A 144,179-nucleotide genomic window follows, 5' to 3' on the forward strand; every position below is an offset into this window, starting at 1 on the left:
GCTGCCTGTTGGGTTGCCATACCGTATATGGATTGCTCCCATGCGGTATTGCCAGGTGGCTGACGGCCACCACGTCGGCGGGCACCACACCTGCCTGGGGCAAGGTGAACTGCGCCTTGCTGTGCCGGCACTGCCTGAGGCTGCAGGACTGCATTCCCCCTCTGATCTGCTGGCCCAGGAACAGGATCAGATGTCGCGGAGTGTGACCCTGCATCCGTAACCACCAAAGGCATACCTGCCAACACTGACATCCCCATTGAGGGTTCTAACCCTGGTGCAGGTGGGTCGGACAAAACAGAATCCCTCCCAGGAACACGCACCTGCGACGGCACATAGGTCTCATCATCCGAATCGACACCTGAATACAGCTTGGGGGAGGTGCAGCCAAAGACACCCCTTGAGAGCATGACCTGCAGCAGTTGTGGGTTCTCACCCACCACCACACCACATCCCTCACTGGTGGTCGGTCGGCCCTCAGACCCCTCCTGGGTCTGCACCATCTCCACAACCCCAGCAGTATCAAGTGCGTCATCCCCTGCAAAGACATAAAAGAAAACAAATGGAAACAGGCATTAGCACTATGGCACACAATTAGGGCTGAGAGGCTACAGAAACAGTACTTGATTGACACATGTCCCACATGACTAAAACCCTCCCATCCATGCACCGTCACTGCGTGTGATGGGGAGGCAGATGGCACACATTGATGACACCAAGATGGAAGATGAACACATTTGCTGCATGCTGCCTAGCAGTGGCATCACACATTGGCCAGTGATTGGCAGGTCAAATACACATGCCATCACACAGATGGCATGTACCCTAGCCATGAAGTGAAGAGGGAGAGGAGGTCACCAATTGTTCATTCAGTCCAGTTTGCTCATATAACTGATTTTTTCATTGAAATGGTTCAAATGTTTAACCTGCAGCTGCCAGTCCAAAATGGTCCTATAGCACAGGGACATGTCTAAACTAATCATGTCCAGGAAACTAAGCCAGTCCACTGTACCATAGCCATGTCAGACATGTGACAATAGGACTGAGAAATCCAGAGTAAAAGTGGTGGTATGCAAACAATCTGCCTGAATAAACAGAGGTAAATAAGCAACAATGTTGTGGCAAGATGACACTCCAAGGGCAACTGGCGTGGTGTTGGGCTGGATGTCTAATGTTGGCAGAAGGGATGCTGCTATACCCAAATGCTGGTGCCAAGAATGTATAGGAAGAGGCACATGGGTGACCCAAACCACTCAGGCACACACACCCTCACCTGGCACCCAAACAGAAGCCCTCCCACACACACCATGCACATGGATGACACACACATGCATGTGCACTCACCGGACAATGCCTCGTAATCTGCCAGTTCTCCCACGCCTTGGATCTGTTCCTCCGTGACGTAGGTCCCAGCAACCTGCTCATGTGGAGTGAGTTCTATGTCGTCTGCTGGAGACCCACCTCCAGTCACTAGAGTTGCGGCATGACTTGAGGCCAGCTTATTCTTTGCCCTGCGCTTCAGGTCATTCCAGCGCTTGTAGCATTCATTAGCTGTGCGCCTCACGATTCCAAGGGCACTTATGATGTCCGCAATGGTCTGCCAGTGTGCCTGACGTTGTGCAGGTGTGGTCTTGGATCCTGCAACAATCACCATTTCGCGGTCATGTGCGGACACATACTCTACAAGTGCATTCAGTTGGGCCTCATTGAAGCTGGGCTTCCTTGACGGGCCGGACTGTGTAGCCGTGTCTGGGGCATCAGCCTCTACTGGACGAGCACTCTTCCTCTTCCGCTTGGAAGGTGGTGGGGATCCTGAGTGTCCTACGCCGCTCTGGACACTAGGGGCAGGAGCGTGGGATTGCACACTCAGCATGGGAGTTGGTGCAGGCATTAGCTCAAGTGTGATGGTGTCAGGGGGAATGTCAGCATGATGGACTTGGACCGACACTGTCCTGGGTGGGTGTGTGAGAGGTGGGGTGGATGGAGCCACAGCTGCCCCTGCAGCCTCCCCAGCCTGCCTACGCGGGGCAGCAGATGACCTAGCTGCCCCTGATCCACATGGCCTGATGACACCAACGTTCACCGGCGCACGTGGCCTAGACCTGCTGACCTGGAAGGCAGCCATGGAGTCACCCTGTGCCAGGTCTGGTTCCACAGTGGCCTGGTCCAACAAGGGCTGAGCATGGATGGTGTCAGCCACGTTAACCTCAACCAGGGGGGGGGGCATGGGTGTCCCTGACTGCTCCTCAACACATGGGGGGCTAGGGGCACCCTGCAAGTCACGGCCACGTCCCCTACTGGATCCACCACGGCCACCACTTGGGGCTCGGCCACCTTTGCCACCCTTACGGCTTGGTCGCCTCCCAGCCATGGCACTGATGTTATTGTGCATATGGGAGTCGATGTGAACTATTGTCCTGGGCAATTGGGGGTCAAAGGGGTTGGGTACCAGATGGTAATCGTACCCTAGTGCTCTAGCAAGGCTGTATGTCACCCCTGGGGAAAGATGACGGGTCACGCAACGCACAGGCACCCCAAAAAAGGGAAGTAAGGTGCACGCAACCCCTCCTAGACCGCGTGCGTGGAAAAATAAACCTGCACTACGCTGTGGCACCCAGAAACACAAGAATGAACGTATGCGTGTCACACGCAGCCTAGAATGACCTCTGAAGGGGTATGCGACACACGGGGCAAGCACAGATGTTAAATACGTGCGCGACTCACCGTCTGCCAGGAACAAAAGCGTGAAAAATATGCGCGTGTGCGTGTTGGCAACACCCCCGCCAAAAGAAGATCTGTACGCTGTCTGAGGAGACAGGACAACAGTAGAAGGGAACGCTGTTTGAGGAAACAGGCCCAGGAAAAAGAGGAAAAGAGAAAAAGCTGTCAGAGGTAACAGGGAGTACGAACTGGAAACGCCGTGAAGTAAATCGCGTGTGAACCGACAAGAAGTACAGATTTCACCCACTCGCTCTCCACGAAAAGCACGTACAAGGAAATGGCGTTCTACACGTACCTTTTATACACACGTCACAGACGCGCATATGCGATGAGGCCATTTCCCCCAATTACGCGCTTTGACACTCGGACGTGTAGCTCTTTTTTTTTACACGCCCCATTCTCTACGGCCATGCGCGTGACGTCACAGCTGCGCATGGTGGCCTTTGGGCCAATGAAATCGCATATGCGAGCACACGTGGTAAAACTGCACGTCTGAGTGTCATCGCGTGTAATCGGAGGGAAGTGAGCGTACACGCAATTGGCCTGGGTACGTGTATTTCTGGGGTGCGCAGGAAGTTTCACACGATATTGGTGGAAATCCACGTGTGCTCAGTCATCACGTGTAATGATGGAAACACCCGCGCGCGTCACATCACAGACGCGCTTACGCGCTAAGGGCCTTTGGTCCAATGAAATCGCATATGCGTGCTGACGTGCATACGCGCTAAGGGCCTTTCCTCAATTTACACGCAGACGTGCAGGATTTTCACGTGCCAAATCACTCCGTATCAAGCTGGCCACGCGTAAGCACACGGAAGACCACGCTCCTGCCCACAAGGCCGAATTACTGCCCTCCAGAGCCCCGAGAACGCTCCCACCTGCCATCTGCTGCTGCCTGACTGCCTGCTGCCCACGTGCCCTGCCATTTGCTGCCTGCACATCAGCCAGGGGTGCTGTTGCTGTGACCACCCCTGCTGGAACCGAAGACTCCCGACTGGGATTCCATCGCTCCACAGCCCAGCCCCAGGACCCAGTTGCCCACCCACTCCTGCCTCTGGGGTTGTCATGTCGGGCACTGCAACATCTGGCACCACTGACAACCCCCGGCCAGAGAGGCAGAGGGGCACCAGCTTCAGTGCCAGGGAAGTTGGTGTCCTGGTGGAGCAAGTCCTGGGGCAGTATGATGCCCTCTACGGAAGTGTGCGCGCCGACAAGGAAGGACGGACTCGGATCTGGACGGACATCATGACTGCCATCAACGCGGAGGGGGTGGCAGTCCGCGACTTCCAACATGTCAAGAAGCGCTGGGAGGACTTCAGGTCCAGGACCCTGAACAAGGCCCGGTGCCTCTTGAAGGCAGCGGATGCTAAGGGGCGCCGGGGCCACTTGTCGGAAGATCAGATGAGGGTCCTGGAATGCATATCCCCAGTGCTCCACGTCCAGGTCCTTGAGAGGCAGACCCGTCTGGAGTCGAGCGATAAGTGTACATGCATCATGATTGTAAGCTGTGCGTGTGGTGATGTGCCAGTAGTGTGCCGGTTGCACATCTGTTTGTATGGGGCCGAGTATGGGTGGGGGTGTACAGGACTGTGAGGCTAACACATGCAAGGGCTGTCATGTGTGAGACATGGATGGTGCTTGTGTGTGTAGGCTTGCATGCCAAATGCAGTTGTGTGGGCACACATGTTTGGATGAATGTGTATGTAAGTGGGCATGTTCGTGATGTCACGCATGTATGTTGTTTTCTGCTGCATGTATCAGCACTGTGTACATGTGCATGTGTGTGTATTTGACAAGGGTGCAACAGTGAGGCAACATGGATGCATGTGACAGCGGGATGTGGAAGCCTGATTGGCAGATGTGACATGGATGCCCATCGGAACACTGCGACAGTTGGCTGAGGTGTACACATGCATGCAAGTGTGGTGGTGTGCGTGCATGTGTAGTGCACTCCCTGTGTTGCATGTGATGTCTGGCTCACCTTTGCCTGCTCATGCTGTTGTATGTGTATGGATGGTGCTGCCAGTTGCGATGTGGCTGTGGTATGGCTCATGTGTGCAAGTTGAAATGACATGTGTGTTGCCGATTGTGATGCCATGTCTGAGGTTTGCCAATGCCACTCATGTGCAACTGTCATGTGTGTATGTGTCCATTGTACAGTGCCCTGATGCCTGTGTTTTATTTTTCCCTGTCTGCAGCGTCAACTGATGAAGAGGGCGGAGAAGGTGCTGTGGAGCACAGCGGCGGGGATCGCATCGCCAGCCGGAGACACAAGGCCCGGCTCCCCTCCCAGGTTGTGATCTCGTTGGGGAGTGAGGAGTCCGGTGCCGCGTCCCAGGCCGCAGCTGCCGGGGGGAGGTCCAAGAGGCAGAGGTCGGATTTGGACTCCTCGGCAGCAGAAGGGGCAGCTGGGACCCCACAGGGCCCAACGGGGAAAGATGGCATGGAGTCATCCAGGTTGGTGCGGGGTTTGGTGGAGGAGGAGGCCGTGCAAACAAAAGAGACGGGGTCTGGAGGTGGGGATTCCACTGGTGCTAGTGGTGCAGTGCAGGACCAGGGACAGGAGGCAGCACAGGTCGCCGCGGAGGTGCCTGTGTGCAATCCTGTCCCTGATCCTGTCCCTGCATCATCTTGCACCAGCAGGGATGCCTACGTCCAGACCCGTTTTCAGGCAGCGGATGAGCTCACGACAACTGGCCTTCCTCTGCCTGCGGACTTGGCTATCCGGGTCCGGGTTGAGCCTGTCCTGACTGGTGTGGCGTTGCGGCAACGGGCCATGCGAGGTGACCTGCAGTCTTTTCATGAGGAGACTGCACGTCATCTCGAATGGCTCGTTGACCGCGTCGGCCTACTGGGACAGGTCACCCAGGCCAGATTCCTCCGTTTGATGGGGCTTGCTACGACCCCCTCCTCAACTGAACCCCCTATGCGCCAGTCGTCCTCCGTGCCATCTTCTGACGGTGCGGCCAGGCTGGTGGAGGAGGCATCCCTGCCACAGTCGGGAGTCGGACGTCCAGCAGGGGTGGCCACATCAACGACTGCACCCCAGCCAGCGGAGGATGTGCAGGCAGCAGGAGGCAGTGCACGGGCAGAGGCGCAGCAGCAGCAGCAGCAACGTGGTGGGAGCCATGATGGCTCGGGGCCTTCCACATCGGAGGGGCAGGCATCGGCCGGAGGGCAGGAGGACCCAGGACGGGAAGTGTCTTCCGTGTGACAGCGGTTGGGCCACGCCATAGATGCGGAGCAGCAGCGGGCGGAAGAGGCACGGCTCACGATGGTCAGGGCGGAGAACTCCATGCGGAGGGTCCTGAGGCGTGCCGAGTACCTCGAGGCAATCCGCAGGGAGTTTGGGGGGAACATGTGGACAGCCCTGCGGACCCTCGGGGCCATGGAGGAGGAGCGCCTCCGGGACATTGAGCAGGAGTTCGATGATGCCCTGGCCTGGAACATCCCGAAGTGAGCCGTCGGACTAGCCCGCTGCCCTTGTAAATAGTTATATAGTTAGTGTTGGGTTTCCTTTGGTTTAGCATTTTTTTTGGACCTTTTGGACAATGGGCCACATTTTTGCATATAGTTATTTTTTTTAGGTAGGTTATTAGATAGGTTTCATTTCTTCGGTTGGGATCATGGACCCTGGATTGTTTATCTGTACATAGTTGACTTTTGGATTTTCAATTTTTATTATGATTTCGCCATGGAGCAATGGTTTTCGATTTTAATTTTCCATTGGATTTACTTTTGTGGACTGTGACTTTGGACACCTTTCCTTTGCATTATGATTCGTGGTTTTGCATTATTTCACGGACCTGCTGTTTTTTTTTTTTAATTTCTATTATTGTTTGTTCATGTTTGATTCAATTTATGTTGCTTTTAATACATATTTTTTATTCAAAGTTCAATGTGTAGTATCATCTCATTGGTTTCATGCATATCATGATATGGGTTTTGACATCCACTGACACCCATTGGGTGTATGTGAGGGACATGTGTTCATTTCCAAACTTGCAATTGGGCTTCTATCATGTTTTTGCCATTTCTAAGTGGGTGGATGCAATAATCTGGTGGGTGTTTGGCATTTGGAGGCTGACCATAAGGGCCAGGGATCTACATTGTGGTGACATGTTGGCTGGGGGACATGAGTGGGGGCCTGGTGGAGGCTGCCCCTGCACTGCTGGGGGGTGGGGGTGATGGGAGACAGGAGTGGGGGCCTGGTGGAGGCTGCCCCTGGTGGCTGGGGGGTCGGGGTGATAGGGGACATGAGTGGGGGCCTGGTGGAGGCTGCCCCTGGTGGCTGGGGCGTGGGGGTGATGGGGACATGAGTGGGGGCCTGGTGGAGGCTGCCCCTGGTGGGTGGGGGGTAGGGGTGATAGGGGACATGAGTGGGGGCCTGGTGGTGGCTGCCCCTGGTGGCTGGGGGGTGGGGGTGATAGGGGACATGAGTGGGGGCCTGGTGGAGGCTGCCCCTGCACTGCTGGGGGGTGGGGTTGGTGGTAGACATGAGTGGGGGCCTGGTGGAAGCTGCCCCTGGTGGCTGGGGGGTGGGGGTGCAGGGAGACATGAGTGGGGGCCTGGTGGAGGCTGCCCCTGGTGGGTGGGGGGTGGGGGTGATAGGGGACATGAGTGGGGGCCTGGTGGAGGCTGCCCCTGGTGGGTGGGGGTGATAGGGGACATGAGTGGGGGCCTGGTGGAGGCTGCCCCTGCACTGCTGGGGGGTGGGGGTGATGGGAGACATGAGTGGGGGCCTGGTGGAGGCTGCCCCTGCACTGCTGGGGGGTGGGGGTGGTGGTAGACATGAGTGGGGGCCTGGTGGAGGCTGCCCCTGGTGGCTGGGGGTGGGGGTGGTGGTAGACATGAGTGGGAGCCTGGTGGAGGCTGCCCCTGGTGGCTGGGGGGTAGAGGTGCAGGGAGACATGAGTGGGGGCCTGGTGGAGGCTGCCCCTGCACTGCTGGGGGGTGGGGGTGCAGGGAGACATGAGTGGGGGCCTGGTGGAGGCTGCCCCTGGTGGGTGGGGTGTGGGTGTGATAGGGGACATGAGTGGGGGCCTGGTGGAGGCTGTCCCTGCACTGCTGGGGGGTGGGGGTGATAGGGGACATGAGTGGGGGCCTGGTGGAGGCTGCCCCTGCACTGCCGGGGAGTGGGGGTGATGGGAGACATGAGTGGGGGCCTGGTGGAGGCTGCCCCTGCACTGCTGGGGGGTGGGGGTGGTGGTAGACATGAGTGGGGGCCTGGTGGAGGCTGCCCCTGGTGGCTGGGGGGTGGGGGTGCAGGGAGACATGAGTGGGGGCCTGGTGGAGGCTGCCCCTGGTGGCTGGGGGGTGGGGGTGGTGGGAGACATGAGTGGGGGCCTGGTGGAGGCTGCCCCTGCACTGCTGGGGGGTGGGGTGGTGGGAGACATGAGTGGGGGCCTGGTGGAGGCTGCCCCTGGTGGCTGGGGGGTGGGGGTGATAGGGGACATGAGTGGGGGCCTGGTGGAGGCTGCCCCTGGTGGCTGGAGGGTGGGGGTGCAGGGAGACATGAGTGGGGGACTGGTGGAGGCTGCCCCTGCACTGCTGGGGGGTGGGGGTGATGGGAGACATGGGTGGGGGCCTGGTGGAGGCTGCCCCTGGTGGCTGGGGGTGCAGGGGGACATGCGTTGGTGGGCAGTAGTGCAAGGTGACATGTGGGTTGGCTGGAGGGCATGGCCATGGTGGATGGGGTGCCTGCACGACATGTGCAGGGTAGGCCCCTGTGGTGTGGGCCACCTGCAGGGGCCGTGGAGGGTGTAGAGGGAACACCTGGGAGGACCCACACGTGCAATTCACGTGTGGTGCTCCCCGCACACCCCTGTAATACACGTACCCTGATGGAATCGCGTGTGATACTTCCCGCGCACCCCTGAATTACACATACCCTGCTGATTTTGCGTGTGATACTTCCCGCGCACCCCTGAAATACACGTACCCTGCTGCTTTTGCGTGTGATACTTCCCGTGCACCCCTGGAATACACGTACCCTGCTGTTTTTGCGTGTGATACTTCCCGCGCACCCCTGGAATACACATACCATGATGGAATCGCGTGTGATACTTCCCGCGCACCCCTGAGATACACGTACCCTGCTGCTTTTGCGTCTGATACTTCCCGCGCACCCCTGAAATACACGTACCCTGCTGTTTTTGCGTGTGATACTTCCCGCGCACCCCTGGAATACATGTACCCTGATGGAATCGCGTGTGATACTTCCCGCGCACCCCTGAGATACACGTACCCTGCTGCTTTTGCGTCTGATACTTCCCGCGCACCCCTGAAATACACGTACCCTGCTGTATTTGCGTGTGATACTTCCCGTGCACCCCTGGAATACACGTACCCTGATGGAATCGCGTGTGATACTTCCCGCGCACCCCTGAGATACACGTACCCTGCTGCTTTTGCATGTAATACGTCCCGCGAACCCCTGAAATACAAGTACCCTGCTGCTTTTGCGTGTGATACTTCCCGCGCACCCCTGAAATACACGAACCCTGCTGTTTTTGCGTGTGATACCGCCCGCGCACCCCTGGAATACACGTACCCTGATGGAATCGCGTGTGATACTTCCCGCGCACCCCTGAGATACACGTACCCTGCTGCTTTTGCGTGTGATACTTCCCGCGCACCCCTGAAATACACGTACCCTGCTGTTTTTGCGTGTGATACTTCCCGCGCACCCCTGGAATACACGTACCCTGATGGAATCGCGTGTGATACTTCCCGCGCACCCCTGAGATACACGTACCCTGCTGCTTTTGCGTGTATTACTTCCTACGCACCCCTGATGCACACATACACAGAACAATCGCGTGTGGAACTTCCCGCGAACCACTGAAATACACGTTCCCCGCTTGGCATTTGCTGTTTGCCAGCCCTGTGAACTGGTCCAGGGTTAGCGCAGCCCTTTGCGATTATTTGGGGATTTTGAAGGCTTTTCCTTGCGCGAGGGCGTTCTTGGGGGCGTAGCTGGCGCTGCTGCAGGGTCGCTGCGCCACGCTGCGCCACGGCTGGTTTTGGATGCGAAAATCCATGAATACGCTGTGCGCGGAAATCGATTTTAGCGCACACGGCTGGCGCAGACATTCGCACGGGCACGCTGTGCGCCAGCCGCGTGCGCCACTTTTGTGCGAATTTCTATGAATTACCCTGAGAGTGTCAAATTGTGAAGGCAGCTTAGTAAAACTCACCTAAGCAAATTTAATTAATTATATCAAATTGTCATTAAAGTCTCCTCAACATAAAGAACTATATTACATGTCCCTGCTACAACTCTTTAAACCATGGAGAAAAGAAGAAGAAATACTAGATAACTATGACTCCTACGAAGACGCTTTCAAATCAAATGAAAGCACTATAACCAATGTAAACTTTACACACTACAAAACAATGTTGCACAATGAACAGCAACACGAAGAAGAACTCCAGGCCCAACTAGATAAGGACACTCCTGACAGTAGTCAACCTTCTGTAACAGGAAGCCAAGAACCACTGGGACAGCCACTAATAACAAATGAGGCAGAATTATCTATGACGGAAGTAGAAAACACCATGTGTCAGTATGAAGATAAAGAAGACTCAACTATACTACAATCAAAACTAAACAATGAGCAGCGTAGCATTTTTCAAGAAGTAGCAAAAGAAATTGCACATGGTGTACAACATGAAAACAAAGAATGCACCTGCCAAAATTACAAACCTATACTACTGTACGTCAGTGGTGAAGCTGGATCTGGCAAAATATTCTTAATCAAAATCATCAGCAAATTCCTTTAACAATTGACAAACAACAAACTGTCAGCTGTTGTCATTGCCCCCACAGGGTAGCTGCCTACAACATAGGCAGTGTCACTTTACACCGATTACTACTCCTGCCAGTAGAACACCAAAACAAATTAGACTATTACAAACTTCCTACAGAAGCTGCAATGGAACTACTCAGAGTATTAAAACAAATGAAAATGCTACTAATAGATGAAGTGAGCATGGTCTCCAAACTAATGTTGGCTTTGATTCACCTCAGATTACAAGAAGTACTGAAAACAAACTACGAAGAGCTCTTTGGAGGAAAACACATTATTGTTTTCGGAGATCTTCTTCAATGGATACCAGTGAAAGGTGAGCGTATTTTTAAAACCTTAGGACACAAACTCTGCCATAAAACTGTTGGCAGCATAGGAAATTTCAACCTTTGGCAACATTTCCAATACAGAGAATTAACAAAAAACATGCAGCAATCTGCAGATCTCACTTATGCCAACATCTTAAAAAGTATTAGAGTTGGTATACTATCTCAAGAAACACAAGCTATATTGAAAACCCGGCACATTCATGCACTTTATGGCGATAATATATGTGCTACGGATGTTATGGAACAATTAGCCCACAAAAATATCAATTGTATCGCCTTAATGCCAACTCTTGCAAGCTGTTTCAAATTCAATGAAACAATGTTAAAAAAAGAAATGCAACCAATAATTGAAATTAGCGCCACAGACAAACTAGACATACATGTTATGACACTACCCATGTGTGAACAAGCCACAACAAGACTAAATAGTTTAGAAAATTCAATCTCCAACACAGCTGGATTGGAAAAAATATTAAAATTATCCTTAAATTGCAGAGTAATGCTTAAATGTAATCTTGACGTGGATCAAGGACTAGTTAATGGAGCACTGGGTACAGTTGTTGGCTTTCAAACATACCCATGTGACAACAACATTCAGTTTGTCAATATTCTCTTTGACAAACTTTCAGAAGTGAAAAGGATAGGACGCTCAACAGCTCGATTCCTTCTCTTCAAAGACATGTATGTACGCAGAGAACAATTTTCTCTAACTCTTGCATACACAGTCACCATTCATAAATTACAAGGTCTTACCCTAGACAAAGCATTGATAGACATTGGTAACATAGTCTTTAAAGAAGGCATGAGCTACGTAGCACTATCACGCTTATGTACACTTAACGGTCTATTTCTAATCAACTTTGATGCAAGTTAAGTAATCGCTGATATTCCTTGCATTTTAGAATACAATAGACTTCGTTCACTATACACCCCATCTAAAAACATATCCTGTTCCACAAAAAGTAAAATTTGTAAAAGAAAACTAAATCAAACAGAAATGCAACAGGATGTCACTGCAAATCCTCCAAAGAGAGTAAAAAAAACGAATACTTCATCAAGTACCACAAACAAAAAAGAAACTATTAGGGAAAGTAAACCAGGTACTTCTTCAAAGAAGGGAGACAAACTAAAAAAAAAGTACCCAGATACAGAACTACCTGGTCCATTTAAAATTTAAAATATAATTGGTGCAGGTTGCTATGCAAATGTAGCAATGAATATTCTATTTCAATTACCACCAATTGTTGACAACATTTACTTACACAGTACAGACCAATTGTGTTTGCAAATGTCAGTACTTCATAGAAATGCAACAAATAATCCTGACAACACGTATAGTGTTTATGGAATAAGACAAAAATGGGACTACTGTGCTGCAATGGTGAAATTCACTATAAACTCACAGGAAGATCCACAAGAATTTCTAGTGTACTTATTACAAGTACTGGAAAACAAAAACATACCTATAAATCAAATCTTCCAGATTTCATAAATGTGGAAACATACATGCACTCTCTGCAACAATGTGACAGAAGAACAAATCCCCAATGAGCGCTTCGTGTATGTATCAATACCTAATTGTGAATCCGTTCCATTTCAGTAATTTGTACAAGATGCAAACCATGGTAGATTATGTACTACCTGCAATTCGGATAATCGCTCCACCTTACTAATACAAACACATAGTAAATACATAACACGAATGCTTCTACGCTACAATGCAGATGGTACCAAAAACAACTGAAAACTGACTGGATTCACACATGGTCAAGTATCACTTGGTAAGAAAACCTTCACAACAATAGGTATAATCTACCACACAGGAGCCACAACCAATGCAGGTCACTATACTGCATATATAAAAAAGAAATGTGGATGGTTCGAATGTAATGATAGTACCATTACTCTAAAGCAGAGATTACCAGCAAATCTTACAAACGCTTATTTAGTCTTCTTAAAACCAACATTTATTAACTAAACTGTACTTACACATTAACAAAACTTCTATTAAAAAACTATAAACTGTTAGAATATGCCAACAGCTATCTAACTGCCCCAAGATTTTACAATATCCAAACAGATAAATCAATACCACTTCATTATAACAAAAAATAGACAGTTACAAAATGTCAACAGGTATCTAACTGCTCCAAAAATCTGCAACAAGCCAACATATAGAACATTAGCCAGAAACAACAAGTAAACACTGAAAACAAACAAACAAATAGACTGCAGCATAACAAAAAAAGTTTTTTTTTATCCAACATGGATTTTTTTCCACAAACCCAATGATTTTAGCAACAAACACAGAAACTGAGCAAATTGCACAGTACACTGGTTTGTAATCTACTAAATATGAGGGTAAAAAAAATGTTGATTATTCAATGTTATAAGTCGTTACAAAATACCAATACTAACATGATCTTTTCTTTTATCACAGAAATGAACAAGGAATACATGTACTCCAGTTACTAAAGCAAACAGTAAGTATATTATTATAAGTATAACCATCACAGCAAATCACACCCATAGTGACTTATAACGTCAGTGTTTATAAATTTGGTCTTGACCATGCATCCAAGACTCTAGGCCCTGGCCACAACCACCGCAGCATACCACACCCATAAAAGCTTATAACTTCAGTGCTTAGAAATTTGGTCTTGTCCATGCACCCAAGACTGGATAAGCCACTATGGGTGTGATATGCTGCGGTGGTTGTGGCCAGGGCATAGAGCCTTGGGTGCATGGCCATACGGCCATGCTCCCAAGACTCTATGCCCTGGCCACAACCACCGCAGCATATCACACCCATAGAGTCAAACATTTTAACTATGCCATATGGCCACTTTTAATGTCTGCGAACATGACGAGTGTTCTTAGAACAGTTTCAACTTGCCTGCAAACAGAACGGACAGGCATAGCGTCCTCAGGACACACCTATTTCGTTTATCTATGAACATCCCAGGACACTTGATGTGTTCTTAGAACAGTTTCAACTTGCCTACCAACAGTAGGGACAGGTATAGTGTCCTCAGGACAACCCCATTTTGTTTATTTACGAACATCCCAGGACACATAATGTGTTCTTAGAACAATTTCAACTTGCCTACGGACAATACGGACAGCGTCCTCAGGACAACCCAATTTCGTTTATTTACGAACATTTCAGGACACCATGTGTGTTCTTAGAACAGTTTCAACTTGCCTGCAAACAAAACGGACAGGCATACCATCCTCAGGACACACCCATTTCATTTATTTACGAACATTTCAGGACACCGCGTGTGTTCTTAGGACAGTTTCAGCTTGCTTGCGAACAATTCGGACAGGTCTAGCGTCCTCAGAACACCCCCATTTTGTTTATTTACAAACATCCCAGGACACTTGTTGTGTTCTTAGAAAAATTTCAACTTGACTACGAACAGTACGGACAGGTATAGCGTACTCAGGACACCCCCATTTTGTTTATTTACGAACATCCCAGGACACATGTTCTTAGAACAATTTCAACTTGCCTATGAAAAATACGGACAGCATCCTCAGGACACCCCCATTTCGTTTATTTACGAACATTTCAGGACATCGTCTGTATTCTTAGATTAGTTTCAACTTGCCTGCGAACAATACGGACAGTCATAGCATCCTCAGGACACACCCATTTCGTTTATTTACGAACATTTCAGGACACCGCGTGTGTTCTTAGGACAGTTTCAGCTAGCTTGTGAACAATTCGGACAGTTCTAACATCCTCAGAACACCCCCATTTTGTTTATTTACAAACATCCCAGGACACTTGATGTGTTCTTAGAACAATTTCAACTTGCCTGCGAACAGTACGGACAGGCATAGCGTCCTCAGGACACCCCCATTTCGTTTATTCACGAACATTTCAGGACACCCGTATTGTCCGCAGTCAGAATGAACACAACAGGGGTGCCTGCCACCTAAATAAATACAACATTTAACCCATCTCATACTCCCCCACCCTCCTCAGTCTTAAACACCAAAACACTTTACTAAATAGTATTTTTCCACCAATTTTCACTGCGCTGCGTAGTTTTTTTTAAAATGACCAAAAAGTAGGTCAAAAAATTTGTGATATCTGTGTTCGGTCCGCGGACACACTTCCCTGTTCACTCCGACGACAGTGTCCTGAGTGGCCAATCGGCTTGCGTGATGTCCGCGGACATGCAACGTGTTTGTTGATTGGACAGTGTTAAGCGTGAAGCGCGTCAGATTTTCAGTAGTGCCCGCCATCTTGGATTCGCGGATGTCCGCGGACAGCGCGGTGAAAGTTTGTTCAAAATGTGTATTTAGTAGAGTGTGTTGGTGTGTAGAAGTGTTTGGGGAGGATGGGAGGGTATGAGATAGGTTAAATGTTGTGTTTTTTATGTGGTAGACGTTCTTTTTGTGTTCGATTTGTCTGCGGACATCACGGGTGTTCTGAAATGTTCTAAATAAACTCAATGGGGGGTGTTCTGAGGACTCAATATGTGTCAGTTTTGTTCGCAAGCAAGCTGAAACTGTTCTAAGAACACTCGCGGTGTCCTGAAATGTTCGCAAATAAACAAAATGGGGGTGTTCTGGGGACGCTGTCCGTATTGTTCATTGTCAAGTTGAACGTGTTCTAAGAACTCTCGCGTTGTCCTGAAATGTTCGTAGGGGGTGTCCTGAAGACGCTGTCCGTATTGTTTGATGGCAAGTTGAAAGTGTTCTAAGAACTGTTTCGGTGTCCTGAAATGTTCGCAGGGGGTGTCTTGAAAACGCTGTCCGTATTGTTCGATGGCAAGTTGAAAGTGTTCTAAGAACACTCGGGGTGTCCTGAAATGTTCGCAAATAAACAAAATGGGGGTGTTCTGAGGACGCTGTCCGTATTGTTCGTTGTCAAATTGAAAGTGTTCTATGAACTCTCGCGTTGTCCTGAAATGTTCGCACATAAACAAAATGGGGGTGTGTTCTAAGAAAACACGCGTTGCCCTGAAGTGTTCTAAGAACTCTTGCGGTGTCCTGAAATGTTCGTAGGGGTGTCCTGAAGACGCTGTCCGTATTGTTCGATGGCAAGTTGAAAGTGTTCTAAGAACTGTCTCGGTGTCCTGAAATGTTTGTAAATAAACTAAATGGGGGTGTGTTCTAAGAACTCACGCGTTGTCCTGAAATGTTCGTAGGGGATGTCCTGAAGACGCGATCCGTATTGTTCGATGGCAAGTTGAAAGTGTTCTAAGAACTGTCTCAGTGTCCTGAAATATTCGCAAATAAACAAAATGGGGGTGTATTCTAAGAACACACGCGTTGGCCTGAAATGTTCGTAGGGGGTGTCCTGAGGACGCTGTCCGTATTGTTCGTTGTCGAGTTGAAAGTGTTCTAAGAACTCTCGTGGTGTCCTGAAATGTTCGCAGGGGGTGTCCTAAAGAGGCTGTCCGTATTGTTCGATGGCAAGTTGAAAGTGTTCTAAGAACACTTGGGGTGTCCCGAAATGTTCGCAAATAAACAAAATGGGGGTGTTCTAAGGACGCTCTCCGTATTGTTCATTGTCAAGTTGAAAGTGTTTTAAGAACTCTCGCGTTGTTCTGAAATGTTCACACATAAACAAAATGGGGGTGTGTTCTAAGAACACACGCGTTGTCCTGAAATGTTCGTAGGGGGTGTCCTGAAGACGCTGTCCGTATTGTTCGATGGCAAGTTGAAAGTGTTCTAAGAACTCTCGCGTTGTCCTGAAATGTTCGTAGGGGGTGTTCTGAAGACGCTTTCCGTATTCTTTGTTGTCAAGTTGAAAGTGTTCTAAGAACTCTTGCGTTGTCCTGAAATGTTCGCACATAAACAAAATGGGCGTGTGTTCTAAGAACACACACGTTGTCCTGAAGTGTTCTAAGAACTCTCGCGTGTCCTGAACTCTCGCAGTGTCCTGAGATGTTCGTAGGGGGTGTCCTGAAGACGCTGTCCGTATTGTTCGATGGCAAGTTGAAAGTGTTCTAAGAACTGTCTCGGTGTCCTGAAATGTTCGTAAATTAACAAAATGGGGGTGTGTTCTAAGAAATCTTGCGTTGTCCTGAAATGTTCGTAGGGGGTGTTCTGAAGACGCTGTCTGTATTCTTTGTTGTCAAGTTGAAAGTGTTCTAAGAACTCTTGAGTTGTCCTGAAATGTTTGCACATAAAAAAAATGGGCGTGTGTTCTAAGAACACACGCGTTGTCCTGAAGTGTTCTAAGAACTGTCGCGGTGTCCTGAGATGTTCGTAGGGGGTGTCCTGAAGACGCTGTCCGTATTGTTCGATGGCAAGTTGAAAGTGTTCTAAGAACTGTCTCGGTGTCCTGAAATGTTCGTAAATTAACAAAATGGGGGTGTGTTCTAAGAACTCACGCGTTGTCCTGAAATGTTCGTAGGCGGTGTCCTGAAGACGCTGTCCGTATTGTTCGATGGCAAGTTGAAAGTGTTCTAAGAACTGTCTCGGTGTCCTGAAATGTTCGCAAATAAACAAAATGGGGGTGTGTTCTAAGAACACACGCGTTGTCCTGAAATGTTCGTAGGGGGTGTCCTGAGGACGCTGTCCGTATTGTTCATTGTCGAGTTGAAAGTGTTCTAAGAACGCTTGTGGTGTCCTGAAATGTTCGCAGGGGGTGTCCTGAAGACGCTGTCCATATTGTTCGATGGCAAGTTGAAAGTGTTCTAAGAACACTCGGGGTGTCCTGAAATGTTTGCAAATAAACAAAATGGGGGTGTTTTGAGGACGCTGTCCGTATTGTTCGGTGTCAAGTTGAAAGTGTTCTAAGAACTCTCGCGTTGTCCTGAAATGTTCGCACATAAACAAAATGGGGGTGTGTTCTAAGAACACACGCGTTGTCCTGAAATGTTCGTAGGGGGTGTCCTGAGGACGCTGTCCGTATTGTTCGCTGTCGAGTTGAAAGTGTTCTAAGAACTCTCACGGTGTTCTGAAATGTTCGTAGGGGCTGTCCTGAAGACGCTGTCCGCATTGTTTGATGGCAAGTTGAATGTGTTCTAACAACTCTTGCGTTGTCCTGAAATGTTCGTAGGGGGTGTTCTGAAGACGCTGTCCGTATTGTTTGCTGGCAAATTGAAAGTGTTCTAAGAACATTGGTAATGTCTGCAGACATAAAAAGTTTCCATAGGCCATAGTTGAAATGTTTTACTCTATGGGTGTGATATGCTGCGGTGGTTGTGGCCAGGGCATAGAGTGTTGGGTGCATGGCCATTTGTTAAACTGTTTGGTTTAGTAACTGGAGTACATGTATTTCTTGTTAATTTCTGTGATAAAAGAAAATAGCATGTTAGTATTAGTATTTTGTAATGACTTTTTACATTTTATAAGCAACATTTTTTTTTTTGGACACTCATATTTAGTGGATTACAAACCAGAGTACTGTGCAATTTCCTCAGTTTCTGTGTTCGTTGCTAAAATCATTGGGTCTGTGGGAAAAAAAAAATCCACGTTGGATTAAAAAAAAAACTTTTTCTGTTATGCTACAGTTTGTTTGTTTTCAGTGTTCATTTGTTGTTTCTGGCTAATGCTTTATACATTGGGTTGTTGCATTTTTTTTGGAGCAGTAACATATTTATTTGTTTGGATATTATGAAATTTTAGAGCAGTTAGATACCAGTAGGTGTATTCTAACTGTCTATTTTATGATATATTTTAGTGGTATTGATTTATCTGTTTGGATATTGTTAAATTTTAGGACAGTTAGATACCAATTGGCGTATTGTAACTGTCTATTTGTTTTATATATTTTAGTGATATTGATTTATCTGTTTGGATATTGTTAAATTTTGGGACAGTTAGATACCAATTGGCGTATTCTAATTGTCTATTTTTTGCTCTAATTTAGTGGTATTCATTTATGTGATTAATTGTTGTAGAATCTTTGGGCAGTTAGATAGCTTTTGGAATATTCTAACAGTTTATATTTTTTACTACAAGTTTACTTGAGGTTTAAGTACAGTTTAGTTATCACATTTTGGTTTTAAGAACATTAAATAAGCGTTTGTAAGATTTGCTGGTAATCTCTGCTTTAGAGTAATGGTACTATCATTACATTCAAACCATCCACATTTCTTTTTTATATATGCAGTGTAGTGCCTTGAATTGGTTGTGGCTCCTGCGTGGTAGATTATACCTATTGTTGTGAAGGTTTTCTTACCAAGTGATATTTGACCATGTGTGAATCCAGTCAGCTTGCAGTTGTTTTTGGTACCATCCGCATTGTAACGTAGAAGCATTAGTATTACGTATTTACTATGTGTTTGTATTACTAACGTGGAGCGATTATCTGAATTGCAGGTAGAACATAATCTACCATGGTTTGCATTTTGTACAAGTTGCTGAAATGGAATGGAGTCACAATTAGGTATTGATATATATACGAAGCGTTCATTGGGGATTTCTTCTTTTGTCACATTGTTGCAGAGAGTGCATGTATGTTTCCACATTTATGAAATCTGGAAGATTTCATTTATAGGTATGTTTTTGTTTTCCAGTACTTGTAGTAAGTACATTAGAAATTCTTGTGGATTTTCCTGTGAGTTTATAGTGAATTTCACCATTCCAGCACAGTAGTCCAATTGTTGTCTTATTCCATAAACACCATAAACGTGTTGTCAGGATTATTTGCTGCATTTCTGTGAAGTACTAACATTTGCATACACAATGGGTCTGTACTGTCTAAGTAAATGTTGTCAACAATTGGTGGTAATTGAAATAGAATATTCATTGCTACATTTGCATAGTAACTTACACCAACTATATTTGAGAGTTTAAATGGACCAGGTAGTTCTGTATCTGACTGCTTTTTTTTAGTTTGTCTTCCTTCTTTGAAGAAGTACCTGGTTTACTTTCCCTAATTGATTCTTTTTTGCTTGTGGTACTTGATGAAGTATTACTTTCTTTAACTCTCTTTGGAGGATTTGCAGTGACATCCTGTTGCTTTTCTGTTTGATTTATTTTTCTTTTATAACGTTTTACTTTTTGTGGAACAGAATATGTGTTTAGATGGGGAGTGTATAGTGAGCGAAGTCTATTGTATTCTAAAATGCAAGGAATATCAGCGTTTATTTTACTTGCATCAAAGTTGATTAGAAATAGACCGTCAAGTGTACGTAAGCGTGATAGTGCTACGTAGCTCATGCCTTCTTTAAAGACTGTGTTACCAATATCAATCATTGCTTTGTCTAGGGTAAGATTTTGTGATTTATGAATCGTGACTGCGTATGCAAGAGTTAGAGAAAATTGTTCTCTGCGTACATACATGTCTTTGAAGAGAAGGAATCGAGCTGTTGAGCGTCCTATCCTTTTAACTTCTAAAAGTTTGTCAAAGAGTATATTGACAAACTGAATTTTGTTGTCACGTGGGTATTTTTGAAAGCCAACAACTGTACCCAGTGCTCCATTAACTAGTCTTTGGTCCACATCAAGGTTACGTTTAAGCATTACTCTGCAATTTAAGGATAATTTTAATATCTTTTCTAAGCCTGCTGTGTTTGAGATTGATTTTTCTAAACCAGTTAGTCTTGTTGTGGCTTGGTCACACATAGGTAGTGTCATACCATGTACATCTAGTTTGTCTGTGGCGCTAATTTCCATTATTGGTTGCATTTCTTTACTTAACAATATTTCATTGAATTTGAAGAGTTGGCATTAAGGCCATACAATTGACATTTTTGTGGGCTAATTGTTCCATAACATCTGTAGCACATGCATTATCGCCATAAAGTGCATTAATTTGTCAGGTTGTCAGGTTTTCAATATTGTTTCTACTTCTTCAGAGAGTATACCAACCCTGATACTTTTTAAGATGTTGGCATAAGTGAGATCTGCAGATTTCTGCATGTTTTCTGTTAATTCTCTGTATTGGAAATGTTGCCAAAGGTTGACATTTGCAATGCTGCCAACAGTTTTACGGCAGAGTTTGTGTCCTAATGTTTTAAAAATAGGCTCACCTTTTACTGGTGTCAATTGAAGAAGATCTCCGAAAACAATAATGTGTTTTCCTGCAAAGAGCTCTTCATAGTTTGTTTTCAGTACTTCTTGTAATCTGAAGTGAATCAAAGCCAACATTAGGTTGGAGACCATGCTCACTTCATCTATTAGTAGAATTTTCATTTGTTTCAATACTCTGCGTAGTTCCATTGCAGCTTCTGCAGAAAGTTTGTAATAGTCTAATTTGTTCTGGTGTTCTACTGGCAATAGTAGTAATCGGTGTAACGTGACACCACCTATGTTGTAGGCAGCTACACCTGTGGGGGCAGTGACAACAGCTGACAGTTTGTTGTTTGTCAATTGTTGAAGGAACTTACTGATGATTTTGATTAGGAATGTTTTGCCAGAACCAGCTTCACCACTGACGTACAGTAGTATAGGTTTATAATTATGGCAGGAACATTCTTTATTTTCGTGTTGTACACCATGTGCAATTTGTTTTGTTACTTCTTGAAAAATGCTACGTTGCTCATTGTTTAGTTTTGATTGTAGTATAGTTAAGTCTTCTTTATCTTCATACTGACACATGGTGTTTTCTACTTCTATCATTGCTAATTCTGCCTCATTTGCTATTAGTGGCTCGCCCAGTGGTTCTTCACTTCTTGTTACAGAAGGTTGACTACTGTCAGGAGTGTCCTTATCTAGTTGGGCCTAGAGTTCTTCTTCGTGTTGCTGTTCATTGGGCAACATTGTTTTGTACTGTGTAAAGTTTACATCAGTTATAGTGCTTTCATTTGCTTTGAAAGCATCTTCATATGAGTCATAGTTATCTAGTATTTCTTCTTCTTTTCTCCATGGTTTAAAGAGTTGTAGCAGGGACATGTAATATACTTCTTTATGTTGAGGAGTCTTTAATGACAATTTGATATGATTAATTAAATTTGGTTTAGTGAGTTTAACTAAGCTGCCTTCACAGTTTGTCACTCTGTATTTACCTTTTTTTTCATCAGGTTTTATATTATTTTTGTATGTGTAGTTTTGGGCTATGTGGTATAGACACATGGTTTCCAAAGTATTACTGCTGTTTGGGTATTATGTGTCTAATAAATTGTTTTTTAAAATGTCTTGGCTGTTGGGATCACGTTTGGCTATTGTTTCTATGTCTTCGTAGGATTTTAGAACTCTTTTTCTAGATTTAGCTGGACCAAGACTTAGCCATACTATATTTTCAGATTTACTGTACAATGCAGTACCAGTTAAATGATCAGCTGCTTCATATGATCCACATTCTCTATGGGAGAGCATTTTTATGCTCAAGCTGTATAATTTCTGAGACACTGTTTTATCTGATGACAGGTCATTCCAGAGGTCTTGGAGCTCTGTCTTTTCTGCTTTGGTTAAGTATGCTGTGACATATCGTGCAACTGCAGTAGAATTGTCTGCAATGTACTGCACATCTATGTTTGCATTCCATAAATGGGCAATGATTGCATTGTAATCATTGATATATTTGTCTTCTTCTTTTCTTTTTATGTAATATGTATTTTTACGTGACCTACCTTTAACACTATGTCTAACTGAAGACATGAGGTTGTTCACTTGACCTGTATTTGTAACTGGTCTAGAGAAACCAAATCGGCATTTGGTGTAGTATTTTCCTTTGTTTTTGTATTTGCGACAACAATATTTTCCACATTTGTGTCTTTGAAATTGTAAAATTTGTGCATGAAGATCACTATTTGTGGATTCTGATGGAATTTCACAAGTGACATATTTTTCAATAAACTGTAAAACAGTGGCATCACTGTTTTGACAAAATTTAGGAGCATCTTTAATCCATAAAAGAATGTGGATATGTGGTGGTCCTCTGGCTTGGTATTCTTTTCTCCAAAAGAAGTGTTGCACTTCTCCAAGGGGAGGAACAGTTTTATTACAAATAAAATGTAGCATAGCAATGAAGCGATAGTGAAAATATCTTGAAACATTAACAGGATCCAAAGAACAAAGTTCTCCAGGTGTTAGTATATCTATGTTTGTTTTATTTTTGTTTGATATGCGTAGGAAATCATGTAAATCTTCCTATGCATATTCTGCACAACTTAATGTAACAAACCAAGTGGGTGGCCCAAGGTTTCTGATCATACAACGTACATCTCCATGACGTCGATACCAGTACTCTTTAGTACCACGCATATTTGCTAATAGATTTGTAATATATTTTTGTAAAACCTCATCCTTTTGTTGCACTTTTTGTAATAATTGTGTATCTGTCATATTTTGAAAGTGTGATCCTAATTTTAATATGTGTGCAACTCCGTAACATAAAGTTGCTAGTTCACTTTCAAAGAGTAGGTGGAATATGCATTCCACATTTTGTCTAAATCTGGGATCTTCAGAATGCATCCGTAATGAGCGGTATTCTGAAGCTGATATTTGAATAGGTCTATCTTCGTACCTTCCTCCTTTGCCAGTAGGAAAGAGTAGAGGAAAAGCACATGCTTCTATACTTTTTTCCCATATGATGATTGGTGATCCTTTTGTTTGACACATTCGGTACGTTTCCAGTGCATCTTCTATGGTGTCTTTAGAGTGAAAAGGATGAATTGTATAATGGTCTAAAGTATTTGATATTGTAGCAGGATCTAGGAGCTCAAATTGACCAGCTTCTTGTGTTTCTTGAATTATTTCAGTTGTATCCTTCAAGTTTTCTTCAATATTAATTTCTTTGTAATATTCATTATTCTCTTTAAGATATTGCAAGGCATGTCTAACTTTATGTAAATCTACCAGCTGTTGCCATATTTTTTTGTCTTTTGTAGGTACTCATTTACTAAGATAATTAAAGATTGCTGCATTGGACATTGCACTCCTAGAGTATTCACATTTTCTTTTAAATCTAATGGTAAATAAACTACTTTTCCATGAATGCCTGTTTTTGGTTGAAGGCGTATTATTGCTTGAAATGGGTGCACTGTTTGAATTATGATGCTCTCATATAAATTAAGTTGTTGTAGGGGTTTTGGTAGTGGGTATAATTCCAAATTATTTGTGATAGCACGTGAAGGAGTTTGGTTGTTGTCAAGTTTTGTAGTGCAGTAACTGCAAAGTATTAAGGGGTCAGTTATTTCGTATTTGTTTTCTGCTACAAGGTAGAGAGCTAATTCAAACCATTTAGAATCTTCATTGTCTTCTATTTTGTATGATAGGTCTACAGTTTTTGTGTTACGTTTATAAAAAGTTCTGCGGCAACATACACACACACATGGTTTGGTACTTCAGCTGATGTACTTTTAAATTTTAGTATTTCTTTTTTGTATGTGTTTAGTGAAAGTTTGCCATGTGTAGAATTGTTGCTAATTTGGTTTACAGCTATTTCATTCTGTAAGTGGCTTTCACTTCCAAAATATTTTTTCTGGATATAGTCAATTTCTTCAAGTAGGTCTTTTGCTGTACAATGTAGAAGAATGTTATTTAAATGTGCTAGTGCTTAAGCAGGACTTTTAGCATAGTACAGTTTATAAACTAGATTTCTTATAGTTGAATGATGTGTTGATATCCTTTTGATATCATGGAAGGTGGTTTTACAAGTAGGTCCTGTAATGCAGGCCAATGAATGTCCTTGTAGTCCTGTGTACTTGCGCACTGGCCAGGTATGCATATTTTGCAGTAGTTTAATTTTGATTTTGTCTTTGCTTTTTACATATTGATTGGGGAATTGGCGTAAAGACTTGAAAAATCGTTTGGGAATGTTACACATTGACGTGCATGGCCATTTGTACACTAGATGTTCTGATTCAGTTGAATGGACGGGTAATTCTACGTTGTCAGGGCATATTTTTGTAAGGAGTACTTCTTGTTCATAACCTCAACCACTGCTATGTATGGCCATTGTATTTGTTTGCTTTTATTTGTACGCTTCTTCATTAAAGTATGGTTCTGTGCTCGTAGTGTGATTCTAATCATGTCCGCAGATACTTAAGAAGTTCTTTCTGTTGACATTTTGTTTATTGAGAAGTCTTTTTTGTAATTTAGTTATTAGTTTTGTTAGTGGTTTCATTTTGTTTAACACTTAAATAAAGAACTTTCTTTTGAGAAGAATTGCACTATCTATCAACGCTTCTAAGATTAATTTCCTATGATAGGTTTTAAGGATTGAACCTGGTTTCTCTCCTGTTTTTATAAGATTTTGAAGCACTCTGTGATGGAACATTTTGGCTAAAATACTTTTCTGGGTATACTTACTTTGAACTTTATCAAGATTTATAGAAGCAGTTTTATATGTAGTAATAGCTGATTTTTTGTTAATTGTTTTCTGGTTTGTTTTACATTTTGATAGAGGAGGCAAAGTTTTTGCACTTGAAACTTCTTTTGTTTCACTAAATGACTGTATTAGCTGTTTTGTTTCAATTTTTTTTTACAAATTCTGTTAGAGATGGATACTTATGTTGGACACTTTTATTTTCATTTGCTCTACTTCTGCGTTGATTTCTACGGACTTGACTTTTGGTAGGCATTTTTTAGGGTCGGTTGAAAAAAATAAAGAAGGTATGGGTTGGGGTGTTCTGCAATGTGTGCTGTGTGCATGAGTGTTTGAGTAAGATGATAAAGATGTATGTAATGGTGTGTGATTGTGCATTGGGAACTACAACTAGTAGGGTTGGGTATTCTTGAATTTATGTGCTACTAAACTGGGGTTCAGATGACAGAAAAAAGTAAGCTAGTGGTGTGGAGAAGTACAAATAGTAAATCTAATGTATACAATTAAAACAGTTGTTTGTTATAGAATATCAAAATTGTAGCAGTTGAGTTGGGTAATTTGTGTGTCCAAAAATAGGAATTTGTGGGCCATTCTAGCTGTAAATCGCTGTTTAAGACATGGGGATTTTTGGACAGAATGGTGCACAATCTCTATTTTTAGGCACAGAAATAGCATGAATTAACTTTACAGTGTTTTTCAGTAATAATACAAATATTATGGTGATATTCTACTTACTTTTTTTCTGAATGAACAGGTTACTTCTTAGTTATTCTTTTTCTTCAAATTCGGTTGCTTCTTTTCAGGAGAATGGTCTTCACTGCAATTGTAAAAGAAACAGATTAGTAATTTTATTTGTATATAGCACTGTTTTTAATTTAGACATTGATTTTTTTAATTGAAATCCTCAGTGTATTCCTCAAAACCATTAAAACTATCTTATTTACATAGGATACATCGCACAAGTTCAATACATATGATATGTTCTTAATGAACAAATTGTATTGTAATGACTAACTGTAGCAAACAAAATATCTTTACTATGTTTGTGAAATTCATAATGTACCACTGAATACCACTATTTCTGTAACTAAGCTCTTCCAGGTAATAGTGCCTCAATGTCATGCTTAAATTAAAGTAATTGAATAAATAAAGAAATAAAACAAAAATATTAAGTCAGTTTGAAAATGTGTTCATGTACTGTACAGAAAATATGCATACTTGTAGTTTGTGTTCATGCATATGGATATGCATGGAGCTGCAAGTAGAAATCTTGGAGACTTGTACAGTATTTCTTGTAGATGGTACTTGCCAATGATATGACACTTGTACTCAGAGAGATTCACAGTACATTTGCAGTGCTGATCTATGATGATGCAGTTAGATGTAGAATGTGATTGGTGGATGGTCATGTGACTTCTTAGCTACATCCAATGAGGGAATGGCACAGAAAGTGAAGTGGAAATGGTAGACGGGCTGTTCATGTTACGATATGTCTGTGGACATGGCAGTAGTTCGCGGACATCGGGTGTTACATCCGGGGATTTTTGGGTTCAGAAGTCATGCAAATGAGAATGAGGGATTGGTCAGGAAAGATTAGTGGGTGTGTTGTGCCAGGAGACAGTTTCTCAGATACTCTTTTTGCTGAGAGAACAACAGATAGCTATGGCTGTGTGTTTCAGAAAACAGATTGTTTGGATTTTGGGAGATTCATGGATACATTGGTTGAAGGTGCATGCAGAAAGCTGTGGAGTAGCTGTAGATCTTGGATTTGCACATGTGGAAGTACACTGGCATGGAGTACATGGAATGAAGTGGTTGGACTTGCTACCTCTTTGTGCTAGATTGGAGACAGAGAAACATCCAGATATAATTGTAATTCATTGTGGAGGGAACAGTTTAGGACATGTGCCTGGAATTTCTTTGCAATTTTCTATGAAAGAAGGACTTGGGAAGGTCATGGGCATGTTCCCTAATTCTCAAGTAATATTTTCACGGATTGCACAGAGACAAATGTGGCTTTGTTCTTCTTCATTTGGTCCACAAATGGAAAAAGCAAGGCGCAATGTTAATAAGGCTGTTTGTGCCTTTCTAAGAGATTTTGGCATGTCCTCTTTTCACAATGAAAATATTATGTTTCGAAGTACATACATTTTTCGCAGAGATGGAGTCCATCTTACTTATGCTGGCAATCAGATTTTTTGGAGAAATATACAAAAAGCATTACGACCTTTTTTAGAATTACAGCATCCATTTTGAAGTAGGTGTTAAGTATTTATAATTTTTGACATACAAACACCTCCCAAAGGCTCTTTTCAGAGCCACCACTTCCTACCAGAGAAAATTGCAATGGTTATGATAGGGTAGCAACCCAGCTTTTTAGATGTCCGCTGACTGTCCACAGACTTCTAAAAAATACAAAGGGCCCTGCTTCATTTATTTTCGCTTCTATTTTTTAACTGTGAAAGGTGGCTCTGAAAAGAGCCTTATTTTTTTTGATTTTTGTAATTTTGTATTTTTTTTGTTTTTTTATACACAACACACTAGGAGAGGATGGGAAAGGAGGGTAAAGGGGGGACACCAACCACAGGGATAAGAAAGGGCGAGCTGAGAGAGGAAGATGTAGAGTGGGTTTTTTTTGGGTAGTGAGCAGGTCTCCTCATGCTCTGAGACGATAGTCTCAAAAGCACTGCAAAGTCGCCCCCCCCTGCAGAGTACTGTGTCACAGTACATACATACAACTGTGACCCTCGAAAGGTAAGGGTCATCAGAATTCTGTATGGCCTGTGAGGCAGCTTGAGGAAGACACTGTCCCACAGAGGTGGTCCTTGTGGTGACAGGATCAGAAACGGAGGATGAAGTAGAGGAAATCAACCTACTACGTTCTTCGTAAGGTACAACCTTGCGAATAGCCCCAGAGTGAAATGACCTCAGGTGTCGCTTCATGGTAGTGGTCCCAAAGCTGTACGAACCGTGCCTCCCACGACTGAGTATCATTTTGCACTCATTGCAGGTGACACGGTTCGCACAAGCCTTAGGACCATTCCCATGAATGGTAAACAACCGCCACACCCAAGACTCACGCCTAGTGCGGGTAGTAGGGATTTCCTCTACCTCATTCTCATCATCATCTTCTTCCTCCTCTGCATCCTCACTCCTGTTCCCCTCTTCAGGCCCTTGGGAAGGCGGTGGTGGTGGAGGGGTTGGGGGTGGTGCTGAGGCAGACACAGCACCAGGTGGAGCAGTGGAGCCACAGAAGCCATCAGGTTGAAGATGGAAATCTGCAGGTTGCAGCAAAAATCTCTGTGCTCTGTAGAATAGCCAGAAACACAATGAGAATAAGTTCTAGGGCGTGGTCTTTTATAGGGGTGCTTGTGCGCGGTCCGCGGACATGCGCGCTGTCCGCAGACAGATCGAACACAAAAAAGGTTCAAAAGGTTTCAAAAAGTATGTAAAAACTTATAATTAGTATGTGGGACTTGTGCTATGGTGAGTTTTTATTGAAAAATATTGTGGACTACTTGAAAATGTACTTTTAAATTGTTCGGGGACACGAAAAGTGTCCGCATTCAGAACACGCGATCAGCGTGGGCGCGGTCACATGGTCGCTTCGCGAACATGTTCGTGAAGGAAGCGGCTGTCCGCAGGACACCAAATGCACGGGCATTGGTTTGCGCATGCGCGTTGATGTTCTACGGACACTGTTCGGGTCCTGAAGTAATTAAAAGTGCATCAGACGTCAAACGAACAGTTACGGACAGGCGTTTGTTCTTAGAACAGTGTCAACTTGCTTGCGAACAATACGGACAGACATAGCGTCCTCAGAACACCTCCATTTTCGTTTCCTTATGAACATTTCAGGACACCGCTTGTGTTCTTAGAACAGTTTCAACTTGCTAACGAACAGTACGGACAGGTATAGTGTTCTTCAGGACACCTCCATTTTCGTGTATTTACGAACATTTCAGAACACCAATTGTGTTCTTAGAACAGTTTCAACTTGCTAACGAACAGTACGGACAGGTATAGTGTTCTTCAGGACTCCTCCATTTTCGTTTATTTACGAACATTTCAGGACACTGCGTGCGTTCTTAGAACAGTTTCAACTTGTTAGCGAACAGTACGGACAGGTATAGTATTCTTCAGGACAGCTCCATTTTCGTTTATTTACAAACATTTCAGGACACCAATTGTGTTTTTAGAACAGTTTCAACTTGCTAGCGAACACTACGGACAGGTATAGTGTTCTTCAGGACACCTCCATTTTCGTTTAATTACGAAAATTTCAGGACACCAATTGTGTTCTCAGAACAGTTTCAACTTGCTAGCGAATAGTATGGGCAGGTATAGTGTTCTTCAGGACAGCTCCATTTTCGTTTATTTACGAACATTTCAGAACACCCGCGCTGTCCGCGGACACCTACATTGTTTTTTTTTTTTTAAACAGAAACTAATTAAAACACAATATAAAAATATAACTTTATTTAACATATATTAATAATTTATGACAAAGAAGGTGAGGCAGAAACGGAAACAAAAACAGGAGAATTAGGGGTTTCAACATGATTGCTATCCGGTGAAGAAGGGATGGAAGTCTTATCAAAACGTTTTGGGTTATGGAGAGGATTTGGGGATATTTGACTGGGATATGGTGAGGGGGACAAGTACATGTGGGACAATGGTATGAGGTTTTTGTTTTAAAATGATTTTCAACAAAAGTTTTCAAATTATTAAAATTGGTCAACAATAAATCCATTTTCTCTTTTATGCTGTCAAGCTTGTTATCCATAACAGTTTCTTCAGAGGTATTTTCTATTGTGGTATGCTCTGTACAATAAAATATATATATGTTAAATCTATATAAAATAATAATAATTAAATGGTTTATATTGTAAAGTTTTTACCATTAGTTTCACTATCTTGTGACATTTCCTCACGTGGGAAATGCTCCTCTAGCCATTCCAGAACTCTAGACATTTCTGTAAGAAAAGATAATATATTTTTTTTTATCTAATACAGAAAGTTTATAAATATATGAGTTAAATGAAGTACACTTACTATTTCAGGTAAGATATGTTCTAAGTACTGTGTAAGTCTGGTCTTGTTCTTAGTTATGTAGTGTCTGTGAGGTAATTATGTTGGAAGCCAATTGATCTTCTTTTGGTATATTCCATTTTATAACATATTGTATTTAAATGAATGGTTAGTGTGTTAAATATATGGGTTACATTTCTTATGTATCACTACGTATAATGTGTATGTGTGCTGCTTTTTTAATTTGTTAAATGTTCCTATGACATGATATAACAATCAAACATACCCCCCCATAGTTTTTAGGTAGTGCTACTGTTCTCCGAACATGTCCACGGACATTAAAAGAGTTTGCGGACATCAAGTTCAGGAGAAGAGGTTCAGTATGTTCCATATTACATGTACATCAAGTCAAAGTTATAATTGTTAATTTGCGCTACTAAAACCTATGAAATTCAGTGAAAAAACTTTGTTAAAGGGACGTTATGGTTAAGTTGCGCTACTAAAACCTTATGGTTCCAAGTAAAACCGAAAAACCCTTGAAATTCGCCAGTTATGGTAAGCTTAGCAACCATAACTCGCTCCACCACCGTGCACTGCTAAGACTAACACCCACGACATCAAAGATGACATCACAAATGTCATTGATGTTGTCACCCAACTGGAATATAACACAGAACACACCTGATAAGTGGGTGCAGGACAAGGACATGGAGACCCTGTCCCCTAAATGCATTTCCAGCATCACATTCGCCCTCCCACCCCCAGACTGAGGTTAGGGTGGTTTAATCTCCCACAAGATTGACACACTCATCCAGACAGTCAACATACCTTCTGGAAAGGCCATCTGCATTACCAGGACTCTTCCCTGGTCTATGCTCAATAGTGAAGTTTAGCACTTGCAGGTTAATGGATCACCTGAGCAGTTTAGGGTTTTCACCCTTCATCTGCATAAGCCACTTCAAGGGCTTATGGTCAGTTTGGACCTTAAAGGTAGACCCGTATGGTAAAGCCAAAAACTAAGGCCCCACCCTATACTGAAACATTCCTTTTCTACAGTAGCCCACATAAGTTCTCTACACTTGAGTTGTCTACTGATAAAAATGATGTGATGTTCTCTCCCTTTGTCATCTAACTGGGACAAGACAGCTCCATTTCCGGTGTCACAGGCATCAGTCTGAACGATTAAGGGTTTGCTGCAATCAGGCGCGCACAACACAGGTGCCCAACACAGACTTTCCTTCAAGGCAACAAAGGCCCTCTGACAGTCTTCAGTCCAATTAACCTTCCTCGGTTGTTTGGGTGATGTCAGAGCTGTCAGAGGGGCAGCTACGGTGCCATAGTCCACCTTGAAGTTCCGGTAATACCTAGTGAGGCCTAATAAATCTCTCACTTGGGTTTGAGTAGTGGGTGTATCCCAGTCATGTACATCATATACCTTACTGGGGAGAGGTTGATTTTACCCGCTCCTAGATAATGACCAAGGTGGTGTCCAGTCAATTGGTCGAAAAAAAACTGGTCGACTGCAATTTGGTCGACGCAATTTGGTCGAAAACCAAATGGTCGATTTTTTTTTTTTAATTTATATATTTATTTTTCGGGTTTTCGTTTTGTAAAAAAAGGGGTTTTTAGAGAAAAAAAGGGGGTTGGGGGGGGGACCCCCACAAAAAAATTTAAAAAAAAGGGTTAAAATAAAAAAATAAAAAATTCGACCATTTGGTTTTCGACCAAATTGGTTCGACCATTTGTCTGGTCGACCAATTTTTTGCGACCAAATGTCTGGTAACCGACCAAGGTCAGTGACTTTCTCCTGAGCTATCTGGCACTTGGTGGCCTTGATATTGAGGTTAGCCGTTTTGAAGGCCTGCAACACCTGATCCAAATGAGTCAAATGCTCTTCCCAGGTGGAACTGTAGAAAGCAATGTTGTCTACATAGGCCACACAAAAGGTCTCCAGCCCACTGAGCGCATGATTGACCAACCTTTGAAAGGTGGCAGGTGCATTCTTCAACCCAAAAGGCATGACTCTAAACTGGTAGAGCCCCTCGGGTGTTGAGAACGCAAATTATTCCTTGGCGTGGTCCATCAGAACTATTTGCCAATAGCCTCAGGTAAGGTCAAAGGTGCTTACAAATTTGTCAGCACTTATGGTGTCCACGAGCTCATCAGCCCTGGGCAATGGGTGCGCATCAGTCTTGGTGACGGCATTGACTCCTCTGTAGTCCACACAGAACCTCCAATCCTTGGTACCTGCCTGGGAACTTGCCTTGGGGACAAGGACCATGGGAATGGACCAGGGACTGGTTAAGGGTTCAATTACACCCAGATCCAACATCTTGCCGACCTCAACCTGTATGTGGTTCTTTACAGTATCTGACATCCAATAACATCTGCTTTTGACAGGTACACTGTCACCATTGTCAATTTTGTGCCTGCACTGCGGGGTGAGGTCTGGTGTCAAGGAGAACAGAAGGGCGTACTGCTGGATCAAAGCCCTGCAGGCCCTCTGTTGCTGTGGTGTCAGATCTGGAGAAAGATGTGCTCCCTCCCCTGAGACATCCTGGGGTTGCTATGCAGCAAATCAGGAAAGGGCTCACTCTCATCATCCTATTGCTCTGAAGCTAGCAGAAGACATGAGACTATCTCTCTTCGGTAGAAAGGCTTGAGCTTGTTAACATGGAATACCTGAGAGGCTAGACCAGGGACTCCCATGTCAACCAGATAGTTGACCTCACCCATCTTGGAATTTATCCTGAAGGGTCCAGTCCACTTATTTTCCAGTGCTGCCCTTAGCTTGGTAGGCTCCATCACAAGTATCTCCTGTCCTGGAGTCTAATCCACTTGTTAGGCCTTAAGGTCATGCCTGTACTTGTTTAATTTGTGGTTCACCTCAAGATTCACTCATTCCTGGCCCATCATCTGTGCCATCCTCCTTCTGAGGCCTAACACATAGTCCCCCACTCATATGATGTCCAAAGAGAAGCTCAAAGGGGCTGAAACCAACACCATCTTCATACATGCCAAAATTCTGTGACCAAAAATCTGTAGGAATCTTAAAGTTTCAAAAATAGTCAGGCGAGGAGGTAATGATAGGAATTGGGCACGTCAGCAGCCCATTGTCATTGAATGAGCCCGCCGCCGCGGGTGCATTCAATGACAATGAGGCGCCTGCCACGCCTTCTGCCATCACGCCAGCTCGGCGGAGCCCTTGAAAGACTCGCCAGAGTTGACGCAGTGGGGGGCTAATGGCACCTTTTGTGAAAGGCACTCGCGGCGGAGGGGCGCCCTTAGCCCACCTCCGTGGGCGCCTTTTACATTACATCAAAGGCCTGCATGCTGCGCCTTCTCCCACTACGCCAGCTCGGGGAAGTCCTTGAAAGACTCCCCCGAGCTGGCGTGGTGGGGGGCTAATGGCGCCTTTGGCCAAAGGCACCCGCGGTGGAGGGATGCTTTTAGCCCACCGCCGTGGGTGCCTTTGACATTAAAAGCCTGCATGCTGCGCCTTCTCCCGCTACGCCAGCTCGGGGAAGTCCTTGAAAGACTCCCCCGAGTTGGCGTGGTGGGGGGCTAATGGCGCCTTTTGCCAAAGGCACCCGCGGCGGAGGGGCGCTTTTAGCCCACCGCCGTGGGTGCCTTTGACATTAACAGCCTGCATGCCGCGCCTTCTCCCGCTACGCCAGCTCGGGGAAGTCCTTGAAAGACTCCCCCGAGTTGGCGTGGTGGGGGGCTAATGGTGCCTTTGACCAAAGGCCCCCGCGGTGGAGGGGCACTTTTAGCCCACCGCCGTGGGTGCCTTTGACATTAAAAGCCTGCATGCTGCACCTTCTCCCGCTACGCCAGCTCGGGGAAGTCCTTGAAAGACTCCCCCGAGTTGGCGTGGTGGGGGGCTAATGGCACCTTTTGCCAAAGGCCCCCACGGCGGAGGGGCGCCTTTAGCCCACCGCCGTGGGTGCCTTTGACATTAAAAGCCTGCATACCGCGCATTCTCCCGGTACACCAGCTCGGGGAAGTCCTTGAAAGACTCCCCCGAGCTGGTGTGGTGGGGGGCTAATGGCACCTTTTGCCAAAGGCACCCGCGGCAGAGGGGCGCTTTAGCCCACCGCTGTGGGTGCCTTTGACATTAAAAGCCTGCATGCTGTGTATTCTCCCGGTATGCCAGCTCGGGGGAGCCCTTGAAAGACTCCCCCGAGCTGGCATGGGCAAAAAATTTTTTTTAATTTTTTTACAAAAATACATTTTTTTTTTTTACCCAAAAAAATCGGTATTTGGTGTTAAAAAATCGGTAGGCGGTAGGACTGCTTCAAAAGCGGTATCCTGTTTTTAAGTCTCCGGCGCCCAGCTACCCCAGGGTTCGGTGCGCGGTACAAATAAATAAACTAAACTAAACTAAACTAAACCTTTTGCCAAAGGCACCCGCGGCAGAGGGGCGCTTTAGCCCACCGCTGTGGGTGCCTTTGACATTAAAAGCCTGCATGCTGTGTATTCTCCCGGTATGCCAGCAAGCAAACTCCACTCAAACTTTGAACATCACCCAATCAGCCCCCTTGAGTACATCTGAACAACCACTAATCAAGGGCGCCCTTGTCAATGCCCGCTCCCTGGTCGCCCATGCGCTAGATATCGCAGACTTCATCTCTGTCAACAATCTACACTTCCTGGCTATCACGGAAACTTGGCTGCACCAAGCAGCAGGCCCAGCCTTATCCCTCGCCATCCCAGAAGGTTATTCAATACTAAGGAAAGACCGGGACACAGGCAAAGGAGGAGGAGTAGCCCTCATCGCTAAAACATCCCTTGGACTTAGATTAATCCCGCCGCCTAGCTTCCGTTCGGCAGAACTTCTGTCAGCTAAGCTCCAACTCTCTGCCACACAAACCATACTATTACACCTCCTTTACAGACCTCCAGGCCCCATCACCACATTTGAGGAAGAGATATCTGACCTCTTGACCACCAACACCAAAACAGGATCTCAAACTATCCTTCTTGGTGACCTCAACCTCGGTCTCGGCGACCCAAACGATACCAATGCGCTCTCCCTGGAAAGCACCATCTCCCAACTAGGGTTCAAGCTCAGAATCACAGACCCTACCCACAACAAAGGCAGGACCCTGGACTGGCTAGCGGATCTCAACTGCTCTACGACCATTACAAAAAACGAGCAAACTGCTTGGTCTGACCACCACGCCATCTCCTTCTCCATACAAGGGAAATCACAACCAAACTTTCCAACCCCTACCATCCCCCAAACCCTCACCAGAAACAACCGCAACATTACTTTACAAAACCTCTGCCCACTTATAGACAACATCTGTACCCCTACAAACTACGCCAACCTAGATGCAGAGAAACTCGCTGACCTCTACAACAAAACGTTAGAATCAGCAATAGACACCATCGCCCCACTCAAACTCACCAAAGCCAAACCGGCAGCCCATATGAACAAATGGTTCACACCAGAGCTAAAAATCCTCCGAAACTCCAAACGAGCCGCAGAAGCCACCTGGAGAAAAACGCCCAACCTTTCCAACAAAACTCAACTCTCGATAGCAGCCACCACCTACAAAACTGCTATCCTTAAGGCCAAAAAAGAGACATACGATAACAGAATTGAGAACGCCAAATCTAAAACAAAAGAGCTCTTCAATATCCTTAGGGAACTCGAATCCCCCCCCACTCTGGCTGAAACCTGCGTGAAAGATGCAGACTGGTGTGAGAGGATTCAAAAAGCCCTTGCAGACAAAATCACCATGTTACAATCCAAAATCGAACAGAAAAAGCTCAGCCTATCCAAAAAAACAAACCGCCCTCCGCCCACCACCCCCAAAACACCTACCTGCCCCCCCTTCTCCTTCTCACCAGTTTCCACTAAAGAAGTAGAAAGCATCATTAAGGGCCTCAAGCCCTCTAGATGCCAAGGGGACTCATGCCCAGCCCCCATCATCCAAGAAGGCGCCAACACTCTGGCCCCCTTCATAACAGCCCTCATCAATGCATCCTTCAAATCAAGCTCAGTGCCCAGTAGCCTCAAGGAGGCCTGGGTCATGCCACTTCTAAAAAAACCTAATCTAGACCCCAATAACCCAACTAATTACAGGCCAATCACCACCGTTCCCTACATCCTGAAGATCCTAGACAGAGTGGCCTACCTGCAAATACAGAAGCACCTGGAAGACAACAATCTCCTGGGTCTCAGACAATCCGGCTTCAGGCCAAGGCATGGAACAGAGTCAGCCCTACTGGACCTAAAAATCCAGATGGACGAGGCAAAGGACAAGGGTAATCTAGCCATTCTCCTACTGCTAGATCTATCAGCTGCCTTCGACCTCGTCGACCATCAGATCCTCACAGAACATCTGAGGACCTCAGCGGCCTTCTCTAACCAGGCGACTGCCTGGATCCAGTCCTTCCTAACCAACCGAACCACCCGGGTCTTCTCCCCAGGGGCATCAGCACTCCCTGTCCCCATCACCTGCGGCGTTCCTCAAGGCTCGTGCGTCTCGCCGACTCTATACAATATCTTCACAAAGCTATTGTTTGACCGCCTAGATAATCTAGGTGTCACTTACACAAACTATGCTGACGATACCCAGGTTCTCATCACCCTATCAGGGTGCTACGACGAGGACTCCACCAAAATCAACAACCTTTATTTAGAGATCCAAGCCTGGATGGCAGAGCACGGCCTATGCCTCAACGATGAGAAAACTGAGCTCCTCATTGTCGGCTCCCAACCGCGGCTAAACAAACTAGACCCCCGTTACGCGTCCATCAACATTGACGGTAACCTAATCACAGTAGCCAAAGAAATTAAAACCCTTGGGGTTTATCTAGACTCCACTCTCTCACTCAAAAGACAGGTGAACGCAACTGCCTCTTCAACAGCTTACACCAATAAGCTCATCAACGCCTGCAAACCTTTCCTATCACCCTCTAGCTGCATTACACTAGCCAGAGCGTTAGTGCTCTCAAAAATTGACTACTGCAACACCCTCTTTCTTGGCTCATCAGAACACAACCTGAACAAACTACAGGTCCTGCAAAATAATGCCATCAGAGCAGCCCGCAGTATCCCACGAAACGCCCACATCTCCAGCTTCAGACAAGATGCTCACTGGCTCCCAGTACGAGACAGAATCTCCCTCAGATCCCTCGTCATCGTCCATAAATGCCGCTCTAACGACGCACCCAAATACCTGGCAGACAAGTTCCACAATCACACCTCAACTAGACCAACTAGAACACCATACGCACACTGCCTCTCCGTTCCCAAATTCTCTCTAAAAAAAGCAGGCGGCGCCAGCTTCCCGGTCCTAGCTGCCAAACTATGGAACGCTTTGCCACCACACCTTAGAGCAGAACCCTCATTTTGGACTTTTAGAGCCAAAACAAAAACATGGCTTTCCAACAAAAACGCCGCTTAATGCACTTCCTCTCTGCTTGCCTCTGTTGACCACCTGTAACCCGGTCTACTACACCGTTGTTGTTTTATCACAATCTGTACTGTATATTTTTGCCATGCTGTAACTGTTTTTAAGTCTCCGGCGCCCAGCTACCCCAGGGTTCGGTGCGCGGTACAAATAAATAAACTAAACTAAACTAAACTAAACCTTTTGCCAAAGGCACCCGCGGCAGAGGGGCGCTTTAGCCCACCGCTGTGGGTGCCTTTGACATTAAAAGCCTGCATGCTGTGTATTCTCCCGGTATGCCAGCTCGGGGGAGCCCTTGAAAGACTCCCCCGAGCTGGCATGGGCAAAAAAATTTTTTTAATTTTTTTACAAAAATACATTTTTTTTTTTACCCAAAAAAATCGGTATTTGGTGTTAAAAAATCGGTAGGCGGTAGGACTGCTTCAAAAGCGGTATCCTACCGCCTAAATCGGTAGGGTTGGCAAGTATGCATCTTGAAGTACTTCTCTATAGGCAAACAGCAGGCATGGCAGGAGGCAATCCGGTTGCCTCCTTAGGGGCTCTTCTAAAGCACCAAAGCGTGCCCTTGATAGTCTAATAAACCTCTCAACCAGACCATTGGTCTGGGATGGTAGGATGTGGAGAATGTATAGGTTACCCCACATTCCTTCTACATCACTTGCATGTAACTAGACATGAAGTTAAATCCTCTGTCAGAGACCACCTGTTTTGGGAAACCAACTCTGGTAAAAATGCCCAGGGGAGCCCTGGCAACCACCTTGGCAGTAATGGTCCAAAGGGGTATAGCCATAGGGTACCTGGTGGCATGATCAACCAGTACTAGGATGAACCAGTATCCACTTGATGTGGGAGGGTCCAAGGGACTGACAATGTTGATGCCTTCTGTCACTTGAGTCAGATCTCATCTGTGGTTCGGTGTGGTACTCACTGGTCGATGGCTTCCGACGCTGAGAGTTCTATGGTGGATTCCTCGAAGGCTGCCTTCTTTTTTTGAAGAGGTAGGGTCTATTCCGAGGTTTCGCCACTGTCGTTGGATTATTGCACAACCACAACAAGAATGGTGTCACCCCAGTGCAGCCCTGGTATGGGGAAAAATCCAATGGCAGAACAAAACCTGAAGCGGAAGACACAGAGTCTGCTGTGCTGCAGGGATCAATCCAAGTAGCTGGAGAAGGATACAGGTTGTTCCAAAAGGATTCCAAAATTAAGAGTACACTGGATCACTATTGCTGCACTATTGCTGCATGAGGAGGATCCACAGAGGATTCAAAATAAGAAAAATGCACTGAGGTGAAATGAACACACCAGTGTATAGATAGAGCCAAAACAGAGCCAAAACAGAAATTAAGTCAGAAGAGGAAAAGTGAGCCTTTGCTAACATCTGGAAGTTGGAGCGAGATGTCAGAATACTTACAGGTTGAGGAGGCTCACAGGAACCAAAGATGAAACAAAAAGAAAAATGCGGAGCCAAGGATACGAACAACAGAGTGCAGAGCACGCAGGGATGGAATGTGGCAAGGAGCCAGCGACAGGAAGGCTCGTGAAAACAAAAGATAAAGACAGAAACAAAAGGTAAGAAAGGGTGACAATACGGCTGTGCAGGAACAGGGGAAGGACTGCTGAGCCGAGGCGCCTCGCAAAAGAGGAATAGAAGAGGGCTGGAATAAAAGAGGAGAAAAGTGCAAGAAGTCAGCGGTGAGTTCCGAAAAGGAATGTTTAAAGGCGAAATTAGCAAGAAAGGGAAAAACCACCGGCAAGGGCCGTTGAAGTAAGATAAAGGCAAAGTAAGGTGCAAGGAAACAGTAGCGGGTAGACAGATGCTAGGAGAGCGGACGAACGGGAGTGTTATGCAAAAGACTAAAGTTGCAATGCGCAAGGGGGTGGGCCAGAGGGAACATAAAGGAAAGGAAACCTGAAGACTAGACTGCGCTCAGAGAAGCGTGGTGGGGCATTAATGGTGGCTCTTCCACCGGCTCCATAGTTTCCAAACCCGGCCACTTATGACAGTATGCCCCCTTCCAGGTATGAAAATCCCAGGCTTCCTTGGATGGAGGTGGTGAAAAATCCATAGACATCTTGGAGCGTGGATGTTCCCAAGAACTTTCCGACCAGAGAATACCCCTTCCATCTGACCAGGTATTGTAGTTTCCCCTTATGATAGCGTGAGCCAATAATCTTCTGGACTTCATACACTTCTGGTGATGTATCCTTGATGGAAATCATGTAAGTATTCTTTCTCTGAAATCTGTGTGGGATGTAAGTCTTCAATAAGGAGGCGTGGAAAACTGAATGAATGCAGCTTAACTGTTTGGGTAGCTTGAGTTTGAAAGCCTCTCAGTTGATACGGTTCAAAATGGGAAATGGTCTCAGATACCTCGGTGCCAGCTTAGAAGTATGAGTCCATCTCGGCAGGTATTTAGTGGAAAGCCAGACCAAATCTCCTTCTTTCCACTCTGGAATAGGACGGCAATGTGCATCTGCCTGGTCCTTGTGCCTTCTGGAGCTTTCTTCCAAGTTGAGTAATGCAGTCCTTTGTGCGATGGAGATGGAATCCATCAATGTTTCCACAGTAGGTAACTTAGTGGGAGGGAAAGAAGTGGCAGGAAATGCTTGTGGGTGTCTTCCATAAAGACAGATCAAAGGAGACATCTTACTGGTGGAGTGAGTGGTTTTGTTATATGAGAACTCTGCTGTGGATAAAAGAGAAGCCCATTTACCTTGTTTGGTGTTGGCAAAGCACCTGAGATACTGCTCCATAGTGCCATTGAGGCGTTCTGTCTGTCCATTCAATTATGGGTGGTATCCTGAGGTGAGGGCTCGCTCAATGCCCAGAAGATCGCACAGTGTCTTCCAAAAGAGGGAAGTATATTGAGTCCCTCTGTCTGATATAATGGTCTCAGGTAACCCGTATAGCGGACCCATGTCCTTTAGAAAGACTTGACCCATCTCTGGTGCTGAAGGAACACCTCTTAATGGGGATAAATAGGCCCTCATGCTATAGCTGTCAACCGTAACCATTATGGTAGTGTATCCATGAGACAGAGGAAGATCTACAACAAAATCCATAGAGGTAAGAAACCATGGTTCTGTAGGTAGTTTGGGTTGTTCCAACAACCCCACTGGCCAGGAGATATAACTCTTGCTTCGGGGACAAAGGTTACACGACTGAACATACTGTTTGATATCGGTTTGATTGTTGGGCCACCAAAACATTTGAGTGACAATGTCTGTGGTAGCTGCCACTCCTTTGTGACTGCCAATCTTCGAGTCATGGCCCCAGGAAAGGATGAGTTGTTGCAGATCAGTAGCTGGTACGAATAACCGGCCTTTAAGGAACAGGAAACCGTCCTTGGAAGACATCTGCATCTTTAATTCCGGAGATAAAGGTTCAAAGGCATTGGTGGATATGGACTTGACCTCTTGCATAAACTGAGAAACCATTCCAATGAAAGAAACATCTCAGAGAAGAGGCTCTCCTTTAAAGGGAGAGTTGTGGCACGGCAATGGGCATCTGGAAAGGCTGTCATCTACAGTGTTTTTACTTCCCAGAATGTAGGTGATGTAGAAATCATACTGTGCGAAAAAATAGGCCCATCTGGCCTGCCAGGCATTCCTGCATTCCATTTGTTGCAGCACCTTCTAGTTGCTGTGATCGGTGAGGATTTTAAAGGTTTGAGTGGAACCCTGCAGAAGATGACGCCACTCGGTACACGCTTTCTTCACGGCCAGCAACTCCTTCTCAATGACGGAGTAATGGGTCTCACTTGGGGTAAATGTTTGAGAATAATAGGCGACCGGGTGTTCCTGTCCCTCATGTTCTTGCTTGAGAACTGCCCCTATATCACCTGCAAAAGTGTCAGTTTCTATCAGAAATTGTAACAGTTGATCTGGTTGTTTTAGTATGGGTCTGTGAAGGTTTTTGCTGGCAAAAGTGAACGGAGTTCTTCGGGATTGTTGGAATGGGATACAAAAAATGATGCTTTAGAAACACTGAGCACATTAAACCATTACCAAATGAAGAATCCAAGTGGTCCATACCCATATACCCTGAAGCTCTGCTTTTCGACTGCTCAGCATGCATCCTAACTGTGTTTGAACACCACCCCATCCGTGCCCCCCTTGTGACTGTCTTTTTTTAATATAATGGTTTTGTAGCTGTATGTATGTATGTTTTAGTATGGGTGCAGAACAGAATGCTGATTTCAACTTTTGGAAGGCCTCGTCTGCGTGAGAATCCCATAAAAAGGAAACGTTCTTTTTTAGCAATGCTGTAATCAGGAGAACTTGGTCAGAGAAGTTGTTGATGAATCTTTGGTAAAAGTTTGCTAAGCCAAGGAACAGTTGAATTTCTTTTACTGAGGATGGTACAGGCCGGTCGAGGATCGAAGTCACCTTTTTTGGATCCATCTCTACTCCCTTGGCCGATAATATGAATCCCAGGTAAGGGACTGAAGGAACAGCAATGATACATTTCTTTGGTTTGGCTAGTAGTTGGTGTTGTCTCAACCTGTCCAAAACTTCCGTAAGGTGACCTTGATGTAGTCTGATGCTGTTGGAGACCATCAGGATATCGTCCAGATAGACAATGACCGATAAATACAGCAAGTCAGCAAAAAAGGTGGTCCATGAACCGTGGAAAAACGGCTGGTCCATTACCTAGGCCGAAGGGCATAACACATTATTTAAATGGACCGAAGGGAGTCCTGACCACCGTTTTCCATTAATCTCCCTTCTTTATCCTTAGTAAATGGTATGCACCTCTTAAATCAAGCTTGCTAAAGATGACAGCCCCCTGGACTGCTTCTAGAATATCCTTAATGAGCGGCATGGGGTACCTGTCCCTTATGGTAAATTTTTTCAAACCATGAAAATCAATGCAGGGCCAGAGTTCCCGGCAGTCCTTCTTAGAGATAAAGAACAGAGAGGCTCCAGCAGGTGATTTAGATGGACGGATGAGTCCATTTTGAAGATTGTGATCAAGGTAATCAGTAGGGCCTTTCTTTCTGCAATGCTCAGAGAGTACATGCGCCCGAAGGGAACAATGGCATTGCGTAAGATGTCAATGGCGCAATCCTCAGGACAGTGGGGAGGTAAATCCTTGGGGATTCTGTCCTCCAACACATCAGAGTCATATTGAAAAACTGATGAAAGGCAATTGACTCCAGTAGAAAGAGAAGAATATGAGACTGCCGCACACTCCGAGAAGGATAATGCACATTTTCTCATACAGTATTCTGAACGAAACTGTAGGGTGTTGAGAGACCAATCGATATAGGGGTTGTGTTTGCGTAGCCAAGGGATGCCAAGAATGACAGGGAAATGAGCTGCTCTTATCACATCAAAGGCCATGGTCTCATGATAATTGTTGATGGAAACCTGAATCAGATCAGTGGTTTGACTGATGGGTCCTGAGCATACACGGCGACTGTCCACTCCTTCAACCATCTGTTCCTCTACTTTGGTAATTAGATTTGGCCCTTTCTTGTTTAGCCCAATTGATGTCGAGAAATGTTCCAGCTGCACCGCTGCAACCAAGTTCAATACTACTCTACCAGGTTGGCCATTCCATTGTAGTGCTGCGTGCACCACCATCAAGCGTGAATCTTCATTGATGGCATTGTTGAAACCTTCTGAAGAACCCCGGTTAATGGTTCCTCCTATGACTGGGGTCTGTTGTTTCCCTGTCTCCGAGGGGGTACGTCCAGGCAGTCTCGAAGGAGATGGCTGTCTGAGGTGCAGTACAAGCATAGGCATTTATCTCTGTGTCTCTGCCTTCCGGTAGGGGTCAAGGGGCTTATAGCGGTTCCCACTTGCATGGGTTCTTCAGGAGATTGACCTTGAGTGACGGGAGATGGCATCGGGTGTCCAGGTGCCGGGAGAGAGGGACTACGGCCTTTCCTTCTTTCAGATCTACTTTCGGTTAGCCTATAGTCGATTTGCAGCACTAAGGAAAACAGATCTTCTAGAGATGATGGGCGAGCATCCTTCAGTTCTTCATGTAATCCCCACCTGAAAACAGTGAACTGGACAGACTCGGCCAACCTACTTATTTGGCCAAGCGTTTGAAGGAAGATATATACATCAGTAGGTCGATGGAGCCCTGCTTGAAGTCCAAAAGTGATTCTCCAGCCGAGAATCCAATTTCTTATCTTTCAAATGTTTAACAAATAAGAGCCACAAAGGCAGTGTAATCTTGGAGGACTGGATTAGCGGAAGTAACTAGGGGAGTAGCCCAAGCTAGGGCATTCCCCACCATGTAGTCAGGGGCATAAGTAGTAGGTCGAAACGTAAAGTCGACCAAGCAGGCATCAACAAATTCTTTCCCCCATTGAACTTTCCAGCTGCCAATGCTAACGGCGGAAGGTCTGTTTGATGTGCATCTCTGGTGGCTGCTAACTGATGCAAAACTGAGTTCTCGGCCTTCAGCCTCTGAACTTCTAGCGATAAGCCTTGGACTACAGATAAAAGTTCTTGTACTTGTTCTGCTTTGGCCATTTCCGGGCATTGCAATCTGTCACTTGAGTCAGATCTCAACTGTGGTTCGGTGTCAGACTCACTGGTCGAGGCTTCTGATGCTGAGGGTTCTATGGTGGATTCCTCGAAGGTTCCCTTCTTCTTTTTGAAGAGGAAGAGTTTATTCCGAGGATTCGTCACTGTCGTTGGATTATTGCACAACCACAACAAGAATGGCATCTCCCCAGTGCAGCCCTGGATTGGGGGAAATGGCAGAAAAAAAACCTGAAGCAGAAGGCACAGAAGGCTCATTACAACCCAGGCGTTAAAGGTTTAACAGAGTTTACACCATGGTGGTAAAGTAGGGAACTTACCGCCTGGGTTGAAATGAGGCCCAGAGTCTGGTGTGCTGTGGAGTTCAATCCAAGTAGCTGGAGAAGGATGCGGGTTGTTCCAAAAGGATTCCAAAATTAAGAGTACACTGGTTCACTATGGCTTAGTGAGGAGGAGGATCCACACAGGATTCAAAATAGGAAAAATGTGCTGTGAGGTAGGAGGTGAAGGCACCTTCAAGAGAAATGAATGTACCATTGTATAGATAGAGCCAAAACCGAAAGGAAGTCAGAAGAGAATAAGTGAGCCTTTGGTAACAGCTGGAGTTGGAGCGAGCTGTCAGAATACTTCCAGGTCGAGGAGGCTCGCAGGAATCAAAGATGAAACAAAAGCAAAATGTGGAGACAAGGATACTAACAACTGAGTGCAGAGCCTCCTGAGCACGCATTGATGGAACGCGGCACGGAGCCATCGGACAGGAAGGCTTGCGAAAAGAAAAGATAAAGCCAGAAACAAGAGGTAAGAAAGGGCAAAAGTATGGCCGTGCAGGAACGGGGGGGAAGAACTGCTGAGCCGAGGTGCCTCGCAAAAGAGGAATAGAAGAGAGCTGCCAGAACAGAGAAGAAAAGTGCAAGAAATCAGCAGCGAGTGCCAAAAAGGAAAGTTTAAAGGCAAAAGTAGCGAGAAAGGGAAAAACCACCGGCAAGGGCCGTGGAAGGAAGATAAAGGCAAAGGAAGGTCCAAGGAAACAGTAGCGGGTAGACAGATGCTAGGAGAGCGAACGACCAGGAGCGTTATGCAAACAACTAAAGTTGCAAGGCACAGGGGGGTGGTGCCAGAGGGAATATAAGGGAAAGGAAGCCTGAAGACTAGACCGCGTTCAGGGCAGCGTGGTGGGGCATTAATGGTGGCTCTTCCACCGGCTCCATAGTTTCCAAAACCGGCCACTCATGACAACTACTCACTCAAATGGTGTGCCAACCACTGGCAAAGGCTGTAGTGGGGCAATGACACTGCCTCCAGTCTTGCCAGACAACTGACAAGTGGGACAGGTCCGGCAGTGGGACTCCACTTCTACTCCCATCCGGGGCCAGTAAAAATGTTCAGAGAGCCTTTGCTTAGTCTTCTTAGTACCAAGATGACCAGCTAAGGGCACCTCATGTGCCAACAGCAATAGGAAGGGCCTTTAAACCTTGAGTACCACCAATCTCTTGAGGGTACCAGGTTCAGGCTTAGTTGGCTCACTAGGAGCTCACCCTCCCAATAAATCTTTTATAACCTAGGCACTCCACCTTGTGCCTGTGCCTGTTTTCTTAGACGCTCGAGAGAGAGTGACAGGCATTGAAGGTCAGGGTGATCCTCTGGGTTGAGCACCTCTCCCATTGGAGGGTGTTCTGGCTCTTCTCCCTCAGGAGTTAAGTCTCAGGTTGCCACTGGAACCAGCCCGTCCGGAGCCTGGATCCAAGTCGGTGCTGCTGAAATAGCAAGAAGAGAAGGTGCCCCCTTCACAGAGGTAGTCCTGTTGCTCTTCTGTTTGGCCTTGGGTTTCCCCCTTGGTGTGGGTAACAGACTATCAGTCAGACCCAGTTTGGCCTGAGACCTAGTGACTGCAGCAGCAGTCATGGGTAGTCCATCAGAGATCAACCCCAACTGTAATAGATAATTTCCCAACAAAATGTGGGCAAGCACGTTGTCCCGAACCAAGACAGGAAGCTTTGCGGTCTTGTCTGCAATCGTGATGGTGCCTAGGGCTACAGGCGATAATTTGGGAGGCCCACCAGCTAACCTGGTAATTCTCAGAGGAGCACCTACATAGTCCTCTTGTATGAGCAGCACTGTTATACTTGCCCCAGTGTCTCTCAAACCAGTGGAAGGCTGGCCATTCAAGAGGACAAAATCTGTGGGTATTTTGTGGATTAGTAGCCAGTACTTCTGCATACTGGTCCCAGGCCCCAAGGGATACTACAGAAATCTCTGCAGGAGCACCAAAGGTGATTCCTGTAGAGCAGGAGAGGACAGTGGCCTCCATCTCAAGCATGAAGCAAGGGTAGGCCAGGATAACAGCCTGGACTCCAAGTGCCTTACCTTTACACTTGGGGTCACCCTTCTTGTAGTCCAGAGCCCCACAGTCCCAACAAGTGCCAGCAATGGGAGGTACTGTACTGGATCCATTGGGAGCCTGCTTTACAGCAGGAGAACCGCTACTCTTACTCCCACCCCATGAGTCATATCCCCACTAGATCTTTTGTTCTTAGGTAAGGGAGTTTTAGGCTTACTTGACTGTGATTGCTTATGGCCTCCTCAGACTTCTGAGAGGTCCCTTTCTCTTTGTCCTTGTCCTTCCCACTGGGTTCCTTAGGGGACACCTGGTGAGAGACCCACTTGTCAGCCAGCCTGGACAGCTTAAAGTGATCAAAAATGTTCTGGTCAGCAATGTACAGACACAGCGCTGGTGAAGAGGCTTCAGAAAAATGCTCAGAAAGCAAAACGTGGGACAATTCAACAAAAGTGTTCACCTTGCAGTTTCAGAATAAAGTCATAACCAGTCTGAGACACTCTACTTAACAAACACTTAGCTCAATCTCTTTTATCAACATCATGGACAACACAAGCCATGTCAAATTCTTCTATCCATTGGAGGATATCAGAACCCTCCACATACACACCAACCATATCTTTCATAAACTTTGTGGCAGGGGACCTGACACTCTCAACTGGATTGGCTGAAGTCTCCACTCTAGCTTTCTCTAGCTGGATTTTCTGAAATTCAGTGTCCTTGTTTTTGAGTTCAAGATCCCTATCCTATCTTTGAGTATCACTTGATGTGCCAACTCCTCCTTCATCAATTCAGCTTCAGTTTCCGCGTTTAGTATTCAAAGGCCAATGTCATGCTTAATAACTCAAGTTCCAAGGCATTCCCTGAACAAACAATGCTGGGCTTCGGAATAGAAGTGACAAGAATGGAAGCAATCCCAGCAACAGATTCAGTAATCAGCCCATGTGTAGGGTGCTTAGTGGTTTCAATTCCCCCTTCATCAAGAGCATCACAATATGTCTGGTAGTCCACTAGGGCAGCTGTAAGCTCAGCCCTAGACTTATCCTCAAAGTCTAACTCCCTGGCTTGACAAGCACTCTGGAAAGCCTCTAAGCTCGTCCAGGTCAATTTGCCATTTGCAATAGATTCCATTGCTTGTAATGTAGTTATTCTAGTATACACAACTAAATAAATCTCAAATCAACAACGTGTGGATTTTTTTGTAGGTGGCAAGGTTACACACTGATTCTTAAAACCATTAGCATCTCACCACTGCCACCAGTGTAAATACTGGAGGGAAGTATCTGTACTCCTGCCCTCTATCTGGCAGAGTAGAAGCACAGAGCACCCCAGCCAAGTTTCTCTATATGGTAGAATGGACGAGCAACCAAGGCTTAAGCTCTCAGCAGGTGATACTGGTTGGTTCTTAAGCAGTGTGTCCCCAAGCCCCCACAAAGGAAATGTCTACACACTATGTTATGTGCTAACTTAGTTCTTTATATAACAATAAGGTTCAAGGTACATACATACATTAATAACATACTTTGTACTCTAGCAATTCTAATATGGCAAATATATACAATGTCAATGTCTATGTGGTGCCACACTTAGCTTTAGATTCCTTTAGAATACCTCAGCTGCTGACAGGTATAATGGCATACAAATCATGCAGCAAGCTGTAACAGTAGCTACTAAGACACAATTCTGGGTGAGGATCCCCCCACCTGGGCAACCTGTAATAAAGTGTATTAACAAGCCTAGTCCATTAATGTTTAAATAGTATTGTTTCCTGGTCTAAAAGCTCATCCACCCCAATCTACCTGAAATAGAAGAGTTTCTTCGACGGTTCGTCGACGATGCCCTCAAGAGCAGTAGCCACAGGGCAGCGAGATTCCTCAAAGAAAAGTGAACACTGGCATCGAGACAGCAGCTTTGACCTTCTCGGTCCTCTTCGATGATCGATTGTGGAAGTCCTGTGAAGATGAGACATGCGGTGCACCTCGATGCAAAAGTGTTCAGTGCTGCAAAGAAGTCTCTGTGATGGATGTAAGCCCAGCAGCGGGCATTGGGAGATGCTTTGGCGTTTCTCTGGCCTGTCGGTGCTGCAGCTGCAGCACGTAACTCGGGATAGCTTCGGCGATCGGGTCTCACCATGGGCTGGACTTCGAATCTTCACTTCATCAGTATCCTCGGAATGTCTTTATTGGCTTCTGGTGGCAGGAAACCCACCGGCGGACTTGACTTTCTCTGGCAGAACAAAGCGGTAGGCGGTGATGGCAACATAGATGTCATTTGGGATTCCCAGGGGTTGCAACTGCAACCCCTGAGGTCTCCCTTGCTACCCCTGTGTTCTTCCTTGTAAAAAATTGAATAAGAAATTTAGATTTTTATTTTTTTATTTTTATTGCAGATCCTGGTCTGTGGCCAGTGCCATGTGGCTCTTTGTTTCTGAAGTGGCTGGCTTTCTTGTTCAAGCCTCTTAAAAAACAGGGGCTCGACAAGTATAACACTTTGATCAATTACCCTGAATAAGAATGAATTGGAATAACAAATAATCTGTTTTTCTGGGATTCTATACAACAGTTGCTAGACTCATATAAGGGTTATTTCAGGTTCAGTTCAGGGGGTGAGTCACTGATTTAGTCAGTTATTTAACACCTAAAATTTACAATGCAGACAAAAACGTCCAACACACATTTAGAGTACAATAAGCATCCATTTTGGACTATGTATTTTTCTTTTTGCATGTTCAATTATAGCATGTTTTTTTCTGCCGTTGTCTCTGTTAGTATCATCACAAGACATTCCATCTCGATGTCCTCAGTCACTTGACAAAATCCTTGTGCCTAAATGCTTGTGTGCAGTGTAGAAATGTTCGACCATAGCACATCAAGTGGCCTTTGATTTAATTGTGCCACAATGAATGCGTATTTTTTTTTTAAAATTTTGTTTTAATTTCTTTAGTTGAATAATACAACTTTTCAAATACATATATACTATCTTTTGTATCTCCAGAGTATACAGTTCAAGATGTTTGTTTGCATGTATGATGTAACAAGTGCCCAGAGTACGGGATGCTCTGTGAGTGTGCTGCTTTCCCTGCGCTACTCTAAATTCTTTAATAAACAGTTATGAACCCTCCCAACGGTATGTATTTTGCCAACCTCTGAAGCCTGAAAAGTAGATCCACGCAGGGTTGACATGTGGTCAACGTTGCACCAGACCTGCAGATGAACTGTCCTGCAGTTAAATCTCAGTTACCAGTGTAATGGCATCCACTACAGAGTGTAATTTGCTTTCTGACTTTGAGAACATTCAGACATGTAATTGCTCATTTGACTATGGGCCTCATTACGACCCTGGCGGAAAGTGACTGACCGGACCGCAACAGCGTAAATAGCGTTTCCGCCATTGCACGAAGGAGCAAAGTGCGGCTAATCACGACCCATCGGGCACGAGCATTACGCCATGGCGGAATCCGAAAGGCTGCGATGGCGGAAATGACCCCAAAACGGCCCTTACCGCCGCCGTACGCTGCACCAGGTGCAATACCGCCACCCATCTTAGCGGTCACCGTAATGAGCGGTCACCGTAACGAGCGGGCACCGCAAATTACGGCCACCGTAAATATACGGAAACGGAAGTAAAAGCATGTGGCCGGAACGGGAAACAGCACGCCGCACAACTATAAAAACCGAATCCCAACACAACCATTAAAAATCCGACCCTGACACACATCCCAACCCGTTAGCAACCCCAGTTAAAAAAATAAATATGGGAAAGGTAGCCAAGAAAGCGTGTGACCGCAAGCGGCAGGTACACTTCTCCCGAGAGGAACTGACCGTGCTCACCGAGACCCTCCAGGAAAATGCCGCCGTCGTCTTCTCCAGTCAAATGACCAGGACGGCCCTTGCCAACAAGAAGGCCATATGGGCCCTGGTGGCACAGCGCGTAAGTGCGGTGGGGACAACACCCCGCACGCCACAGCAATGTCGCAAGCGGTGGGACGACCTGCGGATCCGCGTACGCAGCATACTTTCTGCGAACAGGAACATCGCCACAGCTACCGGGGGGGGTTCAGAGTCGCCCATCAAGTTGACCCCCTGGGAGGATATCTGCGCCTCCACCATAGGAATGGAGAGCATAGAGGGAGTCGGAGGGATGGAGAAAGGAGTGCCGACATCCGGAGAATCAGGTAGGTTGGCCAAGAGAAACAATGCGAAATCCACAAACCACGAACATGTGCAGTACCATGTGACCCCATAGTGCAATACATACTTTGCCCTGACAGCGCCCTCTAAAAGTCAGAATGAATAAACAAATCAATCAAGATGCCATAAACAACCCCTACATGTGCAGCATGCACCCCCTAACTGCAGGCAGCCAAATGAATGCATCCTCAATCCACACGAAAATGAGACCACCTCCAAGGCCCAGTCCCAAATCAGCCTCATGTACCACCCCAATGCATTTGATACGTTGCCATTCCAAATCCGACAGACCCATAACTAACGCTCGCCCCTCTTTACTCCACCACAGGGTCCGATACCAACGACGAGCTGCAGGACACCCCTACCAGCACGCCTGCAAAGAGGGCCAGGACCAACGTCCCAAGAGCCTCCACCTCAGGTGCAAGGATCAAGACACGGCAGCAGCAGGAATCAAGTGGCAGCACACTGGAGGGGACTGCAACAGGCACCCCAGCAGCCAGCAAGTCCACAACCCCAGCACCACAGGTCCCCCCAAAGAACGTATCTGATGGCACTGCCTCTGGTGCTAGCAGCACCATAGGTGACACAGCTGTCATGCCAGCATGCTCCGACACGGAAAACAGTGCTGGCGACGTAGGTACCATCCATGACCTTTCCCAATCCCCCTGCATGTCCCATCCCCTACACCATGACGAAACCACGCAGGGGCACCCTGAAGACGACGACTGGCCAACCCCCACAAGTCCTGTGCCAAGGCAACATGTGTTGAGCAGCCCCCCTGTCACACCACCGCAAATGTCCATGGCCCAGCAGAGGCAACAGTCCCTCGACCTGCTGATCGAGCAACAGCAGGAAGTGTCCACGCTACTCAAGGACCATGCAAATGAATGCGGGGGTTCCAGGGCAGCCATGGAAACATCCACCGAGACACTCAGGGCACAAATAGAGAAAAGTAGTGAGAGCCTGAGAGCACAAATGGAGAAAAGCACCGAGAGCCTGAGAGCACAAATGGAGAAAAGCACCGAGAGCCTGAGAGCACAAATGGAGAAAAGCACCGAGAGCCTGAGGGGGGAACTGCATGCGACGTCCAAAGACGTTTGTGCTGAACTTGCTGCTGTGCGCCGTGTGCTCTCGGAGCTCTCACAAACCCTCAGAGACATGCATGGACGCGAGCAGGCAGAGACATCATCCGTGGCAAGTTCCGTCCAGGGCAGCCCCCAACGCAGATCTGGCAGGAACCTGCGCTCCACGGGCAGGGGTGCCCCTGATACCCGTAGAGGGGGCTTGCAATAGCGTCCAACCACGGACAGCATGCATATTTGGACACTGGTGTTGGGGGGGGAGGTAGTAGGGTGGAGGGGGTGTGTTGGGCTTCACTGGGTGGCGGGTCCATAGGGTGTATAAATCAAATCACATTAACAATACAGCATCTCATTATCATCCAATGACATGTGTGGACATTGATATTTGCGTACGAGGCCTTCATAGGCGTACAGTCCACAATGTGCCTGTACTACACACACACAGTGCCACAGGTCCCCTTTCCGTGTAATAGGCACCATGCGTGGTTGCTAGAAGCATGCATCTATGATGCTCTGTCGGATTGCACGTGCATCCTGTGCCTCATGGACTCCTTGAGGTGCCTCCACATCCCCACCCTCATCATCATCATCATCTTCAGGTGCATGCAGTACAGCGTCAGGGGGCATGGGCACATTCCTACGTATGCACATGTTGTGCAGCATGACACATGCCATGACCATCTTAGAAACCTTCTCATGGCTGTACATGAGTGCCCCGCCAGACCTGCTGAGGCTGCGGAAACGAGCCTTCAGTAGGCCGAATGCCTGTTCAATGACCACACGGGTACGTGAGTGGGCATGGTTGTAGTCCTCCTCATGCTCGTTCTGTGGGTTCCGGATTGGTGTAAGGAGCCATCTCTTCAGTGGATACCCGGCATCACCTGTATGAGACGAATAAAGGGTGTCAGTGGAATGATAGTGCTAAGTAGCCCCCCCCCCCTCCTGCAAGGTCATTGACGCATCAAATGGGCCACGATGTCATGCATGGAATGAGACTCACCGAGTAGCCAGGATCTGTGCCCTGCGTGTCGCTCCATGTAGCGTGGTATTCTTGTGTTCCTCAGGACCATAGAATCATGGGTAGATCCTGGAAATCTGGCACAACAATGCGTAAAGATCTTGTTGGAGTCACACACCATTTGCACATTGATTGAATGAAATTGTTTCCGGTTGCGGTACTGGACCTCCATGGCATGTGGGACAACCAATTCAACATGGGTGCAGTCGATGGCACCAATGCAACCCGGGATGCCGCCAAGTGCATGGAATCCCACTTTTGCGTTGGTAATCTCCTGGTACGTGCGTGGTAGTGTGATGTGGTCGTCGGCGTGCTTCAGGAGGGCATCGTGCACTTGGAAGAGTGTCCGTGAGAACAGTGGCTGTGAAATGCCATGCAACTGTCCCACTGTGTGCTGGTAGGTGCCTGTGGCCAGGAAGTGGAGTGCAGACACCACCTTCAGTAGGGGTGGGATGGCGGTTGGGCTATCTATCATGCTCACGAGGTCAGCATGTGTCATGTCCACAATGGCGATTATGGTGTCCCGGTCCAAACGGTAGAGGGTGTGGATCTGCTCAGCAGTGAGGTTGAACGGATCGGCTCGGAGGCGTGGGATTGCGGGCCGCCTGCGTGGTGGTAGTGGCAGTGCTTGTGGGCCTTGCTGACCCTGCCTTGCCCTCCTCCTCCTCCTTCTCCTCCGTCTCCCCTGTGCGCCCGGTTGTTGTACCTGTTGTTGTTCGTCGTCTTCTTGTAGTTGTAGCACTTGCAGTGCTATCTGGTCCCCCAGGCCCAACATCGCTAGTCCTGCCGGTAGCATTTTGGAGTGGGAGTGGTTGTGGGAGGGGTTTGGGTCTGCTATATATGTGCTGTCGGCCTGTATGGCCTCCACCTGTGCTGATTGAATGATTCTGTGGCAGATGCTATCCCTTCTGGCCGAGCACGTCCCGCACGTAAGGCTGCATTTGGCCGCATGGCATCTTGGGATTGGAATCATGTATCAAATCCCGATGGCAGTGTGATGTACTTTGATTGATTTTCATGCTATGCTCCCATTGTTACACATGCTATGATTGCAGCCGCTTACATACCTGTGAAGAGTCAGTGGTATGTAGGGCTCGATCGATGGCCGACCCTCATGCAGCACAGTAACGTACTTCACCGACGGGCGTGGCGTCCCATTTGTGATTGCAGCCAGTTAGCATTATGACACACAGCCGCACTACATTGATGTAATTGTGAATGCAAGCGTTCACAGTAGCCTTTTCGACGTAATGTTGCAAGTGAGGAATTCGAAGGCCAGCATTTTTGGTTTTGAAGTAGCGGCGAGGATACGCCCACAGGTCTGGCTGGAAATGTAACGTTCTATTGTAGAATGTCCTTGGGACATGGCCCATAACGAGCAGGCAATGAATGATATGAATTGAATGGGATGCGCAATAGCGTAGTGGACGATAAGGCAGGACGTTCCCAAATCCATCTTGCTTCACAACACTACAGATCCGGCCAGGGGCACAGTGGTTTTTGCAGACTGCATTACGCACAGACGCGATGGAAGTTTCACATATAATGTGAGTGAATATTCATGCGTTTTCATTGCGGGATGAGGGAATGATGAATGGATGCATGGACTGATGATTCCGTTTAGGGTCTGCCATGTACATGGGTTTTTTGATTCACTCCCCTTCCCCTGCGCTATGTGATGCAAGGCTGCCATAGTGGGACATACGTCTATCTGCCCTTGTCGGATCCTCCCTGTCTCGACGCGCCTTCATACACTTGTGTCTAGGCACGTTACTAATCCCATGTCATGGGTTCTATCTTGACGGACGCATGCACAGTAACCGACGTTGCCAATGGTGTATTTACCTCGATTGATTTCGTTATGATTCGATACTGATTTAGGGGTGTGTATATTCCTTTGGAGTGGGCTAGCATGCATATGGGTGTGGATTTGGTGTGTTGAATGAAGATTGTAATGCATCATGAGTCCCGTAATGCAATCGGTTAATTTGTGTTTCTTTTGGGTGACAGGTATCTCCTGCCCTATTGCAGATGCCATCTCTACGCCACTCCTCCAGATGGTTTTTACTCTCGACTCCTGCAGCTTCGGGTGAATCAGTGGAGCACCATTTCGATCTTATGGGACGATCGCCAATGGGCCACATGCCCTTACGCTGTACTGGTGGCTAGGTGCAACATTTCGGCCTTTCAGCTCGACTAGTGCCTGCCTCATGGGACGGACCTGCGGTTCTTGCCGCTTCCATGTTGCCTTTTGGAACGTTGATGTAGGCCCTGTGTGCCATGATGGTACAGGGCGTCACACAAGTGGAAGCTGGTCAATTATTGCAGATGCAGCCCTCGGTGATGATGGTTGTTTTGGTGTTATTTTGCAAATTGCTGTGGGGCCTTTGTCATTTGGATGTGCATTTAAATTGTATTCCGATATTTGTCGTGTTGCGTTGTTCTTTGCAGGTGATGTGGCGATTTGCGCTTTGTGGCGGTATGTATTGCGAGATGATCTGCATTGTGTTCCGCCTTCTGAGTTGAGTTGTGTGGTACAGTACTGGCCGCGTTTGCCTACGTAGCACAGTATGGTCACGGATAGGGGCTGCCATTGTGACTGTTTACATGATGTGCTGTTCAGGGGCGGGGGATTGGCTTTTGGCCGACTGGTGCCTGTCAGCCAGGTCGATTGGTGGAATGATGGGATGTTCCGAATGTGGCTGGTCACAGGTGACTGTGTTTGCGTGCGTTTGTTGGAGGGGGACTGGGGTCATGTCCATTGGAATAGCTTCTGTATTGATGCCATCTGTGCCCTGCAGCTCCCATCGGCCCCTCTTGGGATGAGCCTGGCTGCTCAGTCACTCTGCCAACTTGTGTGGTACATGCTTCTGCTGATGGTTGGTTTGTTTACTGGCAAGAGTACAGGGCTGGTGCAATCCCCCTCAGGATGCTGTTTTGGATGTTGCCTTGCGCTGGTGGCAAGCGATGGGGGACTACTGTTGTTTTGTGTCATGTGTTCTTGATTTTCATTTTGATGTATTGTACCTTCACATGCCTGTGCTGCATCAGTACGGCTATGGTGACATGCCGTACATGGATGCCCACTCACGGGGCGCTTTGAGCCCCTGCATGCTTTTCTACGTTGGCATGCATGGGTGAATTGTAGATTTCACTGGTTGCATAGTGTGGTTACATTGCGCCTGCCAGGAGTTGTGCAATGTGGCCAGGGAGTGGAGTACAGGCACTCAGTGGGCCATTTACGGTTGGTTCACGATGCCGTATTTCTCGCCATGGCGGAATGGTACTTTACGACGTGCTTGATGGCGTTCAGTACATGTCCGCTAGGGTCAGAATTCGCGTACCGTTGCGCCATGGCGGTGATTCCGGTTTTGCAAGGCGCGCGTGCGCGTACTTGGTGCAGTTAGCGTTGCCGTTCACTGCGGTGTCGCTAATGGCATCGTACTTTACGGTGACGGGTCATGATCGCAACGAGCGGTGTTCGATGGCGGTATTGCATTTCCGCCATCATTTTTCCATTTCCGCAAGGGTCGTAATGAGGCCCTATATCCGGTAGGATAGCTATAGTCAGTAAGATAACTCAGTGTGTTGAGCGCTCGCTACTGCGATGTGTGTGTGTAATCTGTAGGTTACAGGTTTGAAGCCCGGCAAGGTCAACTGAGTCTTTCATCTTTCTGAGGTTGCTAGATGAGCACCAACACAAGTTGGGTGATATTGTATGTATATTTGTTCTATATAAACCTCTTTAGCGTAAGTGCTATATAATAACACATTATTATCATTTGGCCTTGGACATCTGCTTGCATTCACAGTAAGTTGGTTATATGGGCCTATACACAATAATATTAACAATACATATGGTGATCCATTCTTGTATATTACATTACAGTGATATCGGAACCATATTTCTCTTAGTGTACTGGAACAATGCTATGTGATGCCACTTCCTGTTTTGTCAAGGGGTGAAATAACGTGTTTCATCGCTTCCCGTGAAGTCACTTCGTGGTGGGTCAAATTACAACACTTCCTGTGATGGCATCAGAGGTCAAGGGCTGTGTGATGTCACTTCCGCTGCCCCAGTCATTTTGGTGAAATGACGTCCCCCAATGGCAAGGGAGCCCTTTGTTCAAATGTTTGTAGGCAAAGGTGGAGCATTGCGGCTCTGATTTTCGAACAGGACGGCGTCAAGCTGTCCCCGCTTCTGGGAGACACGACTTAACTGGCTTTCAGTGGTTATGAAAATCTTTCGAACCCCCGTCGACGGCAATGGACTTTGATGGCCTAATGTCCTAGCGCTTTACTTCAAGATTCTTGGCGGACCCCTTCTGCGGTCGACAGCCTTTCGGGACTGGCTTCCAGGGTACTTCGATGAAGATCAGCTTTTGCACGATGGTCCCTCGTAGCTTGGGAAGAGGTCCTCCCTCGGATCAGTCCTCGACAGACTTGACAGGTTTTAGATTTCGTTGAAGGAAAGCAGCAACAATTCTTCTTCTTCCAGCTGGGCTTCAAGGATAAGTATCTTCAAGTTTCAACTTGAGCTTCTGAACAAATTGGTAAGTGAGAGGTCCCCAGATATACACATCTGTCCCTCATTTACTGTGCCGGAGCCAGGCTCATTCAGCCAATCACACAGAAGAGCATTGATTCAGGCAGGCAGCCAATCAAGCTCACATGCATTCAGGATATTCACTTCCACCCAGACACCCATAACAAGAATGTGGATTTGGGAAAACATCCAGCCTTTCAGCACACCACACTGCATTCATGTCAGTTTCAGGCAGGGCTGTCTCATTCATTGTGTCACACAGACACAGAAACCAATACATATTGGTCACGCACTCAATTCACACAGGTCGTACCCGAAGGGTGTACCCATAACATACAGCTACTGGGAAGGCCCAAGCCAGTCTGGCCTGGACTTCCACACAATATCATATATGGTTATTCCACTCAACAGCCATTCAGGGGAAGGGACAGAGTCAGGGCTTCCCAGTACTTTGGGAAAACAAGGTAACAGGCAATAGGAAGCAAGAGGCCCGAGGGGCCATCTTGTCTCCTATCAGGAATTCACCGATTCCTATGGCAGGGCCTGGATATCCCAACATGGAGGATATTCAGAGCACCTGTCAAAGTCAGAATGGGGCTGCCACCAGCCCATAACCTGCTCTGAGGGCCACACACAGTTCCCCAAAAACATACACTATGGGTACAGGGTTGTACCCCCACCCATGGATGCCATAAGGGTATCCCAAGGGCCTCTGTTCACCACAACCAAAAAGAGGAAGAGCTGCACTGACAGGAGTCCCACCCAACTGGACTCCTGGGCAGATAATAACACAGAACACACATGATAAGGGAGTATAGGACAAGGACATGGAGGCCCTGTCCCTCCAATGCATTTCCAGCATCACATGCATTTCTCTTGAGGTGCACCTAGTGTTTGATTAATTGCACAGTGCTCTGCGTGTAAAAGTTTAGGGGTGCAACTACTATCTGCATATATAAATAGTAACGGTATGCAGTCAGAGAAGAAAACATTGCAATAAAGGATATCTCTTTAATCGCATGTGAGGCTTCACTTTCCATACATGGAAGACTCAGATATAGGTGATTATATTTAATTTTAAATGATGAAGGAAAGCACCTTGTGGCTGATGTTGGTTTTGTGTCATATTTGCCGGCTGTTATGTGTTGTCACTACTTTTTTTGATATACCTTATGAGCAGCACAGCAGCAACGAACTGCAAAACATTCCTCTACAGCAGTGGTCTTCAATCTTTGTTGGCCGGGACCCCCCCTGAGCATAATTTGGGCAGGCCCGGGCCCCCCCAAAAATTTCAAATGGACAGTATGTACAAATGGCAATTAAATATTGCGTGACGTCACTTCACCCTACTCCCAGTATAGTCCCTGGACTCCCCCAAATGCTCCCATCACGGTCGATGGGCTCCCTCATCCCACTCCTACCCAGTCCCTGGGCTCTTCCCACCCTGCTCCCACCACTATCCCACTGCTCACACCCATCCTGCTCCCACCACAGTCCCTGAGCTCCGCCCACTCCATTCCCAACACAGTCAGAGGGCCAGTGGGATCTGGTGAATTTTTTAAGTGGAAGGGCATAAATATTTCCCATAAAAATGCCACAGCGACCGAGCGCAACGAAGGAGCCCGAACCAATCAAGGGAGGTTTGGGGGGTTTCCCCCTGTGAATTTCTTTTAAAATAATGGGTTAAAATGTAGCATAGTTTAAAAAACATCAGTAAAAACCAAAACAGTTTGCAATTGGCGCTGGGGGGCCAAGGGGAAAAGCATGGTATTTTTGACTGGACATATATGATAGATATCCAGTAAAATAAGTAGCATCCCTGTCCCTGGGCTCCACAGCGCCTCAGAAGGAGAGCTGATTTTGTCGGGTGTGCTCAGTGTTTCACTGGGCTGGCTCCTCGGCTCCTCCATAATGGGTAAGGGGGCTACTGGGTGGATGCCCCCTCGGCCATTATGGATGAGTCGCTAGGCTCGGACGGGCCTATAGGGCAATAGGACAATGGGCGTACTAAAAATGCAAAATGCATGTGTAGGCCAGTCGAAATGGCCCACTTTTTTGGCCAATGTGAGCCAGTTTGATGAGTTACTTCACTATGCAGCTAGTCGTTTTGACCATTATTGCTGAATAAATATTCTTTAAATATCACCATTTGCTTACATCTTAACACAAAACACCCCCTTGGGTACTATTCAAATGGTCTGTGACTAAAGGAATGGATATCCATTTACAACTGCTGGCCACTTTTTTCATTGGTGTCTGAGTCAGTTTTATGGTCCAGTCTGACCATGTGAGCCGCCCCTGGCCATTTCCTCCAACCTTCATGCTGGGCTCTCGCGTCTAGAAAAGGTGATGGTTCAGCCATGACTACAAGAGGGAGGGCTTTGCCCTTTACTATACAGCCCGTCAACACCAAATCCTTGCAAGTCTGGTTCTGCCGCTCAACTCATGATTGAATCGAGATAGACAGGCGCATGGTGCACCAAGCCCATGCATCTCTATGGTTCTGCAAGGTGACCGGTATGGACAGCGTGTGACGTAGAGGTCTATTAAGGCACACGGGCATTGAAATGTTCAGCAGTTGAGTTTAGCAGGGATTAGGCCATACCTGACTCGCCCAGAATAAATTGTGGACCATGGCTCGATTCTAGAAGTTGCCGTCATTAACTGGGAAAATACCTAATAAATTCGTTAGACTCCTCCCAATTAACTGGGTTCCGGGAATCAAACTGCCCACCGTCACTACCTTTTACGGATAGATGTATTTTAATTGAATGCTATTATATGTTTTCTTTTGACTAGAAGAGAAAAAACTTGTAGCAATATCCAAATAGCGATTTGCATTTGCCAAAAGTAAATTGTCTCTTGCTATTACAATATGTGGTCTTTGCAGAATGGCTTTGCTAAAGATAAGACGATTCTCAAGAAAGGGAGTCGAGTGCATGAAACTAAGGTCTGATTGAGGCCTGCAACATTTGATAATATGCATCAATCAACTTCTGTTAACCTTCATAATTGATAGTTTGTTCTTCACAAGAATAGAAGATATAAAAATACATGTGAAGCATTCTGAGTTGGAATTCTGAGCGACAGCAAATGGACACTGTATCATCATGTAAATAAGCATAGTGTTTCTTTGAAGGCAAAATGGTGACGTGGGCACAAGGCGCTTTTGTTAGCGAAATAAGACATGCCAAGAAAAGCCATTAAAATGTGCTCTCTGCAAATAATCATTGGTGGAAAAAAATTTGATTGAATGAGTTTTTAATGATTGAGAAGTTCAGCATTTATTAAGGTGGCGGGGCAAGATGATGTTCAATTTTTTAAAGGTACCACCTGTTATGGTGTATTTATTGATTTATTGCCGATTTTTACAGGGCCTTCTCCAAAACTGAGTTATGTTGTGGTGTGTGTGCATCGTGTCATTTCTCTGATGCAAGTCGTGCCACACTTTTGAGACGGCATGTTTGTATCACGGAATGCCTTTGCCAAAAGATGGCTTCTTTCGACAACCACCAGTCCTTCCAAATAGTCAAATGCTGATTGTGATCATGCTCAGCCCACAAATGCAGGGTTGTTTGATTAGATTAGATTAGATAATTTCTTAAGCGCAACCAAAAAGATGGCCCGGAGGCATGTGGGCGCAAAGAGTGGAACATGTGTGCCTATGGTAAGAAGATCTAGAGCAGGTGGCTCTAGCATCCCCTACTTAGCACCTTCACATTGGAATGCCCTACCTCTCACCCTCCGAGGCGAGGCATCCCTCATGACTTTTCGCAAAGCCATGAAAACTGTGCTCTTCACCTGAAGTACGCCATAATTTCCAGCCAGACCTGTTTTTCTTATTCTAAAGGCACCATGCTTATATGTATATTATATGTATGCTAATATATATTTGCTCTATTTCTGTTCAATGTATAACTTCTGCTCCCCGTGTGTCCGCTCCCTGTAACTAAGTTCCCTTCAAGTAACAGAGGCTCGATGCCCAAGGGCTGCTGTGCGCTATACAAATGTAAAAAATAAATAAATAAATACATGCACACCCAGAAGTGACATCACTTATTTAGAAAGGCGCGTCTTGAGTTTATTTTTAAACTCCTTAATTGTCCTGCAATTCCTTGTCTACATTGGAACTAAGTGAGCGCAGCTTCTGTTTGATTTTTTTATCTATTAACAATGTATGGCGGGGCATCACTGGAAAGTGCTTTGTATGTCATTGTGAGTAGTCTAAACTCCACTCGTTCTTCAATTGGCAGCAAGTGCAATTTTTTCATACCTCAGAAACGTGTGCAAATTTACATAGTCCCATATTGTGCTGTTCTGCACTACTTGCAGTTTTTTTACTTCAGCCTTATTTATGCCAATAAGGAGGGAGCCGCAATAATCTATTTTTGTGGATATAATGGCCCTGGCAATAGTTTCACAACCGTCTTGAGAAAGAAAAGGTTGCATGTATGCTAACAGCCTGACATAGTAACCTGATGATGACACCAGGTTATACACATGGGCTGACATGCTCAGAGATTGATCTAATGTAATGCCCAGAATTTTGAGAATTTTTATTTTTTTTCTTTCACCGGAATAATATGTTCTGCAATTCTAAAGGATTGGTATTCTGGTGCCAGCTTGGTGAGTCTGGGTATAGAGCCGACCAGCATAAGCTCTGTTTTTTCATGGTTGAGAGCCATGCCATTGGTGTCCATCCAATCATGAATAAAATCATAGATTTCTGCCACCAGTAATGCATCCTTCTCATAATTCCCTGACAGAGTGATGAGGCACTGAGAATCATCTGCATAGTTAGAAAACCAGATTTTCCAGCTCATCAAAAAAGGGACCGTAAATAAGTTATTCAAAATTGGTGATAGTGCAGCTCTCTGTGGGATACCATAGGGCATTGCTACTGGGCCTGCCTCCGCTTGTTTACTGCAAACGCGTATTGTCCTAGAGCCTCAAAAAGACTGCATTCAATTTCTTGCCTTAGTGCAAAAATTAGCCTTATTCTCCAGTCTCTCCAAAAGGAGCTGGTGGTCGACCAAGTTGAATGCCGCTGAAAGGTCCAAGGACAACAGTAGCATGGTGGATCCTTCGTTCATTTTTGCCATCATATTGGATTTGAGCTCTAGTAGGGCTGACTCTGTACTATACCCCAGCCGAAAGTATGATTGCCCATTAATCAAAATAAGATGTTCCTTAATATAGATTGCCAGCTGTTCATATGCTGCTCTATCCATAATTTTCAAAATAAATGGAGAGTTTGTAATTGGCCGGTAGTTTTTTGCCTCCTCAGGATCTAGGTTGGCTTTTTTTTAGAAGAGGGGTGTTAAGAGCCCTTCAACCTATTGGGTACTTTTCCTTCTTTAAACAAGGTATTAACAATCTTAGTTAATGATCCAATAAGCAGTTCGGAACATGCTTTAATAGATGTGGCTTGGAATTGATCCCCTTTACAGGACGACGGTTTCAATTTAGCAAGAATAACCCTTAGTTCATCCCCCAAAATGGTCTTAAAGCTAAATTCCGGTATTGTATGAGATTTGTCGATGATTGCCGTTAAGTCTGGATTATTGTGGATCAATAATTTTCCAGTGATTTTCAGCAATACCATCATCAAATTTCTTTATTTAGGCAATACAGCCTTGCAGAGTGGTATAATGTCATATAGTAGCACACAAAAAAATAATAAAACAAGATCATTAAGAGGTAAAAACCCTAAAATACACTGGAAAAACATACATGCACATACACAAAATAAAATTGAAATGCTCTAAAATTCAAATTATAAAAACCATAATAACTAATACCACACAAATCCAAATGTGACATAAATATTAAGATTTGGTCAACATTTGAATAAGCAATTAACTGTGAAATACATCCCTCTCTGTTTTTACAGACTTACAATAAGGACTAAAATTGTGTTGACGTGTTGCGGTTTTGCAGATAACACAAGATTGTTCTTGCACCGATTTGGCACGAAACATACCTCAAAGATCACCCTTGTTTGGAATATGAACCACCTTGCACCCATTCTCACCCATTCCCACCACTACACTAAGGACTTTTTTCTTGGACATCAATAGATCACCAAGATTGCACACTACAGAATTGATATTCATGTTAAAGTGGCCTAACCCCAAAATATATCAGACCCAGCCCTCCCTGGACAATAAAAATGTTGATAAATATTGCATCGCCTATTTTTATACCTGTGCAGAGTGATGTCACTGCTATCTAATGCCAGCTACTTAATAACAGCGGTCGATTTCTGACATGTTGATACAAATATTTAAAGTGTTGACTGCTTTATTTCTTTGAGAAATTCTATGTTTGAAAAAGAAATCCGATAAGGAGGTGCGAAAGACCATGTTGTTATTCATTGAGGGTGAGAGCATTTTTACATTGTGCCCATTGATTGCTTGAAGGCATTGAGAGAGAATTTTTCTCCGTCCGCTGTGAACTGCAAGGTTGTGTGCTACAATTTTGTGCCGCAAGAGCATTTGAACTTAATTTACGCGGGTGTGACTTTCAATTAACACAAGATGGCCCGGGCCAACAATACTGGGTTGCAGTGTTAAAGGTATGAAAATGTGAAGGATGCTCTCTAAAAACACATCCAATGCAAAAGAAAAACGAACATATTCATTTGTATGGTTTCCATTTTCAAATGTGTCATGTTTGCGTTTTCAAATGTATTTCTTTTATTTCCAATTTTTAAGCCACACCCCGCCCATTCTTCTCAGAAATAATGCTTCTTGCCTCCTCCTTGGTCTGGCCTTACAAGTACTTTAAATCTCCCTTGCTTACTGGCTTCTTCTTAGGTTCCATCCATGACCCACAAACTCCATAATCACCACCTCCTTAGTGTATATTTAGGGCATCATAAGGCAGTAGCGAGTATGGCACATGCACAGCCCCCCCATTTTAGGTGATCACAGTTCCCAAACCTTCAGCTGCCTGGCACGCATTGGCTGCAGCCCACAGAAAGATTTGTATGCAGTGATTTGACCAGTGACCTTTCAATGGGAGAAGCATTCTGTCCTTTCAAATATTATTTTTGTTGTTAGCATATGGAGTCAATTTAGCACAAATGTGTGGCCAACGCAATCCTAGAGAGTGGAAAAGGAGAACAATAGTGTTAAGAATCAGAATGTGATGTTAGCATGGCGACACGCAAATACTTTGGCTGTACCACAGATTGGTATTTTCTGTATCAAGCCATTAACTGTGTTTCTTTCTGCCATAATGTTTCAGTGCTCACACACGTAAAAAAAAGAAAACAATTGACATATCTCCACAGTCTGCTCAGTCTAGTGCCTCACCCTAATCATAGTCTCTCATCCAAATACTAGTCCTAGTTTTCCATCATAGTCACTGCCTCTCATCCAAGTCCTAGTCTCTCAACCTAGTCTCTCATCCTAATCACTTATCTTAGTCCTAGTGTCTTGTCCTCTCCTAGGCTCTCATTCTTGTCCATCATCCTAGTCCATCTCATCCTAGTCACTCACCCTAGTCCTGCTCCCCATTTTAGTGTCTCATCCTCACCTGACTTCCTCATTCTTATCGTAGTCTCTTATGCTAATCCTCATATAAGGCCTAGTCCCTCATCTTTTTCTCTTTTGTTAGTCATGTGTCTCTTTTCCATTCATTCATCCTAGTCCTAGTCCCTCATTCTAGTTCCGTGTCCTAGTCTCTTGTCCTAATCTATCATCCTAATCCTTTATCCTAATCCCTCATACTCAACCTAGGTCCTCATTGTAATCTCTCATTCTAGGTCTAGTCGCTCCTCCTAATCCTACTCCCTCATCATAGTCCCACACCATAGTTCCTCAACCTAGTCGCTGATGTTAGTCTCTTTTGCAAGTTGTTTGTGGTAGTCCTAATCTCTCATTCTGGTCCTAGTCCTTGTCTCTCACCTTAGTCCTAGACTGTTGTCATTTTCCTAGATTCTTGTCATAACCTTTAGTTTTTATGTTATGTTTCTGGGACATATACCGATCCTGAGGCATTCTCGTGGGTCTGAAAGGAAGGGGGTTGGTTGGGTTAGTGGGGAGAGAGGGAAAATACAAGACTGCTTTGCTGTTGTGTTGATGCATTCAGACCAGTATTACCCCGAGTTTTGCATCTATGTCAGTTTATTGGTGTTCTGGTTCAGAAGCCTGGAGACCTTTGTGCCCGAAGGAGAGCCTTGTGTGCCTGTTGTGATGGAATGAATTGACCGGGGCAGATTATGTACATTGGTTTTAGAGGTGTAGTGTTCTGATATTCAATATCTGTTGGGAGGTGTGTTCCATTGCCATGTGTGGGTGGCTTAGTTGGTATGTGTACTGTGTGTTGGAATGCAGAATGTGGGCATTATAGTTCAAGGAGCTGTCAGAGAATTTGATGGGCACATTGGTGTGGGGTGCATACACAATTGAAGCCACATATGACAGATCAAAAATCGTTTAACAAGGCATGAAAAGGATAACAAAGCATTAAAGGACATAGCAATGCTTTGGACAGGCCTAACATGGCAACACAAACTGGGCCCCTCTTATGCTCCTACCACTGACCTTCGCAAACAGCTCCCATTTCACTTTCCACTTTGCTGCTGTCCACGCCTGTCTCCCTCGCGCTCCTTTTTACTCTCTCACAGCCAACCATTTCACCTTCCTTGTTATGATGGTTGGCTGGCTGAGAGCCCTCTTAAACCTCAATCTAACTTGCTCCGGTGCTGTGCTCAGTGGCCAGCAAGACTTTTTCACATCAGGGCAATGACCTACGTGCTTTGAGCTTTCTTCAGGTATTTTGGACAGGGGCCAAAATCCCTCTTCTCCCAGAAGCCTAAACCAGTGTGCCTCACAAATCTCAATCTCCTCTCACAATGCGCACAGGGTAAGAGGCTAAAATAAAACATGTCTCCCATTGCCCCCTCACCTAGTGTTGAGTCTTCTTCATAATGTAATTGATAAAATGATTCTGAAATCCTGCAGGGGATTTATTTTCTAAAAAATGAGGAGCAGGAATGATTAAAGCTAAGAGCTGAAGAATGAGTTATAGTACTAGGCACAAATCCTTAACCTAATCTCTCAAGCTATTCTCTCATCCTATTCCGAATCCCGCAATTTAATCTTTTCTTCTCGCCCCTTATCCTAATCTTTCAAAGTTGCCACTCATACCAGTCTCTCCTTTTAGTTCTTATCTCTTGTTCTAATCTCTCATTCTAGTCCATAATGCTTTTTATGCATGCAAGACCTTGTCTAGCATCCCAGTCCCTCATTGTAGCCCTGGTCCTTATGCCATTCATAGTCTCTCAATCCGTGTACTAGTCGTAGGCTCTTAACCTAACCCTAGTCTTATTGTAGTCTCTCATCCTAATTAATCATCCTTATATGATATGATAGGTTATTTATAACGCGCTTAATACCCAGAGGTTTCTAAGCGCGGACCCAGGAATCGAACTTGTGTTGCTCCGTGTCGTCTTGTTTCCAAGTTGAGCACGCTGCCGCTGAGCTATCCTCCCTATCCATCCTAGTCCTTGTCTCTCATGCTAGCCCCTTGTCCTAGTCCATTATACTAGAACTTCTTTCTATTCCCTTGCCCTAGTTCTAGTCTCTCGTTCTAGTTCCCCCTAATCTTCCTTCATCCTCAACTTAGTCCCTCATTCTTGTACTACTAGCACATTCTCGACCTAGTCCTCCACCCTGCTCATAGTCATCCTCTTAGTCCTTCATCCTAGCCCATGGTCCCAGTTCCTCATCCTAGACCCTTGTCCTATGTCCTACTTCCTCATCCCAGTCCCTCATCCTAGACTCTCAGCCTAGTTCTAATTGCTCATCATAGTCTTAGTCCCTTGTCCTAAGGTCCCCTCCTAGTCCATTAGCCTAATCCTAATCCATTACCCATGTATTTTATCCTAGTCCTAGGCCCTCACCTGGGTTCCAGGTTCATATCCTAGTTCAGGTCCCATGTCTTAGCCCTTAGCCCAGTCCCTCATCCAAGTTGTAGTCTCACATTCTAGTTGTGTTCTCACTTCCTACTCACATGACTTTGTCCCTCTTCCTCAGTCTAGTCCTTATTGCGACGCGAAATCCTTTGTCCTAGTCCTTCATTCTTATCCCTCCTCTTTTAGTTTTCCATCTAGGTCTCTCATTTTAGTCCCACATTTTAGTCCTAATCCAAATCCTAATTCTAGTGCTACATCGTTCATCCGCTTTCTAGTCCCTTATCTTCCTTCCTGATCTCTCATTCTCATTGCTCATCCTAGTCACTAATCCCTTGTCCTAATCCTCACTCCTCATTCTAATCCTAATCTCTCAACCTAGTCTCTTTTCACAGCTCACATCCTATGAACAGTCTTGTGTCCTCCAAGTCTCTCATCCTAATTTCATCTCCTTGTTCACATCCACACTCTTGCCTCCATTGTAGTCCAAGCATGCAAGACATAAACTCTCGCCTCACAGGCACACACTCTCCATCTGTCTAAATCACAGTCTCTTTCTTTCTCTTGGCCTCTGCCCATCTTGTTGATGGATCTATCTTTTCTTCTTTTCTCCCTTCATCTGTTCACATTGCCTGTTTCTCTGTCTCTTTTTCTTTCTTGCTTAATCTCTCTTTCTCTCCCTTCCTCTCACTGGTGGGTATGGAACCAGCCAGGGTGAACATGATGTATGAGAACGCAAAGAAAGAGTGAAAGGCTGCATGGAGAGTGTGTAATGGGGCTGGAGCTAAAGCATAACATGTGATGTAGTCTCTGAGAAGTGTGCCTTTTTATGCAGAAACAACCACAGCATAAGTCTGTATATCGATATGCATGTGGCAGTTCTGCATGTCACAAATGGGGGCCTTTCTTGGTTGATGTGTTTGAGATATCCCTGGAAATGAAACTCTTTTATTCAGGTTGAAACATAGAGACATTTACTGAGTTGATAAAGTTGTCCTGGAGGTAGAGAGTAAGGCAAATTTGCAGCCAGAATGGGTAAACAGTCATCACGCTATTAGACCTTTCCTTACATCAGTTATAATTAGTATGTTTACATGCATTTTGATGCCCTTTTTGAATGGGCATGGATATTGAACTGGCTTTCCACACATGTTCTCCTATATGTCGATGTCAGTATTTTATTTCAGATGGGCAATCCAAATACCCACTTCTAAGTAAAGCACAGGTGCTGCGGATCTCCCATTGGCAATCCCAATCACAGACATACAAAAGTGGGGACCACAAAGATGTTGATGTGTGCGTTAGGATACAGTTTGAGAGCATGGGGACAATGTGAGACGAGAGAGTGCAGGGAATAGGAGGAAATTAGAAAGAGAGAGCGAGATGTTAGAGCATGGGGAGGAGAAGTCACAGAAGGAAAGGAGAGAGGAAAAGTAGGAAGAGGTGAATCATTAGGATGGATAGAAAGTAGCAAATGAGGAGGAGGAACACCAGGAGGTTAGGAAGGAGAGAGAAGGGCAGGCAGGGCACAGAAGGAGAGCGAGAGAAACAGACAGAGAGAGAAGGAGAGAGAGAGAGAGAGTCCAAGAGAGAGAGAAAAAGAGAGAGACAGACAGAGAGAGAGAGAGCGAGAGAGAATGGGTTATGGAGAGAAGGAAATGAGCCACCAGACTAAAGGGAGTGGTGGAGACAACCTAGATGAGGTGGACGAGGAATAAAGTGTTGGAAGGCACAGAATGGGAATAGTAGCCTTTACGACATGGCCCAGAAAGGTACTCTTAAAGTTCTGCCGGAAGAAGCAGAAATAAGGTCAAAGATAAAAAGAGTTGTGGACAGATTCCATAGCTCAAACCCCAATGTAGCTTCCCTCCATGAAAGGACGTTGTACCCCAATGTATTGGCTAGACAGCCAGGACAAGACTGTAGGGGAAAGGTGGAAGAACCCTGGCATCCGTCTCTTCTTGTATTGTCCGACACCCAACACTGTCAGATAACCTAAAGGTTGCAGGTTGTGGTATCAGAGTTCAGATGGACCAAGTTGCTACCCTGAACCTAAGTACACCCAAGAAAGACACCAGGCCAAGAATCAAATGAGTGGAACGCTATTAAATCCCAGATACTATTAGCGGCAATCTGATCCACCTGGTGGGTGGTCCTAAACTCAAGTAGAGATCGAAAGACTTAGGGCTATGATCCTAAAGGAAGTGAGGTATCTGAAGGGATACCAGAGGGCTTGCTATACAGTTCCGAATCCTACCACCCTTGAATCAATCAATCCCAAGCCCTTTTGTAACCAATATAAAGCTTTTAGGGAACTTTCAAATGCTTCCGAGTCAATTATTGATCCTAGGTGATGGCACCTATCCCTTTCTAGCTCATATTATTTTGGTTAGAGGGGTTTGGTGGTATTTTCTCTTTTGTATCATGTAATGTACATGAAGTTTGGTCAAGAAAGTTTGGCTGTTCTGCAGAATTGCTCCTCTTGCCATTATTATTTTTTATTAATTTTAAATGCGCTGCAAGCTCGCAGGCATCGGGGCACCAAACATTTACACAGAAGGACGAACATCAACAACGGGACAATGAGGATTCAAGAGGACCATAATTAGAGGAGTAGATTTCTTAAACAACAACATTCTGAAAGTTTGCTTGAAAGCTGTTAGGTCGGGTTTAGTTCTCAATGCAATGGGGAGTGAGTTCCAAACTTTAGCTGCTTTTACTGGAAAGGATCTTCCAAGTCCGTTTACACGTCTGTGGTCTGGGAAAATTATCTGCATTTTGGTGGCAGAGTGCAGTGATATAGGTGGACGATATTGTCGAATTAAGAAATTAAGGTAAGCAGGAGCATTTCCATAGAAACATCTGTGAACCAGGGACCAGGGTTCCTACTTTAAAAATGATGCGTTCCTTGATAGGGAGCCAATGTTGCTTTTCTATGTGATTTGATAAGTTTTTACGTCTTGAAACTTTCTTGACGATGCAGACTGCATCGTTTTGCAACACCTGTCATTTATTTTACGCTGAAATTTGAAGCTCCAATCAATAAGGAATTTACAGTAATTAAGCCTTAAAATTAGAGTAGCTCGGGCGATATGTGAACTGTTTTTTTCTGAAATATAATGGCGGATATTTCTGAGGAGATGAAGATGGTAATTACAGTTTGGGGTCAACTGGTTGATGTAAGCATCAGTGTTCAGGGAAGCCTCCAGCTGAATACCTAAGGTGTTCACCTTTTCTGAATGGGCATGATGTTATCTCCAATTACAAGCTCTTGAAGTCAGGGCTCCGTCTTTCCCAGGCATGCGGTGATCCAAAAATTAGAAGCTCTGTTTTCTTGCCATTAAGGGAGAGCCAGTTTATAGGCACCCAGGATTCTATGTGATGGTAGATCTTAGAGGAAAATCGAGGAATCTGATGTATAATACCCAGTAGTTTTTGTGACTACTGTCATCAGCGTTATTTGTAAAGAAAATACCCAAGGCGGAGTTCGGCGGCGAATTTCCCAGTCTGCCCCAGTCTGCTTTTGTTTTTCCTTGGAGGAGCTGCACGACGTGACTTTGCTGCCAGAGCCCTAGCTTTATGTTTATTATTTAAACACCGTGTCAGCGTGGAGTGCGGTGCGGAGTTCAGTGGCGAGTTTCCCAGTCTGCCCCAGTCCGCACCATGACGGACCCTACGAGCAAGAAAACTGGACCGCAGACTCGCCATAAAACACTTCAGCAGCGTCGCATGCTGAATCCTTGGACCGCCTTACAAAAGGTTGCAATACTTAACGGCAAGGTAAGCAAAAAAACTGTTACCTTGACGACTCTGGCTACTCCAAGTGAGCTCTCAAGGAAATCACCTGTCAGAACTAGCAGTGGCCTATCCAACGTGCTAGTTACGCTCACAGCGCCTATGTTGAGTGCAGGGGGGGATTCCATTGCCTGCGGGGGCAGAGGTTGTTCTATTAAGTTCAATTCTGCACCCTGACCAAACTGGCTCATCGGACGCAACCCCTGTGAACATGGAACCACTCAATAACGTTGTGGTATCCCCCAAATATGATTGCAATGGTCTCCCCGCACTAGACCTGCAACAGGAGCCCGCCCAGGAGTCTGCACCTTTGCCACCACTACTGAGGTTGTTATCTTTGTCCAACTTAACGCCATTATCACATTCACAATCGATCTGTGCACCCCACGAAGTTACATCGAGCCCCATCTCTCTGGAAACGTTCTTTTCTCCATTTGAAATTACGGATGCCGACTTGATGGCAGCGTCTCATGTTGTCTCTGCATCAAATGAGCATGCTGAAATTCCCTTATCAAGTCTAGAAACCAACATTTTCCAAAAATGTTCAGATAATTCTGAGCTGACTGGCCATGTGCACAGCGAGCCGGGACAGGCATCGGCCAAGGACAATGATACCTGTCCTCCTGTGACCAAACCTAATGGATCTGTAAGAGCCACCGCTCAGCATGACGACAAAATATGTGAAGCTGTTATACTCAAGGCGAAGGTCTGTATGTCAGGCAATGCTCAAGCCTCTATTCATAAGCTACCAGATGCCATATCATCAACAAACCTTCATCAGATTCAATGTCATGCAACTCATTCCGGAATGGCACCTTTTGAAGACAAGATGCTACGCTTTCATGCATCAGCAAATCGAAAGCACACTGAGATCGATGCAAATAAAATCGCAAAGTCATCTTCATTCCTGTCTCCTGACCTTCCAGAGCAAATTACTTGTCATAAGTCTGTAGTTATTCCGTGTGAATCATCGTTGCTGACTCCAAATCCACGATTACAACATGTGAAGAACCCGATATTGAGTACGGCTAATAACCGGCCTGAGCTTGATTGCCGACATGGTCTGGCCACAACATCCACCTTGGAGAAACAGCGTGATGATATCACCCAACAGCTTGGTCAATCATCACTGGGACTAACAATGCCCTCTGGCTCTAAGACAAGCAATAAAACTCTGTGATTACGAATACACGAAAACCTGAAACGTGGACCTCATCCTTAATATCTGAGCACACTAAACTCATTACAAGCACTCCGACAGTGCAAAACAAAAGGAACAAAACAACTACTGGCCTTGAGACGACAAGGAAAGGCCACTTGATGAATGAAAAATATGCTCAATCGAATGACTTATCAAGTCTCTCGCCAAGTGGGGGAAATAAAAGCGGGCAAACACCGGCGAAAGCAAGTATCTCGGCGGCTGCCACGATGCAAATTCACAACAATGTCTTAGCCGCTTCCTCTTTGGCGATGATTCCTTTTGTCAAATTGTATGAAGCTCTATGTGAAAAGATACAAGACCAAGGTGCGCTTTTAGCGAATCTAACCCAAAAAATGGGTCAGGTGGAAACATCAAACGTGTATCTCAAAAATATGATCCAGGGAGAAGTGGAATCAACAATTGAATGGCAACAACGGCACCAAGACCTAGCCCGTCGAAATAGCCAAAAACAAGAGAAACTTGTCAATGACGTACTTGACTTGATGAAACAATCACAACACTGCCAATGCCACATGTTATGTGAGAAGGTCGCTCCCTGTCATAACAGCACTAACACGTGTCCAGTTGGGAGCTTTAAATCTCATAATCATAATTTAACAACTGTGAGAAATTCCCCAAATTCTAATGATAAAATTAGACAAAAAAATCCAAACAAAAAAAATACTAACAACGAAATCGCGATTGAAGGAGCGAAGTCTTTGCCTAGTGTTCCTACTGCAATTTCTCTTATCGCTGATGAATCTTGTGCAGGACCTTTTGTAGTTCAATCGAAAGCAATATCTATAATAGGCGTCAGCACTGAGAATTTCTTGGAGAAACGTCAAACAAAACCTGTAGCCCCAGATGGCCAGTTTTCGTCTTTTGGCATTTTTACTGGCCCTGCCAAAGCTATGTCAACTGAGCCATCACTGGTTGCTACTAAATCAATCGGGAAACAAGGTTGTGGATCATCAAAAAATCTTTCAAAAAGCTCTAAACCAGCTGGCACTTCAAAGGCTAAAGCGTTTATAAGGAATCTTTCAACGCCACCAAGACAGAGCCTATTCAAACGGAAAGAAAACAACAAAAAGTCAAAGACAGATGCTGAATTGCAAAGAGCGGCTTGCCCTCCTCCAACTAAGGCCAAACTCAAACCTGCCTTGAAACGCAGAAGAATAATTTCTGAGTCGGAGTCTAGTAACATAACAATTGTCTCTACATCAACAAATCTTTGTTATCTGTCCACCTATTCATTGCAAGATGAGCACGATGTAGCAGACATTTTGTCCTGCTCTCGTGCTGCCCCCTCTCAGTCCTCTGATGCGAGTCCAAATAAGGACGCGGCAAAACAAACAAAACCAACGATGGCGCATAGGCAAAGAGGTTCGAGAGGCTCAGAAAAATCTTTCCAGGCACAAGCAGTGGTGTCACAGTTGAATCCTAAATTTACTTCAAATCAAAGCAACCTATGTAATCACTTTAAAAGTCGAGTGCATGAGTTGACTAACCGCAGAGAGCAAAGCGGCTGCCGCAAGTTGCGACTACAAAACATCCAAAGCGACGAAGCCGAAGTAAATTTAAACCGAACGAACATTTTGAAACTATTCAAGTGCGTACCTTCGCTGCGAACCATCGTCTCTGACGATATACGAATCGTGGAGTATGCTACTGAAAAATTTTCAGACCAGGTCTTGTTACATATCAACTCAGCTTTTAAACACAAGTGATGAACTGTTGTTCTTTGGTTTCGAAATACTGGTTGAACCAGATTGTGAAGTTTCAAATCGACCTGAATGCTCCAAAGATGGATCTAAGAAACCAATGAAACCAGTTGATGCGGCTGCTCTAAGACAATCGATGTGTGACACACTGTCCTCAAGATCACATCAAGTCCCGCAAAGAAAAACTGCTGTAAAAAATACCAAAGATAATGGGCCTAGAAACCAACATTAGCCATGACTGAATAATTCTAGCAATTCAATCCTTTTCATTTCCTGGAACACATGTGGATACAAGCACTTATTTAATGATTTTGAAACACCGCTAGCAAATGTCTTCATTATATGTTTGCAAGAAACTTGGCTCTGCTCACCTCCCATCTGCGATGGATTTACTGTAATTTTAAATCCAGCAGTAAAAAATGCAAAGGGCTGTCCAAGCTCTGGCCTTATAACCATGGTGAGGATATCAAGATCATGGGCCGTGCTTGAGTCTAAAAATCCCAATCCATATGTACAAGGTACAATCATGCAAACAACGGACAAAAAAGCTTACGCGAGAAAATACCTTCTGATTATAAACACTTACTGGAACCCGACAAAGATCAGGTCAGACATCTTTATATCCGCAATTGCTGAATTAATTGACGTCGCAATGCTGACCTACACCAACATATCAGTGATTTGCTGCAGGGACTTGAATTGCAACTGGTTCAGGTTTGAAAATTCTTCGGGGAATTATCAGTTGGTCCCTCTCGCCTTGATTGACGATAGAGAGAGCTGTTGGCAGACTGCCATGTCGATTTGTGATATACACATGCTAAATGGAACAACTAAAGGAGACATCCCTGCTAAGCCAACGTGGCATCGTGAATCCACAAACAGCATTGTCGATTACATATGGATTTCAAGTAATCTTGCAACCATGATTGTTGAATTAGAAATAAAACGAATGAAATATACTGACCACTGCCTGTTACAACTCTGCATGGTGATGGAAATGCCTTTGCCAGATTGCTCAAGTAACATCACTTTGGAAGTAAATTCAGGTGGAAATTTTCTACGATTAAGCGACAACCAGATCCAAGGGCTCAGCACAAAGCTTATGAACATTCCAGCTAATCATGGGGCAGATTATACTGCCCTGCTGACTGCCTTCAAAATGCCTGGAGTTGGGTCTCAAAATCAAGGTCGGTCTCACCAACATATTTATTGTAAGGTGCTGCACGATGAGAAAAAGGCAATGCGGAAAGATTTAAGGCGATTAAAGAAACGCTTACCAAAATCCGAGGCTCAACAAGCAATAAAAGCTAGACGTACGCGGTATAGAAATTGGGCAAGGTCGCAGGCAAAAATAATAGAGCAAGATCGTGCGGAACACATGTTACGCCTAATCATGACAAAGAACACTTGTGATATTTGGAAGATACTGAATATGGACTTTGTCAAAAGCATCCCATATGTAATAAACACCATCTCAGGCGACATATGGGAATCGCATTTCTCTTTGGTCTTCCAAAACTCAGATGGTAATGATGTGACAACGCCTAGCTCTGTGGATACACAATGGGACGTGCTAATGGAACACGACAACCTTATTATTGCTATCAAGGCGCTAAAGAACTCACGCGCTGCTGGGCCAGATTTGATTTCAAATATCGACCTAAAACGATATCCAAAAGAGTGAGCAGCTTTTATTGGAAATCTCTTCACTAAAATCAGATTGGCTAAAAAATTGCCTGACTCCTGGAGGACTGCGATTATCGTTCCGATTCATAAGTGGGGCAGTTGGGACGACCCAAACAACTATCGCCAAATTCCCCTGCTATATACGATCGGAAAACTATTTGGCTCAAAGCTACCAGATGCGCATCAAACTTGCCAAATGGGCAGAAAACTTGCTAATAAATGACATATGGCAAACTGGGTTCACAAAAGGTGTTGGGGTTGATGTTAACTTACTCATCCTAACAATCTTAAAATTGGAAACCATGAAATCAAATGGCAAATTACATCTTGCATTTATCGATTTGAAACAAGCTTTTGATGGTGTAAATCGCAACCTGTTGCGGGCAAAACTACGGAAGTGGTGCTGTCCTGCATCTATCTTGGAACCAATACTGGCGTTACATGCCCATACCTCAATCAAAGTGAGGTTGAATAACAACGGGCTGCTTACCAACTCCATCATGACCCAAAAAGGTGTCAAGCAAGGTTGCCCCTTAGCCGCAGAGCTATTTAAGTTGTTTCTGGCAGACTTACCAACCTTTCTCATGCAAATTCCATGCTTCTCCCACAAAATAAACCAAACCTCAATCAAATGTATCGTTTATGAGGACGATTTGGTACTGATGGACCGAACGCAAATTGGGCTGCAGAGGCTACTAACAGGTCTGCAAAAATATATGGATCTAAATGAACTAACCATAAACACCACAAAAACAAAGATTGTTTCAATTGGAAATGTCAAAGGAAAAAAGGATAAATCCTTTAGGTGGAAAATTACAGAAACTATTATTTCATCTGTTGACTCAATAAGATACTTGGGTATACAATTCAATAATTCCATCAGAGAACAGCAATGGGTGACAGAACTAACTTCTAAGATGAAGAAATTAACACTGCAAGCTGTAAAAATTAACAGGAACTACGGTAAATTTTCTCTGGAACCTGTCATTAAATTCTATCAGCAAAAAGTGGTGCCAGTAATGATCTTCGGGGCCATTGCAGGTTGGAATATAAGTGAGCAAACCTGGCAGGTTTTAGAAGGTCACTTTTGGCGGAGGGTTTTGAAGCTCCCACAGTCCACTCCTATTGCTATTGTGAGATATGAACTAGCCATTAATTCCCTACAAATGAAAATGGTATGGAACTCATTAGCAACGCTGTGTAAAATGTCCTTGGAGGCGCCGGCACCCGCATACAAATTGTTTGCTTTCAACCAGATGCCAAAAAAGTCTGATCTTCTTAATACTTGGTTTTGCAAATTAGTGGTGTATCTATCTGCAGCAAACATCAGCAATGAAGAACTCCTACTTCGGCCACAACATGCAAAAAAGAAATTTGATTATTGGGCATGGAGCATCAATAATGACGAAAGAAAAAAGCTGAAGTCAACAAAAGTGATGGATCATGACTCTAGGAAACTTAACGAACCAGCTTGCTACCTTTTACATTGCCCATCCCGCTATCACAGAGCTCAATTCTTACGATTTCGAGCCAACATCCTAAAAACCAAGGAAGTCCTATGGCAAAGAAGGTAGCCATCCTTAAAAGACAATCTGTGTCGTTTTTGTGAATCTTCGATAGAAACCACTAAACATCTACTAGTTGAATGTCAGCGAACAACTATCGAGCGATCGCTGCATCTGGATCAATTTGCACCTCTGGATGATGGCATGGAGACGTGGTGGGCTAGGATCATCTCTGGTCACAGCACACAACTTGTTTGTGCAACTGTGAACTATTTTGATATGATTTTGAAAACAGATATTTAATGTCAAATTTTCCTTCCTTCTTTGTTTCGCCTCTGTTCTTTCTTCTTTTTAGATTGTTTTGATGTGTTTGATTCTGATTTGATCTGTTGGTGTTGGTTCGAAAGTTAATTCGGCAGTTGTGAAACAAAAGTTTGTAACACAATTTCAAACTGTAGTTTTTCAAATAAAAAAAAAAAAAACAAAGAAAATACCCAACTCGTCTAGAAGTGAACATAAAGCCCTGATGTATATGTTGAACAGAACAGAAGAGAAGCTTACCCCATTGGGGACTCCACACCATATTGGGGCTGTTGGACAGCATGCTGGTCCCCACTGGATTTTTGATTCCCTATCTGATAAGAAGGAATAGAACCAGTTAACAGCCCCTTCAGAACAATGCCCTAGATGATGTAGGAGTGAAGGAGGTGGTCATTGTCCCCAAAACCGAAGGCCGCTGACAGATCCAGTAAAACCAGCAACCCCGTTTTTCCTTTCTGTGTGATTTTCAGCATATGGGACTGAAGGTCAATTAATGCTGTCCCAGTGCTGTAGTGGGCCGAAAGCCTGATTGTCTGTAGTAGAGAATGCTGTTAGATTACATGAATATTTGAAATTGCAGGCAAGCAAGTTTGTCCAGGATTTTGAGGAGGAAGTGACAGTTTGTGATTGGTCTAAGGTTATCAGGATCCTTTGGATCAAGGTTAGGGTTCTTCAGCAATGGGGTGGCAGATACTGTTTTAACTGAGCAAGGGATCCTGCCATCTCTAATTGATGCATTCACAAATCTAGTGAGGAATGGAGAAAATACATCTTTATGTTCTAGAATTATCTTGGGATGCAAAATGTTTTCAGGGCAAGATGTTGGTCGCATAGTTCTAAGTAATTTCTGCATGTCAAGCACCGTTATTGGAGATTAATAGAAAAGGGGGCTGTTTCCCGACTCAATCACCAGAGGCTGAGATTTGTTTAAATCAGCAAGGTTATGCAAGTTTTTTTTATTTTCTCTCTTGCGTTTACTATTTTAGCTTCAAAGGCATTTTGAACTGTTATAGAGTCTTGAATCGTGGGTTTGAAGGGGGCCTGAAGAGCCTTAGGCTTTTCAATGAGTTTAAGGATCTCAAAAGTTTTTTCGTGCAGTTAGATGCCTGATTTATGTCCAGGTTGTAATAGTTCTTTTTAGCTTCTACAATGTTACTTTTGTATATTTTGTCTACCTCCTTCAAAGCCTTTTTATTTTCATCGGATTGGTGTTTTAACCAAAGTGATTACAACTTGCCCGTCTCCCTTTTTAACATGATGAGATGAGGAGCGAACCATCTTTGTTGACCATCGTTATCTCTTAGTAGTCTTGGTTGAAGGGGAGCTGCTTTCTCCAACATCGTCAGCAAGGTGTTTGAGAAGGAAGAGACAAGATGTCCAACTGAGTCCATACTAGATGTTTCAACCATCATTTTGTCGAGGTGAATGGATAGTTCATGAGCTAGTATCTTTTTAAAGTTTAAAGTTATGACTTGTAACTATTGGATACCACCCTGTCTAGAATGTGCTTTTTGTCTGTAGTAGGGTCACTGTTGATAACTTGAAAGTTTATGTTATTTAAGACTCTGTAGCTCAAACGCTTTGCTGTCTAATCTGTCGCCCCACCAGTGATTAATATCACCCAGGAGGAGCGTAGCCCGCTTTAGCCAGGTAACGTAATGTAGTGTAAAGTGGTCTTATATTCTTTTTTTGTACCATTTCTGTTGGGCTTGCTGCGCATGACTTTGTAAGAAAAGAGGGGAGTCATTAATGGGTTAGCAGGAAGGAAATATGCATAGCCTGTAGTGTTTATGCTTGCTGTTTGAAAGTACATGGATCCTGAAAACTAACCTGCTTTTTATGAGTTTGGCAGAAATACTTGGCAGCATGTAATCCTAAAGGGAGAGCCTGCGATCTGATAGACTACAATACTTTGGGCCTGGTTAGCTGCTGATGTAGGGGAGTGTGATAGGTGTGAAGAGGAGAGCTTAGCCATAGCTTCATTAGTGTTCGAATTTGCCAAACACTAGAGAGGAGCATGATCAACCAGCTTTGTATGGACAAAGGAATTTGCTTCTTCAAAAAGTTCCATTGCTTACCTATTTTTTGATTAACAAACATGGGGCCTCATCACGAGTTCGGCGGTAATGCGGCAGTTTTCCCGTTGAGCGTAAATAGTGCTAACGCCAAGCCCCTCAGCGGATAGTCCGCCAGATCGCGAGTTTTCGTGCACGCGCACAGGGACATGACGGTAGCGCAAAGAGCGCTCAATGGGTAAACATGCCACAAACCCGTTAAACCGGTGCACCGTGCACTACCGCCATACTGTGCTAATAGCCCGCGCCATGAGCGTGCGCTATTAGCACGTGGGAAACGCGTCACCGCCGGAACGGAAACAAAGCGGCAGCCGTCTTGGAAATCACAATCCGTCGGATATCACAGCCCCTTGAAGCCATCCACCCCTGGGAAGACAGAATCATGTCACAGGAGCGCACTAGGGGCAAGTCTGCCCTGGACAGGGTGAGGAAGCCCAAATTTAGCGACCAAGAGCTGGCAGTACTGGTGGGGGAGGCAGAGATCCACCATGAGGAGCTGCAGCAGCGCAAGACCAGTGGCCAGCGCTGAAAACAGATTTGGCGCAACATTAGCCAAAGGGTAACTGCAGTGGGGTGCGTGGCCCGGGATGGCGAAGATTGTCGCAAGAGGCTCAATGACTTGCGTGTGAGAGTTCGAGGCATCCTGTCACAGCAAAGGAGTGCAAGCAGGGGCACTGGAGGAGGGCCACCACCACCCCCACCCGAACTCACACCCTGGGAGGAGAAGATGAGTGCCCTGATTGACATTGGCACCATCGAGGGAATTGGTGGAGCGGAGGCAGGCACTGGCATTGATCCGACTGCAGGTGAGTCCCACCCCAAATGCATGCAACTGAAAGTACCACACATGCAGACCCTGAGTGAATGAATGTGAAGAAATGCGTGTGAGGCACTACAGACACCCATAAGTGACCCCTTGGTCCATTGAACCGTAGTGCTGCCTCAACTACCCGGCACATGCAGTGCATCAATAGAAGGGGTAGGGGACAGACATCCATAGCCATGTGAGTGTGCAAGAATACACCCCCAGGACCCTGAGCGCAGTGCACCCCAACCCCGCATTTGATCTTGTCACACAAACATTCCCATGCAGTGTACCCCCACACTCACACATCACACCAATCACCATATGGTGACTGTACAAAATGCAAATTGAATGCATAATTGATACTGTCTACAATCCCACTTGATGGCATGAACTGCTTGAAACTTATGTAGGTTGCCTTGAACTCAATCCACACTCTATGTACCCCACAGGCACACGGCAAACCTCACAGGATGAAGATGATGGGGAGGAGGCCACACCTTCACGGCGCCCGAGGCAGTGTGCCTTGACCAGCACCACCACCCCACAAAGGGGCCGCACGGAAGGGAACCGACACAGGCCACATCCCACATCACCACAACGCAGCCCAACTAGACCGCTGCAGCACCCACGTGTCCGCAGGGAGTCCGCGGCCAGCTCGCCCCAAGCCACCAGGCATACCCCCGATGCCGAGGGAGTCACCTGTGGATCGGAGCCCAAGGTGGGAGTGACACCTCCACGTGCGCATCAGGCAGGACGTCTGCATTCACCCAGAAGCAGTGACGCTGAAGGGATGGGCACACCACAGGGGACCCCAGGGCCAGGCACACAGGTAGCACAAACCCCACCTGTGCATGTGCTTCGTGTCCGCACACCACAGTCAGATGAAGACACACCATCATATGGCAGCCCTGAAAACCGGCACTCAGAGCCCGGCAGCCCAATCCCAGCCGGCAACATGTCCCCATGCAGCCCCCCCCAACAGCACACAAGTGGCAGGCCGGTACTAGCCACACCAGGGGTACCCTTTGTCACAGGGGCAGCAGTGATGGGACGACTGGACGTGATCAAGGCCAAACAGGCCAAAGTTGAATCCATGGCCAAAGTGCACAGCCGGCCCATCAAGGCCATCAGTGCATCCATATGCCATGGATGCAAGTACATTGCGCGAGACAATGCGCACACACGCAGAGTGGTGGAGCAATGCACCTCAGCCCTGACAGGGTTTGGTAAAAGGGTGAGGGAGTTGTGCGAGGCAGTATCAGCACTTGCTGAGCAGACAAGGGAGGGGAACAACCTTCTCCGTCAGCATATGCAAGCAACAGGGTCAGTCCCATCGACCTCCACTACACCTACGGAGGGATCCCTTGAGCCTTCTCCTAGGCGCCGTTCAATGCGCCACCTGAGGTCGCACACCAGAGGGGCCTGGACATGGAAAGCGCCCACGACCATCGTAGTTGGACATGGCATCGTTGTGGGTGCCCTGAAAACAAACATGCACCTACCTGCACTGTTGTGGGGAGTTCACTGGGGGAGGAGGGATTGTGTGCTGGGTGTTCACTGGGGGGAGGGGGGATTGTTAAACTGAGAATAAATCACGTTTCAAAATTCACAAAGCATGGACAGTAGTGATTGTGATTAAGTGCTCTTTAATTTAGAAGTGACCAGTGCAAAATGTAGCCGTCACCCGTATTAAAAAAAAACATTAATAAAGCCCTGTCTGGCAAACCTCCCCTCCCTCAGCCCAAACCTTTGTGCATGTTGAACACCTTCAGGAACGTCATCACCTTCACTCCCATCCTCAGGTGCATCAGGGGGCAGTGGCACATTCCTGCGACAGCAGATGTTGTGCAGCATGGCACATGTCAGTACAATTTTTTCCAACTTTTTCAGGTGCATACATCAATGCCCCTCCCGTACGGTCTAGGCACCGGAAGCGTGCCTTCAGCAGTCCAAATGCCCTCTCCACGCAGATCCGTGTACGACCATGGGCAATGTTGTAAGCCCGCTCTGCTGCAGTGTGTGGATGACGCACAGGGGTCATGAGCCATGTGTACTGGGGATATCCAGAATCACCTGCAGGAGGGAGAAAGCAGGTTTGGGGAGGAGGTAAGTTCAGTGGGTGTACAGGGCTCAGTCATCAGTGTCATTTTGCCATACTTGTCATTTGGTCACTAACATTGTGGAGTGTGCTGTGCTACGAGCAGCATTGATTCAATGAAGTACTCACAATTTGGTATGCCTCTGTTTCTGAATGTAACAGTACTCATCCCCTTGTCACTGGGAAAGGGCACCCTTCCATCTGCTTGTGCATGCGAGAAGTGGCTACCTCATGTGCCATTGCCATTCCCTTTGGCTGCTGTTGCATTTTCTGGTTGTCACTATTGTGTACTGTTCTCCAGGCATTTCATTGGCCAATCAGGGGACAGTGTTTGTGGGATGTACATTGGCATTAATCAGACTACTTATGTGTGGTGCTTTTGTGGATGTGCCGACTTTTGTGTTACATCTGCATGACTGTCGGGTGGGCAGGATGGGATGTCTGTACTGTGTCAGTGTGGGGAGCCATAGTGCTACTCGCAGAGGAGGTTTTGTGGCGGTAGGCCTTCCATATGTCACTGTGATGCCACATGTATTTTGCATCCTGAATGGGTGTCTTCTGCTGTGTTGGACATGTCCAAGGTTTCTCGTTCAAGGTGCTTGAATGGAAATGCTGCACTGATAGTGCTGCCTATTACCATTCAGTGATTTCACTGTGTGTGACCAGCCCCATCAGATTTGGATTAACATGCATTACGGTATACATTTGTACTCACCCAGCAGCCATGTATTTTGCCCTCGGTGCCTTTCCATGTACGCTGGCAGGGTACTGTTGTGCAGGACCATGGAGTCGTAGGTGGATCCTGGGTAGTGGGCACAGCAGTGGCTGAAGGTGAGGTCAGGGCGACATGTCATCTGCACATTCAGGGAATGGTCATTTTTCCGGTTTCTGTAGGCTGCCTCATGTGCCTTGGGTGGTACGAGTGCTACATGTGTGCAGTCCAAGGCTGCTATTACATTCCGGACTTGGGCAATGGCATGGAATTGACCCTTCAGCTGGTTCACCTGTGCCTGTGTGGCTGGCAATGCGATGTGCTCATTCACATGATTCAACAGTCCATCCAGCACCTGTCCCAGCGTGGCACTGAATGTGGACTGGGCCATGCCATGCATCATGGCAACGGTGTGTTGGTAGCTGCCAGTCCCGACGAATTGAAGCACAGACATAAGCTTGACAAGTGGGGGTACTGCTGTGCTCATGGCTATACGGCTGCCAATGTCAGCCTGGATTGTGTCCAGCAACTGGGTGATGGTTGCCCTGTCTAGCCGATATTCGGTCACCAATTGGCCATCAGTCAGGGCCCAGGGTGTTGGCCTGACCCTGGGGATGGCTAGCCACCTTGCTGGTGCTGCTCTCCTCCTCCTTCTCCTCATCCCCACCACCCCCTGCACTCCCATGGCCCTGGCCTGGTTGGCTGGCCTCTGTAGCTCCAGGCGCAGCAGGTAGAAGTCCACATCAAGGCTCCCGGATCCAAATGGCAGCATGGTGTTGGGGAGGGTGTGTTGTGCATGGGTGGGTCCTTTGTAGGCCTCTGATTTGCATTGGTTTCACCTGTGCCCTTATTGCAGTCTCCTCCCTGCTCCTGCTGATGGAATGGTGTTGGGGAGGGTGTGTTGTGCATGGGTGGGTCCTTTGTAGGCCTCTGATTTGCATTGGTTTCACCTGGGCACTTATTGCTGTGGCCTGCGTTCTTTTACCTCCCGCATTTTGATGGGGGTATTTTCGGCGGGTTGTCTGCCGCTTTTCTGGCGCTAATTGCGCCTACGCCAGACTCGTGATTGCTATGTTTTAGCGCGAATGGTTACTGGCGCTTTTACAGCCGACGCTTGTACAGCCGGCTGTACTTGCGCCGGCTGTGATGGCACTGGCGGTATTTGGACTCGTGATCTGACGGACCATTAAAATCGGCGCTGATAGCGTTACTGCCGATTTTAAGCATTACCTCCCAACTCGTGATGAGGCCCATAGCAACTATTAAACACCTGCTTGCCAGAGACTTTACTTTGTATGTGCACATTTGAGACACATGGAAAATATGACATTTTTCAATCTGGTGCATGCAAAATATGGCATTTGTATACCTCCATATTGGAGGATATTCACAAAAAGGTCCATGGTTTTACAATAATAACTAATTGTACCTGACATATGATGATGATGATGTATTATTTATATAGCACTTTTGCCAAAGTGCTTTACATAGAACATAGTTACATACATTATCACCCAATCGATGTTGTTACTCATTTATCAACCTCGGAAGAATTAAAGGCTGAGTTTGCCTTTCGAGAATGCGACCTCCAGGTCACTGCAGCGAGCACTCCACCCGCTGAGCTATCCAGGGGCGTAGGAGAAACATAAAATCTGGGGGGGACAGGGGACACCTTGGGGGCATTGCTTTATTTATTTATTGTGTTTTAGTCAAAGAACTGGACTTTTCACAAAATTTGAATTAAAATAGCAGTACGTATTAAATTACAAATATCACTGTATAAAACAAGAGAAAAGAAGAAAAGAAAACAGAAGAAAATTAAAGGATGCAGCAGCAAAGAACATGGGCCTCCATACCGGGCTCGAATCCTGGGTTCTGTGAATGAGGAATTACCGGGTCATTCCGACCTTGGGGGACCCGGTAATTCCTCATGCACAAAACCATTCCCCATTCCCATTTGGGAATGGGGATGGAGCTAATAATGGGCCCGTTAACGTTATTAGCTCATTGGTCCCCTTGCGGGACCCGGAAAGGACGTCTGGTTTTACCAGATGTCTGTTCCGGGTCCCGCTAGTGGACCTCGTAATCAGGCATTCCGTAATGAACGGTGCTGGTCCCGTACCGGCACCATTCATTACGGGACAGCCAGGGTTGTAATGAGGCCCCATGTCTTTGTATGTTGCATTTCGGGGTTTTTCATCTGACTATGAGCTCATGGTAAGAGAGAGGAAATAACAATTACTTCCAGTGGGCCACAGCTAGGACGCCAGCTCGTTAAGAGGCAGATCACCTGTAAGTGGACTCCTGCCAAATAAAGGAGTTGAAGCCTTTTCTGCCAACTGCAAGTTGCTACTTTTTTTGTGTGGGGCAAGGAGACGTGTGTGTCTCTTGGAATAGAAAGATGGGGGGTTCAAAGAAAGAGGAAATCTTGTTTGTACCTCTGAGTAAGCCCTGTTATGGGAGTAGAAGGACCAGGTGTGTGATGTTGCTGCTTTGACTGTCCTCCGGGGGGAGGTACAGCAAACAAGGAAGATGAGCGGTTGCAAGCCCACCCCCTTATAAGCACTCCCCAGGTCCGCTGCCGGATGTGTCGGACCCGGGGGATGCCTAGTAGGTGGGTTGTATGTGGGCCCAGGGGGGTGGCCAGAGGGGCAGCCCGCTATGTGGGCTGCCCCTCTAGTGCCCCTGCGAGGGCCAGGCCAGCCTCTAACGATGTGTCTGGTTCCTCTTATTCCATCTCATGCTGGCTTCAGAGCCTAGTCTTTCTTTGCTTTTGTTATTCTGAGTGCAGAGCTGGACTCTGTTCCTTTCTCGTTTAACATTTGCTGGAAAGCCTGATCTATTTGATTCTCTCATATGTTACTAGGACGGCAGAGCATGAGTCCTCTGCTCTGTTACATTATTCAAAGAGCACCTCTGGCCTTCCCTTGTCTCACTGCTTGCTTGCTTAATACATACCTCCTTGCTTGAACACTCAACGTATTCTCCCTAACACAGCAAAGGCAGCTGCAGTCTGTATTAACTTCTATTTGTTCCGTGTCCTGAATTGGCCTCTTATTTCCGCTTTTCTGTCTGCAGGGGAAAGGCATTTGCCAGTCACTGCCATGATGGTTCTACCTGGCCATAGGAGGGCAACAGCTAGCCAATATTGGAAGAACATGGGCATATTATGCCAGAGGCTGGCAACTGCCTTCCTAATTCCTACACAAGAGACACAACTCTTGCCTTTGTTTCTAACATTAATTCAGAAGATGAAGAAACGCGAGAGCACATATATTGCTTATAAAGGAAGGGGATGATGTCTCACTTGGTTAAGACATTTTGATCACGCCAGGAGATAATTTCCAGCTACAATTAAGCGATTAGCTTTTAGACTTCTGGCTTTAAATAAAGTTAGTATCACCTGGAAAGCGCAGTGGCTGCTCAACAGGGTTCCTGGAGCACAAGAGGTACCCTACTCGTGGGCATGGATGATTGGAGGGCATTCTTGCCCTGTTTTGGAGCCTGTTTTGGAGCCTGGCCACTATATTCATGATGGGGGAGGGGCCTATTACTTTTGGTTGTACGTACCCTTTGAGGGTGGGCACACATTGTCTCCTGCTTTAGGCCACTAACAGCTCTGCTTTGCAACTTTATCACACATACCTGTCAGGTTGCATGTAACTCAATGCTACTATTGTTATCCCCCTCAGAAGTCTGGAATCCTTTGCCACATCAACTAAGGTACAGGCTTGCCACCTCAGACTTACCCATGCCTGAGTCGACATCTGTCACCCTGTGGGGAAGACATGCAGAGAAAGAGCAGGGCACAGTGCCCTTGTGGGTTTTTCACACTTCTTCCTTGGGGTGGGCACAAGTCACTCCGCAGAGAAAGTGGCACATGCTGGGCAACATTCTCCCACTTTGATAATGTCACCCAAAAAACGAAATTGGCCATTTGAAATACCTCTGTCGACTTATTACTGCGCAATCCACACTGATGGGTTTCAGCACCTGCTTAACGCGAGATGGCAATTAAGGGCATTTGCCAACGCACTCAAGAAGCATAGGACACCCTCTTACCAGCGACATGCCATGCTCACTCTTTCTGATCACGAATTGGCATTTATTTGGGGTGATGTTAAATGTATTGGACCACTTCCATTGGCGCACGTTTTTACTTTTCCGCCACAAAATGGAAGATTTTAGCATAAAAGGCAGGTGAAATCACATTGCTTTTCCACTTTGGAAGAGTGTAAATACCTCACACAATTAGCGATTGCTGGCAGAATTGACAATGGCTTCCCCTGGACTTTGCCCGCTTTTACCAGGTTTCATTTCCAAGCAGATCCCAGAGGAATCCCTTTCCTTATTTCCAGCATGAGAATCCATGCTGGCAATAAGGCAGCATTTGTCTGGTGGAGTGGGAAATACAGGGGGGTCCTGGTGTGTCCACTCAGCTCCCGAACTCCACCCAGAAAATGCACGAAAATCTGGCCAAATAGAAAACGAGACAGTAATAAAGCTGAATGCATTCACTCTGCCTATTATCCCACCGGAAGATTAAGCCAGGTGCTGAACACAGGTGTTACATATTCCTGTGCACAATCTGCACTTGGAGAATTAACTAACTGAGCTACCTTACAAATGATATCTCATCTGGGGCTTTACCGTTTTAACCCCTTAACTGCCATGGGTATTCCCCCCCCCCCAGTGCTAAGGCCTTTTTTGGTGATTTCTGTATGTTGCCATTCAATCCCTTGTAACTTCTTTGTAACATGAGATATCTCGGCCAAAGTTGGCCCCTTTTTTCCCACATCTAGGCGGTCGTAACGCCACCCAGGAATCCTAGTTTTCTGTAGGGGGCTGAGAGAAAATAACCAAAAAGGAGAACATTTGGTTTTTTTCAGAAAATGGCAATAAAATGTTGTACAAAGAAGCCTGTGGTGTATTCCTTGTAAGAGCTAGGAACAACTGGTTTGCTGTGCTGGATTTGCCATTTTCCAGGCTTTTAAGAACAGACTGAGTGGAAACCAAAATAACATAGTTTGATATGCTAATCAGCCGTTTTGTGAGAGGTAGGCGATTTTGGCATTTTTTGTCCAATAGGACATGCGTGGACGGAATCGAAGAAAAGGGTAAGAAAGCTGAATGGGAAGCCAGAAAGGCATACATTTCTGGAAAGTAGACAATATTCCAAGTTTAGGAAGGGATGATTTGCACAGGTCAGGCAACAACTATGTAGGGAAAGATTCCATAGTTTGGGGGGAAATCGGGAAAATTACAGAAAAAAAACACAATTTCCGCACATTTCACTCTGGTCACCCACCGAAACACGCAGCCAACAACACATGGCCTACCTTCCCGCGTTCCCACAGGTTTCCCGATGAAAAGAGTACCTCACATGTGTGGAAAAGCCTAAAACACTGGTAACCCCAAGTATTTTCGCACAGCAGATTTTCAGGAATTTTGCTCATGTGGACAACCTACAGATTTGGGCCTCGGGTGTCAAAGCCACGAAGGAAAATAGGGAACCCCATGCATTTCCAAAAATAAGACACCCGTGGGAATCCACAGAGGTCTGACCTGCGCGAATCGCCCCATAATTTATGACCCACAATCCCTGACAAATTCTGAAATTTAGTGGAAAAAACGAAATTTTCAGTTTGTCTGGGATTGTGGGTAATAAATTCTGGGGTGATTCGAGCAAGTCAGACCTCTGTGGATTCCCACGGGTGTCTTCTTTTCAGAAATGCATGGGGTACCCTGTTTTCCTTTGTGGCTTCGACACCGTAGGCCCAAATCTGTAGGCTGTCTCCCCAAACCCCTTGGGGGTTACCAGTGGTTTAGCCTTTTCCCTTTGCGCCCAGGTAGGTGCACCCACACATGTAAGGTCCCGTTTACATTGGGACACCTGTGGGAGCGCGGGAAGGTAGGACATGGGGTGTTGGCGGCGAGGGAAATGTCTGAAAATTGCAGTTTTTTCACCAAATTTCAGACTTTGCCGGGGGTTGTGGGTAATACATCTGGAGCGATTCGCGCAAGTCAGACCTCTGTGGATTCCTACAGGTGTTCTCTTTTTGGAAATGCATGGGGTTCTCTGTTTTCCTTGGTGGCTTTGACACCCTAGACCAAAATCTGTATGTTGTCCACAGGAGCAAAATCTGCTCTGCCGAAAGGCTTGGGGTAACCAGTGGGTTAGCCTTTTCCCTTTGTGCCCAAGTAGGTGCACCCACAATGTGAGGTACCGTTTTTGTCGGGACACCTGTGGGTACATAGGATGTGTTGTTGGCGGCGTGTTTCAGTGGGTGGCTAGAGTGAAATGTCTGAAAATTGTGTTTTTTTCCAGAAGAGTTGCATTAAGATGTCTTATGTTAGCTTAGTTAGTGGCCATCCCGCTTCGCAGCGACCTGACCTTCACCCCTCCTGGACGCTGACAGTCGGACCACGGGATGTCCACCCTCTCGCCAAAGGAGCAACCAATCCGGATGAGACAGTGACTCCATAGACATACAGGCCTATAATGCCTACCCAATCCTGCATCGATTTAGTACCCTATGTTAATTACGTCATCTATGACGATTTTTCTCTTTATAATATCATGTATTTGAGATGTTTGCCAGAGCGCTCTCGGGCAGCAGAGTTCTTTGGATGCCAAATCTATATAAAACATTTGGAACTCTCGCAACCTGTTCTCTTGGCCTCATTCCCCGTCTGGGGTGTGTCTCGTTTATTCTTATTGCACGAATAAGACGGGGAGGGCTCTTACATTCGGTGACCCCCCACGACGTGATTTGGGAAGGGTGCCTTGAGGCAGTGTCGTGCGGCGAGATCCGGGATGCCCCCCAGCAAAACCATTGCATCCGCGGTCGACCAGCCTGTGCGCACAACGAGAAGGGTCCAAGGGTTCCTGGTTAAATACCCAACTGAAAAAAGCTGTTCTCCGAGGCAGGCCACGGCTTGGTTGGGGTACAGACCAGATTGTGGATAGACCGTGAACGGTGACTCTCGGACCATCCGACTGAACACGTGAGTATCGGTTGCGAAAGTTCCCAAGAGGTAAGGGAAGGGCTAAGGAAGAAGGGGAACAGGTAACAGAGCGGGCAAGAAGAAAGTTAGGGTCTGTGTGAATGATACTGAGGCTTTTCTGATCTATCCTTTATATGGCCATTAGGTTTTGTGGATATAAAGAAGTAAGAGAAGAATGAGGAATCCTAGCCCGAACGGGGTAGAAGGCGGGACCGCGTAGCATTGTCTCGTCCAGTGCAGATAAATAAGTGAAGATAAAGAGAAAATAGTAGGAGTCTCGTATATGTAGTAGACTCGGAGTAGTAATTTAGAATATTCTTTTTTCCGTGTGAGCAGAATTCTTGGTAAGGTAGCGAGAGGGGAGTTAGAGGTGGGGAGTGCATGAGAAAACTAGAGAAGGGAGTAACAAACTAAAGTATTCAGAGGAGGGGGTAAAGCTTGCAGGTAGTATATGTTACATGTTATGCGTTTTGACGTTTTATGTTTTCACGTGTGTCAAGGTGTTACATGTTGATCTGTTAGTAACTGTCTATGTGCATATAACTTGAAAAACAAATTAAGGTTGATTAAGAAAATTGAAAATGCAATGTATACGGAAATGTTTTGAATAATGGTAAATGACGGATGTCCATAGTTGAAATAATTTACGGTCTCAGTAAGTGGTGAAAAGGGGAAAGGATGTTGAAAAAAGTGTTGGTACCACAAGGTAAGAAGAAGGTTGCATAGAACATTGAAGCGAGAAGAGTGTCAACCAAGCGTCTGTGTGCACACACACACAGGAAATTGTATTGTCATGGGGGGAGTAACACCTTTAGCGCAGATTTGCCAACATCTCCCCTTGTATAGCGAGAAGTACCATGATCAATGGGTAATGGAAATAAAGGGAGACAGCGTAACGCCCATATGGCCGGAGGGAGGGTCTTTTGATAAGAGGGTACTGGGTCTAGTATCTACACATTTGCTGGCGAGATATAAGGGAAAACAGTTACAGAACAGGAGGGAAGTGTTATATTTGTGGCGGATGTTTGAGGAAATAACGCCCGCAGGTGAGGTAAGTATGGATAGAATGGTTGAGAAAGAGAAAGCACCAGAAGAGGTAGGTGGAACTGTAAGAGGAGAATGTACGACAACCACAACTGAGAATGATACTACTAAAATATACCCTTTGATGACAAGGCCTGCAGTAGGATACAGCGAGCCCCAGTATGTGCCCACGTGCCCTACCCTGACCACCCCAGCAGAGGCAGCAGCCACTGCACCACCCCCGTATGACAGAGGAGGGCTTTACGGCCCAACGAGCGCCCCACCAGTGAATTTAGCACGACTAACTGGGGACTTAGAGAGAGAGCTTGCACACGCGCAGATAGAAATAACACGATTAAGAGCGTTATGCGATAGGGGCCAGATGTTGCCAGGGGGAGGGGACGTGCCACCACTGGCGGTGGCAAACCTCACGCCCCCACTGAGTGTCACAGGAGAATCGGCGCCAGTGTCGCAAGCACCGTCACAGTCAGCGCCAATACCAAGAGGGCAAGAGCAGGAGTGGCAATCGGGAGAGTTTCTGTTCCATTTAAATGGTAAGCCTGTGAAAATAATACGACCAACAACCCCAGACAGCCACCGTGGGGAAAGGGAGCAGGAAGAAGAAGTAGAGGAGGTATGGAGCGATTTAGATGAATATGAAGAAGGGGTAGCGGCGGTGGTATCCCCGCTGCCATTCCATTTCGATGAGCTAGATGAAAGGGCGCCACCAAGATGGCAGGGCAGGTTTAGACAACGAGTAGGAAACATGCTGGTGAGTAAGACAAAGAAGGGGACAGTAAGTAAGACATGAAACTACAAACTACAAATGCCACTGATAAACAAAGGGGCAGGAAGGCCGCACTACATTCCCTAGGCCCAAATGGATAAGAACAACCTGTTGAAACTTCTCCCCCCACTCTCAGGCGGGGCAGGGCGATAGATACAGGCATTCGAAAAGAACACAGCAGGAGTCCCATTGGCAAATGGGGATGTAAAAAGTTAGTTGGTGTCCGCTGTTGGTGATCAAGCTGACACAGTGTGGGTGAACGCGGGGTTCCCGGGAGTGACAATCAGTTGTGACCGCCATGATGGATCACCATTCAATAACGTAAGAGCACAGGTATGGGATGCATTGCGGCGAACGTTTCCAGACATTCCAGATTTACACTTAGTGATGCAGTGCACGATGGGAGAGGAGGAGGAGCCTATGCAATTCATCCTCTGGGTGCAAGACCTGTGGAGAAGTGAAACGGGTACGCCATGGGATCAATCCACCACCTTGTTCTATTTCATAATTAAAAAAGGGCTCCCGAAGGAGGTACAGAAGGGAGATTCAAAGCATAATTGTGCACCATTGTAGGAGGATCAAAGAAAGAGAAAGGGAGATAGCACAGAAAAGGTTGGCAGATGAAGCAAAGTTAGTGCAGAATAAATCAGTGAAGGTCGCAGCGTTGAACGCAGCAACAACAACTGAAAGAAGCAGCGAAGGGGATGACGGAGCAGGAAACGCACAGAAAGGCTGCAACATGGGCTGCAGGAGGACAAGAACAGTGGGATGGAGAAGAACAATACGGAGGGCCCCAAAGGCAAGGGAGACCAACAAGGGGATGAGGTGGGTACAGGGGAACAAGAGGGGGATTCGGAGGCATGGGAAACAGATGGTTTGGTGGGCTTGGGATGAGAGGAGGACCACAAGGGTCATGTTGGAACTGTGGGAGGTGGGGGCACCACTCAAGAGATTGTAGAATGCGACCCGTGGGTTACTTTCAAGGACAGCCCCCTATGGGAAGTGGACAGCAGTACGGACATCCACACCCGGGTAGCCCCTACGGGTTACCTATGGGAGGGGGTAGGCAAAATGAGCAATATTACAATGAGCCCCAAATGCAGCAGAGACAGCCACCCCAGCAACAACAGCCACAACAGAGGAGAGCGGAACGGCCTATGGCCAGACAAAATACAGTAGGGAATGCGAACAATAACATTTTTGCGACATCAGCTAATGGTGCACCTGCACCTTTTCGCAGCGCAGCAGTAATAGGAGATGATGTTTTCTCAGTGCCAGGAACTGAGACATATGCGGATTAAGACAGCTCACAGAGAGAACTTGCGTGTCCAGTCCTATCCACTACCCTACATGCAGAAGAGGAACCACTAGTGGGAGCAGAGATTGGAAACAAGCAGTTTATCTTCATGGTAGACTCAGGAGCGGAAAAATCATGTCTCATAGAAGGGCGGTTTACGCTCTCGAGAAGAAATTTGGAAATGAAGGGGTTCTCTGGGGATATTTTAAAAGTTCCTTACACAAAAGATCTTGACATAACAGTAGGGTGAAAACAGTGTGTGCACCCTTACTGTATCTTGAAGTCGCGCCAATCAATTTGCTGGGAAGAGATTTGTTGAGTAAGTTAAATATGACAATCTCTTTTACCGAGCGGGGAATAGTGTGTTCAGCCCCAGGAGTATGCCCCGTATGAGCAATGTTGATGATCAGCACTATGACAAATGAAATTGCTGTAAGAGGGGTGCCCATTGACATTTACGGCATCAGAGTGTTAGATCCAGTGGTGCCAGAAATAACAAGAAGAAAGGAATGGAGGGTGCCCTCAGACTTTATCTTTCGTCCAATTGTGACTACAGACCTTGTGCCAGGAACCATTTTGTCTATTGATCCAGAGGGGGTTCAGGTCTCAAGCAAACGTATCGCGGTGATAGGACTGGACACACATGGATGCGAGTGGAGAACAGTACTATGCATAAACCCAAACATAATGTTGCACGATTTAACTGATGAAGAGCTGTTCACGGATAGTGAGAGTGATGGGGAAATAATAATGGAAATAAGTATACCATGCGACATCATGATCCAATACAAGGAGATACACAATCCACTCATGGCTAGTGTCAACGTACCGCCCACCATATTTGAGGAAGACATGGAAAGGGTCCTGCCTGAGATTTGAACAACAGGTCCCCATGATTAGGATTATTGCATGAAGTGACCCGCATTAAAATAAAATTGAAGCCAGGTGCCATACCCTCAAGGGTTAAGCAGTACCCACTATCAAAGGAGGCGGAAGAAGGGATCAGAGAAACAATAAGTGCTTTACTAAAACAAGGAATAATAGTACCATTCAACTCCCCATGTAACACAGCGATGAAAAAAGCAAAAGGAGGGCCGTGGAGAATCATACAAGATCTCCACCCACTCAATGATGTCATCTAGAAAGAGTTCCCATTAGTGCCTAACTCAGCATCAGTACTGTGCAGCATACCCAAAGAGGCCACATGCTTTACGGTGGTGGACCTGAAAAACGCTTTCTTTTCAATCCCACTCGACCCAGGCTATCAGTACCTCACAGCGTTCATGCTAGGGGGAAACAGATAAGAACATTTCAGGTTACCGCAGGGATATTTTGAAAGCCTCAGCATTTTCAATAGGATCTTACATGAAGATCTTGGAAATATTGATGTAGAGAGCATGATAATACAGTACGTAGATGATTTGGTCATTTGCAGCAAAAGCGAAGAACAGTGTAGAGCAGAATCTGTAACACTGTTGAATTAGCTAGTTACAAAAGGATACAAGGGAGACATAGGAAAATTGCAATACTGTCTAGCTAAGGTTCTGTACCTAGGGCAACTAATATCTAAATATGGCAAAAGAATACTTCCTGACAGAGCAGCTGCCATACGCCACATGATAATACCAAAAACAGTAAAAAATATGCAATGGTTTCTCGGCGTCTGTAATTATTGCTGCACATGGATACTTGATTACACGGCATACACGCGCCCACTGCTGCAAGCACTAAAAAAGTCCCAAAAGAATAATGCCCCAATAAAATAGACAAATGAGATGATGACGCAGTACTTGCACACGCACCAGTTCTTGCGAATCCAATGGAAATGTATTGCTGTTGTAACAGACTTTTTCAATAGTACACAAGGGGGATTTATTTGATAAAATGAAATACAAATTGTGAAATTTAACAAATACTTATTGAGCAACAATGGTCAAAACTACTAGCTACAGTAACTCATCTAAGTGGCCCACATTGGCCAAAAATGTGCCCCACTCTGACCGAGAAAACTGTCACACACTAGAATTTTGCATTTCTGTTTTGCCCTATAGGCTAGTGCGAGCCTGTGTGCACCTTCCCTAAGCGCATTTGTGAAAGAATACAGACATTTTGTGGGAACAGGTGCCTTGATACAGTTAAAATGGAAGTAAATATGTTGCTATGTGGAATTGTTGAAATTTGTGTTTTACTGCATCGCTTGCCATTGAAAGCCAAAAAATATTGTTCATTTTTGTGGCATGTTTTCCATAAAATGAAACCAACCCCTGGCTGCCTGAGAGCACACAATAAAGTGTCTCATTGTTATTTGTCCTTGAATTAACCATCCTAATAATTTGAAGGACATAATGTGTGGAATACTCACAAGGAATTGATAAAATTCACTATATTGAAAGCAGACATATGAAAGTTATGTTTCTATTACTGAGATCTGTCATTTCGAAGCGGTTGGTTTTAAGAGAATGTAAACGCAACAAATCATGCAAGCCTCCTTTGACATAATATTTAGGTGACTGAGGATGGCATGTGTGCTGTATATTTGCTGATTAATGATGTGACAGATGAATGTTTACTTTGACACAAAGGATAGACATTATATGTGTTAATTTTAATGTGTTAATTTTAACGTAAATTAATAGTTAACATATTTAATATGGAATTCTAAATTGAAGGGGGCTCTTATTGGGCGTGTGGCCTAAGAATGAGTGCACTTAGCCCATGCCCCCTAATGAGAGCAATGGGGGTGCAGGGGTGCTGGTGAAAGTAGGGGAGGTGGGGCATACTGGCATTATTAGCTTTGCTGCGCCAAGCACCTGGTGGCTGGGCACAGCAAAGGTGTATCAACAGTGTGCTGCAGCCTTCACATGCAGGCCTTTCATTTAAGGTGCCACGTGGTTAAAAACCACAGGCTTGTAGATGGGAGGCCAAATCTGACCCTTTTGCCCTCCAAACAACACTCAACATGAAGGCAGAGAAACGACAGATGTGCCTCACTCTTAGGCCCATCACCTCGATCCTCAGTGTATCGCAGGTGTGAGAAGCGTTATTCTCTCAGGCAATCGTTCAGACCATACCCAATTAATGATTTTGGACGATAAGGAAATGACATTGATCGAGCAAGTCGGCTAACTGCAAAACCGGACATTAATGACATCATCACTGACATCACGATGTAACCGCATTATACATGAAGTCCATGTTCCAATGATCTTGGTCTCAATGCCAGCAAGACTGAGATCCTTCATAATGGGACTCCAATTCCTTCCTTCCTCCCTTCACTCTGGCCACCCTCTATGGGCTCTCCCTCCTCTCCTTCTTCTATAGCCAGAAACCTTGGAGCCATCTTCGACTCCTCTCTCTCTTTCCTTCATCACATCCTGGACTTTGCCAAGAAGGCCCATTTCCAACTCCACCTCCTCAGAGGTATCCCCCCCTCATGTTTCCCAGAAGCTCAATGTCTCTAGAGCTCTAGTACTCTCTAGACTGGATTACTGCAACAGCGTCTTCCTTAATCTACCTTCACCCTCTCTTCGCCCGCTCGAGCTAATCCAGAATAGGGCCGTGAGACTTATCCTTGGCCTTAAGCCCAGGGACTGCATCTCTCCAGCCCTAAAATCTCTTCACTGGCTCCCGGTTGCTACAAGGATCAAATTCAAATCCCTCTGCATCATCCATAATGCTGTGTGGGGCCAGGGACCATGCTATCTAAAACTTACTTTCAACAAATTCTCTCTCTTTAGATCCCTCCGGCTCTAACACTCTGCTTGTCAAGCGCTTCTCTAAGCAGCGAGTGGGTGGCTGTTCTCTTTCTTCGGCTGGCTCCTTCCTCTAGAACAGCCTCCCCCTTTCTCTCCGACTTGAGCTGGATCTCCTCAAGTTCCTCAAGACGTTCCTCTTCTTCTCCTCCTTCCCCCCGTTCTAAACCCCACAGTTGCTGATATTGGTGGCCTGGGCCCTTATGTGTCCTTCTGGGTCCTGGCCTTCTGCCCAATCGCTTGCAGCATCTGCCCCCCTATCCACTTGCCTTTGGGTACCAACCGGCCTGTGTTGTATCACAGGCCTGCACTTATTGTGCTTGCAAGTGACCCCTCCTCCACTGAGCAGTCACTGCCTGGCACTTTCCTGTTGCTCTGCAATTGGCTCTCTGGCACTTCCCCCCTCTGTGGGGCCCTCTAGCACTTACCCCTTTCCCCTGTACCTTCTCTCTCACTGCCCATTCTGAATTTTCACAAGGCCTAGTAGGACCGCCTCTGTCTTTTGCTTATCATTGTTATTTTATTCCATTATCTTGTTCCCTTCGCTTTGCCCTGTGGGCTTTTTGAAACACAGTTCCTTGATGTGTGCCTTACAAATGGCCAATGAATAAAATAAATAAATAAATTCATGAAGTTACACGAACATGCACTAGTTTATTGCATATAGGCATGAAGCACATGCTTATCACCTATGTAGGTAGAGGACGGATACAAATATATATTTGTATACTCATATCTTTTGCCAAAGCTGAAACTGCAAGATGCGAAGTATTCATGTATTTAGCTTGCACATGCTTGACTACTACTAACATGGAGAAGCCATAAGGAATGATACGGAAGCTATAAGTCTCTGAAAACGAGTGGCAAAAGAGGAAACATGCTTCAAGTACATGGAAAACCTGATATAAACGCTGCAGCCAGAGGCAAGCAGAAACGAGGCACTCGGACAAGGACAAGTGGAGACGGAAAGTTCCAATTACCAAGACAATGAGCTACCTGCAGAAAATCAGGCTAAAATCCTCATAATTACAACCAGGATAGCTTCATTTGGTTGTCTTCACACATGTGACCCAGCCGAACAAGAACATATGCATTCAACCAAGGTAGACAAAGAGGACTGTTCCCATCGAACCAGAGGAGAATAAGCTACACGTGTTGCCCATCAGCTACTAACTGAATGCACTCTCCCAGGCTTAGGTGATCAAAGATGGCAAAATTAGGAAACACTTTGCACCTCCATATTCATTCCCATTGCCTTGAAAAGGTACACTCAGTCTGGTAACTGTCCACGGTCACAGGGATGGGAAGATACATTCTGCCCAATCCAGATTCACCTTTCACGTGGGATATTGTTGCAACGGCTAATGGACTCTATGCAACCCTGCAACAAGGTAGATTTATATTAGTAGAGGTGGTCCTAGGAGGAGCCAATAGATGTGGCTATCCAATTGTAGAACTAACCTGTATATCTTCAAACTGACCAATGTAAATGTGTGATAGGTGTCTGGGAAGGAACCTGGATTTGTGATGTCCCACCGGGATAAAACCGGGTGACACATGCTTAGAAGACGAGAGCTTCAGAGGATAGTTGTTTTTCTGGTGTGATTCTTGTCATTATGTTGTCTAATAAAAGACATGGCTGAGTCTTTCGTTCTTGTGGTGGAGATATTTTGATAGGCCCAAGTGTTCTCTGCTGATAATTGGGGTGACTGCTAGAGAGTCCAGGTCACACCTATACAAAGTGTCAGCAGAGGAGGGTTGCTACGATTTTTCGGCGAGAAACCATCTCGTCTTGCCGCATGCCTGAGGAACCGTGTGGCGACCTGCGGTAATCAATCATTAAAATCATGCGTGTACAAAGAAGCAATCGACAGCATTCGCCTTTGGAGGAAAATTCCAGCCCGCTTCCGGTGGGATGCCTATCAGACCAGACGGTAGAGTGGCAAGTTGTAGGAGAGTCAGTGTCCCAAAGACCTCAGCAGATCACGGAGTGTAAGTATAGACACAGCTATATGGCAAATGTGGGGAGGGAGTGTCCATTTGGTGTTTTTGTTATAGTTTTTGTTTGATGTAAGGATACCTGTTTGTTAGGTGGTCAGTTTGGGCGGTCAGCTTAGACAGTCAGCTTAATTTACAGATGAAAACACTTTGAAAAATAAGAGAACACATATATAATGGTTTCCCTGTGTGTTAGGCAAGTTAGCTTGGTTCATGAATGATTATTTAATGGTTTACCTGGTGTGAGGAAGCCATGGTATCACAAGTTAGACGACAACACAATTGAGTCAAATTCAAAAACCTTTATTATATTGGATGGGGTTGGAAACTTCCTAACTGGCTCTATATCTACAATGGGAGTGATCTCGACCATCAAATGAAAATAAAGAAACAGTCCCAGTCAGTCTTTTAGTCAAAATAAAGGACTATCTAATAAACCTATAAGTTGAAAAATAACCCAGAGAGGAGACTGCGCCCCAAGTTGCAGAGTAATTGCTTTATTACAATGAAAAAAGGTTTGCCCTTCCTGATGACACGTGTTTCGGCCTTTCTCTAGGCCTTTTTCAAATCAGGGCTGCTTAATCTAAACAACAACAATGTTCGTTAACTATCCTCAATATATCAACAGGAGATTTCATTCGAGCGAGAAGGAACTGCCAGACTATGGACAATTTTGAGAAGGAATGCGAACTGCTAAAGACAAGATTCTTAGTGAGAGGCTACTCTGAGAAATGTGTAAAAAAGGCTTTGGATAAGAGTCTAACCACTACGCAGGAACAAACCCTAACACAAAAGATCAAAGTGAATGAACAGCCAAAAATTGGGTTCATTACTAAATTTAGTAGTGATCACAGAACACTGAATAAAATTCTATCCAAACAAAGGTTAATATATTTCTGAAAAACTCCTGTTTCAGCCTCACACGCTTGCCAGGTTTCCCCTCACTAAGAAACTCACCGGCCATGCAATGCTGTCAGGAAAAGGCTTGTCGCCTTCAGTGCTAAGGTCAGAGTCGAACCACCTGCCCCTCTGACATCCTGGGGACCGGTACCCACCCAGGGAAAGCAGCATTGGGCTGGACTTGGCTCACCACAAACAGCTCTCTTGGCTCTGGCTCCCTGCACACACAGCTCCCTGGCCACGCTGCAACCCTCCATCCACACCGGGTCAGCGTTCCAGCATCCCGTTCTCCCTTTGTCCAGGTAGCAAGTTGGACTGGAACTGAGAAGGGATCCCCTTTTGGACACAGCCTCCCTTCTGCTCTCCAAACTGCTGCTCTCTTTCTGCCAGGAACTCCACCTTTTAGACACCTGTGCTTCTTTAACAGGCTTCAGGAGTGCGTTCTGGGCTTTGCTTGCCTGACTTGCCTGGCCCTTGCTAGTGGGACATTGGTTGTTTCTAAAGTGGGTTTGTAAGTGATTTCAATCCAGCACTCCAACTAAGTCAATGCCTAGTATGGGATGCCTAATGGAAACCCTTTTTTATATATTTTTATGTCAAAGTTCGTTTAATTCTGGATGATGTACCCTTATATAACTCCCCTCTCTTTGAATTCCTCTGGTCTCACTGAACCAAGAAATAGGTTTGTTTTGCAAATTAAAGGATTTATTTGAAGAATTGAACAATGTATAGATTCTACTTTTATGAATATGAATAATATCTGAATATCACACTTATGAATATGAAACATGATCAGCAATGGGTAATATTACAATACCAACAATCTCTTTAATAAATTAGGAGTAGGAATAGGAAGACTAGTGTAGCAGAGAATAATTTGTATGGGTTCAAGAGAATGCAATGATAGGAAGAAATACAACACAGAAATAAAACTTGATATGACTTCAATCAAAACACAATATGATCACTCTTTCCTCCTGTTGTTACTCACTCCCTCCACTATGCAATATGAAGAGATGGAATGAGGGCACACAGGTATCAGGAATAACAATCCACAATTGCAGTTTCAATCCCAATTCCCCCCAGCAAGCAGAGAGAAACAGGGCTGATTTTAAACAGGTCAAAATGCTTTTAAATGTGGTTTGACTTGAATGGGAAAATGCTAAAATGATTTTAATTCTCTAAAGGTGATTCAGCACTAGTGAGAGTGGCTTTGGATTGGTTCAGGTCAACACTAGCAATGATTATAGAATGATTAGCAAATAGAAAACAAATTTAGAAGTTGAAATCAAGAAATAGCTGTTTTTCTATGGAATGAAATTGAGCCAAATTGCAAATCGCAGCAACTTTTCCGTGTGCGGTAAACGCGATTGCGGAAAAACTGTAAAGAATTGGAATGTCGTTTTGGGTGTGTTTGAAAGCTGAGGATGTCAAATTTCGTTTCTAGTTCAAAAGTTACAGATGTTTTTGTGAAGGTAGATTTTTCATAAACAGAGTCAAGATTTCAAAATGACAGATTGCGTTTTAAAGATTCGGAACCAATATGGAATTATACTAAGGGGCTATGAAAGTACAAGATACCCAACGGGACAACCACCAGAACAGGGCGCCTTCCACTCTGGTTGTTGTGCGCCAAGACACTTGACTTTCTTCAAAATATCAGTGCATAGATGATTATCACTACAGTTATCATAGACAATATAATGAGAAAAATTCAGGATGGACACAAAATTCTATAATGCAGTTCTGGATAGGTTGAAATGGATTGAATAGGATTACTTTAAACTAAGAGATGACTATAGATAGTTCTAGACTAAATACACACTACTATGGCTTTGGAATGGAATGGGCCCGTCAAAGATCTGGTCAAGAATTTGGCTGGGATTCTCTCACCACTGGACAGGATTCAGGGCACCTGGACTCTGCTCTCAGCAAGGCACTCTGGTCGGCACGGCCTCTTGGACTGGATCTGATGGGTTATGGGTTACAGCTCAGCTGGACGGATCTGGATCTTGGTTCTAGCACGGGGTTCTTAGCCAGAAGCAAAACAGCACAGCCAGGCTGTTGGATTTTGTGGGGTGCCCCTTGGAAGTTTAGGGGGTTGAATCAGGTTGCAAAGGATTCTGAGGCCTGCTGAAAAAGGGTTCAGCTTCTTGGGTTAGGCCTCTCTGCTTCAAAGTTCTAGAGTTTGGTTCTAGAGTCTGGTCTCTGGATCTATGTCTGGAGCCTGGATCTTCCTGCAGGGTGCTTCGCCAATAAATCAGTTGAGGAGTGGAAAGTGTGTGTCTGTCTGTCCTCAGCAGTCCCTATTTATGTATTTCCAAAGTGGGTGAGGAGGCTGATTCTACTATGCCCAACCCTCTAAGGATCTGATAGGTCAGAGAATTTCCCCTCTCCTGATTTGAGAGAGGAGCAGTGTGTCATCAGGTGGTAGAGTGACACAGTGTTTATGGCCAAAGGAAATCCCTCCCCTTAGCATTTTCTTAGGAAATCTATTTTCCCCAAAAAACATATTTCCAAGATACACAAGTTGTTCATAATACATAATTACATGACAGATTGCCTAAGGTACATTTCTGTTCAACTCCCATCTTCCTGCGAGCTATGGTTAACAAATGACAACTTTTTCACGCTTTTGGTAGGTTTCTCAATGTTAGTTCTGCACCAATTTTTATACATGCATGCACATCCCATCTGGGCACATTTCTGTAATTTTTCATGTTCCTAACATAAACACAATGGCTACACTATGAATATTTTCCGGGGTTCAGTCTCAGAACATCGCACAGATTCCAGCTTAGTCTTAAACTGTGAGCGAATTTTCCATTTTAACAATCTCTAAGTTTCATATTTTTTGTCAGTTCAGTACACTTTGCTATAAGCATTTTTCTAATCATACATGTAATCCAATGTCAAATCACAATTTCAGTCTGGCCCGCCTCCAGAGCTGGGCTGAGTCAGAGGGTCACATGGCCTGCCTTCCTGCCAGAGCAGTTTGTTGTCAGTCACACCCGAATTAGCATTCCTATTCAGCCCAAGGAATCCATTGTTCCTTGTTCTGGGCAGCAGGGGAAATCTCCTCCCCTTCTGATTAACATGCCAATGTGAAATGCTCTCCTTTTGGTGGGAATGAACAAGGTGTGAGATTCTCAGGGGAAGAAGGCCTCTTGGAAGTTTTAACTGAATCAGGTTACCTTCTGGTCAATTGTAACATAGTTCCTTGTGAAAAAAAAACATTTATAAATTTAAAATAAGCAAACCCATCTTTACTTACAGTCCTTTAACAACATGAAAAACAATGTGTGGCACTCTTATATGGCATTTTGATGGAAATCTCTTCTTTGGCATAGTTTGAGTTCAATGTTCAACTATACACATGATACGTTTTAAATCGCCGGCTTCTGACAGAGGTGAGTAACGGTACTACACCCATTTTTGACAGCTTTCTTTCCATCAAGTATCTTTAAAAGAGGTTTTTGTTCTGATCACATATGATTCTTGCTGACATTGTGTTTATGTGGATTCCTGCAGTAGAATAATGTGAAACACCCAACAAGGAGGTTGGATCTTTTAGGTGGTTTGTGAGCCATGATTTTTGCATATTTTTGACAATCAAGAAAACAGATTTCCAAACAGCTCCGTGTTTCTTTTTGACAATCAGCATTGCTTTTTCAAGTGATTTCAGGCTACTCTGTGGGTAGCCCAATGGTGGGTTTTGGCAGTGGTCTCCTGTGTTACCACTGACATTAGCAAAAGTGGATGGCGGCCTATTTTTCAGATTTTTGCTGCGCAATTTTGGGTGATTTTTAGCGAGCAGCATGCTTTCCAGTGGCCATTTCTGAGGTTTCTGCTGCCAGCAATGCACAGTAATGTTGCAGGGCCTGGACGAGTGGGTTGAGACATCCCACAGGTTGCCCTTATTTGCTCAGGTTGTTCTTACGGGTAATCATCATTACTCCTAGTCGCCTCTTCTTCGTCCTAATGGTTTATGGAAATGGGGAGGGGGAGTTGTGTCACTGATAGTAAATGGCAATGTCTTTAGCCTTCTCTTTCTCACCTCAGGACAATGGTGTGTATGATATAGAAAGAGTGATGTTCCTAATTTCATCTGATGGGGAATATCAGGTTAACTGTAATGAATGGGTGGTTGTTCTGATTGTGGGATCTGGATGACACTACCCCACAAAAACCTCTGGGGCATTGCCTTCATTGCTTCTCGTCCCGTTGGGATACCACGTTCTACTCAGTGTACTCCCCGGCCCTCAACCGGGACTCCCCTACCCAGGTCATCCTCCCACTCTGGTCCACCCCCAGGATTGGGATCCGAGAGTGACGGCCCTCCCCTAGACACCTGAATAGAGGATTCACTGGGTCTACATGGGAATAGGTGTAAGGAAGGATTCAAACCATTCAATTACTTCTTTAGAGCAGTTACCTATGGAGTCAAGTGTGCTCAAGAGGCTCTGATGGTCTAGCACATCAAAAGCTGCGGAAAGGTCCAGAAGGTCAGTCTTGCCTTTTTCCATAACCCAAGCATGAAGATATTGCAAATCCACAAGAGAAGTCTCTGTACTGTGGCCAGGTCTAAAGCCAGGTCTAAAGCCAGATTGCCTATGGTGAAGTATGTTGTTAACCTCTACAAAAGACTGAAGATTTGCAACTTTAAGATTTTTAACAGGAAGTTGCTATTTGTGATTGGCCTGAGGTTCATTGGGCAATTGGTTAATGACCTATTCAAGGAGGTAACAACCTTACTGGGGATCACCCACAAAATGTGCTTGATTTGTCATCCACAAGCAAACAGGATTGTCGAGAAGATCAACGGCCTCCTTAAAAGCAGGTTCACCAAATGATGTCATACCCTCAAGAATTTATTGCCTACCTTTGGCGTTGTTCCAATTGTGTACACAACCTAGCAAGGACCACCGCTTGTTCCCACATGAAATAGTGACAGGGCATGCAAACTCCCCTGTCACCAGCAAGAAGAATGTCTGATGCACACAAAACAGCAACAGTACTATGTGAGGAATTCAAGGAGTATCTGACACAACTCACACAAGTGGTGAGGAGCATAGCGAAACAAATGGCCCCACCCTTCACCAAAGACAATGAAACTGACACCACAACAGTAGCTATTGACAGCCCAGCTAGCTGACTAATGGCAGGGGAGTTGGTTTACGTATGCAGTTTCGTGAGAAGGTGGAATTCTCCAAGATTTCATAGCCCGTATGAAGTAATATATTGTACAATTACAACCTCGGAGAAACCCCAAAAAAATCCCCCGTAGGTGATACTCTACCTTAAATTTGGGAAAAGGAAACTTTATCCATACCTAAGAAGGTAGAGAAAAACTATTAACAGTGATTCTTTCTCAAACTCTTACACACATTTGTCAGCACATAATTTATTAAGAATCCAATAAGGTAAAAAATCTCTCAAAAACCAGAGATTACATGAACAACATAATTCATAGAACAACTCTTAAAAAATATGTAAAACATATACACAAATATACGTGATGAAACAACACACAATTCTATTCAATAGAGAGAAGAAATGTAGTATACATCAAAGCATAACTAGACCAAGCTGAGCATGAAAATTGTGCATCTAGCATTTGTTTGAATTTTCAATTAATCACAATCAACAACTTCATTGTCCCTAGATGGAAGACTCAACATGTTTCAGTCCTCTTAATATTTTTGGGACTTTCATCAGGAGATATCACATAAAGAGATTTCCAATTATTCACTATTCTTCTTTAGTTGTAATATTCAACCATAGTTCAGCAAGAATCACTGTTGAAAAAAACATAAAAATGAGGATGAGCTATGAGCTATTTTTCTCTAATTCCTTATAAACAACACTACATTGTTAAAGCTAAACACAGTAGGTAAATTACCTTGTCTAGCTGGTGGAGTATGCACATCCCTAAAAGTTCAGTGTCCTTTCAATGGACTAAAGTATGTTTTCAAGTGGATAAAAATACCTCTTGGACAAAATAGTTTGAGGGGTCTTCTAGTCAACTTTGACGTCATCATATGATCGAACATCTTAAACCATATTTTACATTAGTATAATGACAGAATTGGTTAGCCGCTATTGCTTCAGTATTTTTTTCAACATTTGAACGTCACGGCAATACGCATGACGTCATCATACGAAAGCGTGCACACGTCACCGCAGTGACGTGTATAAATAAAGAGCAGCCATGTTTAGAGTTGTTGCTTGTGATTAATTGAAAATTCAAACACATGCTAGATGCACAGCTTGTTCTAGTTACGCTTTGATGTATACTAAATTTCTTCTCTCTATTGAATAGAATTGTGTGTTGTTTCGTCACGTATATTTGTGTATATGTTTTACAGATTTTTTTAAGTTGTTCTATGAATTATGTTGTTCATGTAATCACTGGTTTTTGAGAGATTTTTGCCTTTTTATTGGATTCTTAATAAAATTATGTGCTGACAAATTTGTGTACATGACAGCGTAATACATGGAGAAGGACAACACAATGTGCAAGAAGCAGCAGTGTCCTACGGGTGTAGACAGATACACAGGGTACAGAGGAGGGAACTGAAAAAAATGTAAAAATGAGTACAAGAACAACGGCTGCATGTATTTATATATGAGTGTATATATAGTGTAAATAAAATGAGTGGCATATAGTGTGTATTTCTCTCTCTCTGTCTCCCTCTCTCCCTCTTTCTCTTTCTCTTTCTCTCTGTCTTTCTCTCTCTCTCTTTCAAAAGTAAAGTGATTAAGTGAAATGCTATGTTTTAGTATAACTGAAAATGTGCTTAACCCATTGTATTCCACCCTGCAGGTGCAACAATTCGGGAGAGAAGGGCCCTGCAGGGGACCACAACAGAGTTCTATAGCAATAGGGATGACGTTAGCGCCACTAGGGCATACTCATATGATTGTGGTCTTTATTTTACGGCATTGTATTTTCAACATTGTTATTATGCTTAGGACTGCATTGGAGTATTTATTTTATTATTGGAGATATAAAAGAAGGGGAGGGGAATTGGTGCAAAAAGGAACACAGCTAATTTGGGATGGGGTAAAACTGATATGGGTCAACAACGCCCCTGCAAATCGTACCTCCTTGTATAAAAACCACACAATGAAAGAGTCCCAGCTGGGATCCACACCAATGAATGTCAGTGAAAATATAATTTATGTATACAATGAATATCAACAAATCTCCAATGTTTCAGTACTGCCACTCACTCACTCTCAGACAACCTTTGATCCTACCTCGAATGTTGAGCACATGCGCATTATGTCCCAAGCAACCACACCAAATACTCCTCCAAACACACAGTATTGGCAACAAAATTAGAAACGGAATGAAAAATTGAATACAGCTATCTTTCCTATCCTTTATCAAAGAATCATACAGATACTGCATGGCCTAGGGGGACTAAAAGAAGGAAGAGGGAAACGAAAAGAAACAGATATGATGCCTACCATGGCCTAGGGATAGATGCAGTATAAGATCCTCACCACCCAGATCAGTCTAACAAGTTGTACTCTGACATGAGCGCCATGGGTAAACAGGCAACAAATGAAAGTTTCTTTGTGTGTTCACTGATACCCCATGCATCAGGGAACCCTAGGCTTCAAATACCACAAGATGTCCCCATAGCGGATGCCTAGTGTCTCATTCATCTTGCACTTTGTAGAATTCAAAATACCTTCCAGGCACACACAGTAATGTTACAACTAATTCAGAACGCGAAGACCTGCCACAGTAAGCGTCAAGGATTAATTTGCATCAAGGAACCATTTTCTATCATCAAAGGGACAATGTTTGCAGAAAACAAATGGCAAGAGTCAACAGTGATGTGTAAAGCAGAAGCACTACAAGGACTGTCGGAAGAAAAATGTCAATGGATAGAAAGAACCTGCACTCAAACCTGGTCTCAGCACGTTGCTAAGCTAACATGGGTAACAGCTCTTGAGAAGCCAATCAAAATTCAACACGAAGTAGAATACAAACTTTGTTTTCACGGAGAAGGCAAGGTGCCCATGGGTTCAAACAAATACTGCAACCAAACACTTGTCCTCGCTGACATGCGAAAAAGAACAGCTGCATTGATGGACACTTATTGGGTATGTTGCAAACAGGCATACTTGCACCTCCCGCAGTCATGGAGAGGTACTTGTGCCCTAATGGTAATTCCGTAGACTCATGTCCAAGGGGAGAGGGTGCCCACCAGACGATCCTCGGCACCACATTCAACAACCGAAGAACCCTCCATGTATGACATGCTGTCGGAAGATAAGCTGCAAGACAGAGTGTCGCACAAAAAGAGGGCATCAAACTACATCTCCAAAGACTCTTCCACACTCTTAGCACAGATAACGGACCAGTTCAAGCTATTCAGCACGGCAGGGACATTTTTCACGTCACTTATACTGAGTATCCAGACCCGAGAAAACACTAAATGGTTGCAGATTGTAAGGTGGGAGCTGCTCCAGTTCGTCAATGACACTGAAGAGGGGTTCAATGTCATCAAAGTAGAACTCAGAGCCCTTTGGTTGATGATCATGCAGAACCGCTATGTCTTGGACGTGCTCACAGCAATGGAAGGTGGTTTTTGCCGAAAAATTGGGAGTGCATGTTGCACATTTATACCTTCTGCAGATGCTGATAATCGGACACTATCACATGTAATTGCTGCGGTGCACAACCTTGAACAAAGGATGAAAAAATAAAATCGGCGGCATCGTGCCTCAGGACTGGTTTGATACAGTTTTTGACTGGGTTCCATCATGGTCGAGACTACAATGAAAATGATGGTCCCCATTTCCTATTACTAATTTTTGTGTGTGCCAGGTAGGGGTTTGATGCTGTGCAAAATCTATACCTAGTAGTGCAATGATTATGGTGACAGTGGGCAATCCGACAAAGATGCCTCATGATGTAAAGGATGCACAAGTACAAACAGGTGATAACCATGAGCCCAAATACCGCATGACAGCAGTGTACAACACAGGGGATAACCTGTGGCACACGACTATCAAAGAACCCCAAGAGTTGAAGTGCTATAAGGAGGTGTGGGTTGCCCTGGCTGGGGATGGTGGGTGCATCTACATGACCTGCAGGCCTGAAGAATATGCAAGAAGGGATCAAATTTGAAGGTCTGTGTGCAGGGCATGAATGTCAATAAAGGGACCCCAGCCTGGGATGAAGCAGTAATGGAGGCAGAAGAGCGCAGACGTACTAACAGTAAGGGATATTTGTTACTTTAGGTGTAACAAACAGACCATCCACCTTATGGCGATTTTGCGATTTGCAAAAAAATCGCAAAATTTGCCATTTCCCGCAATTGCCGCTATAAATCATTAAATGAGCGCGAAAAAGACACGTTAGCTTAGTGTGTCTTTTTTCGCACTCATTTAATGATTTAGAGCGAACACAGCTGACTGCTGATTGCAGCAGCTTGAGGGTTAACACCTCCGGCTCTGCGTTGCAGGCCCAGGATTGGAGGAGGGTCACGCAGGCCTGGGAGCTGCACAGCATTTAGCTGTGACCCCAGGCACCTCCAAGGCTCTTTGAGTGCCCGCCCTGCCGAGCTGACAGAGTTGGTGAAGCGTAGCCAGGTAAGCACTGGCCTGTCCGCTCATCTGCCCCCAACTCAGAAGACCCAAAGAGGCCACTGGACTGTTTTCATTACTGGCGCTCGACAGGAAAGTAAATTACTTTCCTGTCGAGTGCCGGAAAAGAAAGCATAAACTTAATGCTTTCTGCCGCTCGTCTACAATTGGTATCAACCACAAGGCTGGGCTGCATGATACCAATTGAAGACTCTCGTAGCTGTATTAATTTCAAATTGCTTTACAATTATTGTAAAGCAATTTGAAATCAAGGCTGGGCTGCATGATACAAACGCTCGTAGCTGTATTTGTTTCAATTGCTTTACAATTATTGTAAGGCAGTTTGAAACGAATACAGCTACAAGAGTCTTCAATTGGTATCATGCAGCCCAGCCTTCATTCAAGGCTGGGCTGCATGATACAAACGCTCATAGCTGTATTCGTTTCAAATTGCTTTACAATTATTGTAAAGCAGTTTGAAACAAATACAGCTACGAGAGTCTTCAATTGGTATCATGGGCTGCATGATACCAATTGTAAAGCAATTTGAAAACGAATACAGCTATGAGCGTTTGTATCATGCAGCCCAGCCTTGAATCAAGGCTGGGCTGCATGATTCCAATTGAAGACTCTCGTAGCTGTATTCATTTCAAATTGCTTTACAATAATTGTAAAGCAATTTGAAACGAATACAGCTATGAGCGTTTGTATCATGCAGCCCAGCCTTCAATCAAGGCTGGGCTGTATGACACCAATTACGCACAAAATTGGGTGTTTAAATTTATGAAAGGCAAATGCCATTCGTCCTGTGCAATTTTGGTGGTTATGCAAAGCCAATTTAATGATATATGCTTATTTCACCTTGATATGCTAGTTTCTGATGACATCACATGCCATTGCATTTGTTGATGAGTCCCCCCACTTTAATTTGTAGGACTTGACCCCTGGTAGTGTTGTGATGTCATTTCTGTTTGTGGGTGTGTTAAGTCACCATGTGTGGGTGGCATAACCAAGGAATGATGACCACCCAAGAGAGTTCATTGTTTGGCTAGGTACTATGGGCTTGCAGTTACTGCCACTGCATTGCCCCTGTGTCTTGGGCCTCACGGATTCCTTCCACGGAGAAGTGTAGAGTTGTTCTCCCTCTCTCCTGGGGTCATAGGACAAGCGAAAAGCAAACCTATGGGCTTCAACCAGGGTTACACTTTTGAATTCAAGCCTATCTGTTTATTTGCTTTCCACTTGTCTGCTGGAAGTAGTGGCGCAGCACCATTTCCATGGAGCTGATCAGGCAATATCCCCCCTCGCCCACCACAATCCAAAATGTTAGGCTGTGGTGACTCGACCTGGCTGTCCTACAGAGCGTGGCCAGACAGAACACAACATTTTGTTCCTCACTAACAAAAGCCTTGCAATTACTTGGTTTTAGGCTAAAAAAGATGTTAAATGATATATTTTTCAACATTAGAAAATGCCGCAAAAAACGCAGTTTTGTGCCTCAATTTTTTTCTTTTTTGTGCCACAAAATTTTCCATTTCATGCCGCAATTTTCTGGAGGGTCTGAACAAAAGGGGGGAATGTAAGGGAGGAAGGGTCCTTTCGACGCTCCTGTGCATTCTGTATGGAATGAATCTTATGCTCATCCAATCACGGGAGACGTCCCCACGTTTTGTCCACTGAAGACAGAGGACAGGAGCCATTGGATGACACATAAAGACTCAATTTTATACTTCCCCAAATTCCATCTTTCAACTAGGCCACACAATAATTTCCAAAAGCCATCTCTGCCACTGTCCAGTGCCGCGCAAAGCCAGCTCAGCCACCCCCACCACCTCCCCCTCTGTCTGCATCGCACAAGCTCTTTTTGCACAGAAGCCCATGTGCAAATAGTTGCAAACAGATACAGTATTTTTTCTCTTCTTCTGAGCTCACTACCCTTTGTGTGAATGCTGCAGAACCACTGCCTGTGTTCCCATCCGTCTCCACAAACCTGTTTATAGCCCCTCGACCCCCACCTCGAGAAGCCACAGTCCCCCCAACCTCTCTTGATGCATGTACACATCTGACCCCCATTTTATGATCCGGCCAACCACCCACCCCAGGTCTAATCCCCCACCGTTGTATTTCACTAGTAAACCTAACACATGTCGGCTTATATCATGAGGCATCAAGCAGAGCAAGACGTCCAAGGTGGGCACCTGGGCCCGGGCTTCAGAGTTTAACATTCCTTAAGGTTCGAAGAGCAAAATCAATCAGATATGAAACAAAATGAAATCTACAACATCCCCACTTTTTCCAATTGTTTTTTGTTGCATGCTTTCAGTTCCTGTTTTTGTTAAGATAGATTAGTTAGCTATGATTCATCGTGTGTGTCTAACCTTCACCCCATGGATATGAGCCCAGCTGACCCACGTGCTGCTCAACGATCACCAAAGCCTCGAGCCAATCTGGTGAACCTGTACACTATGTTTCTATAATGTATCCATATGCCTAGCCTATGACATTCAAGTATTATGTACCTATATCGAAGCGTCAGCCGTGATGTGTTTCAACCTTATAATGTGCTGCTCATGTAATGTTTGTCAGAGAGCTCTGAGAGTAGCAGAGTTCTGTGCATGCATCTTTTATCTGTTATAAAGCTTTGTTCAACTTGCAATCTATCTCCTGGTCTCATTTCCTACTGGGGTGTGTCCATTTATTCCAATTTTGAGATCTATGTTGGGGGATAAGTCAATTCTAAACTGACATCGAAAAGTCGGTTTTCAGTTTAAATGACATAGGCACATAACGGGACAAAGGGATTAATAAAATCGATTTGGGTTGAAAATGACAGATGCAAAGGGAAAATCGTTTGGTCACACACAAGTTAAACACACAGACACATTTGTTTTTATCTCGCAGTGACTTTACTGCTTTGGTGAATACTTTATACTTATAATGGCTCTCAAGACACTGGAAAGGAATAGTTAGTTTCGAATGCCAACTATTCCAATCCTGTGAAATAATGTGGAAATTAATTGATTTACTGAGCAAAATATGTTAGGGATCTACACCAGCAATGGAGGATTCTTTCCTGGGAAAATGACTGATAGACACATGGACACGTGAAGGACTCTTCAACCGGAAAATGAAATAAATGTACAAGCACACAAAGGACTTTCAAGTGGAAAAGGAATACAATCAACAAGAAAATAAGAGAGGATTTTGTTCAATGGAAAACTGACTTAAGTGCACAAGCAAACACAGGATTGCTGGTGGGAACAATTACTTTAATGTCAAATTAAATATGTTTCAATGGGAAAATTACTGAATTACACAAACACATAAATAGGCAGGAATTATTGCAAGGTACTTCCCCAACATTGTAAAATTGGTGGTGTCATCGCTGCTATATAAGGGGACTGTTCTAGGACACAGGGACAGAAAGAGCGAAAGACAGACAAGAGACAGACCATCAAGAAGGCTGCTGAAACGTACCATCTGGCAGCTGTACACCAGAGGAGATTGCTGAGAGTGCATCTGGGTGGAGCTGTCTATTCCTAGGAAGGCCTCAAAGCTGGCTGGGTGCTGCAGTGGAATGATTTGAGAGTGGAGTGATCAGACCCCTGTCCTATCTTTCCAGGGTGTCCTGAGATGCAGCTTGCTTTCCTGAGCCTTAAACAGAGGCTTTCTATGTAAGTAGAACTGAGACCTGGGAAACCAAAAGGTGGGGGAGTCTGCTTGCCTTGAATCTTTTCCCTTTATAGTGGGCCGGCAGGGGGAAACTGTATAGGTCCTTAGCCTATTTAACTAAATATATTGATTCATGAATTCCCCCTTTGGCAGAACTCTACAGGGTGAATTTTGTTAAAATTCAAAATTAACAAAGCTCACTTCCCAGTTTGTGCCGACAACTATAGCCTATACATTAATTGGGTAATCCTTGTTGTCCAGTTGACCCCAACTTCGTAAAAGAAGAGGGGTGTCTTTGTTCTTAAATCCATCCAACCTTTTTATCCAGCTTCCCCAACCCAGTCCTTCAGGTGGAGGGGGGTCTGAAATCCAAAATTCCCCAAATTCCCGAAATCATTCAAATTTTTCTGTCTGACTTCCCAACATCGACCAAAGCAAGGGGGGGGGGGAGGTCTGAAAAACAAACCACTAAATCACCCTGTGTTTAGCTTTAGCCAAAAGTGTGGGCGAAATCATTATTGATATACATATTTTTACCAATCTTGAAATCCAACTGCTGGCCGTTTAAGCCTGCAGGAAAATCAAAAACACACAACACTACGTGATAATTGCTTTCTTTATTGATCAGTGTAATTATTTAGTGAAGTGAAACGTGTAGCAAATGAAGAATTGTGATTGTGTTCTTTTCAATTCACTTTTGTGATTTATTTATGCTGAGAGAAGTTGATTGTGTTATGCCACGGATAAAGTAGTGTTTGACATTATCATACTCATTTCTATTACTTTCAAATTAAATAAATACCAATATATTTCCTATACAACGACCTGGGTCTTGCCTCATTGTTAGTTCAGGAGGAGGGATACAAGGGGGATGATATGTGTCAGAGATAGGGCTAAAGAAAAGAAGCTGTTAAACAGTTTGTTGCATAACCACTTCAGTGAGGAGGGGTGGAACTCCCCGTGTTGAGGGTGGCTTCTCAATAAACCGTTACTGAAGCTATAATTCTCTGAAATGAGTGGCAAAGGAGAAACAGGCTTCGAGTACATGGAAAAGCTGACATGATCGCTGCAGCGAGAAGTGAGCAGAAACGAGGCACTCAGCCAAGGACAAGTGGAGATGGAAAGTTCCAGTTACCAACAAAATGATCCACCTGCAGAAAATCAGGCTTAAAAATCCTCATAATTAGAATCGGGACAGCTTCAGTTTGTCGTCTCCACACATCTGACCCAGCTGAACAGGACCATGCCCATTCAACCAAGGTAGATGAAGAGGACTGTTCCCATCGAACCAGAGGGGGAAAGCTACAAGTGTTGCCCACAAGCTGCCAATGGAATGCACTCTACCAGGCCTAGGTGATCAGAGATGGCAAGATTAGGGAACACTGCACCTCCATGTTCATTCCCGTTGCCTTGAAAAGGTACACTCAGTATCTGGTAATTTGTTGCAAGGGCCAATGGTCTCTCTGGAACCCTAAAATATTTTAGAGTGATACTAGTAGAGGAGGTCCTAGGAGGAACCACTAGATATGGCTATCCAATTGTAGAACTAACCTGTATATCTTCTATATATAGCCTACCAACTGACCAATGTCAATCTGTGATAGATTTCTGGGATGGAACCTGGATTTGTGACATCACACTGGGATAAAACTGGGTGACACATTCTTAGAAGATGAGAGCTCTGGTGGATACTTGTTTTTCTGGTGTGATCCCTGTCATTTTGTTTGCTAATGCAAGATAGTAACATTGACCCATGGTGGAGTCTTCTGTTCTTGTGGCAGGGAGTCTTTGATGGGCCCAAGTGTTCTCTGCTGGTAATTGGGGTGACTGCTAGAGAGCCCCAGCCACACCTATTACATTAAAATGGCTGCCTGCTGCATAATGACTCTACTACTTTGAAACAGGAGGAGGGCTGGAGGGTCCAGTCTCTTCTTTTGTTTCCGGGTAAAGAGTCATCGACGCATTATAAAACCTAGTTTAAAAGGCCTCATGCTGCAGGATGACTATTTACTTGGAAACAACTTGGAGAGACTGGGCCCTCCAGTTCTCCTCCTATTTCATAGTTTAGAGTAATCTGGCAGCTGTGTAGCTGAAGGCAAGGTTACACTGGCTGTCTGCAGATGTCAGTACTTCCAAAGTGCTCACAGCTGCAGGCACTCTGTGTAACTGTACAGCGCTCTGGCTACACTGCTGCCCGACGTGTTGGCATGGCTGGGGATAGTTGCGGTGGGCCACGACAGGGCCCTGGCTCGGGGGTCTTTTCTGGAGACTGCCAGAGCTTGGCCCGGGTAGCCCTGGCCCAATTAAAGCTATGTGTACTGTGTATATTCTATTATAAACTGGGTTCATGCAATATATTTTTGTATTCTCAAACTTATATACAGGTGTCTCATGTTTGTGCTCAGTTGCAGGAGGGTTTTTCTTTTTTGATCTAGTTAGATTGAAAACATCTCTTATAGATACAGTGGGGGCTGTTATGTCCCCATGTGGTCAGCCAACCCGTAGGTCCCTTTCAGATAGCAGGATGCCATTACGCGCATGAACAGGAAACTCCAGGGCCCAACAAGAGCCAAGCTGTAATCACAGGAACACACACAATTTATCAAACCAGGACCCCACAGGGGGCGCCGGACTGCACTTCATAGCCTTGAAAAGGACATATGGGCCGAAACATGTGTTGGCTGACCACATGGGGACATAATCCCCACTGTATCTATAAGAGGGTGTTTTCAGTCTAGATCAAATAAACAAACCCTCTTGCAACTGAGCACAAACGTGAGACAACTGCGTGGAAAATCCCTTTCTTGAAATAAACAGATGCGAGGTATCCAGGTTAACCCACCTTCTCTCTACTAAACAAATGAGGCGTGGGCTACACCTCAAGACAAACCTGTGACCTTGCCACCAAAAAAGCGGACTTGCTAAACTAGAGCTTAGCAAGGTCAGTTCCACCTCTAGGGCCCACTTTCTCCTTTCTCAAATTTATATCGGTAAGGTAGTTCTACCAATGCACACTTGCCATGGGTTTAATCTTCCAGATGACCGGTTCTTCAACCGGAATTGGACAATAATCGTCAACAAGGCATCTGTGATAACCATTATCTGGGATGATTGCCAGACACCAATGTGTCCTTTTGTGGCAGCAGTTATAAGGAGCAACATGTCAGCCTTTAGAGTCTGAAAATGTGCTTTGGTGAATGTGTTGCATTTGAAAGGGAACAAATTCTTTTCTTTTCAGTAACCAAACACCATGTGCATCGATGAAACTTTGGTGATGGAACATCAGCACATAACATTTTACTATACAGAACTTTCATTAAAGACTGCAAATACTGGGATTAATTGATCAATCAATGTAATTGGCATTATATCACCAACATTGACAGTCATAGGAAAAATGTGAAGCATGCAAAGTTTGGTAGCTATAACCTCTATTGGGAAAAGTTATCAATGTTTTCATGGACATCATCTTCTCTTTTGAGCGTTATGTGTAAAATAAAAGTATTTGCTATGCCCCTGACTATTGCTGTTTTCTTCAGAATATGTTTTTTATCCTTTTTGTAAAAAAAATAAAACATTGGTATTACATGTGGATGTGTGTGTATGTTGTTCATTCTGCATTAGGTAACGTTATGACGTTGGTAATGACAGGGTATGTTTTGCTATGCTGCCCATGAAAGGTATGAAAATAGGTGGAGCATATTATTTTGACTATTGATGTCAGCTTTAGGGGCAGGTGATGTGAATAAGTGCGGTGAGGGCACTTGAACTTAGGGGGATGGATCAACAGAAAAGACTAGAAGAAGATAACAGTACCGACGCGTCATTGTCACATGTTTAAATGTGAGAAAAAGTAAGGTAAGATTCATTGGATTTTTTTTTAAGATCGAACTGTGTATGATCAAAAACACATGCTTGGTCGATTGGGCCAATACAATTTCTGAGTGAAGTTCAACTTTAATTACTTATATACAGTAATGTAACATCATGAAAGATTTTCACTCAAAAACATATGAAATTCAGTGAACAAACTTACTTAAAGGGACATTATGGTTAAGATGTCCTTGTGATGTCATCTTTGATGTCCTTGGTGTTAGTGTTAGCAGTGCATGGCTGTGGCGTGAGTTATGGTTGCATAGCTTGCCATAATTGGCAAATTTCTTGGGTTTGCCGATTTTACTTGTAACCCTAACTTCCCTTTAACAACATTTTTCCATGAATTTGATAGAGTTCTTTTGTGCAACTTAACCAGAACGTCCATTAATAACGTTTTTTTATTGAATTTGGTGGCTTTGTTTGTGCAATTTAACCATAACGTCCCTTGACTTCCCTCAAGAAGAGTTAGGCAGTATGTGGAGTATACAAAATAGGGCAATCTACACAGTAAGGCAAGCAAACACGCAACAAGGCTTCGGTGTAAAGATATATAGTTATTTATTTATAAGAACACACTATAGAAAACACTTTGGCACTAATACGGCAAACAATTTCAATCAGAATTACTCTCTGAAGAAAAGATCAATCCCCCTAACAATAGTTCGACAAGTCTAGGTTCAACGGCATCACTTATTTGCAGACAGAGGTGTATGCTTTAACCTAGATGGCACTCTAGTATTCGTTAGGATGGGAGAGAAAAGGCCAGTTAAGAAATCAACTCGATACCAATATTTTTAAGAACAAATGCAAGGCAAGAAGACAGGAACCACTGTAGATTCCAAAGTTCAGAGGCCAGGCCCACTCGGAGAGAGGCAAGGCGATGTGTCCCAAAAAGTATCTTAGTGGAAATGCGCTTCGAGTCTTTATCGCAAATTGTTATGGAAAGATTGGACCAGTTCAGAACAACAAGTTAAAGAAAGCTTGGAGGCAACCCAATGGAAAGGCGAGGATTAAGACACCTCACTCTATTCGGCAGAAAGGGAAGCCAGGCGGACACGGTTCCTTGTTTGTGGAGAGACAGCTCCGGCGGGGGCAGTTGTTCCTGGTGGTGGATGCACGTCGGGTCTTTGCCAAGAGTAGAGATGATCTCGTCGTCGAAGAAAAGTGAAGTCCGGTGCACCACCAGGGAAGAGACCAGCCGTGGAGTGCTCCGTCACAAGGCACCACCTTTTGGTCGCGGTATAGGGGTAATGGCTATCCGGTTGCTGAAGTGCTCTGCACGGGCAATTCGACCACTGCGTCCTGGAGCGAAGAAAAAGCAAAGGGGACTGGTTGTTCCCACCAGTCAGGGGAAGAGAGTCTCCGGCAGGGAGATCTCCTCTGTCGTCGGGAAGTGATGAGTCGGTTCCGCAGGGCTCCACCGGAGGTGTCGTTGTTGCAGGTCGGCTCAGCTTTACCCTTGTCGGATTCTTAGGTCCTGTGGCGACTTCTGAAGATCCAGTCCCAAAAGCCCTGCTTTTATGCAGAAAACCCCCATTCATTCAGCCTAGCTGTCAATCAAAACACGCTAAGTGGTGAGCGGGGTGGCTCACCACTTGGGCCAATCACACCAGAGTGCGACTGGAGTTGGCAAGGCAACTCAGTCCAGGGTGCCTAAACCCCCTCCCACGCCCCTGTGGTAACCCAGACAGAATGGCACCACTTTGGAGGGTCTCTGTACGGTAGTGGCCATGTAGTTATGGTTAAGTTGCTGTTTCCATAAGAAGAGCACTTTTTGGGCGGCTTATAACTTCGCTCTCCCTGGACGAATCCTCACCAAACTTTGCAAGGATTTGTGAGGATTCGTCCAGGGGGGCCAAAGTTATAGGGGGGGTCCCAAAACTTTTTTTTTCTCATAGACATAATGGGAAAAAAATGTTGCTCACGCCTACAGCCCAAACCGCTGGATGGATTTACACCAAATTTGCGGCAGGAGCGGCGGCTTGGTCCCAAAAGCGTGCTTTGCTTTATTTGGTGTAAATCCGTCCAGTAGTTTTTAAAAAAATGACAAAAATGTAAGTGAAAAAAATTAGTGATATCTGTGTTCGCTTCGCGGACACACTTCCCTGTTCGCTCCGCGGACAGGACGGTGATTGGGCAAGCAGCTTGCGTGATGTCCACGGACATCTGACGTGCTCTCTCATTGGATGCGGTGAAAGCGTGCAGTGCGTCTGGCTTCAGAGACGCCCGCCATCTTTGTTCCTCTGCCTGCACAGTAAGTCTTGTGTCTGTCTCCTGTTCCACCCACCCCCGCTCATGCCCCGTGTGTCCTTCTTGTATCCCCCCACCCCCACTCATGCATAAGAAGAGCACTTTTTGGGCGGCTTATAACTTCGCTCTCCCTGGACGAATCCTCACCAAACTTTGCAAGGATTTGTGAGGATTCGTCCAGGGGGGCCAAAGTTATAGGGGGGGTCCCAAAACTTTTTTTTTCCCATAGACATAATGGGAAAAAAATGTTGCTCACGCCTACAGCCCAAACCGCTGGATGGATTTACACCAAATTTGCGGCAGGAGCGGCGGCTTGGTCCCAAAAGCGTGCTTTGCTTTATTTGGTGTAAATCCGTCCAGTAGTTTTTAAAAAAATGACAAAAATGTAAGTGAAAAAAATTAGTGATATCTGTGTTCGCTTCGCGGACACACTTCCCTGTTCGCTCCGCGGACAGGACGGTGATTGGGCAAGCAGCTTGCGTGATGTCCATGGACATCTGACGTGCTCTCTCATTGGATGCGGTGAAAGCGTGCAGTGCGTCTGGCTTCAGAGACGCCCGCCATCTTTGTTCCTCTGCCTGCACAGTAAGTCTTGTGTCTGTCTCCTGTTCCACCCACCCCCGCTCATGCCCCGTGTGTCCTTCTTGTCCCCCCCCACCCCCACTCATGCATAAGAAGAGCACTTTTTGGGCGGCTTATAACTTCGCTCTCCCTGGACGAATCCTCACCAAACTTTGCAAGGATTTGTGAGGATTCGTCCAGGGGGGCCAAAGTTATAGGGGGGGTCCCAAAACTTTTTTTTTCCCATAGACATAATGGGAAAAAAATGTTGCTCACGCCTACAGCCCAAACCGCTGGATGGATTTACACCAAATTTGCGGCAGGAGCGGCGGCTTGGTCCCGAAAGCGTGCTTTGCTTTATTTGGTGTAAATCCGTCCAGTAGTTTTTAAAAAAATGACAAAAATGTAAGTGAAAAAAATTAGTGATATCTGTGTTCGCTTCGCGGACACACTTCCCTGTTCGCTCCGCGGACAGGACGGTGATTGGGCAAGCAGCTTGCGTGATGTCCACGGACATCTGACGTGCTCTCTCATTGGATGCGGTGAAAGCGTGCAGTGCGTCTGGCTTCAGAGACGCCCGCCATCTTTGTTCCTCTGCCTGCACAGTAATCTTGTGTCTGTCTCCTGTTCCACCCACCCCCGCTCATGCCCCGTGTGTCCTTCTTGTCCCCCCCCCACCCCCACTCATGCTCTGTGTCTCCCCTGTTCCTCCAGCCCCCCGCTCACGCCATCGGCACACGGTGGCCAGCGGAGGGCCGAGGAGCGGGATTTGCCGCCTGCACACAAACGCTGTGTGTCTCTCTCCCTCCCCCCACCCCCGCTCATGCCCTGTGTGTCTCTCTCCCTCCCCCCACCCCCCGCTCATGCCCTGTGTGTCTCTCTCCCCTTCCCCCACCCCCTCTCATGCCCCGTGTGTCTCTCTCCCTCCCCCCTATCCTGGTTCATGACTCGTGTGTCTCTCTCCCTCCCCCTACCCCCTGCTCATGCCCTGTGTGTCTCTCTCCCTCCCCCCCACCCCGGCTAATGCCCAGTGTGTCTCTCTCCCTCCCCCCACCCCGCTCATGCCCTGTGTGTCTCTCCCCCTCCTGCCCACCCCCGCTCATGCCCCGTGTCTCTCTCCCCTTCCCCCTACCCCCCGCTCACGCCCTGTGTGTCTCTCCCCTTCCCCCACCCCCGCTCATGCCCCGTATGTCTCTCCCTCTCCCGCCCACCCCCTGCTCATTCCCCGTGTGTCCCTCTCCCCTTCCCCCACCCCCCGCTCATGCCCCGTGTGTCTCTCTCCCTCCCCCCACCACCGCTCATGCCCCGTGTGTCTCTCCCCCACCCGCCCACCCCCCGATCATGGCCTGTGTGTCTCTCTCCCTCCCCCCACCCCTGCTCATGACTCGTGTGTCTCTCTCCCTCCCCTTCACCCCCGCTCATGCCCTGTGTCTCTCTCCCCTTCCCCCACCCCCCGCTCATGCCTCGTGTGGCTCTCTCCCTCCCCCCCACCCCCGCTCTACCCCGTGTGTCTTTCCCCCTCCCGTCCACCCCCGCTCTTGCCCTGTGTTTTTTCCCCCCTCCCAGCCACCCCCGCTCTTGCCCCGTGTCTCTTTCCCCCTTCCGCCCACCCCCGCTCTTGCCCCGTGTCTCTTTGCCCCTCCCACCCACCCCCGCTCTTGCCCCGTGTCTCTTTGCCCCTCCCACCCACCCCCGCTCATGCTCCTGTCTCTCTCCCCTTCCCCCACCTCCCGCTCATGCCTCGTGTGTCTCTAGCCCTCCCCCCCACCCCCGCTCTTGCCCCATGTGTCTGTCTCCCTCCCCCCACCCCCGCTCTTGCCCCGTGTGTCTTTCCCCCTCCCGCCCACCCCCGCTCTTGCCCTGTGTTTTTCCCCCCTCACGCCCACCCCCGCTCTTGCCCTGTGTCTCTTTCCCCCTCCTGCCCACCCCCGCTCTTGCCCCATGTCTCTTTCCCCCTCCCGCCCACCCCCGCTCTTGCCCCGTGTCTCTTTCCCCCTCCCGCCCACCCCCGCTCTTGCCCCATGTCTCTTTCCCCCTCCCGCCCACCCCTGCTCTTGCCCGTGTCTCTTTCCCCCTCCCGCCCACCCCCGCTCTTGCCCCATGTCTCTTTCCCCCTCTCGCCCACCCCCGCTCTTGCCCCGTGTCTCTTTCCCCCTCCCGCCCACCCCTGCTCTTGCCCGTGTCTCTTTCCCCCTCCCGCCCACCCCTGCTCTTGCCCCGTGTCTCTTTCCCTCTCCCGCCCACCCCCGCTCTTGCCCGGTGTCTCTTTACCCCTCCCGACGACCCCCGCTTTTGCCCTGTGTCTTTCCCCCTCCCGCCCACCCCCGCTCTTGCCCCGTGTCTTCCCCCTCCTGCCCACCCCCACTCTTGCCCCGTGTCTTCCCCATCCCGCCCGCCCCCGCTCTTGCCCCGTGTCTTTCTGCCTCCCGCCCACCTCCGTTCTTGTCCCGTGTCTTTCCCCCTCCTGGCCACCCCCGCTCTTGCCCCGTGTCTTTCCCCCTCCCGCCCACCCCCGCTCTTGCCCCATGTCTTCCCCCTCCCACCCACCCCCGCTCTTGCCCTGTGTCTTCCCCCTCCCGCCCACCCCCGCTCTTGCCCCGTGTCTTTCCCCCTCCTGCCCACCCCCGCTCTTGCCCCGTGTCTTTCCCCCTCCCGCCCACCCCCGCTCTTGCCCCGTGTCTTTCCCCCTCCCGCCCACCCCCGCTCTTGCCCCGTGTCTTTCCCCCTACCGCCCACCCCCGCTCTTGCCCCGTGTCTTTCCCCCTCCCGCCCACCCCCGCTCATGCCCCGTGTGTCTCTCCCCCTCCCGCTCATGCCCTGTGTGTCTCTCTCCCTCCCCCCACCCCCCGCTCATACCCTGTGTGTCTCTCTCCCTCCCCCACCCCCGTTCATGCCCCGTGTGTCTCTCTCCACTTCCCCCCACCCCTCGCTCATGCCCTGTATGTCTCTCTCCCTCCCCCCCACCCCCACTCATGCCCCGTGTGTCTCTCTCCCTCCAGCCCACCCTCCGCTCATGCCCCATGTGTCGCTCTCCCTCCCGCCCATGGCCCGCTCATGCCCTGTGTGTCTCTCTCCCTCCCCCCAACCCCCGCTCATGCCCCGTGTGTCTCTCTCCCTCCCCCATCCCCACTCATGCCCCGTGTGTCTCTCTCCCCTTGCCCAAACCCCGCTCATGCCCCGTGTCTGTCTTTTGTCCCCCCCGCTCATGCCCCGTGTCTGTCTCCTGTTCTCCACACCCCCCGCTCATGCCCCGTATCGGTCTCCTGTTCCCCTCATGTGCCGTGTCTGTCTCCTGTTGCCCCCACGCCCCCCGCTCATGCCCCGTGTCTGTCTCCTGTTCTCCCCACCCCCTGCTCATGCCCGTGTCTGTGTCCTGTTCCCCCCACCCCCCGCTCATGCCCCGTGTCTATCTCCTGTTCCCACCCACCACCCCCGCTCATGCCCCGTGTCTGTCTACTGTTCCCCCCACTCGCTCATGCCCCGTGTCTGTCTCCTGTTCCCCCCACCCGCTCATGCCCCATGTCTGTCTCCTGTTCTCCCCACCCCCCCGCTCATGCCCCGTGTCTGTCTCCTGTTCCTCCGACCCCCCGCTCATGCCCCGTGTCTGTCTCCTGTTGCCCCCCATCCCTCCGCTCATGCCCCATGTCTGTCTCCTGTTCTCCCCACCCCTCGCTCATGCCCCGTGTCTGTCTCCTGTTCCCCCCACCCCCTGCTCATGCCCCGTGTCTCTCCTGTTGCCCCCCACCCCCTGCTCATGCCCCGCTTCTCTCCTGTTGCCCCCTAACCCCCGCTCATGCCCCGTGTCTGTCTCCTGTTGCCCCCCACCCCCCGCTCATGCCCCGTGTCTGTCTCCTGTTCTCCCCACCCCCCGCTCATGCTCTTTGTCTGTCTCATGTTCCCCCCACCCCCCGCTCATGCCCCGTGTCTGTCTCCTGTTGCCCCACCCCCTGCTCATGCCCCGTGTCTGTCTCCTGTTGCCCCCACTCCCGCTCATGCCCCGTGTCTGTCTTCTGTTCCCCCCTCTCATGCCCCGTGTCTGTCTCCTGTTGCCCCCACCCATGCCCTGTGTCTGTCTCCTGTACCCCCCCACTCCGCGCTCATGCCCCGTGTCTCTCTCCTGTTGCCTCCCACCCCCCGCTCATGCCCCGTGTCTGTCTCCTGTTGCCCCCACCCCCCCGCTCATGCCCCGTGTCTGTCTCCTGTTCTCCCCATCCCGCTCATTCCCCGTATCTGTCTCCTGTTCCCCCATCCCCCGCTCATGCCCCGTGTCTGTCTCCTGTTCTCCCCACCCCCCGCTCATGCCCTGTGTCTCTCTCCTGTTGGCCCCACCCGCCGCTCATGCCCCGTGTCTGTCTCCTGTTGCCCCCCACCCCTGCTCATGCCCCGTGTCTCCCTCGTGTTCCCCACACCCCCCGCTCATGCCCCGTGTTTCCCTCATGTTACCCCCACCCCCCGCTCATGCCCTGTGTCTCCCTCGTGTTCCCCCCACCCCCCGCTCATGCCCCTTGTCTCTCCCTTTCCCCCCCACCTCCGCTCATGTCCTGTGTGTGCCCTGTACCTCCCTGCTCATGCCGCGTGTCTCCCTCGTGTTCCTCCCCACCCCTGCTCATACCCCGTGTCTCCCTCATGTTCCTCCCCACCCGCTGCTCATGACCCGTGTCTCTCTCGTGTTCCCCCACCACCGCTCATGCCCCGTGTTTCCTTCCTTTTCCCCCCACCCCCTGCTCATGCCCCGTTTGTACCCTGTTCCCTCTCACCCCCCGCTCATGCCCATGTGTCTCCCCTGTTCCCCCCCACCCCCCGCTCATGTCCTGTTGTGTTCTTTATACACCCCGCCTTCCCTTTCCATGGTGGCCATCTTGGTAAAAGATTTGGTGTAGGAAGGAAAATCTTTTTGTTTTTTTTTACCACCCGGCGTTCCCACTTTGAGGACATAAGATGTTAGTGGTCTTCATCTATTGAAAAGGATGTTATGGTGACGTTGCACTAATAAAACCCTTTAAATTTTAGTTAAAGAAAATGTTACAGGGACGTTATGGTTAAGTTGCACTAATAAAAACCTATGAAATTCAATGAAAACACTTTGTTAAAGGGACGTTATGGTTAAGTTGCGCTACTAAAAACCTGTGAAATTCAATGAAAAAACTTTGTTAAAGGGACGTTATGGTTAAGTTGCGCTACTAAAAACCTATGAAATTCAGTGAAAAAACGTTGTCAAAGGGACGTTATGGTTCCAAGTAAAACCGAAAAACCCTTGAAATTCGCCAGTTATGGTAAGCTAAGCAACCATAACTCGCGCCACCACCGTGCACTGCTAAGACTAACACCCAGGACATCAAAGATGACATCACAAATGTCATTGATGACATCACTGATGACATCACATGTCTGGCTCACTCTTTTTTCTTTTGCTGACATATCTAGGCCACATGGCTTTCTTCAGTAACAGTCAGAAACTAAACATTTTATTTTATTTGTAGACATATCCTTCAAGTAGGTTCTTACAGTAATTCCCTTAGAGTCCAGTCACATCATATGAAACATATACATACGGGAAGACACAAGCTTGAAAGACAGCAATCCTTTTTGTGCATAAAGATAATCAATAGACTTATGAGCACTTTCTGATAGTTCTGTTGTTTTTTTTTTATGGCTGTACTTTCCATGTGGGTCCAATCGTATCAAGTGATACATATACATAGGGTAAATAGCAGCTTTGAAACAGAGCAATCATTTATTTGCATGAAAATAATCAGTTAATTTATGAATTGTTTCTGCTACTACTTGTGCTTTTTTGCTAACTTCACTTTCCCTGTATATTCCCATATTGGTATGTGTTCTTGTGTCTTTGTGTTTTGTCTATAGTAATGCAATTATGTGATACATGTGTTTTATTAGCTACGTATTACATATTTCACAGTACACAAAAATCTATTAAGAAAACAATTATCATTTAATTATTCAACATATTAACATTACGAATATTATACCTTCATCTTGTACGCTGCACGCAATGTTATGTTTCTGTATGAGTAGCTTAGTATACTAGATAGAACCCCATAATAGAATGCTATTTATATCAATGCATCGTTCAATGCACTAATTAGGGTACGATATTTATTGAAATGATCCTTGACACTTGTTTCTCAACATTATAATAAGAATCCCTTGTACACATATTTCATGAAAAGTACATACACATGTGATGTCATCAGTGATGTCATCAATGACATTTGTGATGTCATCTTTGATGTCCTGGGTGTTAGTCTTAGCAGTGCACGGTGGTGGCGCGAGTTATGGTTGCTTATCTTGCCATAACTGGCGAATTTCAAGGGTTTTTCGGTTTTACTTGGAACCATAACGTCCCTTTGACAAAGTTTTTTCACTGAATATATATATATATATATATATATATATATATATATATATATATATATATATATATGTATATTATATATATTACATGGCCACGGTAGTGGCCATGTAGTTATGGTTAAGTTGGTGTTTCCATAGGAAGACCACTTTTTGGGCGGCTTATAACTTCACTCCCCATGGACGAATCCTCACCAAACATTGCAAAATAAGTATATGGCCCACTCTGAATTCTTTTGCAAAGTTTGGTGAGGATTCATCCAGGGGGGGCAAAGTTATAGGGGGGTCCCAAAACTTTTTTATTTCCCATAGACTGAATGGGAAAAAAAATTTGCTCGCGCCTACAGCCCAAACCGCTGAACGGATTTTCACCAAATTTGGACCAGGAGCAGTGGCTTGGTCCCGAAAGCGTGCTTTTGCAAATGTGGTGAAAATCCGTCCAGTAGTTTTTTTTTAAATGACCAAAAAGTAGGTCAGAAACAATTTGTGATATCTGTGTTCGCTTCGCGGACACACTTCCCTGTTCGCTCCGGTGACAGGACGGTGATTGGGCAAGCAGCCGAGAAGCGTGCAGTGCGTCTATTTTCAGAGACGCCCGCCGTCCTTGTTTATCGGAGCGGGATCTGCTGCCTGCACAGTGCAGATGTGGGCTACATCGGCCACGAAAAGGCGGTGAGGCACAGGCCCTCGTGTCTCTCTCTTGTTCCCCCCACCCCCCGCTCATGGCCCCTGTCTCCCATGTTCCCCTCCCCCTCACTGATTCTCTGTGTGTTCCTCCCATCCCCCGATCATGCCCCATTTCTCTTTCCCGTTCCCCCCCGCTCATGCCCCGTGTGTCTCTCCCCTTCGCCCCATCCCCCGCTCATGCCCCGTGTATCTCTCCCCTTCCCCCACACCCCCGCTCATGCCCCGTGTCTCTCTCCCCTCCCCCCACTCCCCGCTCATGCCCCGTGTGTCTCCCTCCTTTCCCCCCACCCCCGCTCATGCCCCGTGTCTCTCCCCTTCTCCCCCACCCCCGCTCATGACCAGTGTGTCTCTCCCCTTGCCCCCCACTCCCCGCTCATGTCCCGTGTGTCTCCCACCTTTCCCCCCACCCCCCTCTAATGCCCCGTGTCTCTCTTCCCTTCCTCCACACCCCCTGCTCATGCCCCGTGTGTCTCTCCCCTTCCCATCCACCCCCCGCTCATGCCCAGTGTGTCTCTCCCTTTACCCCCACCTCCGCTCATGCCCCGTGTGTCTCACCCCTCCCCCCACCCCCTACTCATGCCCCGTGTGTCTCTCCCATTCCCCCTCAACCCCCGCTCATACCCCGTGTCTCCCTACTCTTCCCCCCAACCCCCGCTCATGCCCTGTGTGTCTCTCCCCTACCCCCACCCCCTCTAATGCCCCATGTGTCTCTCCCCTTCCCCCACCCTCCGCTCATGCCCCATGTCTCCCTCCCCTTCCCCCCCATGCCCCGCTCATGCCCCATGTCTCCCTACTGTTCCCCCCATCCTCGCTCATGCCCCGTGTCTCTCTCCCCTTCCCCCCCACCCCCGCTCATGCCCCGTGTCTCTCTCCCCTTCCCCCACCCCCCGCTCATGCCCTGTGTGTCTCTCCCCTTCCCCCCCACCCCCCGCTCATGCCCCGTGTGGCTCACTCCTTTTCCCCCACCCCCCTGCTAATGCCCCGTGTGTCTCTCCCCTCCCCACCCCCTGCTCATGCCCCGTGTCTCTCCCATTCCCACCACCCCCCCCGCTCATACCCCGTGTCTCATCACTGTTCCCCACCCCCCGCTCATGCCCCGTGTCTCTCTCCCCTTCCCCCCCACCCCCCGCTCATGCCCCATGTCTCTCACCTTCCCCCCACCCCCCGCTCATGCCCCGTGTGTCTCACCCCTTTCCCCCCACCCCCGCTCATGCCCCGTGTGTCTCTCCCCTTCCCCCCACCCACGCTCATACCCCGTGTCTCGCTACTGTTCCTCCCCATCCCCCGCTCATGCTCCGTATGTCTCTCCCCTCCCCCCACCCCCGCTAATACCCCGTGTGTCTCTCCCCTTCCCCCCACCCCTGCTCATGCCCCATGTCTCCCTCCCATTCCCCCACCCCCCGCTCATGCCCTGTGTCTCCCTACTGTTCCCCCACTCCCGCTCATGCCCCGTGTCTCTCTCCCCTTCCCCCCACCCCCGCTCATGCCCCGTGTCTCTCTCCCTTTCCACCCACCCCCTGCTCATGCCCTGTGTGTCTCTCCCCTTCCCCCCCCCCGCTCATGCCCCGTGTGTCTCCCTCCTTCCCCCCACCCCCCCGCTCATGCCCCTTGTGTCTCTCCCCTCCCCCTGCTCATGCCCCGTGTCTCTCCCATTCCCACCACCCCCCGCTCATGCCCCGTGTCTCTCTCCCCTTACCCCCCACTCATGCCCCGTGTGTGCCTCCCCTTCACCCCCACCCCACGCTCATGCCCCGTGTGTCTCTCCCCTTCCCCCCAACCCCCGCTCATGCCCCGTGTGGCTCCCTCCTTTCCCCACCCCCGTTCATGCCCCGTGTCTCCCTCCTTCCCCCGCCCGCTCATGACCCGTGTGTCTCTCCCCTCCCCCCACCCCCCGCTCATGCCCCGTGTGTCTCTCCCATTCCCCCACCCCCCTCTAATGCCCCGTGTCTCCCTACTGTTCCCCCCACCCCCCGCTCACGCCCCGTGTGTCTCTCCCCCTCCCCCCAACCCCGCTCATGTCCCGTGTCTCCCTACTGCTCCCCACACCCCCCGCTCATGCCCCCGTGTCTCTCTCCACTTCCCCCTCACCCCCCGCTCATGCCCTGTGTCTCCCCTGTTCCCCCCACCCCCCGCTCATGACCTGTCTCCCCTGTTACCACCCACCCCTGCTCATGCCCCATGTCTCCCTTGTGTTACCCCCCACCCCAGCTCATGCCCCGTGTCTCCCTTGTGTTACCCCCCACACCCCACTCATGCCCCGTGTCTCCCTCATGTTACCCCCCACCCCCCGCTCATGCCCCGTGTTACCCCCACCCCTGCCCTGTCTCCCCTGTTACCCCCCACCCCCCGCTCATGCCCCGTGTCTCCCTTGTGTTACCCCCCACCCCCCGCTCATGCCTACAGCCCAAACCGCTGAACGGATTTTCACCAAATTTGGACCAGGAGCAGCGGCTTGGTCCCGAAAGCGTGCTTTTGCAAATTTGGTGAAAATCCGTCCAGTGTTTTTTTTAAAAAATGACCAAAAAGTAGGTCAGATAAAATGAGTGATATCTGTGTTCGCTTCGCGGACACACTTCCCTGTTCGCTCCGCGGACAGGACGGTGATTGGGCAAGCAGCTTGCGTGATGTCCGCGGACATCTGACGTGCTTTTTTATTGGCTGCCGTGAAGCGTGCAGTGCGTCTATTTTCATAGACGCCCGCCATCTTTGTTTATCAGAGTGGGATCTGCTGCCTGCACAGTATAGAAGTGGGCTGCATTGGCCAGGAAAAGGTGGTGAGGCACAGGCCCTCGTGTCTCTCTCTTGTTCCCCACACCCCCTGCTCATGGCCCATGTCTCCCATGTTCCCATCCCCCTCGCTGATTCTCCGAGTGTTCCTCCCACCCCCCACCCCCCACTCATGCTCCGTTTCTATTTCCCGTTCTCCCCCCGCTCATGCCCCGTGTGTCTCTCCCCTTCCCCCCACCCCCCGCTCATGCCTCGTGTGTCTCACCTCCCCCCCGCTCATGCCCCGTGTCTCTCTCCCATTCCCCCCACTCCCCGCTCATACCCCGTGTGTCTTCCTCCGTTCCCCCCAACCCCGCTCATTCCCTGTGTGTCTCTCCCCTTCCCCCACCCACCCCCCGCTCATACCCCGTGTCTCATCACTGTTCCCCCACCCCCCGCTCATGCCCCGTGTCTCTCCCCCCTTCCCCCACACCCCCCGCTCATGCCCCGTGTCTCTCCCCTTCCCCCCACCCCCCGCTCATGCCCTGTGTGTCTCTCCCCTTCCCCCCACCCACGCTCATACCCCGTGTCTCGCTACTGTTCCTCCCCATCCCCCGCTCATGCCCCGTGTGTCTCTCCCCTACCCCCACCCCCCCGCTCATGCCCCGTGTCTCTCTCCCATTCCCCCCACTCCCCACTCATGCCCCGTGTGTCTCCCTCCGTTCCCCCCAACCCCGCTCATGCCCTGTGTGTCTCTCCCCTTCCCCCCACCCACCCCCCACTCATACCCCGTGTCTCATCACTGTTCCCCCACCCCCCGCTCATGCCCCGTGTCTCTCTCCCCTTCCCCCCCACCCCCCGCTCATGCCCCTTGTCTCTCCCCTTCCCCCCACCCCCGCTCATGCCCCGTGTGTCTCACCCCTTCCCCCCCACCCCCCGCTCATGCCCCGTGTGTCTCTCCCCTTCCCCCCACCCAGGCTCATACCCCGTGTCTCGCTACTGTTCCTCCCCATCCCCCGCTCATGCCCCGTATCTCTCTCCCCTGCCCCCACCCCCGCTAATACCCCGTGTGTCTCTCCCCTTCCCCCCACCCCTGCTCATGCCCCATGTCTCCCTCCCCTTCCCCCACCCCCCGCTCATGCCCTGTGTCTCCCTACTGTTCCCCCACCCCCGCTCATGCCCCGTGTCTCTCTCCCCTTCCCCCCACCCCCGCTCATGCCCCGTGTCTCTCTCCCTTTCCACCCACCCCTGCTCATGCCCTGTGTGTCTCTCCCCTTCCCCCCACCCCCGCTCATGCCCCGTGTGTCTCCCTCCTTCCCCCCACCCCCCGCTCATGCCCCTTGTGTCTCTCCCCTCCCCCACCCCCTGCTCATGCCCTGTGTCTCTCCCCTTCCCCCCAAACCCTGCTCATGCCCCGTGTGTCTCTCCCCTTCCCCCGACCCCCTGCTCATGCCCCGTGTGTCTATCCCCTTCCCCCCACCCCCCGCTCATGCCCCACGTCTCTCTCCCCCTCCCCCCATCCCCCGCTCATACCCTGTGTGTCTCTCCCCTACCCCCCACCCCCTCCTCATGCCCCGTGTGTCTCTCCCTTTACCCCCCGCTCATGCCCCGTGTCTACCTCCTTTCCCCCCAGCCCCCGCTCATACCCTGTGTGTCTCTCCCCTTCCCCCCCACCCCCTGCTCATGCCCCGTGTGTCTCTCCCCTTCCCACCCACCCCCCGCTCATGCCCAGTGTGTCTCTCCCTTTACCCCCACCCCCCGCTCATGCCCCGTGTGTCTCACCCCTCCCCCCCACCCCCTGCTCATGCCCCGTGTGTCTCTCCACTTCCCCCTCACCCCCCGCTCATACCCCGTGTCTCCCTACTCTTCCCCCACAACCCCCAGCTAATGCCCTGTGTGTCTCTCCCCTCCCCCCACCCCCCGCTCATGCCCCGTGTCTCTCTCCCATTCCCCCCACTCCCCGCTCATGCCCCGTGTGTCTCCCTCCGTTCCCCCCAACCCCGCTCATGCCCTGTGTGTCTCTCCCCTTCCCCCCACCCACCCCCCGCTCATACCCCGTGTCTCATCACTGTTCCCCCACCCCCCGCTCATGCCCCGTGTCTCTCTCCCCTTCCCCCCCACCCCCCGCTCATGCCCCGTGTCTCTCCCCTTCCCCCCACCCCCCGCTCATGCCCTGTGTGTCTCACCCCTTCCCCCCACCCCCCGCTCATGCCCCGTGTGTCTCTCCCCTTCCCCCCACCCACGCTCATACCCCGTGTCTCGCTACTGTTCCTCCCCATCCCCTGCTCATGCCCCGTATGTCTCTCCCCTCCCCCCACCCTCGCTAATACCCCGTGTGTCTCTCCCCTTCCCCCCACCCCTGCTCATGCCCCATGTCTCCCTCCCCTTCCCCCACCCCCGCTCATGCCCTGTGTCTCTCTACTGTTACCCCACCCCTGCTCATGCCCCGTGTCTCTCTCCCCTTCCCCCCACCCCCGCTCATGCCCCGTTTCTCTCTCCCTTTCCACCCACCCCCTGCTCATGCCCTGTGTGTCTCTCCCCTTCCCCCCACCCCCGCTCATGCCCCGTGTATCTCCCTCCTTCCCCCCACCCCCCCGCTCATGCCCCTTGTGTCTCTCCCCTCCCCCACCCCCTGCTCATGCCCCGTGTCTCTCCCCTTCCCCCCACCCCCTGCTCATGCCCCGTGTGTCTCTCCCCTTCCCCCCAACCCCTGCTCATGCCCCGTGTGTCTATCCCCTTCCCCCCAGCCCCCGCTCATACCCTGTGTGTCTCTCTCCTTCCCCCCACCCCCTGCTCATGCCCCGTGTGTCTCTCCCTTTACCCCCACCCCCGCTCATGCCCCGTGTCTACCTCCTTTCCCCCCAGCCCCCACTCATACCCTGTGTGTCTCTCCCCTTCCCCCCACCCCCGCTCATGCCCCACGTCTCTCTCCCCCTCCCCCCAGCCCCCGCTCATACCCTGTGTGTCTCTCCCCTTCCCCCCACCCCCTGCTCATGCCCCGTGTGTCTCTCCCTTTACCCCCACCCCCGCTCATGCCCCGTGTCTACCTCCTTTCCCCCCAGCCCCCGCTCATACCCTTTGTGTCTCTCCCCTTCCCCCACCCCCTGCCCCGTGTGTCTCACCCCTCCCCCCCACCACCTGCTCATGCCCCGTGTGTCTCTCCACTTCCCCCTCACCCCCCGCTCATACCCCGTGTCTCCCTACTCTTCCCCCACAACCCCCGATAATGCCCTGTGTGTCTCTCCCCTTCCCCCCACCCCCCGCTCATGCCCCATGTCTCCCTCTCCTTCCCCCCCATGCCCCGCTCATGCCCCGTGTCTCCCTACTGTTCCCCCCAGCCCCGCTCATGCCCCGTGTCTCTCTCCCCTTCCACCCCACCCCCGCTCATGCCCCGTGTCTCTCTCCCCTTCCTCCCACCCCCCGCTCATGCCCCGTGTGTCTCTCCCCTTCCCCCCAACCCCCTGCTCATGACCCATGTGTCTCGCTCCTTTCCCCTCACCCCCCGCTCATGCCCCGTGTGTCTCTCCTCTCCCCACACCCTGCTCATGCCCGGTGTCTCTCCCCTTCCCCCCACCCCCCACCCCCCGCTCATGCCCCGGGTCTCTCTCCCCTTACCCCCACCCCCCAATCATGCCCCGTGTGCCTCCCCTTCGCCCCCACCCCCCGCTCATGCCCCGTGTCTCCCTCCTTTCCCCCCACCACCCGCTCATATCCTGTGTCTCTCTCCCCTTCCCCCCATCCCCCGCTGATGCCCCGTGTGTCTCTCTCCTTCCCCCCACCCCCGCTCATGCCCCGTGTGTCTCTCCCCTTCCCTCACCCCCTGCTCATGCCCCGTGTGTCTCTCCACTTCCCCCCACCCCCGTTCATGCCCCGTGTCTCTCTCCCCTTCCCCCCTCACCCCCCGCTCATGCCCCGTGTGTCTCTCCCTTTCCCCCCACCCCCCGCTCATGCCCCGTGTGTCTCTCCCCTTCCCCCACCCCCCGCTCATGCCCCGTGTGTCTATCCCCTTCCCCCAACCCCCGCTCATGCCCTGTGTCTCTCTCCCCTTCCCCCCACACCCCCGCTCATGCCCCGTGTGTCTCTCCCCTTCCCCCACCCCCGTTCATGCCCCGTGTCTCCCTCCTTTCCCCCCACCCCCCGCTCATGCCCCGTGTGTCTCTCCCCTCCCCCCCACCCCCCGCTCATGCCCCGTGCGTCTCTCCCATTCCCCCACCCCATCTCATGCCCCATGTCTCCCTACTGTTCCCCCCACCCCCTGTGTGTCCCTCCCCTTCCCCCCAACCCCGCTCATGTCCAGTGTCTCCCTACTGCTCCCCCATCCCCTGCTCATGCCCCGTATGTCTCTCCCCTCCCCCCACCCTCGCTAATACCCCGTGTGTCTCTCCCCGTCCCCCCACCCCTGCTCATGCCCCATGTCTCCCTCCCCTTCCCCCACCCCCCGCTCATGCCCTGTGTCTCTCTACTGTTACCCCACCCCTGCTCATGCCCCGTGTCTCTCTCCCCTTCCCCCCACCCCCGCTCATGCCCCGTTTCTCTCTCCCTTTCCACCCACCCCCTGCTCATGCCCTGTGTGTCTCTCCCCTTCCCCCCACCCCCGCTCATGCCCCGTGTATCTCCCTCCTTCCCCCCACTCCCCCGCTCATGCCCCTTGTGTCTCTCCCCTCCCCCACCCCCTGCTCATGCCCCGTGTCTCTCCCCTTCCCCCCACCCCCTGCTCATGCCCCGTGTGTCTCTCCCCTTCCCCCCAACCCCTGCTCATGCCCCGTGTGTCTATCCCCTTCCCCCCAGCCCCCGCTCATACCCTGTGTGTCTCTCCCCTTCCCCCCACCCCCTGCTCATGCCCCGTGTGTCTCTCCCTTTACCCCCACCCCCGCTCATGCCCCGTGTCTACCTCCTTTCCCCCCAGCCCCCACTCATACCCTGTGTGTCTCTCCCCTTCCCCCCACACCCCGCTCATGCCCCACGTCTCTCTCCCCCTCCCCCCAGCCCCCGCTCATACCCTGTGTGTCTCTCCCCTTCCCCCCACCCCCTGCTCATGCCCCGTGTGTCTCTCCCTTTACCCCCACCCCCGCTCATGCCCCGTGTCTACCTCCTTTCCCCCCAGCCCCCGCTCATACCCTTTGTGTCTCTCCCCTTCCCCCACCCCCTGCTCATGCCCCGTGTGTCTCTCCCCTTCCCACCCACCCCACGCTCATGCCCAGTGTGTCTCTCCCTTTACCCCCACCCCCCGCTCATGCCCCGTGTGTCTCACCCCTCCCCCCCACCCCCTGCTCATGCCCCGTGTGTCTCTCCACTTCCCCCTCACCCCCCGCTCATACCCCGTGTCTCCCTAATCTTCCCCCACAACCCCCGATAATGCCCTGTGTGTCTCTCCCCTTCCCCCCACCCCCCGCTCATGCCCCATGTCTCCCTCTCCTCCCCCCCCACTCCCCGCTCATGCCCCGTGTCTCCCTACTGTTCCCCCCAGCCCCGCTCATGCCCCGTGTCTCTCTCCCCTTCCACCCCACCCCCGCTCATGCCCCGTGTCTCTCTCCCCTTCCTCCCACCCCCCGCTCATGCCCCGTGTGTCTCTCCCCTTCCCCCCAACCCCCTGCTCATGACCCATGTGTCTCGCTCCTTTCCCCTCACCCCCCGCTCATGCCCCGTGTGTCTCTCCCCTCCCCACACCCTGCTCATGCCCGGTGTCTCTCCCCTTCCCCCACCCCCCGCTCATGCCCCGGGTCTCTCTCCCCTTACCCCCACCCCCCAATCATGCCCCGTGTGCCTCCCCTTCGCCCCCACCCCCCGCTCATGCCCCGTGTCTCCCTCCTTTCCCCCCACCACCCGCTCATATCCTGTGTCTCTCTCCCCTTCCCCCATCCCCCGCTGATGCCCCGTGTGTCTCTCTCCTTCCCCCCACCCCCGCTCATGCCCCGTGTGTCTCTCCCCTTCCCTCACCCCCTGCTCATGCCCCGTGTGTCTCTCCACTTCCCCCCACCCCCCGTTCATGCCCCGTGTCTCTCTCCCCTTCCCCCCTCACCCCCCGCTCATGCCCCGTGTGTCTCTCCCTTTCCCCCCACCCCCCGCTCATGCCCCGTGTGTCTCTCCCCTTCCCCCACCCCCCGCTCATGCCCCGTGTGTCTATCCCCTTCCCCCCAACCCCCGCTCATGCCCTGTGTCTCTCTCCCCTTCCCCCCACACCCCCGCTCATGCCCCGTGTGTCTCTCCCCTTCCCCCACCCCCGTTCATGCCCCGTGTCTCCCTCCTTTCCCCCCACCCCCCGCTCATGCCCCGTGTGTCTCTCCCCTCCCCCCCACCCCCCGCTCATGCCCCGTGCGTCTCTCCCATTCCCCCACCCCATCTCATGCCCCGTGTCTCCCTACTGTTCCCCCCACCCCCTGTGTGTCCCTCCCCTTCCCCCCAACCCCGCTCATGTCCTGTGTCTCCCTACTGCTCCCCCTACCCCCCGCTCATGCCCCGTGTCGCTCTCCACTTCCCCCCCACCCCCCGCTCATGCCCCGTGTCTCCCCTGTTCCCCCCACCCCCCGCTCATGACCTGTCTCCCCTGTTACCACCCACCCCCGCTCATGCCCCTTGTCTCCCTTGTGTTACCCCCCACCCCCAGCTCATGCCCCGTGTCTCCCTTGTGTTACCCCCCCAACCCCTGCTCATGCCCCGTGTCTCCCTTGTGTTACCCCCACCCATGCCCTGTCTCCCCTGTTACCCCCCACCCTCCTGCCTACAGCCCAAACCGCTGAACGGATTTTCACCAAATTTGGACCAGGAGCAGCGGCTTGGTCCCGAAAGCGTGCTTTTGCTAATTTGGTGAAAATCCGTCCAGTGTTTTTTTTTTAAATGACCAAAAAGTAGGTCAGAAAAAATTAGTGATATCTGTGTTCGCTTCGCGGACACACTTCCCTGTTTGCTCCGCGGACAGGACGGTGATTGGGCAAGCAGCTTGCGTGATGTCCGCGGACATCTGACGTGCTTTTCTATTGGCTGCCGTGAAGCGTGCAGTGCGTCTATTTTCATAGACGCCCGCCATCTTTGTTTATCAGAGCGGGATCTACTGCCTGCACAGTATAGAAGTGGGCTGCATTGGCCACGAAAAGGCAGTGAGGCACAGGCCCTCGTGTCTCTCTCTTGTTCCCCCCACCCCCTGCTCATGGCCCGTGTCTTCCATGTTCACATCCCCCTCGCTGATTCTCAGAGTGTTCCTCCCACCCCCCACTCATGCTCCGTTTCTATTTCCTGTTCCCCCCTGCTCATGCCCCATTTGTCTCTCCCCTTCCTCCCACCTCCCGCTCATGCCCCGTGTGTCTCTCCCCTTCCCCCAACCCCCCGCTCATGCCCCGTGTGTCGCTCCCCTTCCCCCACCCCCCGCTCATGCCCCGTGTCTCTCTCCCCTTCCCCCCACTCCCCGCTCATGCCCCGTGTGTCTCTCCCCCTCCTGCCCACCTCCCGCTCATGCCCCGTGTCTCTCTCCCCTTCCCCCACTCCCCGCTCATGCCCCGTGTGTCTCTCCCCCTCCTGCCCACCTCCCGCTCATGCCCCGTGTGTCTCTCCCCCTCCCGCCCACCCCCCGATCATGGCCCGTGTGTCTCTCTCCCTTCCCCCACCCCTGCTCATGACTCGTGTGTCTTTCTCCCTCCCCTGCACCCCCGCTCATGCCCTGTGTCTCTCTCCCCTTCCCCCACCCCCCGCTCATGCCTCGTGTGGCTCTCTCCCTCCCCCCACCCCCGCTCTTGCCCCGTGTGTCTGTCTCCCTCCCCCCGGCCCCCGCTCTTGCCCCGTGTGTCTTTCCCCCTCCCGTCCACCCCCGCTCTTGCCCTGTGTTTTTTCCCCCCTCCCAGCCACCCCCGCTCATGCCCCGTGTCTCTCTCCCCTTCCCCCACTCCCCGCTCATGCCCCGTGTGTCTCTCCCCCTCCTGCCCACCTCCCGCTCATGCCCCGTGTGTCTCTCCCCCTCCCGCCCACCCCCCGATCATGGCCCGTGTGTCTCTCTCCCTTCCCCCACCCCTGCTCATGACTCGTGTGTCTTTCTCCCTCCCCTGCACCCCCGCTCATGCCCTGTGTCTCTCTCCCCTTCCCCCACCCCCCGCTCATGCCTCGTGTGGCTCTCTCCCTCCCCCCACCCCCGCTCTTGCCCCGTGTGTCTGTCTCCCTCCCCCCCGGCCCCCGCTCTTGCCCCGTGTCTCTTTGCCCCTACCGCCCACCCCCGCTCATGCTCCGTGTCTCTCTCCCCTTCCCCCAACCCCCGCTCATGCCTCGTGTGTCTCTAGTGCTCCCGCCCACCCCTGCTCTTGCCCCATGTGTCTGTCTCCCTCCCCCCACCCCCGCTCTTGCCCCGTGTGTCTTTCAAACTCCCGCCCACCCCCGCTCTTGCCCTGTGTTTTTCCCCCCTCAAGCCCACCCCCACTCTTGCCCTGTGTCTCTTTCCCCCTCCCGCCCACCCCCGCTCTTGCCCCATGTCTCTTTCCCCCTCCCGCCCACCCCCGCTCTTGCCCCGTGTCTCTTCCCCCTCCCGCCCACCCCTGCTCTTGCCCGTGTCTCTTTCCCCCTCCCGGCCACCCCCGCTCTTGCCCCGTGTCTTTCCCCCTCCCGCCCACCCCCGCTCTTGCCCCGTGTCTTCCCCCTCCCGCCCACCCCCACTCTTGCCCCGTGTCTTCCCCCTCCCTCCTACCCCCGTTCTTGCCCTGTGTCTTTCCCCCTCCTGGCCACCCCCGCTCTTGCCCCGTGTCTTTCCCCCTCCCGCCCACCCCCGCTCTTGCCCCATGTCTTCCCCCTCCCACCCACCCCCACTCTTGCCACGTGTCTTCCCCCTCCCGCCCACCCCCGCTCTTGCCCCGTGTCTTTCCCCCTCCCGCCCACCCCCGCTCTTGCCCCGTGTCTTTCCCCCTCCCTCCCACCCCTGCTCTTGCCCCGTGTCTTTCCCCCTCCCGCCCACCCCCGCTCTTGCCCCGTGTCTTTCCCCCTCCCGCCCACCCCCGCTCTTGCCCCGTGTCTTTCCCCCTCCCGCCCACCCCCGCTCATGCCCCGTGTGTCTCTCCCCCTCCTGCCCACCCCCGCTCATGCCCTGTGTGTCTCTCCCCCTCCCGCTCATGCCCCGTGTGTCTCTCTCCCTCCCCCCACCCCCCGCTCATACCCTGTGTGTCTCTCTCCCTCCCCCACCCCCCGTTCATGCCCCGTGTGTCTCTCTCCACTTCCCCCCACCCCCCGCTCATGCCCCGTGTGTCTCTCTCCCTCCCCCCCACCCCCGCTCATGCCCCGTGTGTCTCTCTCCCTCCAGCCCACCCTCCGCTCATGCCCCGTGTGTCGCTCTCCCTCCCGCCCAAAACCCCCGCTCATGCCCTGTGTGTCTCTTTCCATCCCCCAACCCCCGCTCATGCCCCGTGTGTCTCTCTCCCTCCCCCATCCCCGCTCATGCCCCGTGTGTCTCTCTCCCCTTCCCCAAACCCCGCTCATGCCACGTGTCTGTCTTCTGTTCCCCCCTCTCATGCCCCGTGTCTGTCTCCTGTTCTCGACACCCCCCGCTCATGCCCCGTATCGGTCTCCTGTTCCCCTCATGTGCCGTGTCTGTCTCCTGTTGCCCCCACGCCCCCCGCTCATGCCCTGTGTCTGTCTCCTGTTCTCCCCACCCCCTGCTCATGCCCGTGTCTGTGTCCTGTTCCCCCATCCCCCGCTCATGCCCCGTGTCTATCTCCTGTTGCCACCCGCCACCCCGCTCATGCCACGTGTCTGTCTACTGTTCCCCCCACCCGCTCATGCCCCGTGTCTGTCTCCTGTTCCCCCCACCCGCTCATGCCCCGTGTCTCTCTCTTGTTTCCCCCCACCCCCCCGCTCATGCCCCATGTCTGTCTCCTGTTCTCCCCACCCCCCCGCTCATGCCCCGTGTCTGTCTCCTGTTCCTCCCACCCCCTGCTCATGCCCCGTGTCTGTCTCCTGTTGCCCCCCATCCCCCCGCTCATGCCCTGTGTCTGTCTCCTGTTCTCCCACCCCCCGCTCATGCCCCGTGTCTGTCTCCTGTTGCCCCCACCCCCCCGCTCATGCCCCGTGTCTGTTCTCCCCACCCCCTGCTCATGCCCCATGTCTGTTGTTTCCCCGACCCGCCGCTCATGCCCCGTGTCTGTCTCCTGGTCCCCCCACCCCCTGCTCATGCCCCGTGTCTCTCCTGTTGCCCCCCACCCCACGCTCATGCCCCGTGTCTCTCCTGTTGCCCCCCACCCCCTGCTCATGCCCCGTGTCTGTCTCCTGTTGCCCCCACCCCCCGCTCATGCCCCGTGTCTGTCTCCTGTTCTCCCCACCCCCCGCTCATGCTCTGTGTCTCTCCCCTTCCCCCCACCCCCCGCTCATGCCCCGGGTCTCTCTCCCCTTACCCCCACCCCCCAATCATGCCCCGTGTGCCTCCCCTTCGCCCCCACCCCCCGCTCATGCCCCGTGTCTCCCTCCTTTCCCCCCACCACCCGCTCATATCCTGTGTCTCTCTCCCCTTCCCCCATCCCCCGCTGATGCCCCGTGTGTCTCTCTCCTTCCCCCCACCCCCGCTCATGCCCCGTGTGTCTCTCCCCTTCCCTCACCCCCTGCTCATGCCCCGTGTGTCTCTCCACTTCCCCCCACCCCCGTTCATGCCCCGTGTCTCTCTCCCCTTCCCCCCTCACCCCCCGCTCATGCCCCGTGTGTCTCTCCCTTTCCCCCCACCCCCCGCTCATGCCCCGTGTGTCTCTCCCCTTCCCCCACCCCCCGCTCATGCCCCGTGTGTCTATCCCCTTCCCCCCAACCCCCGCTCATGCCCTGTGTCTCTCTCCCCTTCCCCCCACACCCCCGCTCATGCCCCGTGTGTCTCTCCCCTTCCCCCACCCCCGTTCATGCCCCGTGTCTCCCTCCTTTCCCCCCACCCCCCGCTCATGCCCCGTGTGTCTCTCCCCTCCCCCCCACCCCCCGCTCATGCCCCGTGCGTCTCTCCCATTCCCCCACCCCATCTCATGCCCCATGTCTCCCTACTGTTCCCCCCACCCCCTGTGTGTCCCTCCCCTTCCCCCCAACCCCGCTCATGTCCCGTGTCTCCCTACTGCTCCCCCCATCCCCTGCTCATGCCCCGTATGTCTCTCCCCTCCCCCCACCCTCGCTAATACCCCGTGTGTCTCTCCCCTTCCCCCCACCCCTGCTCATGCCCCATGTCTCCCTCCCCTTCCCCCACCCCCCGCTCATGCCCTGTGTCTCTCTACTGTTACCCCACCCCTGCTCATGCCCCGTGTCTCTCTCCCCTTCCCCCCACCCCCGCTCATGCCCCGTTTCTCTCTCCCTTTCCACCCACCCCCTGCTCATGCCCTGTGTGTCTCTCCCCTTCCCCCCACCCCCGCTCATGCCCCGTGTATCTCCCTCCTTCCCCCCACTCCCCCGCTCATGCCCCTTGTGTCTCTCCCCTCCCCCACCCCCTGCTCATGCCCCGTGTCTCTCCCCTTCCCCCCACCCCCTGCTCATGCCCCGTGTGTCTCTCCCCTTCCCCCCAACCCCTGCTCATGCCCCGTGTGTCTATCCCCTTCCCCCCAGCCCCCGCTCATACCCTGTGTGTCTCTCCCCTTCCCCCCACCCCCTGCTCATGCCCCGTGTGTCTCTCCCTTTACCCCCACCCCCGCTCATGCCCCGTGTCTACCTCCTTTCCCCCCAGCCCCCACTCATACCCTGTGTGTCTCTCCCCTTCCCCCCACCCCCCGCTCATGCCCCACGTCTCTCTCCCCCTCCACCCAGCCCCCGCTCATACCCTGTGTGTCTCTCCCCTTCCCCCCACCCCCTGCTCATGCCCCGTGTGTCTCTCCCTTTACCCCCACCCCCGCTCATGCCCCGTGTCTACCTCCTTTCCCCCCAGCCCCCGCTCATACCCTTTGTGTCTCTCCCCTTCCCCCACCCCCTGCTCATGCCCTGTGTGTCTCTCCCCTTCCCACCCACCCCACGCTCATGCCCAGTGTGTCTCTCCCTTTACCCCCACCCCCCGCTCATGCCCCGTGTGTCTCACCCCTCCCCCCCACCCCCTGCTCATGCCCCGTGTGTCTCTCCACTTCCCCCTCACCCCCCGCTCATACCCCGTGTCTCCCTAATCTTCCCCCACAACCCCCGATAATGCCCTGTGTGTCTCTCCCCTTCCCCCCACCCCCCGCTCATGCCCCATGTCTCCCTCTCCTCCTCCCCCACTCCCCGCTCATGCCCCGTGTCTCCCTACTGTTCCCCCCAGCCCCGCTCATGCCCCGTGTCTCTCTCCCCTTCCACCCCACCCCCGCTCATGCCCCGTGTCTCTCTCCCCTTCCTCCCACCCCCCGCTCATGCCCCGTGTGTCTCTCCCCTTCCCCCCAACCCCCTGCTCATGACCCATGTGTCTCGCTCCTTTCCCCTCACCCCCCGCTCATGCCCCGTGTGTCTCTCCCCTCCCCACACCCTGCTCATGCCCGGTGTCTCTCCCCTTCCCCCCACCCCCCGCTCATGCCCCGGGTCTCTCTCCCCTTACCCCCACCCCCCAATCATGCCCCGTGTGCCTCCCCTTCGCCCCCACCCCCCGCTCATGCCCCGTGTCTCCCTCCTTTCCCCCCACCACCCGCTCATATCCTGTGTCTCTCTCCCCTTCCCCCCATCCCCCGCTGATGCCCCGTGTGTCTCTCTCCTTCCCCCCACCCCCGCTCATGCCCCGTGTGTCTCTCCCCTTCCCTCACCCCCTGCTCATGCCCCGTGTGTCTCTCCACTTCCCCCCACCCCCCGTTCATGCCCCGTGTCTCTCTCCCCTTCCCCCCTCACCCCCCGCTCATGCCCCGTGTGTCTCTCCCTTTCCCCCCACCCCCCGCTCATGCCCCGTGTGTCTCTCCCCTTCCCCCACCCCCCGCTCATGCCCCTTGTGTCTATCCCCTTCCCCCCAACTCCCGCTCATGCCCTGTGTCTCTCTCCCCTTCCCCCCACACCCCCGCTCATGCCCCGTGTGTCTCTCCCCTTCCCCCACCCCCGTTCATGCCCCGTGTCTCCCTCCTTTCCCCCCACCCCCCGCTCATGCCCCGTGTGTCTCTCCCCTCCCCCCCACCCCCCGCTCATGCCCCGTGCGTCTCTCCCATTCCCCCACCCCATCTCATGCCCCGTGTCTCCCTACTGTTCCCCCCACCCCCTGTGTGTCCCTCCCCTTCCCCCCAACCCCGCTCAAGTCCCGTGTCTCCCTACTGCTCCCCCCACCCCCCGCTCATGCCCCGTGTCGCTCTCCACTTCCCCCCCACCCCCCGCTCATGCCCCGTGTCTCCCCTGTTCCCCCCACCCCCGCTCATGACCTGTCTCCCCTGTTACCACCCACCCCCGCTCATGCCCCTTGTCTCCCTTGTGTTACCCCCCACCCCCAGCTCATGCCCCGTGTCTCCCTTGTGTTACCCCCCCAACCCCTGCTCATGCCCCGTGTCTCCCTTGTGTTACCCCCACCCATGCCCTGTCTCCCCTGTTACCCCCCACCCTCCTGCCTACAGCCCAAACCGCTGAACGGATTTTCACCAAATTTGGACCAGGAGCAGCGGCTTGGTCCCGAAAGCGTGCTTTTGCTAATTTGGTGAAAATCCGTCCAGTGTTTTTTTTTTAAATGACCAAAAAGTAGGTCAGAAAAAATTAGTGATATCTGTGTTCGCTTCGCGGACACACTTCCCTGTTTGCTCCGCGGACAGGACGGTGATTGGGCAAGCAGCTTGCGTGATGTCCGCGGACATCTGACGTGCTTTTCTATTGGCTGCCGTGAAGCGTGCAGTGCGTCTATTTTCATAGACGCCCGCCATCTTTGTTTATCAGAGCGGGATCTACTGCCTGCACAGTATAGAAGTGGGCTGCATTGGCCACGAAAAGGCAGTGAGGCACAGGCCCTCGTGTCTCTCTCTTGTTCCCCCCACCCCCTGCTCATGGCCCGTGTCTTCCATGTTCACATCCCCCTCGCTGATTCTCAGAGTGTTCCTCCCACCCCCCACTCATGCTCCGTTTCTATTTCCTGTTCCCCCCTGCTCATGCCCCATTTGTCTCTCCCCTTCCTCCCACCTCCCGCTCATGCCCCGTGTGTCTCTCCCCTTCCCCCAACCCCCGCTCATGCCCCGTGTGTCGCTCCCCTTCCCCCACCCCCCGCTCATGCCCCGTGTCTCTCTCCCCTTCCCCCCACTCCCCGCTCATGCCCCGTGTGTCTCTCCCCCTCCTGCCCACCTCCCGCTCATGCCCCGTGTCTCTCTCCCCTTCCCCCACTCCCCGCTCATGCCCCGTGTGTCTCTCCCCCTCCTGCCCACCTCCCGCTCATGCCCCGTGTGTCTCTCCCCCTCCCGCCCACCCCCCGATCATGGCCCGTGTGTCTCTCTCCCTTCCCCCACCCCCGCTCATGCCTCGTGTGGCTCTCTCCCTCCCCCCACCCCCGCTCATGCCTCGTGTGTCTCTAGTGCTCCCGCCCACCCCTGCTCTTGCCCCACGTGTCTGTCTCCCTCCCCCCACCCCCGCTCTTGCCCCGTGTGTCTTTCAAACTCCCGCCCACCCCCGCTCTTGCCCTGTGTTTTTCCCCCCTCAAGCCCACCCCCACTCTTGCCCTGTGTCTCTTTCCCCCTCCCGCCCACCCCCGCTCTTGCCCCATGTCTCTTTCCCCCTCCCGCCCACCCCCGCTCTTGCCCCGTGTCTCTTCCCCCTCCCGCCCACCCC

Source organism: Ambystoma mexicanum, chromosome 1q (genome assembly GCF_040938575.1).
Source record: "Ambystoma mexicanum isolate Mex_15411 chromosome 1q, UKY_AmexF1_1, whole genome shotgun sequence".
Taxonomy (NCBI): domain Eukaryota; kingdom Metazoa; phylum Chordata; class Amphibia; order Caudata; family Ambystomatidae; genus Ambystoma; species Ambystoma mexicanum.